The sequence below is a fragment of the Myotis daubentonii genome, chromosome 3, assembly GCF_963259705.1.
Source record: "Myotis daubentonii chromosome 3, mMyoDau2.1, whole genome shotgun sequence".
Lineage (NCBI taxonomy): Eukaryota > Metazoa > Chordata > Mammalia > Chiroptera > Vespertilionidae > Myotis > Myotis daubentonii.
In genome coordinates, this window is record NC_081842.1 from 23,124,193 (window position 1) to 23,267,918 (window position 143,726).

Consider the following 143,726-nt stretch of genomic DNA (forward strand, 5'->3'; position numbering starts at 1 on the left):
GCCAGGCCGAGGGATCCCACTGGTGCAGGATCGGGGCTGTGTGAGAAACGCAGGAGGTTAGCCAACCAGAGAGGGACCATGGGAGGGCTCCAGGGCATGTCTGGCCCATGTTGCTCAGTCCCAATCGGCCAGACCCCAGCAGCAGTAAGCTAACCTACTGGTCAGAGTGTCTGCCCCCTGGTGGTCAGTGCATGTCATAGTGAGCAGTTGAGTGGCCTTAGCATATCAGCATATTATGCTTTGATTGGTTGAGCAGACGACCAGTAGACTGGACACTTAGCATATTAGGCTTTTATCATATAGGACTAGAGGCCCGGTGCACGAAATTCGTGCACTGGGTGGGGGGGGTCCCTCAGCCCAGACATGGCGATCCCAGGAGCAGGCCCACCTGGGGGCCGCCTGCCCTCCACACTTGCCTGCTCTGGGATCGCCATGGGGTCCCAGCTGGCAGCGGGGCTTAGTCGGCACACTGGGGTCCTGGCTGGGGGCGGGGCTTAGGCAGCACATAGGGGTCCCGGCTGGGGGCGGGGCTTAGGAGCACAGGGCTTAGGCGGCACACGGGGGTCCCGGCTGGGGGCGGGGTTTAGGTGACCTGATTGCGCCGCCTAAGCCTGGCCGCCCAGGGCCCCACACAGGGCCCGGATGGCGTCTGGCGCTGGCCAGCCCTGCCTGCAGTATGCAAATATTAGCCGCCACATTTTGATGGCAGTTAATTTGCATATGGCGCTGATTAGCCAATGGGAAACGTAGCGAAGGTACGGTAATTACCCTTTTTGTCTTTTATTAGATAGGATTAGTTTGGTTTCTCTGATTTATATCTCCAAATGTCTCTGAGCTAACAGAGGCCTTTGGAGGGGTACAGAGTACATAGGGACTAATGGGAGGCTAGACTGTAAGCAAGAACCTTACTTGTCCTATCCTTGCCCAAACTTTCTGGTTTAATTTTTTTATTGTATAAATAAAACTTCAAATGATGTGGATGTGGTCATTCAGGGTCCCCCTACTGTCTCCTGTGGTTGCTCTCCATGTAAGCTACAGGTCAGTTTTCAAGGAATAAAGACTACCAATAGTATAAGACAACACTTTAAACTCCACAGTGTCCCACTTTATTTTTAGGTCTCGAAAAGGAATGGCAAAATGATCCTGCTGCAGTTCTCAGAACAATGAACTGAATTGACCCTCTCATATTTGTATCTTGCAACATGGTCCTCAGGTTTAAATCCCACAAAGTAAAAAACCTAGTATACTGCAGGCTCCCTCTGTAATCTTTGAACAGCTAAAATCCCGTGTCTTCAAAATCCATAACTACAGTCTATCTACCTGTGCATGTTCCTTGAAAATTATGTCATAAACATAAAATAGAATTTAAAACATAAATACTTGAGAGATAAATGTTTTCCAAATACCAGCACAATAGATTGAATGACTATATTACAGACTGAGTAGACTTTTTAAAGCAATTCTGTAACTGGAAGCCTCACTGTGGCTTCTCTCTTTCCTCTTTCTACTATAGTAAGTCTAATTGACCTGGAGAAGATAACTCATGAGAACTTATTTATTAATAGTTTGAAAAAAAATTTTTTTTCAAATAGCTGTGTAAGAAGTAAAAATAGAATGCCATCCAAAATTATAATCTCATAATTTTCTCCATATTGAAATATTTCATTTTTAAAAAATGTTATACCCTACCATACAGCATAATTGGCATCCAAAGTCATATGTTACTTAATAGCTGTTGGATCAAAAACACTTGAACCTTCAATGAGAAAACCATTTTAATGTTAACAGTTGTTCTCCAACAACCATACTTGCATTTCAAAGATCATGTGGACTGTTTTCAGCAAAGGTGCTCAGAGATTTTTAACTCACCTTCTTTATAATAAGAGAAGGTGACAAGTGATTGGTAAATAGGTTAGCATTCACCACAGCCTAGAAAATACCAGAGACTTGATTTCTATTTGAGGTCCTTAACTCAGCCTTCCACTTTCTAAGGATTTTTATCTTGCTATAATAACTCTGCATTATAATTCCCAAGAGACATTGTTCATTAATTTCTAAATCCTTTTGAAAGGCATTTACAGAGACCTTAGAACACTTGGAAAGAGTTATAAAAATGTTGTGCTTTAAAAAATATAAATATTGTGCTTTTTCTCTTATTTTTTGAAAAACCTGTGTTATAATTCCCACAACCTATGACAAAAATCTGTTCTTTTACTAACAAAGGCAGCATGGATTTGAAATGTATTCTTACTTTTAGAGTGAAAAAAGGCAGTATAACTTAAATATCAGTGAGGTGGGTTTAATATTGGATTCCAGTTCAGATATGCAACTTTTAAATTAAATATAAATGACCACCACTTTACTAAACTAATGCCTTTCTGCTCATTACTTCAACCTGTTTTCAATATTCATTTATATATTTTCTCAAAATTATATAATTTAAACATGACAGCAAATGGTCATGTATAACTTATTAAATCTGCTCATTTGCTAACCTTGAATAAATTCATGCAACCTGATAAAAGAATACACAAAATAAAAGTTACATCAAGAATTCAGCTTTTTACATGATGGTTTCCATGTTTTTGTGATTTGGGTTTAATGTTTTCATTATAAAATACTAAAAACTCAGAAGGAAAGTCACATTTCTCATACGCAACCAGTTTGTAAACGTGAAGAAATGCCTGCCCCTCCTGTTCTGTGGCTGCATTGTCCTTGCCTGGTGACACTGTCCTTCCCAGCCTTCCCTGTTTAAACAGCCGCACCTCTGTAGACAGTGACACATGACTGTTCCAACCATGAGAACACATTGGTCTGCTGTTAACTCTTTCCCTAATATATGCCTTGGATAATTTTCCAAATGGTGCTTTATTCTTTTTTCACGGCTGAGTAGATTCCTAAAAGTGGAAGTGCTGGGCTACAGGATATGTACCTTTCGCACATAAACTAGTCAATAGCAGCAACCATAAGTAAACTTTCAAATAGGTGATTTCATGCAACAGATCCAGAGACAGAGAAGCATCGATCAGATGCTCAAACCGCAGAGGGAAGGTAGGGGAGGGTGGGGAAAAGAGGGAGAGATCAACCAAAGGACTTGTATGCATGCATATAAACATAACGAATGGACACAGACACCAGGGTGGGGTAAGGGCATAAACGGGGGAGGGGTAGCAATGGGGGGATAAGGACACATTTGTAATACCTTAATTTAAAAAAATTCTACCAATCTCTTCAAATTACTTAAAAACTAAAAAGTTGTTTTATGATTAGAGCATATTGTATATAGCTAGTTCTCTCCATCATCCCTTCAGAATCATTCTTCACTCTTTTTTTTTTTTCTCTCTGCAGTGTTCCAGGAGCCTGACCTGTAAGTTGGCATCACCCAGTTTTCCTTGCCCTCTGCTTCTGGTTAGGTTCAGCTGGTAGGAGGCGCTGGTGGGAAAGCAAAGGAAGAAGGAGAGAAAATGGTTATCTGTACCCCTATGGGGCCACATGTCCCTTGTGGCTGCTTTCCCAAGGCCACAACTCTGGTAGGCCAGCCCCTCTCCCAGGAACACAGCTCTCACCATGTTGTAGTAGCAGCTCCTCCTTCTGCCCCTCAGATCTGGAGGCAGTTTCCTGTAGCTACTATCCCTGATTGGTTCCCCTGGCCCTGCTCACAGCCCTGTATGTAATGCCTTCATTAACCTTTTGAGTATGTAATCTGTTTACTGCTAGGACAGCCACTGATAAAATTATCTTCCAGGGCAGTGTATCAATTGGGATTAATTAAGTACACCAATTAGTTTTTCCTACACAGTGACAAAAGCAGCAGCAATGATCAGTGGCTTAAATAAGAAAAATGTTTATTTCTCTCTCAAGAAAAAGTCCTTTAATGACAGGTCTGGTGGGTTCATACATCCGGAACCCAGGCTCCTGTTCCGCCATTCTCAGTAGGTGGCTTCCACCCCGTGGGGCAGTGCGGCTGCTGAGGCTGAAGCCCTCACGCTCACCTTCCACATGCCTGCCTTCCAGGCAGCATGAAGGGTGTACTCCCTTTTAAGAAGAGTCTGCTCAGCCTGTGCAGTTTGGTAGTTGAACATTGACCTATGAACCAGGAGGTCATGGTTCGATTCCTGGTCAGGGCACATGTCCCGGTTTCTGGCTCAATCCCCAGTGTGGGGCATGCAGAAGGCAGCCAATCAATGATTCTCTCTCATCATTGATGCTTCTATCGCTCTCCCTCTCCCTTCCTCCCTGAAATCAATAAAAATATGTGTGTGTTTTTTAAAAGAAGACTCAGATATTAAAATTAAAGGGTGCTTGGAAGTCTATACCTCATTAACTAGAACTTAGTCAAATGTCTATCCCCACCCCCACCCCTGTTGCAAGAGAGATTGGAAAATGTATTTCAGCTCATCGTAACAGAAAACATCCTGATAATTATGAATCATAAGATAATATTTCCTTTAAAAAATAAAGCAAAATCCTGAAGAAACCTAGCTATATAGCATATCTACCCATTCAAATGTTCGTTAATTCTGAAAGCTATGGTGCTGGGTGGCATATTCCCTCTCTCAGCTCCCAGCGGCTACTAGACAAGCACCTTCGAATGAGGTTATATTAAGCAGGAACAATAGCTGTGGGTGCACACATTTCAGGCGGAGTAAGTGGCATTTAGACCCTCAGAATCCTAATCACCATTGCTGCTCAGCTCTCTGTTCCAGGCCCATACTGATCAATTAAGAGTGGTTCTCTGACCCTAAATACTACTATATATAACTTAGAGAGATCTGGCATGAATGTTTCAGCGGCTGCCCAATTGTAAGAAAAGCAAGGCACTGTGGAGAGTCTGCACATTGGTGTTCTGGCTGACAGTCCCAACTGAGGTTCCAGTTAACAACCAGCCTGTGAGTGAAGACTCCTCCAGCCAGAGTCTCCCAAGCTGAGGCCCTTAGAGATACGCCATCTTCATTTCCCTGTGAACCTATGAGCATAATCAAATGGTTCTTTTTATTATTACCTATTATTAATCCTCACCCCCAGGATATTTTTCCATTGATTTTTAGAGAGAGTGCAAGGGAGGGAGAGAGACAGAGAGAGAAACATCAATGTGTGAGAGAGACATCAATTTGTTACCTCTGGCACGTGCCCAGACCAGAGCCGGGGATTGAGCCTAGAACCATAAAGGTATGGTGTCTTGGGGTAAGGGTCCAGGGGAAAAGAGGCAGTAAGTCATCAATTTAACTCTAGTGCCTCATCTTCTCTTTCATTTAAGTAGTTTCCATGTCTTTATTCAATGTTTCATCCGTTAGAGGTTTTTAAAAAAGCCACCGTTCATTGATCTTATATTGTAAGCACATGGAAAATGCTCAATTCCATTCTAATTCTACATTTGTCAACCAGCCTTTGATCAATGATTTCTGTCTCCACCAGCAGGGTCTTCCTGTCAGCAAGTATTTTCATTTACTAAAGATTGATTTAACCAAGTGCATGATCTCACGTCAGTGAAGCGATGCATTTGCATTTTTTCAGCCTGCTCTTGCTCCTGAAAAGCCAAGAGAAAGCATCTCAGGTGAGTGACAGGCAGATTCTGGCTCTCTCTGGCTCTGGAAGAAAAGGTTGAAAAGACCAATTTGTCAAGGTAACAGATCAGCTAGAAATTAGGAGCAATCGCCCCCACTAGTAATAGAGGCACATTTGCCTGGAGCATGCTTATATTTCTGGAAAGCAAGTGAGCTGGCAGGAAGGGGCAGGGTCCAACAAGGGGCATAAATAAGAACCCCAACTCCAACATATAAGCCACAGGTAGCAATATGAAGTTATCCATTGCGATGGCTTTAAAACATGTCTGCAAATTCTTTGATACTTCTCTCATTGAGAAGTGGGGTCTATGTCCCCTTCCTTGAATCTGGAATATTCTTAGTGACTTGCTTGTAACCAACAGAATTCACCAGTGGCACATCATAACTTCCAAGGCTAGTTCAGAGATAGCCACCCCTGGAGCCCTAAGCTGCCATGTAAGATGACAACTCAGCGGCTGCCCAATTGTAAGAAAACCACTGCACTGTGGAGAGTCTGCACATTGGTGTTCTGGCTGACAGTCCCAACTGAGGTTCCAGTTAACAACCAGCCTGTGAGTGAAGACTCCTCCAGCCAGTCTCCCAAGCTGAGGCCCTTAGAGATACGCCATCTTCACTTCCCTGTGAACCTATGAGCATAATCAAATGGTTCTTTTTATTATTACCTATTATTAATCCTCACCCCCAGGATATTTTTCCATTGATTTTTAGAGAGAGTGCAAGGGAGGGAGAGAGACAGAGAGAGAAACATCAATGTGAGAGAGACACACATCAATTTGTTGCCTCTGGCACGTGCCTGGACCAGGGCCGGGGATTGACCCTAGAACCAAAGTACGTGCCCTTTACTGGACTCGAACCCAGGTCCCTTCAGTCCATGGACTGATGCTCTATCCACTGAGGCAAACTGACTAGGGCTCAAGTGGTTCTTTTATACCAAAGTTTTGGGTGCTTTATTGCACAGCAATAGTGACCAGAACACCAATCCTATTGAGTCACTGGAAACCTGTTTAAACCACATACTGATAAACTGATGTTTATTGGAGTTCTGCTGAAAACTGGGTGATTGCCACCGCTGGTAGAGAGGCTGCATGACATGCTGTTAATATGAGCTATAGAGTTGACCTCTTGACCTCTGTTCCATGACCTAGTAAACAGGAACAGGAATCCTGCTCTTGCAGAGGTCCATTGTGGATTAGAGTTGATGTGCATAAAACACTCAGCATAGTGCCTAGCAAAGAACCAGAATCAGTTTTTTAAAAAACTTAAAAACAGTAAAGCTATAATTTCTGGATTTTACATTTCCTGTCATTTCACTTAGAATTAAAATTACACTCTTGTCAGTGATCTTATTTTATAAAACCAACTCACCAAATGCAGATAAGTTGGACAGACAAATCTATAAAAGTGTTTGGGTTAAATGATAGATATAATTAGAAAAATGAGAGCACGGTGTAAAAACAAATACAGGGCTATTTAGCGCCTATAGCTCGAAATCAGCATGTCCTATAGAGCTGACTGCCGTGAGTGAGATTGAATGAGTTGTAATCGTCAAAATGACAGAATTAAGAAAGAAAATTAATTCCTAAAGGAAATCACTGTAGATCTCATTAGCTCAGGAATAACCCACCTTAGGACTTTAATTAAAAATAATATTTATTCCAAATAAATGAGTGCTGGCAGGTTTCTGTGGAATCCGTAATCTTGGCCATGCTAAATCTTTTCTTATATTAAGGCAGACATCATTAATCTCATGTGAGATGCCCTCCGGTCTGACAGCCCTCGCAGCACTGGTGCGATTCTTGCTGCAGCCTTTTTATCTTCACAAAAGAGTTATAACTCATGCAGATACCTCATGTAAAAAGGTCCAGACAATTAGAGACATCATTCTGAGATCCACGCTGGCATTTTATCATGTTAGGAAACATCTCATAATGAGTTTGGTCTCAAATGGAGGCCAACATCTCAACACTACCGTCAAATTAACAGTGATATTTTATTGGTTTACTTATTTCTACCAGTCTTTGTTCCAGAAACGTATCGAGTGTTTTATAAACACATATTCATAGAATATGATCAAATAAAGGAAATTTCAACAAGTCAGTGAAGAAAATAGGGCAAAGGAGAGAATGAGAGTGGAAAAGGTAGGAATTCCTGAAGTTACAAGGAATGAGGTTAATATCCAAAGTGCATACTGTAAAGTAATGAAATTCTGTAAAGTTAACACATTTTCTAGCTTGACATCTGATTGCTGACTTATATGATGATTCATTTAGAAGGTTTTGTTCTGTCCCTGTTCTTTTTTTTGAGGACATAATCCACATTTTATTTACATTTTTTTAATTGAAGAAAAATTTAAATTTTTATTGAAGTCTCTCAAACAGTACTAAATGCAAAATAATAAAAAACAAAAATTCTTTTAAGATTAATCCCAAAATCATACACCTAATTCCTTTTTGCTGATTTCACTTAAACTTATATGCATGGTTTGTCAAACAAAGACTGTAAACAATTATTTACCAGGTCTGTTACATGTAACGTATAGAAACAGCTTTTAATAGTGTCCCTATTATTATTTGTGTATCTATATATATAAAAGCTTAAGCAGCCATTATGAACGAACGACAGGAACGACTGGTCGACCAGTCACTATGACATGCACTGACCACCAGGGGACAGACGCTCAATGCATGAGCTGCCCCCTGGTGGTCAGTGCACTCCCAAAGCCAACTTCCCACAGCACCTCCCCACCCCCTGCCGGCTAACCTCCACGGCCCCTGCCCACCCCCACCCCCCCATGGCTCTTCCCTCCCGGTAGGCCTTGATTGCCAGCCAGGCCGAGGGACCCCACCCGTGCACAAATTTGTGCACCGAGCCTCTAATAAGTTACTAAAAGATTTATGCACTGCGTTGAATAATGCAGTCCCATGCATCCCAGGAACCTGGGAATGTGACCATATTTGAAAGGATCTTACAGACGTAATCTAGTTAAGATGAGATCATACTGGATTAGAGTGGCCCCAAATTCAGGAACTAGTGTCTTTATAAGAAAGGGAGATTTGCATTCAGACATACAGGGGAGAAAGCCACTTGATGACTGATAACAGAGGCAGAGACTGGAGAGATAGAGGGACAAGCCAATGAACACCGAAGCTTGTCGGCTAGGAAGAGGCAAGGATGAATTCTTCCCTGGAGCCTTCAGCAGAAGCGTGGCCCTGCCCACAACTTGACTTCCTTTTTTCTTTTTTTTTAATATATTTTATTGATTTTTTACAGAGAGGAAGGGAGAGGGATAGAGAGTTTGAAACATCAATCAGCTGCCTCCTGTACACCCCCTCCTGGGGATGTGCCTGCAACCAAGGTACATGCCCTGGACCGGAATCGAACCTGGAACCCTTCAGTCCCCAGGCCGATGCTCTATCCACTGAGCCAAACTGGTTAGGGCCACAGCTTAACTTCTAACCTCCAGAAATGTGAGAGAATAAGTTTCTGCTGTTAAAGCCACCCAGTTTGTGGTGCTGTTATGACAGCCTTAAGAAACTAATATGACACTTAATTTTCCTAAGAACCTACCTAGGATAAATATAAAGGTTTGAAGGGGAAACAGTGAAGGAAAAGAAATGAAATTCTAAAAACGTTGTCTAGTAACTTTTTGTTTAAAACCTGTGGCTCTCCTGTACATGCTGGCTGGTGACAAAATGAGTAGCAAGTAAACGTGTCTAATAGTAAGAGGGAATAAGCAATCGGGGAAGCATCCAGTCACATTGAGTTTAACATTGTTTGTATGTGGATGAACAGGCTTTAGTGCATACATTAGAGGCTAATGTTTCCAAAGCTATACAGGGAGGACGGTGTTCAACAAATACAAAATGGGGATGCAAGCATTTTAGAGCACAGGCAAGATGATTTGAGATCCACTTTAAGACAGAACAGAATTAGAAAGGTAATGTAATACGAAGAACCGGATAAACTTGTGCTACACTTCTGCTGATCAGATGAAAACAATAGTTTGTCAATCTAAATATCCTGCAAAAGTGAAACTACTGCCTATTGGACCTGATATTTTAAGATATGGACAGCCGGCGATGAGGTAGTGCCTGGTGTCTGCTCACAAAAGCTTCTGCTAGGAGTCGGTGCACCTCCCAACTCTCACAACACAGGGTTCTCCATCAACACGGTTTTGAATTACACTCAGAAGCCCATCGTGGCTGTTACTGGGTTCAGGTGTCCTTCCAGGCCATGAAAACACACTCTCAGTAACTGGATCACAGGCTCAAAGCCTGTGGACCAGATTCAGCCCAGGAGCTGGTTTTGTTTGGCCTGCTCCGGTATTTTGTTTTTAAGTAATTGCTAACTAAAATATTGGGAGTTGCCATGTGAAATTCCATATTACCAGCGGGCATGAATTGCTGCAGGACAACCACCTGGAGCTGAATAGCTGAGATCAAGCCCCCTCCAGTGCCTCTTGGTCCCCACCCCTCCAGGTGCCCCTGGCTGTACAGACAGCACAGGGGTAAGAGCAGGTTCTTGGTCTGACTCCAGGAGGTTTGACCTTGAGCAAAGTCTCTTCTCTGAACTTAACTTCCTCTCTTGTCAAATGGACATAATTATACTGTCTATCTCCTTAGATTGTTTGGGGGGATTAAGGTAATTAAAACACAAAGCACTTGGAGCAATGCCTGTCACACGGAAACTCAATACATGTTTGTTTTTATTCTGATGATTATTAATTCTTATCATCTTACCTATCCCATTTCTTTCACCTTTATTTCTTGTGTGCCTCTCACTGGTGTTTAATTTTTACTCCAGCTCTAAGTAAAACCTCACCCTCAATGGGAGGGAGAGGAGACATTTAGTCTGTGCTCAGTGGGACAGCAGGGTGATACTGGGGTATTAATTTAGAGCCCAGATTCTATAGCCAGACAGCCTGGTTTCCAATCCCAACTCTTCTACTTCCTAATAGTATGTCCTTAGACAAATTATTTAACTCTTTAAAGCCTGGGTTTACCTCTGTGTCATAGTAATGGAACTGTTTGAATCAGTGTGCCTAGCACATAGCACACTTTAGCTTTTATTATTAAGAACTCACAGCAGGCCACAGCATTTTCCTGCCAACCAGCAACCTCAGGCCTGACTGCCTCAGTTTCCCCCAACAGGCTGCCAGCGCCATTCAGCAGTATGAGCCTGGTTCGAGGCTGTGTCCCCAGGGGGTTTCCAGATCCAAAGGAGAAATGAATTAGAAGGAAAGCAGGTAAAGCTTGCAGCCACTCATTATTTTTTCCCTGTTGCCCCTTTATTTTGTCACCTTAAAATATAAGCCCCAGATTGTATTAAAACTTGCATGCCCTTGAAATTAAGAACAACTCTTCTAAAATGGAAGCAGATTTCCCCCCTACCATTTCAAACAGTAAAAGCATCTAAGCATAATGACAAAGGGATGAAGGCATTCAAAGTTCTTGGTGTTTTCCAAAATAATTTTCTCGTTCCCTAGACAGACTTCTCAAATGATTGCCTTCTCAGTGGGACATCCACCCACAGTTTGAATTCTTTCCAAATCTTATCAGAGACTTAAAAATAACTCTTAAAATAATGCTTTAGACAGTCACATCAAACAGTTCCTGAGGTAGATGACCTCAACAGTATTTCTTAAAGAATGCTTTCTACTATTCAACTTGTTTTAGGCTCTATGATTCTAAAATTACTCATTTTCTTAAAGAAGCAACAAAGTATTTCTTCTATTCCATACACAAAAGAAATAGAGACAGTCACAAACATCAAAGTGTTGACTCAATAAGAAAATTCTCCTTCTGAAATTGTCTGCAGAAAAAAAGGTTTTCGAATCTCACTGACAATAAAGATTTTAAAATAGCTGAATGTTAGTTAGATTGACTTTAAAAACTAATCAAGACATGCACAAGAATGGTCATAGAGCTTTGGATTTAAAAGCAAAAAAGAAAGAAATCATCCAAAAATCTATCAATAGTAGATGGGCAAATTACTTGTGGTAAACTCATACAATAAAGTACTACACAGAAACAAAAAAGAGTAAACTACCGCTAAATACAACAACATGAATTAATTTTGCAGGCATAATTTAAGCATAAGAAGCAAGTCTCAGAATACTGGTCACCTTTGAAAGAGACCGACTGAGAGGAAGCGCGAGGGGATTTTCCGGGGGATTTTGGAAATGCTTAATAACTTCAAATGGGTGGCGCTGGCCTAAGTTTATTCATCTGTAAAAATGTATTGAGCTGTACACTTAAGATTAGTGGATTTACCCATTTATAAGTCATACCCCAGTTTAAAAATGAATTTTTAAAATTAACCAGGTTTTAGCTGTGGACTTTCATCAACCACACATGGCTCCAGTATGGGCTCTGTGGAAAGTTTGAGTTTTGTTGCTTAATGAAAAGTTAGTGTAACATATTTGTATTTTACATTGTCATTCAAATTCTTTGTCTTTAGAGTAATAGCCTTGATTTTATTAATTAAAGAACATTTTGTTGTTCGTTTATCAGGAAAATTCAAAAACCTTATGTAATTAAACCCAACAACCTATGTCAAAATTTGGACAGCCTGACAATTTCAGGTATATGTAATTTTGCACCATCGAATCCTTTTTCATTATAGCAGCTTACTCTGGGTGTAGTGAGACAAAAATGGCTTTGACGTGGTCATACCTGGATCCGAATCCCTGTTCTACCAGTTGCCAACCAAAGGAACCTGGTGACCAAATTGCTCCATCTCTGTGCTCTCACCTGCAAGATGGAGGTGATGCCTCCCTCATGGGGTTATTGAGAAGATTAGTTGGGATGACATTTGTAAAAATCTTGGTAGACACTTTTGAAATGGAAACTAGCGCTAAGTGGAAGTGAACACTTTTCTATCTTTATTTTAACAAGATTATGATATGCTCCAAAGTAGCCAAGCCTCAAAGATTTACATTTAAGAAATGTAGAAAAGGTCAAAACTTTTGCCCATGTTATCAACAATAATAGAATCTTTGGCTCAGCCCTGTCCCTACTGTGGGTCCTCACTTCCTTCCCAGGATTTCCTGGCATCTCCATCCTCTCTGGCCTCCTATCACTAGAACAGAATATTCTGTGGCTTCTCTCCTACCAACTCCCTCTCTGCCACCTGAACCTTAGGACTCCAACCCAGAGCCTGAGGCCTCAGCTTCTGCCCCAGAGGCCGCCCAGAGCATCTTTCCACATAGGCACATTTCTTGTTACCAACACCCCTGAAGGCGACATTTTCTGACCTTTTTCCAAATAAAATATGACCCAGTTAGAATGTATGCAGAATAAACTCCCAGCCATGAATATAGACATCCTTAGAGAAAATGAGCTGTAAAAGTTAACACAACTGGGAAAGTCCACTGCTTGTTCAGTTTGGTGTGAACAAGACTCCTGGATCTCACCTCTATAGCAGGCACCAAAAAGGAGATTTTAACATTGGGAAATTCCCTCGGTGAACTCAAATTTGCTTTGGATTTTTACTTCCCTGGAGGAAAACTGTGCTCTGGAGAGTGTGCTTCTCAAGGGAGAAGGGTGCTGTTGGCATTTAGGACAAGACGATTCTTCATTGTACCCACCTGCGCCCCACACTGTGTGATGCTCAGCATCGTTGGCTCCACCCGGTGAGGGAAATATAGCAGTTGAAACTGTAAAGCATTTCCAAAATACAGCCAACTAACTACACCTTGACATTTTCTCTTTGAGGAAAGGGGCTGTCACTCCCTATGGAATGGGAGTAAACTTAATTTATATTAAGTTTATTTGCAGAAAAATAAAACTACATTTTTTGCACATGAGTTTGTGGATGAAGTTTGGCACTCATACACTCCTGTTAGTGAAAAGGTGTCAGGCTTGGGAGTGGGGCTGCCATGGACAAGTGTGCAATACCTAAGAGGGCCCCCGTCATATCAAACATCTTATTTATTTGTATACTTATTAAACAATTTTTCCCATTAATGAAGTATCTTGAAAAAGGCACCTGTTCCTAGTTGAACAAAGATGCCATATGGCCTAGAGGCAGCCCGGATGGGGAGTATGAAGACCTTGGGACCTATATGCTCTTACTAGTGAAGTCATTTAATTGCTATGCACCGTTCCCCATCATTCATAAGGGAATAATGCAACTCTGTTAGAGGACTAGTAAGAGCTGGCTGGAAAGAAGATAAACACTAAAAAGAAAAATCACACGTTTTAGAGAAAATTAATTCATAATACAACTTTAAATTTTAAAAAATAAATTTGAAAATGAGAAAGGTTGTGGGGTTAGACAGGGTCCCCAAACTGTAAGTTGCCGGGGTCCAACCCCAGCAGGTCCAGGGGTTCCCAAAGGCGTAGACGGAGTCGGCGAAGAAGGAAGGACACGGAGACAGTGTTCAGTTGATCAGCAGCCTAGCCAGGATCTCCAGCCAGGATCTCTAGGCAGCGTTCAGTTGATCAGCATGGTTGGGTTCTCTTGCCTGGTTCTATTGCCAGGTTCTATAGGTCCTCCAGCCAAGTTCTGGTCTGGATCTCCAGAGAGGTTCTGCTTCAGATCTCCAGCCAGGTTCTGTCCAGGTTCTCCAGCCAGGTTCAGTCACCAGGTTCTAGTCAGGTTCTCTTGCCAATTTCTGTAGTCAGGTTCAGTCCAGGATCTTTTGCCATGTTCTTTCCAGCGAAGTTCTTCTGTCTGTAGGTTCTCTGTAGTTTCTGTCTTCTTGGCTCTCTTCTCAGTTCTGTCTCTTGTTGTCTTGTTACATCTGTATTTATACCAGTTGATTCAATCCTATCAATCCCTATTCCAAAGGTTAGGGCGTTTCTTATCTCCATTCCAGGGAGTAAAGATTATGTAGCTTAAGCATGATTGTTCATAGTTAAAGTGATTAATTACCCACCTGGCACTTAGTTGAGGGGTTTTATTCCCTCCCTAACTTCAGGGGGAAATCCCTACCTGGGGATTCAACCTTTCTCGGAGAGGTGACCTTGGTTAAAACACAGCGCCAAGAAGGTGAGCAAACATATTAAGAACCGTATGCCATATATGCCAGGTCCCTTGAAACAGCAAGGATGGACCAGCTCCCGGCAGTAAGTGCCTTGGTAATATTTTCACTGTGCCCCGCAGGGCCAAGAAAACACCGAATCGTTCTATTTATTACGTAGGGAGGTCCAAACAAACTTAAGTATTTATGTTCTAAGTACTCAGTAGCCATATAGAAAATGATACACATAAGTCAAAAGGAAAAAAATTTATATCATTCTTCAATAATCACACTAACGGATGTGTGCTGGTCTAGCACAGCTCAACTTCTCAGACTTTGGAAACAGACTGAACTCTGCCACCAGCGTTTCCTGTTCCACACTGATTTCCACAGGCACTTCCTTTTCATCATATCAACGTTTTGAAAAATTGATCTTAGAGAGGGAAAGAGAAAACACCAAGCATTCATTGGTTGATTCTAGTACAAACATGTCAAACTCAAAGGCTAACATGGGCCAAATAAACAAGGTTTAAGTTTATATGGGTCACAAAAAGACAAAAGCTTCAATTTTCATAGAAACATAGGTTTATTTCAATAGAGACATGCTGAGTACAAAGGGCTGAAATAAATGAGTAATTGTTAACATAAAATAATAGAACATTTTAATAAAAATTAATATTTTTTCTTGAACATTAACTTACCAGACACTGAAAAGCTGCACAAATTAATAAGCAAATGCAAATAAACCTATTTTTCTTGTTCTCCAAAAGCGAAATATTTCCTGTTTGTTGCTCACAAGTCAGCCCAAAACTAATGACATGGCAATTGGCTGCTAAAATATTCGCTACTAGTATTAGTGGAGAGAAATGGTGCACCTGCACGTAAGGCACGTAAGAGAAATGGATGCAACACAATTACAGTAATCAGTCATTAGTGAACATTGTAGTTTGTTATTAATAACTAGAGCCCCAGTGCATGAAATTCATGCACAGGGCAGGGGGTCCCTCAGCCTGGCCTTCACTCTCTCCAATCCAGGACCCCTCAGGGGGATGTCCGACTGCTTCTCTCAATCCGGAACTGCTGGCTCCTAACTGCTCACCTGCCTGCCTGATCACCCCTAACCACCTCTGCCTGCCTGCCTAATCACCCCTAACTGCTCCCCTGCTGGCCTGATCACCCCTAACCACCTCTGCCTTGGCCCCACACCTAGGACCTGGGCTTCCCTCCCTCTGGCCAGGCACTGGCGCCCGGGATCGTGGGGCAGGTGGCTTTGCCCTGCCTGGCTTTGTGAGGAAGGATGTCCAGAAGGTTGTCTGGAAGACATCTGGTCTAATTAGCATATTACTCTTATTAGTATAGACTAGAAGCCCTTTGCAGGAAGATTCCTGCAAGAACAGGGCTTTGCTCCCTTCTCTGCCGCTCCTACCCCGCCCTTCTCTACTGCTGCTACCCAGCCCATCTCTGCCGCTTCTCTCCCACCCGTCTCTGCTACCTCAGCTCGGTTGCTTGGCTTTCCTTCTACAGTGTCTTCAGTCTTCGCTCCCAGCCAGTATATGCAAATTAGCCGCCATCTTTGTTTGTGGTTAATTTGCATATCGTGCTGATTAGCCAGCGGGAAGCGTAGCAAAGGTACGGTCAATTACCATGTTTGTCTATTATTAGATAGGATTATGTATAACAGGATATTGTAAAAATTAAGTTATGGAATTTTTATTAAAATGTTTCTTACAGCCCTAACCGGTTTGGCTCAGTGGATAGAGCGTTGGCCTGCGGACTGAAAGGTCCCAGGTTCGATTCCGGTCAAGGGCATGTACCTTGGTTGCAGGCACATCCCCGGTAGGAGGTGTGCAGGGGGCAGCTGATCGATGTTTCTCTCTCATTGATGTTTCTAACACTCTATCTCTCTCCCTTCCTGTCTGTAAAAAATCAATAAAATATATATTTTTAAAAAATAAAATGTTTCTTACATACCATTATATTGACTGGGCTACAAAAGTAGTCATTGTGGGCCGCATGTGGCCCATGGGCCACGAGTTTGATATGCTTGTTCTGGTATATGACCTGACAGGGAAGTGAACCCACAACCTGAGCATATCCCGATGATGCTCTAACCAACTGAACTTCCGGGCCAAGTCCTCATGAAAACTTTTTAAAACCTAGCTTTTCAAAGATGACATCATCTAAAGGAATGTGGCACAATATAATATTAAAATATGTGAACTATGTCAAGCTAGTAGTTTGTACAATGTCCAACAAATGTCAAGTTTCTGTTTCTCACAAAAATTTTAAATGCCCCATGGCACCCCCTGTGAATTCACTATGATGTCTCACTTCCAGACCACCTCTGTTCATAGTTTAAGACAAAGGGACTAGGACAATGAAACCCCAGACACAGACACATTGAAATTAACTGAAGTAAAGGTGTTTATAATGGGCTAACACCCATGGCTTATGGAGCTATAATTAAGTCGGAAAGTCCAGCACTCAAGAACCTGTTTATTTCTTCTTGGGCACTTGAGATAATGTCTTTAAAAGCATTTGGAAAATTCCAAAGTGCTATAACAAGGGTGATCGCAGAATTGGCTGGTGAAAGAGCTATCCACTAGAACAGGGGTGGGCAAACTTTTTTACTTGAGGGCTACAATGGGTTCTTAAACTGGACCGGAGGGCCGGAACAAAAGCATGGATGGAGTGTTTGTGTGAACTAATATAAATTCAAAGTAAACATCATTACATAAAAGGGTACGTTCTTTTTTTTTTTAGTTTTATTCATTTCAAACGGGCCGGATCCGGCCTGCGGGCCATAATTTGCCCACGGCTGCACTAGAATGTAAGCTTCCAAGAGGCCAGAGAGTTTTATATCCTCCATGCCTTCACTAATGCCTGGGAAATAATTGGGCCTTAAGAAATATTTGGTGAATTAATGAATAAAGAAAAAAGGACTCATTGACATTTGGAACTCTTAGTGTTTTTAATAGAGTTGTAGGGTTGGCTTGGGTTTCATCCTTTTCTCTGTTCTCTCAACTTGGTCAATAATGTTCCAAGTAAACCATAAGTACTAGTGCAGTTATAGTTTATATATCTAAAAGTACCTAGTACATAGAGGTGCTCAGGAAATGGTTAATTTTTCGAGGACAGCAAATTTGGATGGTGGAAAGAATATACATATTGGAATAGGACTAATTTGGATTTGAACTGACTTTTGAATTTGAATGGACAATCACCAAATTTCTCTGGGTCTCAGTTTTTTCACATATAATGTTGGAGTAAACATATTATAATATACAGGGTTGTGACAAGGATTTCATGAGAAAATATATATAGAGAACTTAATGCAATGCCTGAACAAGGAAGTATAAGCAGGAGCTATCATCCTAATATGTAATTTTCTCTTTACTTGGTTTATCTCATTTATCTGAAGGTAAGTTTCAAAACATATGAATGGACTGCACATGAAATACACCAACTATATGCTATCTCAGGGCCTTTGCACAGGCCTGGAATGCTCTTCTGATAGATGTCCACTTCCTTCTAGGAAGTTTCCTCAAATTCACCTTCTTAATGAGGCCTACACAAAACTCCCTGATTATAATTGCACACCTCCATCTCCCTTAACCTGCTCAGATTTTTCTCCTTTTAATACACTACTTTCCATGTCCTTTATTTTCATTCTGCCCTCACAAGAATATAGACTACAGGAACAGGGATTTTTGATTGTTTTGTTCATCAATGCCACAGTGACTAGATCAGTGCCTGAATAGGTTAGGCACTCAATATTTCTAAAATTGAATAGATTTGAATATATTCTCACTGAATTTCATACTTTTTAGTTTGGTCCCATTATTTAGTTTGTCAGCATGATTTTGAGAACTGATTACCTGCTTTCATACTGAATCTGTAAGTGTAGCCCATCATCCCCATTCCCAGCAAACAGCCCACACCAGGGAGAACTCCAGGCACCCAGCCCAGTTCAGTCACTATCTGTGTGAACCGGTGCAATTTACTTAGCCCCTCTGTGTGTTGGTTGCATCATCTATAACTGGGGATAAAAACCATCTCTACTCCATACATATCTTGTAAGGATTCGATGAATTAACACACCTGAAGTGTCTACAACAGTGCCTGGCACACATTCAATAAATATTAGCTATTGTGATTCTGTTTACAGACAAGTCTGGATCCTCTCCCCTTTAGTCTTGCTCTGCATCTCTATTCTCCCCTGCTTACTCATCCTCTCCCGACGGACCCCTTCTTTTCTTTCCCACTTCTTACCCATCAGATCTGAAATGATTGCGGTCTCTTTAGCTTCAACTCTATTTCCTCCTCTAACTTTTTTTTTTTAAGCATTTGTCATTAGGCCAAAACTGCTTTTAGAAGCTCCAGGTAACTCCCTGACTAACATGTGCCACTAAAGCTTTCACGGTTTAATGATGTGAGTCTAAGAAAAATCACCATGGGAACAACAGGAGAAACTCTCTCACAAGTTGCTTTATTTGACCTTAATCCAGAACTATTTTAATATTGTCATTCATCATAAATAACTTACCCCATCTCATTTAAGTTTTTTTGTCCCAAGTATGGCCTCCTTAACATCTTGGGTCATATGATTTTAAAGAGAAAGTAATTCAGGTCTTCTAAAACATTTTTTTTTTTTTGCCTTGAAACTAATTTAGAAATGTCCCAATATGTATATGCCTCCTGAGCTTCCTTCTGAGGCCAGAGGAGAAGAGCTACACTATCTTCTCGTGGGCTATGAAGTCTGCCCTTCCTCATGCCACCTGTCTCAGAAAAAGGAGGCTACCAGAGAACTTGGCTAAAGGTGGGGAGGTAAGAAGTCCAAAGGATTAAATTTCCGGCTCCCAAAATAACCCCTGAGTACTCCTGCCACCTCCAAATCAGGCTCTGCACGCTTCTGCACACTGGCTGAGTGCCACTTCTCTGGCTCCATCCCAGGAAGCCCTGTGGAGCCATAGATGGCCCTCTAAACCCACAGAAAATCACCCTGGAGAGGTTGGGGAGTCCAGTAAACTAAAGGTGGATGTGCAAGGTGCATTTTTCCATCTTCTTACAGTCTTATCATTCTTTCTTTAATGTCCTCTCTCCTATCTTCTCCTCCACCTGCCTCTAGGTTCCTGGAAGACCTCAGGACAGTGTTTTGCAAAACTCAATAATATGAGTACCATTGTTATGATGTCTCTCCCACCATGTTCGAATTCCACCTATTCTGTTTCTTTAAATTATCTCACTTTTCACTTAAACTGTTAAAGACCAGCTATTAATGTGTGCTTTAAATCTATTTTTAATTATTTTTTTAAATTTATCTTTATTGTTGAAAGTATTTCAGATGTCCCCCGTTTTTCCCCTCCATCCCTCACCCCTCTCTCTCTGCCCCCAGGCAAATGTGTGCTTTAAATTTAAAACCAGTGTCACTTGCCTTAAAAAAAAAAAACACACTCCCATCCTATATAATATAGGCCTAATATGCTAAGTGTCTGGTTGACCAGTCGTCCGTTCAACAAATCAAAGCGTAATATGCTAATGATATGCTAAGGCCACTCAACTGCTCGCTATGACATGCACTGACCACCAGGGGGCAGACACTCTGACCAGTAGGTTAGCTTGCTGCTGGGGTCCAGCCGACCAGGACTGAGCAAGAAGGGCTGGGGGATGTTGGAGAGCCGGTTTTGGCCCGATCCTGCAGGCCAGGCCAAGGGACCCCACTGTTGCACGAATTCGAGCACCAGGCCTCTAATATAACATAATAAAAATAAAAATGTATAGCCCTAACTGGTTTGGCTCAGTGGATAGAGCATCAGCCTGCGGACTCAGGGGTCCCAGGTTCGATTCTGGTCAAGGGCATGTACCTTGGTTGCGGGCACATCCCCAGTGGGAGGTGTGCAGGAGGCAGCTGATTGATGTTTCTCTCTCATCGATGTTTCTAGCTCTCTGTCCCTCTCCCTTCCTCTCTGTAAAAAATCAATAAAATATATTTTTTAAAATGTATATAATAGAATTTCAGTTGGATAGAGTTGCTTGCTGCAAGCTTCGTGTCTGAGTCCTGCTGTTAGGTTAAGGGATGGTGGAGCAATGTTAAAGACCTGCCATCAACAAAGTGACACTTGTTCCTTAAAATAGAGACTGGAAAGAGGATCAAAAAGATAGCAACTTTTTTCTTTTTCATTTTAAATACCATGTGTACTTATAACTTAAGCATTTCCCACTTTGGTATATACTGCTTTGGGTTTTAGATTTACAAAAGGCAAATAAGTTTGTTGAAATTTGATAGGCCCCATCCATCCTGCTACCTTCAAGCACTGAGAACGCTATTTACTAACTGGACCCAAAAACATTTTCACATTTTTAAAAAATATATTTTTTTTTATTGATTTTTTACAGAGAGGAAGGGAGAGGGATAGAGAGTTAGAAACATCCATGAGAGAGAAACATCGATCAGCTGCCTCCTGCACACCTCCTACTGGGAATGTGCCCACAACCAAGGTACATGCCCTTGACCGGAATCGAACCTTGGACCCTTCAGTACGCAGGCCGATGCTCTATCTACTGAGCCAAACCGGTTAGGGCGCACATTTTTTTTCTCATTATCTGTGCACAGCTTGGACCAACTACCACAGATTACGTCAGTTATAAGACACTCTCGTGTGGGTGACCCAATGTGGCCCGCGGATGGGTCTTCGGATACTATCTGGCCCAAATCTTGACCCATCTCCACTTTCCTGGAAAGAGACTTGGAGTTCGAGGCCAAGGGCGATGTGCCCAAGGTCACGCAGAGGGCGGTCTAATTTTTGTGTGCGGCAGGCCTCAGAACAAGCTACCTCGTCCCGGGGAGGCTGAAGATGGGTTGCCTGGCGGGCACCAGGCCGAACTCGTACCTCCGTGTTGATCCCAGTTGTCATGGCAGCGGCGCATTGTCCCCGCCTCGTCTCTGTGACGTCGGGGAACCAGCGTCCAATGGGAAGTCAGCGCTGCGTCCGGCTCCGCCTTTCCGGGCGGCCACCTCCGACCGAGCCGAGCTAGAAGCCAGGACTGAGCGGGGCCGCCAGGGTCCAGCCGTGGCTGCGGCGAGTTACACCGTCCTCCGACCTGTCCGCTCCGCCGCGGCCCCGACCGCCAGCATGTTCCGGATGCTGAACAGCGGGTTTGAGGATGACCCCTTCTTCTCGTGAGTGTCCCCGCCATCGCGCGGCAATGAAGGGATTTTTCTAGGGAACTATTTTAAGGGGAAAGAGCGAGTTTGAGAGGGCGAAAGGGAGGCAGTTTGAGGAAGAGGAGGACTTGGGTGGAGGTGCGTGAGAAAGAAGGGAGAAGAGGACTTAGGGGTGAACGAGGGAGGGGAGAGGGGATGTGTGTGTGTGTGTGGGGGGGGCGTAGAGAGAAGCAAGAGAGTTTGGGTCCGTGAGGTGAAGTGAGAAGAGTTTGGGGAGCTGGGATGGGAAAGGACTTGGGGGGGAGGAAGGAGGAGAGGAGGATCGGGGGCGTGAGGAGAGCCCGGATCTGAGCAGCCCTCCCCCGCACCCCGCACCGGGGTGAGAGCCGCTCTCACTTGGCCGGACTTCGGTGCCCGCACCGGCCCTTGGCTTTCCTCCTCGGGAGTGCGGCTTCCCCGATGCAGGGGCTTTGCAGGGGCGGTAACTGCCTCTGGGTAACGGCCATCCCCCGTGGAACTGACGGCGAGAAGGATGCAGGCTCTCAGGACCTCCCCACCCCTGTGTCAACTCCAAATGAGGGCTGCGGAGTGCCTGGTAGGAGGGCAGTTCTTTGAAAAGGGAAACATTCTCTAAAACAGCACTTTTAATCGTGTTTCTGAGCGCACCACGAAGTTGGAGAGTTAGTTGTGCTGCCTCTCACCTCCAGGGGCGTAGGAGTTGCCATGTGCAATGTTTGTTTTCCTTGCTCGCTTTGTTGCAAAGCTGGCCTTGTTCGGGAAGGGGCTCTGCCTCGGTCAGCAGTGCGAGAGGGCAGGGAAGCAGGGAGAGGGTGCATTTAACACCCCAGGTAGCAGGTGCCAACCCGTGGACCGGTCCAAGTGAAATTAATGTGATGCCTTAGGAGGATGACATCCAGAAATGAATTAGTTGTTCTATTATGATCTAGTTTTCTGGTTTTAAAAAAAATTCTTCTTTTGGTGATCATAGAAGAGTAATGATCTAATCTAATTGCGTCCCTAGAGCAGGAAGATTTGTGATCCGTTTTTGCCCAAGTGTTTTGCCAGTCTGAATTTTGACTTGGTGTCCTTAATTTAATTAGATCTTCCTTTTAATTAAATTATTTCTCTAGGCAACTTTGGGATCCTGTTTTTTCAAGGTTAAAATGTTAACAGTTCACCTTCCATGTAGATTTTCTTAAAGGAAAATATTGACTTAATTGTTTAAAACCATATAACATCAAAGTAATAATTGAGAGAATAATTAACAGTGGAATAGCTACACCCACATTTAAGGAATCAAAGCTAATGAAACAAAGAGGACTATAGAAAATGTAATTAATACCTTCAGGAGACTTTAATTTCTAGTGTGACTGAGAAAGCTCAGTTGTAGCAACTCTTCTGAAGGTTATTCATTAAACAGTAAACTCATTGTGCTGTTTTAGTTCACTTGTTTAGAAGCTATTGGGACATTTACAACCAGTGCCATTTTAACAGATTTCAAAGTTTGTATTATGATCTGCTCTTTGAAAAGCCTCTGAGAGTAGGGACTAAATATATCCATAGATTAGTGGAGCTGTTGAAGTGGTTCTTATGAAATTGTGACCTCAGTACAGTGGGTTAAGAAGATTATGATACACAGCTTTTCTGTTGTATTATGTCCTTGATCATATCAAAAAGAGCAATGGCCTTAACTAAACTGTGAATGTATAATTAGTACCTTCTTTAAGCTGTCTAGCAAAAGTGTAATTTAAACTCTTGGGTGACTCTTTTGAGCAAAGGCAATGAACCCAAGGGTCAGGGTCAGAAATAGTAACAGACCACAAATAGTAGGCATGCCTCAAAGAACACGCTTCCCTGTGCTTAGGGTGGAAAAGACCATCAGTTACATGCCCGTGTAACTTCAGTTCAGTCATCGCCTTCTTTAAATCTAGGAAGCTGTATCATAAAAATGTAAGATAAAATTATTGTCGGTAACTTTATAAAACTGATTCATGCTTGTAATTTCTTTGCTCCACAACTAACTATATAGAGAGTAAACATACTTTGAAGAGGTTAGAGGAAAAAAAACACAACCCTGTTATATTTATTTCAGGTAACGTCATTTGACCTACCCATTTTACCCCAACCTCAAATGAAATGAATATCCATTAATTAACATAAGTCAAACATAAGGAATTCATGCCATCTTTTATATAAGCATTATCCCTATTGCTAAAATTATGTGTCTGGTCACTGGATTCCCTGTGGGTAGTTTAATGTCTGACATGTAGGAAGTTTTCAATAAATATTGTGTAATGATAATCTGGTGTCCTTGACTCTTTGTCTTGTCGTTATTTTGATATTTATTGCTGAAAGCAATTATTTGCATTCAACAGATGCCCTTATTGATGTGGCACTTTCTAATTTGAACAGTACCATTTCCTAAATAATCCATAAGTTCAGAACCAAGGATATCAATATAAGCACACTTTGTTACTTTACTAATTATTTAAAAGTGAGAAGATTAAAAATATATACTTCTTGGATATAAAATTATAATTATTAAATAGTTTGGGACTGGTAAAATACTGTGGTAAAATTGTCAAATGCTTAAAATATCTGAGTAAAAACACAATTGAAATATGTGGTTTTAAGTTCAAATATATTCATTTTAAATGTTTACCTTCACATAATAGCACATATTAAATTTCAACAGAAAATTAAAAGGAAACTTAAAAAGTGATATGTTAGTTTGTTTTATATATTTGGGATTTTTTATATTGGTATCTTCTTATGTTATTTATGTTATGTTATATATATGTTATGTTATATATATCTTCTGAAGTTATTTCAATGAAAATAGACTTATGGCATACCTTCATATATACCTTGTAAATAAATAATACTTGTAATTTGGTTAAAAACACAAAGGCTAAAAAACAATGGGTGGTACTTCCTGGCATGCAGTTTTCTCTCAAAGATGCTACTTTCCCCTCCCATTTGTATTTGCTAAAGAAGAAATAAAAATATGTGTATATTTGGGCAGGAAAACTAATTTGAGGTTAAAGTTATTTTGGTATCTATCCTATACCCTAACAGAGTTGATTATCTACACTAATAAAAGAGAAACATGCAAATTGGTGTCACTCCACTACGCCCACCAGCCAATCAGGATGAGTATGCAAATTAACCCAACAAAGATGGTAGTTAATTTGCATATGCAGACGCAGAGTGAAGACTGAATATGACTGAAGACAGCTGAAGACTGAAGAGCCTTGCTTCTCCGCTGCGGCCGGAGTGAAGGCCTGGGTCCCGGGTGCCGGAGGAAAACCGGTGCCAGCAACCAGGGGAAGGAAGGCCTATTGCACGAATCTCTTCGTGCAATGGGCCTCTAGTTTACTATAAAAGTCTGCATATATTACAATCTAAAAATTTCTACTTTGTACAGAAACATGGTCTTCTGAGCTACAGAAATGGAATTCTGATCGTGCAAGTCTACAAAGAATATCTATGTTAGCACTTATAAGCTATTAGATAGTCAAGGCTCAGAAGCAGGTTGACATATCTATCAGCCTTATTTTTAATCATAAATTGTTAGCATTTTCTTAAGGCACCCAACTCTTCGTATGGGCACCATATGTGTCTTTGGTCAAAGAACTGCATATATTCATAGGATGGTGTTTTTCCATCTCCTTCACAGAAGCTAAAACTTACATTTTTATACTCTCTACTTAAATTCTTTTAAATTTCATTTTTCAATTTGGAGATAATTGGAGGACACTTCTTTTGGCATATTCATTGACTGAGTTGAAAGTAAATGTATTTCATATACAAGAAAGATATAGACTGATATTTTCTTTTCTTAATATGCTCTTATTGATTTTTTAGAAAGAGAGGGAAAGGGATAGAGAGATAGAAACATTGATGAGAGAGAAACATTATCAATTGGCTGCCTCCTACTGGGGATCAAGCCCACAGCCCAAGCATTTGCCCTGACAAGGAATCAAACCGCGACCTCTTGGTTCGTGGGTCAACGTTCAACCACTGAGCCACACTGGCAGGCTTGACTGATATTTTCTTGATTGAGAATATTGTCATAGCAGGAAATAAAATGTACCTTACTAGATAAACTTTTGTGAACAATGTTTGAGGTTACTTACATATTTGTTTTCAGACATATAGTTTGAGGTAAGGTCTTCATTAAGATGATGTAGTTTGGTGCTAAATAGTATTCTAATTCTAATCATTTAATAAAGTTAGCTTTAGAGTACTCAGCTAAAATTTAAAGTTTTCATTTTCAGGGTCCCATTATAAGACTCCTAACAGCTACTCTGAGTTTTAGCACTTAAAAATTTATGTTCTCAGAAATACTTTTATAAGGATACTAGAGGCCCGGTGCACAAAAATTTGTGCACTCGGGGGGGAAGGGGGGGTCCCTCAGCCTGGCCTGTGCCCTTTCGCAGTCTGCGACCCCTCGGGAGATAACGACCTGCTGGCTTAGGCCTGCTGCCGGGTGGCAGAGGGCAGGCCCAATGCCTAGGTGCAGCCCCTGGTCAGGCTCAGAGCAGGGCTGATTGGGGAGTTGGGGTGTCACCCCCTGTCATGCACAGAGCAGGGCGGATTGGGAGGTTGCAATGCCACCCTCAGTCACGCTCAGGGTAGGGCCGATTGGGGGGTTGGGGCACCGCCCCCTGTCACACTCAAGGCAGGGTCGATGGGGAGGTTGCGGCGCCACCCCCTGTCACGCACAGAGCAGGGCCAATCAGGGGGTTGGGGCGCTGCCCCCTGTCATGCACAGAACAGGGCCGATCAGGGGGTTGGGGCACTGCCCCCTGTCACGCACAGAGCAGGGCCCATCAGGTGGGTTGGGGCTCCTTACCCTGTCACGCACAGAGCAGGGTCAATCGGGATTGGGGAGCTCCCCCCTGTCACACACAGAGCAGGGCCCATCAGGGGGGTTGGGGAGCTCCCCCCTGTCACGCACAGAGCAGGGTTGATCAGGAGGTTGGGGCGCCTTCCCCTGTCACGAACAGAACAGGGCAGATAGGGAGGTTGTGGCCCCGCCTCCTGTCACACACAGAGCCGCAGGGCGATCAGGGGGTTGGGGTGCTGCCCCCTGTCACGCTGATCCCGGTGCTGGGAGGCCTTGCAGCTCCGCTGATCCTGGTGCTGGGAGGCATATTACCCTTTTACTATATAGGATAGAGGCCTGGTACACGGGCGGGGCTAGCTGGTTTGCCTGAAGGGTGTCCTGGATCAGGGTGGGGGTCCCCACTGGGGTGCCTGGCCAGCCTGGATGAGGGGATGATGGCTGTTTGCAGCTGGTCACACACCCTTCAGGGTGGGGGTCCCCACTGGGGTGCCTGGCCAGTCTGGGTGAGGAGCTGAGGGCTGTTTTCAGGCTGGCGGGTGACTGAAGCTCCCAACTGCTCCTTTTTTTCTCTTTTTCTTTTTTATTCTGGGCCAGCTTTAGCTCTGGCTCCAGCTCTGAGGCCTCTGCTGGGTTCTATAATCGAAACAATGTATAACTCCAGCTCTGAGATCCCGGCTAGCTGAAAGCAGGTTTCTGGGGTTTTGTTTAGCTTCTATAATTGTTACAATGTTTCTTAAACTGCAGGCTCAGAGGCCAGCAAGGCAGGCAGGGAACATTGGTTTCCACTGTCACTGAAGCAAGCAAGCCTCATGTTAGTTTCAAGCTGCCTGGCTGCTGGCCGCCATCTTGGCTGGCAGTTAATTTGCATATCTCGCTGATTAGCCAATGGGAAGGGTAGCGGTCGTACGCCAATTACCATGTTTCTCTTTTATTAGATAGGATTTCTTATAATTTAATTATACATATTGTAGGATATCATATTTATAGAATGAGGTACTATAAACCCTATACTGAAAGAACTTTTAAGGTATACTTGATTTGGTGCATTTTTTGGTTCATTGGGTAGTTAAGGAGTACAACACATTTATGACATAGTTGTCTGGGTCAAGAAATGCCATTTGATAGCATCTAATCATATCTTAATGCTTAGTTCTATCAATAAACATTATAGCCCAGCTAGTGTGGCTTAATGGTTGAGCATGAACCTATGAACCAGGAGTTCATGATTCGATTCCCAGTCAGGGCACATGCCAGGCTTGCAGCTCAATCCCCAGTAGAAGACCTGCAGGAGGCAGCTGATCAATGATTCTCGTTATTGATGTTTCTATCTCTCTATCCCTTGCCCTTTCGCTCCAAAATCAATTAAAAAATACATCTATGATAATAAAAGCATAATATGCTAATTAGACTGGAAGTCCTTCTGGATGACCTTCCAGACGAAGCCAGGGCTGCATGGGAAGCCCGAGTTCCGGGGAAGGAAGGCCTACTCTTGCACTAATTTTGTGCATCGGGCCTCTAGTATTTAAAAATAAAAGTAAACATCTATACTAATAAAAGCCTAGGTGGCCTCACGTGCGACATCATCACAAGATGGCCACTACAAGATGGCCATGTGCACAGCGGAGGTGGGGTCAGGCAGCCGCTTCATGTGATGAGCCCACAGCTCCATGCAGCGTGGAGGAGGCTGGTCGTGGCGTCTTCGCCACCTTGTGTGGAGGAGGCAGGTCGCAGTGGAGGAGGCAGGTTGCAGCAGGAGAGGGCAGTTGTGAGCAATCGGGCTGGCAGGCGAGGGCAGTTGGGGGCCATTGGGCCGGCAGGGGAGGGCAGTTGGGGGCAATCGGGCCAACAGGGTAGCGGTTAGGGGGCGATCAGGCTGGCAGACAGAAGTGGGATCAGGCCTAAACCAGCAGTCGGACATCCCCCGAGGGGTTCCAGATTGGAGAGGGTGCAGGCCGGGCTGAGGGACACTCCCCACCACCCCCCTGCGTGAATTTCGTGCACCAGGCCACTAGTTATAAATATTCATGCAAAAGTAGGGGAGTACTTATAGAATGGGAGGAATCATAGTCATTCCTACAACTCAGTATCAAAGGTTTATGCCATACTACCATTTTAAACTGTGCTTCTAATTATTGGGAAAATAGATTGCCTGTAGCTATGTAATTCATTCTCCATGTATTTCTTAAGTTTCTACTATATGCTCAGCCCTGTGGACTCTAACATAAATTTGTAGAAGTTATGGTCCACGCCCTCAAGATTTTCTTGAATGTTACGTGTATTATTTCTAACTTTAAAATTTGGATTGCCTGATGTATATGTACCCATACACCTCATTGAAACTAGGGAACATTTTTTTATTATTATGAGACTCATAACAATCTGCTGGCTAAGCAAGTTTTTGCTACTAGTATGTATAGTGGAAGGAAGGAAGGAAGGAAGGAAGGAAGGAAGGAAGGAAGGAAGGAAGGAAGGAGGGAAGGAAGGAAGGGAGGGAGGAAGGGAGGAAGGGAGGGAGGAAGGGAGGGAGGAAGGAATGAATTCCCCTTGATGAATGGGACTGCCATATCAATCTGAGACCCTTATGTAATAAATAATGTAATGGTTTTGTTTGTAAGTATAAATATCTATATTCTTATACAGACTAAATAAAATTAGAAGCTGTGCCCCCAAATATATATGTGTGTGTGGATATATACATATATATATATTTGTATTTGAGCCTTAAAAGCAGGACTTATTCTGAAGTGAAACTATACCAGTCCTTAAAAAAAAAAAACAACCAACTTTCATGACCAGGCCGGTGTGGCTCAATTAGTTGTGCGTCATCCCATGCACCAAACAGTTGCTGGTTTGATTCCCAGTCTGGGCATATGTGGGGGTTGCGGACTTGATCCCTTGTAGGGGGTGTTCAGGAGGCAATCAATCTATGCTTGGCTCTCGCATCAATGTTTCTCTTTCCTTCTCCCTTCATCTATCTCTAAAAAAAAGCCAATTAAGTTTTAAAAAAAAAGTTTATGTTGAAATTATTCCAAACAGGCCCAGAATCAATTTAAGAGTTAAAATTTGGTGGGATGGGGGTAACAATTTATTTTTCCTAGCTTCTGATAGATTAATAACATGGCGTAGAAAAAGTACATTTAGTACCAAATGTCACTATGTTTGGTTGTGGTTTGTGTCAGTGATCTTGAAAGAGGCAGTATGGCCGGCATAATAAATAAAATTATAATAAATAAATTATATTTAATAAATAAATAATAACATTTAATCAATAATTAATGAAGTTTTCCTGAAAGAATGAAACATTAATTTCAAAGGAGAACAATATGAATAGGTAGAAATATATAAAAACTATATATAAAAACTAACTTCTCACCTGATAAGCTCTGTAGGAGGTTAATTTAAAAACACATTAAAACAGTTGGTGACTACTGCAAGAGATTTTTGGCGTTGATGAAAAAGAATTCAGGCTTGAACAAGAGAAATCTTGAAGTCTTATTTGCAAGCAGTTGCTGTTCTGGGTAGACGTGAGTTGCACTCACTTCAGGGTCCAGCCAGATTTCTTCCTGAGTGGTCCCGACAGGTGCAAAAGCCAGGCTGCAAGCCCACTTTCATCTTAATGCTTTTTCCAACAGGCCGCCTTTTGTTCATGTCACTCAAAAAATAAAGATTTCTTTTTTAGCATTTGCCCTACATATAAATATACCTACTCCTATTTAAATAAAGAGAACCCTGGGCAACATTTTAAATTAGCCACATTTAGTTGCTAAATTTCTAACCCAATTGTATGTAATGCATTCAGAAAAACAAGACTCACTAAATTGCATGTTTCTATAGGAAACACTTTATTTTCAGAGATGTGTTACTTTGTGTTTAACATTTTTATATCATAAAGGATAAATAAAGATATATTTTTATTATTATTCATAAGTGAATTATAGTGAATAAAAAGAACAGTCTGTATTTGTGCATAGTAGGTCTTTATGAGATATCGATTATCTATAAATTGTATTTATGGATAGTAGGTTTTTATGATATAACTAGAGGCCCAGTGCATGAACTTAATGCATGGGTAGGGTCCCTACGCCTGGTTGCCGATCAGGGCCGATCTATGGGGCGACCGGCAAGGCGATCGGGAGGCCCCCACTGGCACCCACCTTGGCTGGCGTGGCGCCGCCCACTCACCAGCCCCGGCCCCCCACCGCCACCGGTCACCTCCCTCTGCAAGGTGACCAGTGGAGTAATCGGGGGAGAGGGGCCCTGTGGCACCCACCTTAGCCAGCCTGGGGCCTGTGGGCTGGGGGCAGCTCCTGCATTGAGCATCTGCCCCTTGGTGGTCTCTGCATGTCATAGCGACTGGTTGTTCCGCCTGTCAGCCCACCATTTGGTTGATTTGCATATTAGGCTTTTATTGAATAGGATTCTATTCTAAAGTGTTCTTTTGTCACTTAAACATCTTAGCTCAGAATACTTCATTGTTGTATTTATCTGCCTATTACTTATTTAAATTCCAACACTTATTTTTACATGATTTTCAACAGTGATTCTTTTCATGCACACCGAGAAAGTATGCGACAGATGATGAGAAGTTTTTCTGAACCTTTTGGAAGAGACTTGCTTAGTATCTCGGATGGTAGAAGAAGAGCTCATAATCGTTCAGGACGTGATGATGGGGGAAATTTTTTGACTGTAAGTTCTTTATTTTAAAGTTAGTGGGAATTTGAAGAAAGGTATAATAGTAAAATGTATCTATCATGATAGGATATGACTAATACTTATGTTATGGAAATAAATACTCTATAAAAGGAGGGACTTGTTGGAAACCTTAACCCTTTAACAATGAACTGTTAGCTATATAGCATTTCACTATGCTACCTAAACTTTTAGGATCATATGGTTATATATTATAAGCCAAACTTAAAGCATTGTTTTTCATATGCATATGTATGATTTGTTCTCACCTTAGAAATGCCTCCCATGTCTTAAATTAGAACAGGCAAGGACATATATTTCCTGTCCCATACAATACTTTCTTTTCTACTTCAAAATAGCAGCCAAAACTATAGCATAATTATCACTATTGGACCAGGAAGAGCCAATCTTCTTCATAGTCAATTGACTTCTTCAAAGCCAATCTAAAATTTTAGATCTTCAAAATTTATATTAACTTTTAACTGTATTCAAAAGTCTTGCATAATTGCAGTATATTTTCCTAAGTCTTGTCTGAGAGCAAAGCTAAGTTGCAAACATACTCAATAGCAACAACAAATATCTCAGGCCCGGCCGGTGTGGCTCAGTGGTTGAGCACTGACCTGTGAACCAGGAGGTCGCAGTTTGATTCCTGTTCAGGGCACATGCCTGGGTTGTGGGCTCAATACCCAGTGGGAGGCCTGCGGGAGGCAGCCAATCCATGATTCTCTCTCATCATTGATGTTTCTCTCCCTCTCCCTTCCTCTCTCTGAAATAAAAACAAATTTTAAAAAAATCTCAGGGTATTTATATATCTTGACTATTTTCTTTTCTGTTTATTGATTTTTCAGCCTTAGGAATGGCAGTTCTAGAGTAACAAATCCATAGAAGTTTCTATAAAGATGAATCTCTGCAATTGGAATGTAGATATTTGGAACTCAGTGAACATTAAATTGATCAATTAGAAAACTTCCAGAATCTTCCAGGAAAAAAAAACAAAAACATCTTTTCATATTTTCTGTTTTCAATCATCTTAAACAGAGCAAAATATTTTAAATACTTCTAAGAAGTTTAATGAACGGAATTACATTTACCATATATATGTTTATATATATATATTATCAATTTCTATAAAAGTCTAATATTAAAATCAAAGGATAAATTATCAAAGAGGGAAGAAAAATCAAATGTGACATTCACATGACCATTGAAATATTTTGTATATCTGCTATAACCAGAGCAAGGAAAGAATAGAGCTTTATATAGTGCTTTGTATTTATGTCCTAAATGAGCTACTCATCGCTTTTGTGAAAGAAGCAAGAAGTGACGATTTTAGTCTCTTGTAAGTAAGTATACTGCGTAGATCTGTTTGTAATTCAGCTGTAAAGTTCTTACTGAGGCTGCCTGGCCACATCAGCTATAAGCTGCCGGTCATTCACTGGAAATGGAACCTAATCTTTCTTTCCTGGGTACTTGTGGTTAAAACAAAAATTAGAAATTGACTGCAGACGATGAAAGAGAGTAGTGCTAAGTTTGAAAGAACACAGCCAAAAAAACAATAGGCTTTTTGAGCATGCTAGCTGACCTTTTAATACAGAGTTTCTCTCTTTTTGTGAAGTTATGTTCCAAAATGAGTGTTTTGGTGGAGCAGTAAGCCATTATGCTGATGCTTTTAAATAGACCTTGAACCTGTTTTTCTTCTTTTTGGGGGGCCATTTCTTGACATTTGTCATCTTCACCAGCCATATTATGAAGGAAAACAAAGATTCCTACAAAAGTAGAAGCATCAGCTATGCCATTTCCTTGGGTTTGTATTGTTAGCATTTTCTTCAGTTCATGATTTCTTTATGGGGCTATTTTTAAGCCAGCTGTCCATTTTGAGAAGATTAATTTTATTTAAAATTAGATAATTCAATTTTTAAATGTATTTAATTAGGCAATTTATCATTCAAGATGTGACATGTGAGCATCTGACATTTAGATTGAGTGTTGGTACCAGAATCAATAGAAAGAAATAAAAAGAGGAATTATTCTTCTTTCAGTGACAAGAAATAGAAGAATTTTATTGGTGCATCCAAGACACTTTGGAGATTACTGTTGTAGATATACAGTAATAAGTATATATCATTTAATATACATTTTTTAATGTAAACACAGTTTTCTCTATATTTCAACATAAGTTACACAGGGAAAAAATTATCACTGACCATATATATACATATATATATATAGCTTTTACCCAGAAATTCAAAATTTATTTTCAACATTTGAAACTCTCAAGTAATGAAAGTTTTTCATTTGTATACATGTGTCTAAAAATTTTTTTCATCTTTACCTATTAAGGAGTATAATTTTTGAACTATAAATTTTTATTATTCCATCTATTACACTTAACATTCTTTTGCCTATTGAAGGCCTTAAATACTTTTACATCTATGTGTGTGATCCTTTCTGAAGTCTGTATTTTTTATTTCATAAATTAGTTCTTAGGAGGTATTTATTAAAATTTTTGTCTAATATCTCTACTAATCTTTTGAGATGTTATTAATGTAGATAGATTTTTACTTTTAATCAGTTACAGGCAAGATTAACTGATCTTTTAAAAATATGGAATAGCTGAGCAAAGGAAAGATGATATAATCTTAATCATTGTACATTATGTTTTAATTAATTTTGGTGTGAATTTGCTTTTCCTTTGAGATATGTGTGTATTAAGCCATAGCAAATACTTTTTAACTGCCTTTAATAAATACTAGAGTAGTCATATTTAAAAGTGATATATGGTGTCTCCTATTTGCCTGCCAGGCTCCTGTCAGGCTGTACAATGAATAATAAGCAGGGAATTTTAAAAATATATGCTGAGTTCTGTTTGATTAAAAGGTTCCATAATTTTACTAGCACTGAACTAGGTGAGTATATAGTGCATTTCTTTCTTTTCCCAGGATTATCATATAGTAAATATCATAACCAAATTAATTGGATTTTTTTCTAGGCAGTGAATTCTCTTGTGCCTTTTGGCAGTTTTGGTGGTATGGTTCATATCATGAGACACAAACCATTTTAGCACCATTTCCTAACATATTTATTTTTCATGAACTCAAGCAAATGGAATTGGCATGCAGCTTTACTTTTATAGTAGTGGCTTTTTAGTATTTGTACTGGAAACCTGTTTCATGTATTACGTTTATTTTAGAGTGTGTTAGCATGTGTTTTCTGAAGTAAGTCCTATCCACATATATAAAATCAGTCCTCAAAAATAAAAAGTATATTTTAATAGATGAATGAGCGTTCACTTGATTTCCGAAAGGGATTACAAGTTGGAGACGTGCTTATGATGACTTCCCAGCAGGCGAACAGCACCAGCCCTTAGGTGGACAAGCACATTCGGCAAAGCTCAGATCGGCTGCTTTCTCTCCGTCTCCACTGGCAGCTTGTGCTGCTTTGTCTTTCCCACGTCCAGATGTGCCTGCGCTGCACCCAGCTTTTCTCCCACCTGTGTTTCTTTGGGCTCATGTCCTTTTTCTGTAATGCTACTTTCTAACACATTGGAAGGCAGTCTGAGGAGTAGCAGAGAAGAGCATGACTTTGGAACATTTCCTGTGGATGCATCTACACTCTCATGAAAAAGTTTTTTTTAATTCTCTTGTGCCCGACTTCAACTATTTGTCTCCTTAAAGTTTAACCTTCCTGATCAGAGTTTTCAGTGGGACAAAGGAAAGAAGCATTTATAACAGAGTTCTCAGTAAGATGATAGGGAGTTTGACATGCTGTGGGAGCACAGATAGGAAAAAGCCTGTAACCCTTTGAGGCTGGGGGATAGAGGTCAATCAGAGAAGACTCCACAAACTTAAGGATTAGGAGGAGTTAGCCAGGAAAAAGAGGGAGGGCGGAGGAGTCCGCAACACAGAGGAAGCAGCACCTGCAAAGACCTGGAGGCTAAGGAGCACAAAAACATTTAGGATCACTTGGCCCCAGGGTCTGAGTTGGAGAGTCCATGTAGAGGAGGATGGAGAGGTAACCAAGGACTTCTTTCAGCCTGGTAAGGACTGCGGACATTATCATAAGAGCAGAGGAAGCAGTTGACCGATTTTCATCAAAATAGTAATAGAGTCAGGTTCTCATTTAAACAGGTCATTGTGCTTGAAGGGGAGGGAGAAACTAGAAGGGACCACAGTGGAGGCAGGGCAGTCATGAGGCTGTTAAAGTGTGAGTAGTATTCAGGATCACTTCTACTTCGGTAATGGCTGTGCTGATCATGAGAAATAATCTCATTGAGAGAATTAAAGAGGTGAATGGATAGAACTTGGTGATTGATAGGGTTACAGGAGCAGTAGAGAAAGAGAATCCCACTGAGATAAGACACAGAGCATTGATATGCTGTAGATAAGAGGGGAGGAATGGCCAAAAGGATCATTTCACTTTGGGGCCTTTTGTATTTGAGGCATTTGTGGGTTGTCTGGGTAGATTTACCCATCTCGTAAATAATTGGATATAGGGGTTTGAGCTGAGCTAGAGAGAATTTGTTTATTCATTCAGCAAATATTTATTGAGCCTTCCTATATGCCAGGAAGTGTTTCTAAAGTATTGGGAGTATAGTAGTGAATAAGACAGCCCTACCTTCTCAGAGGTTCTTTTTATAGAGTGGGGAACAACTGCACGGTTTCAGGTCATCCAAGTACTTCCAAGTACTCTGAAGGAGATGACGCAGGGGAATGATACAGTGAGGGAGGTGAGCAGAGATTAGTTTAGATAGGGGGTCTTTCTAAGAAGGTGGTACTCGAATGCTGGGCAGAAAGTACCTATGCTGAGTCAGGGGAAAGCGTTCTGGGCAGAGAGGAGAGCATGTGAACGAAGTTCCTGAAGGCCTTGCGAGCCCACTGGACTCTCAGCTGTACTTTGTCCTCCTACTTTTGGCACTCCAAGGTGCTGGGCCACCCAGAGAAGGTACAAATACGTCTCTTGATGGCTGATTTGACAGTAAATTGAGCATAGGGCAGAATATACCCTAACATCCGATCTTCTGTTCTTCCTTCTCCCTCTTCTCCTCCTCTTCCTTGGGCCAGCTCCCTGTCAGCTCTTTAAGAATTGTGTCTCTCCTGCAGCCTGGTTATTCACAATGTTTCCTGAATCTCTGAAATGCAGATTAATTATATCGCAGCCCAAGGATGTATCAGTATCTCCTCAATGTGCGTTTGTGTTCTGTACTGTGTTAAGTGCGTGTTCTAAATATTAACAGCATTATGGGAATTTGCTTTTCCCATCCATTTTTGTACTAGCAATAAAAACCCAGCAGCAGGCAAAACCATAAATAGGCCTATGATAGTTTTTTGGTGAGTCCCAGCTTGGCACACAGCAAAAGGACCTCCAGCAGGGCTGAAATATCAGCATGAATCACAGGGCCTAACAGGACTCGAAAGACTCCTCCTGCTTGAGTGACTTGAACCAAACTTTCTCTCTGTTTAATAGTAGTAGACAGTGCTTTGGGTGGCACATTAGAATGTGTGCTTTACTTTTTAATTTCTGGTGAATATTCCAGTGATAAAACCTAAAATTACTATAGATTTTTCTAGAGCAGTTTCTCAGATGTGACGCTGCTGACACTTTGGGCTGATAATTCTTTTTGTGTTTTAATAATTATAAAGTCAGTGTGTTTTTTACTCCTTATTGTTGAAAGTATTACATAGGTCCCCTTTTTCCCTCATTGACCTCTCTCACCCTGCCCTGCCCCTCAACCCAGGCCTTCACCACCCTATTGTCTGTGTCCATGGGTTATGCATATATACATATGAGTTCATTGGTTGATCTCTTCCCACCCACCCACGCTCCCCTGCCTTCCCTCTGAGGTTTTTCAGTCTGTTCGATGCTTCTGTGTCTCTGGGTCTGTTTTTTGTTCATCAGTTTATGCTGTTCATTAGATTCCACAGATGAGATCATGTGATACTTATCTTTCTCTGACTGGCTTTATTTTGTGTAGCATAATGCTCTCCAGGCTGGGGGCTGCCGTATGCTTTGTAAGATGTTTAGTGGTATTCCTGGCCTCTATGCACTATATGCCAGTCATACAGCCTCCTCAGTTATGACAAACAAAGCTGAGTATTTCCCTGGATAACCCCCCTGGAGTCAGTCTCTCTTGGTTGAGGACCACTGTTCTAGAGGAATTCTCAGCTCTCCTCGTGAAGGAGCATGCATCAGGCTTCAAGGGTGTGCCCTCTGAGCCTTCAGTGGTAGGCGGCAAATTAGTAGAGTGAGCGAACCTCTATCACCTGGACCCCACAATGATAAAAAGAAGGGCTGGCTCAACTTCTGTCAGCCCTGTGGTCCTGGTGGGGGTGACACAGGCATCTTATGCCCAAGTTTTATTTATTTGCGTGGTGGGGTATTAAGAGAGGGAAGAAGGAAAGATTCGAAGACTCGTCTATGCTAGAGCTGTGCCAGCCCAGAATACATCAGTGTTTATATATTAGCTATATATGTTTTAAGAGAGTTGATGAATGATACTGTGTATATATTTATATGGTCTTGTACATACAGGGTGGAGCAAAAGTAGGTTTACAGTTGTTCATATGGAAAATAATACAATAATCTCTCTATATAAAAGCCTAAGCGACCGGCCAGCCAGTAGCTATGATGCACACTGACCACCAGGGGGCAGATGCTCAACGCAGGAGCGAAAACTACAAATATGGAAACATGGAACAGACATGGAGAGGGCGGGAAGAGATTAACCAAAGGTCTTATATGCATACTAGAGGCCCGGTGCACGGATTCATATACCAGTGGGGTCCCTCAGCCTGGCTTGCAGGGATTGGACTGAAACTGGCTCTCCGACATCCCCCAGGGATCCCCGGATTGCAAGAGGGTGCAGGCCAGGCCAAGAGACCCCACCGGTGCACCAATCCGTGCACCAGGCCTTAGTTAATAAATAATAATACAAAAATAAACTCTGTATTTTGCATACTCGCAACTGTAAACCTACTATTGCCCCACCCTCTATATTTATCTCTGTGTTTTTGTGTGTACATACATGTATGTATGCCTGTATTTATAGTGTTATGGCTCCCTAATCATTTATATGTTGGCTACTTGGGATTTTGTTTATGCTTTAATTATATTCTTTGACAAATCATTTTCATTGTATAGTCTTCAAATTATCTTTGCTTGGTCAATTACTGCATGAGATCCCACTGCATAAATTGAAAAAAAAAAAGTTTCAGCGGTTTTGGAATGGGTGATTTGTTTCCATTGTGTTATACTTATAGTTAATAACATACTTCCTAATATCCTGTAGCATACAGATGTCAGCCCTTTTCAGGCAATGGACCGAATGATGTTAAATATGCGAAACAGTATGCAGGAATTACAAAGAAACTTTGTAAGTACTAAAACATTGATGAGAACATTGTTTTCATTTATTGGTACCCCATATTATAGTGGTTTTCAAACTCTTTTTAACCATGATACACAGTAGTTAAAAAATATATCGTATTCATAGCATCTGCCTTTAATAGTGATGTGATAAAGTGACACTTTCACCAAATATATATATATATATATATGTATATATATATATATGTCCTATGTCATGATACAGTACACAATACTTGTGTACTAAATAAATATACCTGAAAAAAAGTTTAAGAAAATGACCATACCATTTATAATATGTGTTGATATAGTCTATTTTATTTCAGATTTTAAAAAATCCTGGTCACAATCCACAACATTGATTCCACAACCAACAAGTTTGAGAAAAATAGCATGAATTAACTTTCAAAATTAAAAAAATTCAACCTCAAAAGCATTTGTTCTGCTGAAGGTCACTGTTGTAAATGAACATTTTAAAAGAATTTAGATTTTTAAATTATTTTATAACTTGTCTACTTAAAAGCAATTGTATCATTTAAGTAATTAAGTTTTAGTGTTTAAAAAATTCTGAAAATTTTGGAGTGATGTTTAGACACTGAATTAGATCCATGTCATCCAAATACTGATAAACTAGTCCTACCATTCTTACTTTTCTACTCAATATTCACATCAAAACAATAACTTGATTCAATCTAAAGAAGGCCCATGTTATTTTAATCTTCTAATTTGAAATCTAAGGATCGTTTCAGAATGATTTTAGTAATTAGCAATCTGGTACCCACAGGAGGTGTAAAACCCTTTGTGTATGATTCATTGGCTCAACCTTGGCAAATTAGCACATAAGCATCAACCACTGAATAAAAGTATCACAGCATCTATATTTAAGTCTAAGCCATAGGTCTTTGATCCCAAAGACTTAAGGATCTTTGAGTGATGCGCCTGTATTTCTCACTAGGAGGTGGGAATTGGTGGCTAAAAAGGAAGGAAGTTAGGACCTTCCTGGTGGTGCCATTTGGATACACTATACCGATATAATAGTATCCTTAGTAGAACTTCTGGTTGTGTTATTACTTATTTGAGTTCTCTGACATTAGTTCTGCATATTTGACTAAACTTTCTGAATTTACAATTTATATTTGTAGGGTAACCTTTCAATGGATCCAAATGGGCATTCGTTTACTTCTTCCTCAGTTATGACTTATTCCAAAGTAGGAGATGAACCGCCAAGGGTTTTCCAGGCCTCAACTCAAACCCGTCAGGCTCCCGGCGGAGTAAGTACTTTCTAAGCAGTGTTAGAGCTTTATAGAGTTGTGGAATGATTGGCCCTATCAAAGGTTAATTATCCAAATTTGACCTGGTTCTGTTGGGGGCGGGGGGATGTGGAGGAGAGAAGACCCCTGCCACTATGAAAAACATTAAAGCATTTTCTTCTCCCCACCAAACCTTTATTTATGTAAATATCTGTTGATGTTTATTAACTTTACATGTTGACAGATACATAGACACTAAAAGAAATCTTTGTTTCGTGAAACAGATGTCTACTTTTAACTTATATTTGAAGTAAATAAATTTTTTAACTCATGGGATATTTCAAGTATACAGAAAAGATATAAAGAGTAATATAGGGTCCTCCGCCAGCACCCGCCAGAGCCTGTTCGCGTCAACTGACCAGAGTCCGCGAATTCTCCGCTCCGAGCCGATCCGGACTGCCCCGACCCCAGCTTTCTATCCTTTGAAACCACTAAGAATAATGTCCCTGCATCAATTTTTACTAGAGCCAATCACCTGTCATGCCTGGAACAGGGATCCTACCCAGATTGCCCTTAGCCCCAATAGTCATGAAGCCCACATCTATAAAAAGAACGGGAGCCAGTGGGTGAAAGCTCATGAACTCAGGGAGCACAACAGACACATCACCGGTATCGACTGGGCTCCCAAGAGCGACCGCATCGTCACTGGCGGGGCCAGACCGCAATGCCCGTGTCTGGAGTCGGAAAGATGGTGTCTGGAAGCCAACCCTGGTGATCCTGAGAATTAACCGTGCAGCCGCTTCTGTCAAGTGGTGCCCACTAGAGAACAAATTTGCTGTGGGAAGTGGAGCAAGACTCATTTCTGTTGTTACTTTGGGTCTGAAAATGACCGGTGGGTAAGCACGCACATTAAAAAGCCAATTCGCTCCACAGTCCTCAGCATGGACTGGCATCCCAACAATGTTTCGCCGGCAGCAGGATCATGTGATTTCAAATGCAGGGTGTCTTCTGCATACATTAAAGCAGTGGATGGAAAGCCAGCCAGCACACCCTGGGGCAGCAAGATGCCTTTTGGCCAGCTGATGTCAGAGTTTGGTGGCGGTGGTACTGGTGGCTGGGTGCATGGCGTCAGCTTCTCCGCCAGTGGGAGTCGACTGGCCTGGGTCAGCCACGACAGCACCGTGTCCGTTGCCAATGCCTCAAAAAGCGTGCAGGTCTCAAGTCTGAAAACAGAGTTCCTGCCCCTCCTGAGTGTGTCATTTGTCTCAGAGAATAGCGTTGTAGCCGCCCGCCATGACTGCTGCCCAATGCTCTTTAGCTATGATGACCGCGGCTGCTTGACTTTCGTCTCCCAGCTAGACGTTCCAAAACAGAGCATCCAACGCAACATGGACAAGAGGGCCACAACCGAGGACCGCAATACAGCCTCGGAGACGCTGCACCAGAATAGCATCACTCAAGTATCTGTTTATGAGGTGGACAAGCAAGACTGTCACAAATTTTGCACTACTGGCATCGATGGAGCCATGACAGTTTGGGATTTCAAGACCTTAGAGTTTTCCATCCAGAGCCTCCGGATAATGTGAAGTTGAGTGAGCCTCCCAAATCCAGCATGACAAACTGACAGACTGACAGACTGCCCCACGGCAGCTCCGCTATGTGCATGATGGAGAGGAGAGCCAGCCGCAAGGAAACACTGAAGACACATATCGCGCAAATGTTGTTTTTGTGGTTTTGTTTGAATATCATTGGTGAAAGTGTTGGATTTTTAAAAGCAGCAGTGATTGAGTTTTGTTTATATTTTGGTTTTTTGTTTGTTTGTTTTTTTGGTTTTTGTTTTTGCTATTTCATTCCATTTTTGACCAAAGCTTCTCTTTTAGTAGTTTATTATGGAAATTGTCACACTAACTTAAAAGAAAGGGTGGAGAGATATGTAAAAAATTTAAATAAAAATACTGAATATGTAAAAAAAGAATAATACAAATATTCATATGTCTTAAATCACAACATTTTTCTCTGTTTAAGTTGTCTCTTGTTTTGTTTTCTTTTTAAGCAAAAAACTTTGCAGATACAGTTAAAGCTTCCATTGCCCTCCTCCCTCCTTGGTCCCTTTTCCTTTTCTCCCTCCCCCAAAGAGCACCATTTTCCCATATCTGGAATTTATCATTCTCATGCAGGTCTTTATAATTTTGTTACTTAGTATATATGCTTCATAAATAATATAATGAATTATTGCCAAGTTTCTAAACTTTATATAAATGGCGTCATATTTCATGTGTCCTCTGCAACTTGACTTTGCTCAATAATATGCCTCAGATTTATTCAAGTTGATATGTATGTAGCTCTGGTTTCTTTATCTTCTTAATAGTATCCCAAATATGATTAAATAGCAGTTTTTAAATCTATTTTTCTACTGATAAACATTTGGGTATTTCTAATTTTTCATTTATTCATATTTACAAAAGTCTCCTTGTGCAAAGGATCTAGGAATGGCATTGGCTGGGTGTGGGAGATGTGTATCATTTTCATTAAAAATTACCAAGTTACTGTCACACAGTGACTGAAACAGTCAGCTTCCACAAACTGGTATAAGAGTTCACATTTCTCCATTTCTTTGTTAGTAATTATAGTAAACAAGTTAGGTTTTCCTATCTAATGAGTGGTTAATTTCTTTAGTTCTTACATATTAGTTATATCTTTTAATGATGCTTTTGCAATAGTGCAGCTAATTCACCTCAGACATTTTAATTTTAACTTGCTGTAAATGACATGCATCATAAACGTAAACAGAATATAAATGTAGATGTCTCATAGAGAACCATGTTAATAGCTCTGGCTATCATAGATAGTCTAATAACCCATAGACTTCATAGGTGGGAGTCATGAGATTCAATCTCATCAACATGACTGCTGAATAATTAGCTGCCCTTATTTATAGGAATGCTAGCATATATTACTATTACATTGTCAAGGGCAGTGTCAAAGGCACTAAGTTTTCTATAATTAAGTTATTCTTTGTTTTAACATTTGATTACAATTTTGAAAAAATTTGTATTGGTCCTATTTGTCCTGGACATTTTAATTTCACGCAGTTCAGGAAATACCAGAGAATTATTACCATAATTTTACTGCAAGTTGGTAGTGGAACTGAGTGCCCATTATTTTTAGAACAGCAGATTGATGGTCTAATCTCTGTAGTAAACAGGCCCTGAGGAGTTTAGAATTAAATCCATTCTATGTTTCTATATATATAAAAGGCTAATATGCAAAGTGTCCCCTCGGGAGTTCGACCAGGAGAACAGTAGTTTGATCGCTCGCTATGACGTGCACTGTCCACCAGGGGACGGCACAGAACATGGCAGGGGACCAGTGGTGGCAGCAGGGTGCTGAGGGAGTGAGAGAAGGAGGAGGCAGGGAGGCAGGGGAAACCATGTGGTGGCGGTGCGTGGGTGGCGAGGGAAGGAAGAGGCATGGAGGCAGGGGGGAACCACGCCATGGTGGCGTGCAGGCAGTGAGGGAAACTGATCAGCCTTGATTGTCAGCCAGGCCTAGGAACCCTACCCATGCGTGAATTTTGTGCACCAGGTCTCTAGTATTTAAATAATAGCTCATTTTTATTTTCTTTACTTTTACAGATAAAGGAAACTAGGAAAGCATTGAGAGATTCTGACAGTGGACTAGAAAAAATGGCTGTTGGTCATCATCTCCATGACCGAGCTCATGTTATCAAAAAATCAAAGAACAACAAGACTGGAGATGAAGAGGTCAACCAGGAGTTCATCAATATGAATGAAAGTAAGTGTTTGCAGAAAATAGCATTCTTCCCAGTAAAGTTAAAATAGCACCTGCACTGGTGGAACTTGAATATTTTTTTGTAGAAACATTTCATAAGAAGTCGTTTTGAGGTAGTTTATGAATGTGTAGGAAATACCTTATCAAAGTAATAACATTGTGGTTTCTTAATTTCATAGTAGATCTGTTTTTATAGTAAGTCTTGGTAATACTGAGTACCATTTTATGTTTTCTATTTGGGAAATGGAATATTTTGAATTGTTATTTAATAAGATTCAGTAGGCAAAATGAGTTCTGGTTTTCAAAGAAGTACATTTGAAAAATGTAAAAAAGTATAAAGAAGAAAATTATCCATAATTTCAACCCAAAATAACTACTATTAATGTTTTAGTGTATTTCTTCCTAATAATGTTATGTATATATCAACATATATACTTTTTTCAAAGTTAATATTTTAGTGTTTATATAATTTATATAGTGCTTATTTGAATTCTCCTTTATAATTGTGAACAGTCACCTGTGATATTTTCATAAACATTTTAAATGGTTACCTAAAAGTTTCATCATGAAGAGGCCATAATTTATTTAAATTATTTGGTATTTTTGGATATTTAGGCTTTTATATCAATAAGATTTTAATTTCTGGTATTGTTAGAAATAGATATAATGTAATATATAACATATCATGTATATATCAAGTAATTTTTTTTCATTTTCTAGATTTTACATTCATTTTGAAGTGAATTTGTCTTTCCCATATCCTAATCCTACTGGTTGTAATTTAAAAATTATATTCATCTCCTATTTTCAAAAAATATCCTGAACAAAAATATTTTAATACCATAAAGGGTTTGAATTATTATATAACTTTAGAAAGAGAATTTCTCTTAAGGTTGGAGTTTGATAAACTTATTCTCATGCAATGAAATGGAAGCCACAACATCTTAACCTTTCTTTACTTTTAACCTTTATAATTTTGTCATATTCTATCTAATAAAGAAGGAATACGCTAATTGACCCTCACACCATCGCAAAGATGGTGGCGCCCACGGCCAATAAGGAGGGAATATGCTAATTGACTGCCCCACCCTCAAAAATGGCAGTGCCCATAGCCAATAGGGAGGGAATATGCTAATTGGCTGCCACACCCTCAACGATGGCGGTGCCCACAGCCACAAGATGGCATCGCCCAGTCCCCTCAGCACCCCCGGGGCAGCAGGCATCTGGCCTTGCCGCACACCTGCCTCCAGAGTTCCCCAGTCCCCTCAGCCCCCCAGCTGCCCAGGGCTGCCCGAGACTCAGGTAACCAGGGCTGGCTGAGGCTTGCGCTGCCAGCAGTGGCAGCAGCAGAGGTGTGATGGGGGCATCACCTTCCCTGATAACTGGGTCACCTCCCGCCCCTAAGGGCTCCTGGACTGTGAGAGGGGGCAGGCCGGGCTGAGGGACCCCCCCCCCTCCAGTGCATGAATTTTCATGCACCGGGCCTCTAGTTGAAATATAATTAACATACTAAAGAAATATTTAGTGAAGGAATACATTATTATAAAGGCAGTCTAAAAGAACCAGTATTGCCATTTATCTGTTGTTATTATGGAAGTGAGGTTACCTACTTCATAACAACATAAGTTGACAGTCAAAATGAGTAACCTGTCTTAGGAAATTGACAACAGAAGCTTGTGAGGCCAAATTACATAGGAAGATGGTGAGGGTAATAGGAGTGCTAGCCACCGGAGGAGTGCCCAACTACAGAGAAAAAGGATGATCATTACAGGAAGACCCAGGAAGAAAGACTGAAAGTCGGTATAATTGGATCCAGGGGACCATTGGGTAGAATGATGTGATATCCAGGCAGGTGTGTGAAAAAGCAGATCATCAATGACAAAATTATCAATAGGAATAGGAGAGGAACAAACGGAAAAGGAAATATCACCCTGAGCCAAAGGCCTTTGTATTTGAAGCAGTTTCCTGCCTCTAGCTTGAGGTTAGATTGATGGAAACATCGGGCTAGAATGAAGTTTGTGGGGAGCAAGACATTTACTGACCGACTGATACCTTAATATTACTCCTTTGTTTCAATATTTAATGTAGGTGATGCTCATGCTTTTGATGATGAGTGGCAAAATGAGATTTTAAAGTACAAACAAGGGAGACAGTGGTGCAATCTGGAAAACACCAGGATGCGAAGTGTTGGGCATGAAAATTCAGGAGCCCGAGAACTTAAAAGAAGGTAAGAGTTACTTCTAAAATAAATTGTGTTGTTCAAAGAATAGTTAGGAAAAAAGTTACCTAATTTTACCTCTGTTATCAAGAAGTTCTCATTAACATCCAAGTTGTTTTCATCTACAATTTTTGTGAAAGATGTCATTTACATTATATCTGAGTATTCCACACAAGTTTAATTTTATACCTAAAAAACAATAATATTTCAGGATTACATGATTAGTAACTCAATAGCAAATTATGCTTCAGAAGATAAGGGCTATATCTCCCTTAAGGAACATGCTGTAATGTAGTTATTCATGTGAAACAGATTTTAATGTATGTCAGAAGCCTTGTGCAGAATTTCACGTGCTAGCATCTTTTATTTTTAAAATACCTGTTTAGAGTTTAGAGCACTAATATTTTCTGTAGGAAATCTCCCATATTAATTTTAGATAGTATTTGTCTCACTTTGAAAAGTGTATTGATAAAAGCCTAACAGTGGTAAGAGTGACTATGAAATCCAGGTCCCAGTGAAAGAAAGCATGTTCTTTATAAATGACCTATAATTTATGGTCCTATCGGGCATTTTCTGTAAACTAGAACCATGCGATAGGACCTTCTGAAGTGATTTTCCGCAGTGATGAAAATGTTCTATATCTGTACTGTCCAAAAATGTAGCCACTAGTCACATGTAGCTATGAAATCACACATCCTCAGTGGCTGGTGCAACTGAGGAACTGAATTTTATTAAAATATAAATGACATTTCTAGCGGCTGCCATGTTGGGCAGCATGGCTAAACCAGGCATAGTTAAATCTATCTCAGGAAAGCAGCAGCGGCTTTCTTAAATGTCAAGGGAAATAGTCTGGCATATGTTTTTCAAAGCTATTGAGAAATTGTTAAGATAAAACCTTGCTTAAATCACAGTGATTTTTTAAACATGTTTGTATTGATTTGTAAACCATTGATCATTTAAAAAAATAGTATTAATTTTTATATGTATATTTCTCAGGGAGAAATCTCATCAATGTCCAGGCATTGAACGTGGAAGAAGATCAAATGTTTTCGTGGACAAACTCAACATCAAAGGATCACCTGTGAAAATCAACAAAAAATAAACAGCCTTGCATTTGATGTGTTCAGTGTAGATTGTTTTACAGAGAAAGTAATGGTGCTGGGTAATACACATAAGACCAATCTCCTGTTGTTAAATCAGTACTGTACTTAGCAACTTTCTTCTGATATCTCAGTGTTCATGGAAGGCCAAGCATTGTGTTGTCCCTACTTTAGAAATAAAACTTTGATTTTCAGCCATGTGGCAAAGTTGTTAAATATTTAATCAAACTCTTCACTTTAAATCAGACTAATTTTCAAAGCTCACGTGCTGATTTTGCTTTCCCGGTTATTTTCCTGTTGGCTGTGTATTCTTTTATACAGGATTGAATGTGGCACTAGTTCTATATAATTAGTTTTAAGAAAATTAAATGTTTAAAAAATTGTCTCAATTTTCATTTAACACTACTCGAGGGTCATGTTAACGAGGTTAAAATCATTTACTTCAAATTTTACAATGTGTTATGTAGCCAGCTAGCTTAAAGATTTCTTAAAAATAAAGCAGAACTATATTAGTACTGGCTTGTGAGAAATTTGTTATCATTTTGATAAAGAGCAATCAAATAGTTCATTTTCAAAGTATTTTAAACTGCTAATATACATGAGTGTTCTCCTTGTAGTGTCTTTATACAGTATATTTTCGTTCTATATTGCATTCTTAACATTTATCAGACTTTACACTGACCTTTCTGTGTAACGTCTTAAGGTAGCGTATTTCTACTCTCCTTTCCTACAAACACTTAATCTGTCTCCACGGTTAACATCCTGAAGTCGGAGTGTCCTTGGAGAAACTCTGCTCAGCCTTTCTGTGACATTTAGAAAAATGCATCTGGTATTCTGCAAACCTGAGTGAGTGATTGTCTCAGAATTTCTTAGACAGGTGATATGTGTTTGACTCACTAAGTCAATTGGTCCCTCTTTAATTATACCATTTAAAAAATCGTCTCTAGCATTTTTATTCTAGAATTAAAGCATTAATTCATTTTTATAAAAGTTAGGTTTGAACTCTATTAGAATATAAAATCTTATCTCTTAAGTCTTTGTTGTTTCAAGGGGAAAAATAGGACAAAAAATTCCACTGTCTTCCTTTTTTAACTTGGGAAGTAGAATTACATGATTGTGCTTATACTCTTGTAGTTTTCTATATCATATCCTGTTAATTTTACTAGTTGTTGTTTCATGCCTTTAATGAGTCACTAAGATAAGATGCATATGTATCAATTAATTTTTATAATGGAAAGTGATTTAGCATGTATTAGTTAAAGATGGTAAAATTTTTCTTTTCCATATACTTTAGTGTACTAATAACATAATAACATATTGAGTAGTTGTCAAAAGGCATAAATTTTAAAGAACACTTTTACATAAATTCACTTGTTAGAGCAAAATCTCAAGAGTAGGCACTGTCATTATTCTCCTTTTGCCGAAATCATTATACTGATAACTGGAATCACTATATTCAAATATGAAAACACTTTATAAATAATTGTTCTTAAAACAGTATAACTTCTGTGCATCATATAGCCATTAGGTAATTCATGGATACTTTTTTCCTCCCAATTTATCATGGAAATTAAGAAAAAACGAAATTAAATATACCTATTTCTTATCCCAGAGTACTTCCTAAGGGGCCACTAGACAAATCTTTATGTTCACATGATGCCGAAAATGAGGTTTTTCAGAATTTATGTTTACCATAATGCTGACGTCAACCAGGATAAAAAAGAAGGCTCTGTGTAGCCTGTAGCTCACATAGGATTTTTTCTTAACAGACAACATCGATCTTTCTGGAACCCTGGGTCTGAGGGGATTGTAAGGATATGAACCATGGGTGAGTGTGGCCTTGGTAGTAAGGCCAAGCTGCATAGTTAGGCTCCTTGCCACTTTGGAGGTCTTCCTGGTGCTGGCAGTCGCAGGGATAAGCTTTCCTTACCTTCACGACTCCGTTGTCCATTCAGCGTTCAGCGCCGGAGCACATTGGAGTCAGGTGGTGCCTGCAAGCGGCAGGGTGACGGTCATTGGAGATGGGACTGTTGGGTGTGATTAGGTCATGGGGGTGGAGCCCTCATGAATAGAATGAGTGACTTTATAGGAGACCCAGAGAGCTTCCTCGCCCATACTTCCATGTGAACACAGAGGGATGCTGACTGCCTTTGAATGAGGGAGTATTTTCTCACCAGAAACCGAATCTTCTGTTCTTGCTTTTGGGCTTCCCAGCCTCCAGACCTACATGGAATGTCTATTGTTTATAAGCCAACCCGTCTATGGCCTTTTTGTTTCAGCAGCTGGATGAACTAAATTAGCGGTTTAGGCTGATCAGGCTGGGACCATGTGTGGAGATTCTACTAAGGCTCAACGTAGACCCTTCCTGCAATGAATAGGACCTTCAGCTTCGTAACTGTGTACGTATCTGAGACCTCCTAAGGCCCCTCTGACCCTGGTTACATAGGTTCTGCAGTAAACTGCCTTCTGCTGATCTCGTTGGCCCTAATGTCATGCTGGGGTTTGGAGGTTCTGAGGAGACATTGGTGTCCTCTGGTGAATTTGGCTATAAACACATTTATCCTCTGTTTTCCCACCATTTCATATTATTTGTCCATGAAAACTTACCTGAGTCTTGCCTTTGTATGAGAAGTTTGCTTTGGGAGAATCCTTCTGTCCACCCCTGTTGCCATCTAACCACATGATGCTCAGGTCGGTGACCAGCCTGAGACAGGCGTCAGAATACTTTACACTTGGTGGCACATCCGGCCATGTTTCATGGGCTTGTCAGCTAACAGATTGCACTGCCTCTGGCATACCTTTAGCAAGGAACTGCAGTGCCACTTGGGGGAACTGTGACATGAAGACTTTCACTTGAGAGGCACCTGAGAAGACAAGACCCCAAAGAGGAGAGCCTTGGTGCGATCCGTCTAAAGAAACCTGTTATTTATACAGAAGGCCACACACTTTTATTTTCCGGGCTTTTTCACGATAGGGCTTATATTTAAACTCCTCTCTTCTTGAATAGGGAAGACAATTCGCCTTTTACAGGGATACTTTCCTGTTTGTATTATTAAATTAATTAAACAAGGAGTCCATTAGTTTGAGGAAGATTTAATGCCTTAGTAGCCTCTGAGAGCAAAGCAAATCCTGAGCCTGCAATGCCCTCAAGGTTAAGAAATTGAAACCTAAACACCGTTAGGCTTTCCCCAATCAGACAACTGCCTAAGCTATAGCCAATCACCAAACCTCCTCACTCTGCTTCTGCCTCCTCTTAAGTCTTTCCCCCTAGCTGATGGAGCGCTCCAAAACACTTGCAGAGTGACGCTGCCCTATTGGAACCGATTTTGCTCAAACAAACTTCTCGCCATGCCTCAGTTTATCTTCTAACAGTATACAAATGCTCTAGCTAAATGTTAGCTAGAACTTTAGTTTTTCAAATCCTCATTTAACTTTTCAAAACTTTAGAAATGTTAAATTGATCTTTAGATATTTGGACAATTTCTAAGTAAAAATGATACAAAGTTTTGGCTACTAAAGATAGTTTCAATTTATCTTTATTTTTATATATTCTAAAATGACTGAATTAACACAATGTTCAAATAGTTTGGATTATATATGTATATATGTGTATATATATGTGTGTGTGTGTGTGCATATATGTATATATATATACACACACACATACATACCACTTTAAAACTTAACAGAGGCAATTATGTGTACTCATAAAAATTGAGCTAAATAGTGCTTGGTTTTCTGTCTTTCATATCTATGTAAACAAAACAAAGTTGATTACTTTGGCTACAAGTGGTATTAATAAAAATAATTAAGAATATACTTGCTTTAATTACAGAAAAGTAATATATATACACACAAGATAATGAGTATGCGTTTTTACTGAAGGAAATTTTGTTAAAGTGGCAACAGATACACTTTTATTTAACACTAGTGGCTCAGTACACAAATTCATGCACATTGACGGGAAATTAATTAGAACTATTTTAATATTGCTATTCGCCCTTCATAACACAAGTATCAACCAAATTCACAATCAACAATAACAGATCAAAACACACACATGCGATTGGCGCCAGCAAGAGCTTTATATGTATTGTGCACATGTGAGTCATCTTAGCCTTTTATAGTATAGAATAAACTTACTTCATTAGACCTGCTTTCTGATGTAGCTAAACTTTTTCCAGCCCAGTGAAGCACCCCAACTTCTCTTTCAGGTAATTGTCAGCAACACAGCAGTAACTATCAACACAAAGCAGATTATTATTGTAGATCATGCAGGGAGAACAAAGGGTAAAATATTTAACTGTAGCAGTGTTTTACTATATTCTGTGCAGTGAGAAAACCTGAAGTAATTTTCAAGGTCCATCATTTCTCCTTTTCAGTTGGGTCAAGTTTCTAAACTTTCTAAATCTCCATTTTCTGGCTAATGAAAAGAAAAGAGGATTCCACTGAGTTTTCTATCTACCTACTCCAGGACTTCTTTGAGGATCAAATGAGATGAGGCACAAGAAAACGCTTCACAGACATTTGGTTAAAATGTAAAATGTTTGCACCTGGCTATAAAGCAAGTCGTGTTCCTGGGCTGAAGAAACTCCAAGGAGGCTAGTCTCTAGGGAGAGGAAGCTGGGCATTGCTACGTGACATCATTACCCAACACCCACAGTGACTGTTTCTGGGCTGAGCTAGGCTGTGGGCCGCATTTTTTGCCATGGGGTCTCGGCAGCATCCACTGCGACTTGGTGGGCTGTCACTCTGGGGTGGTGGCAAGGCCTGTGTCACACTTAGGGGAAGCCAAGTGTTGCTTTGTGGGCACCAGGTCCATGGTGCTATTTCTCTCTAAATGGCCAGTGTGCGTCATGGAAGCTCCTGCGTTGAGCATCTGCCCCCTGGTGGTCAGTGAGCATCATAGCAACCAGTTGGATGGTCGGACACTTAGCATATTAGCCTTTTATATACATAGATAATTATCTTAAAATTAAAGTAAAAACCTTAATTTTATTACCATTTACATAATTATATATTTTAACATATATTTTAGCCAAATACATATAAAAGCTTATAAAGACTACATTTTTTAAAGTCTATAAATGAAAAAGTTTATTTAAAGATATATTCAATTTTAATGAATTTATCAAAGCAGCTTACAAATCCTTTATTGTAAATTAATACATAGATGATAAGCAAAAAGGTTCAAAATTCATCAGTGAGTCTGATTTTTTTTTGTTCTTGTAATTTATTTCTATTTTCTTGATTTTATTCATTCATTCATTTTAACAAGTACTTATTGAACAACTAGTACATACAGGGTTACAGCAATTAACAAAACCCAATCACTGTCCTTACGGAACTGATATTCCCATCGGCAGTCAGACAATGAACAAGTATGTATAATACCTGGATATATCTAAGAAGTGCTCTGCAGGCAAATGAAGCAGCCTGAGAAATGGGAAGGGAGGAACTTGCTGTTTAGAAGAGTTGGTCAGGGAGCAGCTCACTGCTAGAGGCTCTTAGAACCGATAGAAGAAAGTAAGGGGAAGAGGCACGCTGCTGCCTGGGGAGGACCGAGGACGCTGGTCCCGTGAGGGTGAGCCCAGAGGCCAATGTGGCTGGAGCAACCCGGCAAGGGGCGTAGAGCTGCGTTGGCTTAGCTGCTCACGCAGGGCCCTAGGTGCTTCCTCTGACAGGGAGGGGATGCCATTTCACTTTATGAAAAACTTCAAATCTACACAAAAGTACAGATAACAGCCACGCTGAATTCCTGGATGGAGGGTCTGCAGCAGGAAACGCCAGGAACTGGCGTAGTCACCGCGTTGAGAATACACAGCTATCGGCTGCAGTTTTCCTGTCGAGGTGGCCGTGCTGGGTTGCTGGGGAGAAGGGGCAGCTTCGGATCTATTTTTGAAGGCAGTGCCTATAGCATATGTTGACAGATTAAGGTGTCAAAGAGGGGTGTCAAAGTGACGAACGTTTGTGATATGGGCAACTCAACGGAGTTTCCATTTATACAATGAAGACTGCGGAGGGCTTGGGAGGAAGGTCAGGACCTCCGTTTTGGACGCTAAGTTTGAGATGCTGCTAAGAGATTCAAGCGGAATCATCCAGGATACTGTGTTCCTTGGACTGGACACATAACGTCTAATTAACAACAAACAATGACGGAACATCTCCAAATGAGAAAATGCACAAATAATGGATAGTTCTCATCTTTCCTTGTTCTCTTCAGGTCATGTTCTTCAGATATTCTTTTATATTTGTTATAGCATAGATAAAAAGTTTGCACCTTTTCCACTTAAATTCTGTAATAAACATTTCTCCACATTGCTATGTGGGGAAAACTTTCACGTTTAAAGGCTTGCATCTTTCTGGGAATATGCAAAAGCTTGAGTAGAGCTGCAAAGCGATTGCACTTTCTCTTCCGAACCGGAAGAGGGCGCTCGGACAGCGGAGGGCGCTGCTCTGCTCTGACGACCGGAAGCTCCTCCCTCTTTCCTTCGGTGACCCCTTGCGTCCTTCGCCCCGGAAGTGCTCACCGGGCCCTGGTCGCCGGCGTGACTTTGAACGCTCGGGCTGTGGTGCGGGTTGCGGAGCGGACCCGGAGCCGCGGGACCTTCGTACTTGCTCTGTGTTTGCCATGAGGCTGCTGGGAGCAGCCTTCGCCTCGGCTGTGGGCCGCGGGCCGCTCCCGCGGGTCCCGGCCGCCCTGGGCTGGCGGGGGAAGCAGGTATCCGTGCCCGGCGAGGCGAGGCGAGGCAGAACAGGGGGGTCCTGGGCCTGGCGGCCCTCGGGGGCCGGGTTGGTGCTGCACCCCTCCCCTCCCTGGCGCCTCGTACCCTCGCCGCTGCTGGTGCCCTGGGAGGTTGGGCGTGCCCTCGGTGTGTGATGGAGCCTCTTCCTCTGGCTGCACCTTGAGGAGGAGGAGTGACTGGAGGGAAGATGACAGTTGAACAAGGAGTGTGCCCGGGGCTCGAACCCGGGGCCTCCGACTCTTCATCAAGTGCTCTTTTCCCTCTAGGGCAGTGGTTCTCAACCTTCCTGATGCCGCGACCCTTTAATACAGTTCCTCATGTTGTGGTGACCCCCCAACCATAAAATTTTCGGTGCTCCTTCATAACTAATTTTTCTGCTGTTATGAATCGTCATGTGAATATCTGATCTGCAGGATGTATTTTTTCTTTGTTACAAATTGAACATAAAGCATAGCAATTAATCACAAAAACAATATGTAATTATATATGTGTTTTTCCGGTGGTCTTAGGCGACCCCTGTGAAAGGGTCGTTTGACCCCCCAAAGGGTCGCGACCCACAGGTTGAGAACCGCTGCTCTAGAGTGTGGCTGGTCCGACTGCACCCCCCCCCCACACACACCCCCTCCGCAGCCTGCACTGGGCGGTTTGATGAGGCCGCGAACCCCGGGTGCTTTCCTGTGGTCTGGCTTCTGCCTTCTGCAGGGGCTGCAGAGAAGCAGGGTTCGTGGGAGTGGAGCCCGTCCTGTTGTGCAGACCTCAGCCGCCTTGCTCGCTGGTGTCCTGGGGGTTGGCTCAGCTACGCGCCTGTCGCCCAGATTCCACTGAATACTTGACCCACCTTTTCCAAGGCCTCGGCCTTCCTTTCCCCAAAGGTGGCCGCAGTGCATTCTGGATGTAGTCCTATAGGAAGAGGTGTATATTGTGTCTTGATTCCATACATGCAAGATTTGGCCCCCTCCCCCGATTAATAGAAAGTGTTGTGTGTGTTTTTAATGTCCTTGTTTTGGGGCAGAAGGAATTGGAAACTTTTTTTTGTCGCCTGCCTTGGAGCTCTTGGCACCAGTGCATAGAGCACATGAGGCCTCAGACATTCTTGCTCCCTGTGAACCACAATAAAGGGGGGGGTTGGGGGGGTGGGGGCAATCCAAGTAAAATTTAAACTAAAAGCTATTTCCCAGTCAAGTAGCTGTTGGGAGCTGTCTTTCTGATTTTATCAGCCCCAGTGTGTATTTTCAAACCTGTAACATTCCCCGAAAGTGTCTGCTCCTTTTGTTCGATCGATTTATTTTAATACTAGAGGCCCGGTGCACGAAATTTGTGCAAGAGTAGGCCTCCCTTCCCCTGGCTGCTGGCACTGGCTTCCCTCCGGCACCTGGGATCCGGGCTTCCCTCACAGCCCCAGCTTCATCAGAAGGTCGTCCGGAGGGAAGTCCGGAAGGACCTCCAGTCTAATTAGCATATTACGCTTTTATTAGTATAGATACTTTTTTTATTTAATTCTTCTTAAGAATATATATTTACTGTCCTCTCTTGCAGTCTCTCCTTTGATTACAAGAGTTGCAGGTTGAGACATTTACTCTTCCTTTCCAGATGATCTCAGATGACGTTTTGTGTTTGTCGAGATTCCTTGGAGGAAAGCTGTCCACCAACCCATTTTAGTTGCCTGTTGTTACCTTGTAAAATGTGCAATAAGTTGAGCTTTTTTTTTCCCCCCACCAGGTTAATTGGAAGGTCTGCAGATGGTGTTCCTCAGGGAAGATTCCTAATGAGAGGATAAGAAATATTGGAATCTCAGCTCACATTGATTCTGGGAAAACGACATTAACAGAACGAGTGCTTTACTATACTGGCAGAATTGCAAAGATGCACGAGGTAGATGGTTTGTGTTAATCCCGATTAGTTAGAGCTTGGTTTTAATTGTTTTGTGGTTATGATTTAATAAACTTTACAAAAACTGAAAGGTTTAAAGAATGGTAGCAGTGGATCTTTAATCAAAATCATATTACACAGTGGATTGCTCAAGTAGGCTTGAAATATTGCTCTGAGGAATCGATCTAGTGATCATCATTGTAGGTAAAGTACTGAGTAGGTGGTCTTTTGAGAATATTAAATTACGTAATGTGATGTATCCTTAAGCAGCCATTAAAATAGGTATTTACATAATTTTTTTAATGTTAAGGAGAGATGTTTATAATGTTAAGTGGAAAAAAGGATTAAAAATGATGCATAGTATGAGCTTAATAGTTAAAAAAATAGGTATCAGGAAAAAAACTTTTAAGAAACTCTCCTGAAGAAATTATATATCAATGAGTAACTTAACTCTCCATTTAAAAATATTCCTTCAGATGAAGATCATCGTTTTAAATCGCATACTTTAAAAGCTGAATCCTCCCCTCCCGGGCCTCGAAATCCACATCTAGCTGAGCAGGCAGAAGCTGTTCTCTGAACAGCTCCTCACAGACCAGCAGAGGGCAGGCGGGCAGGAGCAGTGCCGAAGGGGCAAGGATGGCTCTAAGACTGGGTGACTGCTCTATGGCAGTAGTTGCTGAAAACGATGAAAAAAGGGTTAGGCAGGTAATGGAGGGCAGCATCTGTAATCAGCTTTCTATGTCATGAGATGATACGGTTTGACAAATGAGACCTCCCTGCTAATTGCGTCATTTAACTACCTGTGCTCTGGTCCATCTCTGTAAAAATGGCTTTGCTTCTTAGAATGCAGGGACAGAGAACTCTGAATTGCTGTACTTGTGTTTAGGTGAAAGGTAAAGATGGAGTTGGTGCTGTCATGGACTCCATGGAACTAGAGCGACAAAGAGGAATCACTATTCAGTCAGCGGCCACCTATACCATGTGGAAAGATGTCAACATCAACATCATAGATACTCCTGGTGAGGTTTCTGCTTTATTCAGCTTGTTTGGGCAGCGGCACAGTGAGCTCTGTCCTCTGCTGCGCCACAGCTTGTGTTTGTGTATCGAATAATACTCAGAAGCCTGACCGAGTCTCTATTAGAGGAGTGTGACGTGGGACCCAGAGCGCCTCATTCTTTTGTGGTTTCCCTGAGAAATAGTGCTAATCAATCGTGAGGAGGAAGGTTCGTGCCTTTTGCACGTTGCAGCTGATTCCAGAGGTTCCCATGCCCATGTATCTTTTTGAAGTGATCTTGTTGGGCCCCTGGACCTTATGGTGAGTGGTATTGGTGATTTGGAATGGTATTGGTGATTTTTAAAATTTACATTCTAATTAGAAGCCTTCTGTGATGAGCAGAGATACAGACACTTTTCATTGTGCATGTTCTAAGCCTTCAGGCTGCTCTCTAAGACCCTCACACACTTGTCTCATTTAGGGCATGTGGACTTCACAATAGAAGTTGAAAGGGCCCTGAGAGTGCTGGACGGTGCGATCCTTGTTGTCTGTGCAGTCGGAGGGGTGCAGTGCCAGACCATGACTGTGAATCGGCAGATGAAGCGCTACAATGTTCCGTTTCTCACTTTCATTAACAAACTGGACCGAATGGGTTCCAACCCGGCCAGGGCGCTGCAGCAAATGAGGTACTGATCCTTAGAGGAACGGGGGTGAGGATCTGCATGATAAACTTTATATCCAGAAAAATAATTCAGTGTCATTAAGCTTTATCCTTACATTCCCCACCCCCCTTTTTAAATTTATTGAGTGATTTAGTAAATGGTGCATTGAAGTCAGTAGTTTGGTTTTGGTTTATGGTGTGACCGCATCAACTGCCTTCTCTGCAAAATGGGGAAAATACTACTTGAATTGTAGGGATGCTGAAGGTGAAGTCAGAAAGTAATCTGGCATTTTATGCTGTTTTGCTATAATTAGAGAAGTTATAATCTAAAGTAGATTCTAAAAGTACTTTGTGTTTATTTAGACAAACCTAGAGGATCCCCTTTAGTTTAACCTTTACTTGAGGAATTTAATTAATGCCCTGAAGTAGTACGCTGTATTTCCTTGCTCTCATGGTCAAATACCTGCTAAGACAACAGGAACACTTCTGCTCTGTGCCAGGGATAACCCAGTGGTATTTATAGCGTGTTGCATTGCACAATTCTATATATTTTCAAATAGCCTTTGAAGAGTCAGTCTCACTTTTCACCTCTTGTAGATGTGTAAGTGGAGCTCATTTCACAAGAGAGAGCTGTTAGACACAAGAAAGACATAGGCAGCAAAGTTCATGATAATGGAAAGACTGAGAGTGATGTGTCTGATGACAAAAGATCTGATGTTGAGGAACGTTAAGTGACTGTATTGCTGTATGCACTTTGATAAAAGTGATATCTTTGAGAATATGAGAGTAAAATTTGTCCTTTATTGGATACTTGTAAAATTTTCTTGGGAAAATGAAACATTTTTACTTTCCATCTTTATGACTATATTTTAATTGTGGTTGGCAATATAGGGACTCTTTCTACTAAGTCTTTTTCTGAATTTTAGGAGTATTCTCTTTTAGCATCTATTTGACTAATTTGGTTTACTCCACTCCCTTTTTACCTGTTTTCTCATTTTGTAACTCCCTTTAAACAGATTTTGAAACTTCATTTGGTCTCTGTGTTTTAATTTCTGCATCTGGTCTCTGTGCCATACTTTCTGTCTCTGTTTTGGACTGGGCAATGACTAATTCTTGAGGTCAATCTTCTAGTTCACTAATCTGCTATTCATCCGCATCCCTTCAGTTATTTAGCCTGTTTGTTCTTTTTAATTTCAGCAATTATATATAGTTAATTTCCATACACTTTCTCTTTTATTGCAATATTTTTATTAATAGAGATAATTACTTCTCATACCTTTACATTTTATTTTCTTCTATTATCTCCTTGGAGTGTAGTACTATTTCTTGAGCTCATACCTCTCTTTCAAGCTATTGGTTTCCTTCAAATATTTGTTGATTCCTAGTTATCTAGCCATAATCATAGATGGGCACCTAGAATCTAGGTAGCTAGAACATATTTCTCCTTAGGTGAGAATCCCTGTCTGTGAGTGTAGGTTTTATTCAGTAGATGTGCCTGATGGAGTTACAGGCTGATAATAAGGGTCTGACTTTAACACCTGCTCTGAGAGTTTTCCCCCAAGAATTTCCCTTCAGATAGCTATATTCTGTTTGGCTAGAGTCATCTGTTCAAGAATGAGATGTGGACATAGTTATCCTACTATCCTTTTAGAGTTCTTTTTATTGCCTAAATAGGGTTGTAGCTTCGTGAGCATGATGAGTTTGGCTGTCGGTCTGTTCTCAACTGCTTTATATCTTCTGTTCTGACTGCTGATGACACCCCCTCCCAAAGTAAACAGCATCTACCATTACATTTTTTTTTTTTTAATTTCAAAGGGATTTGGGGAGAAAAAAGGAGGTAAGAATGTGTATTTTTATTTTTCAGGTCTAAACTAAATCATAATGCAGCATTTGTGCAGATACCCATTGGTTTGGAGGGTGACTTTAAAGGTATTATAGATCTAATTGAGGAACGAGCCATCTATTTTGATGGAGACTTTGGGTAAGTGTTAAAAATATACTATTAAATAACTCTTACATTTTAAAAGATATTGAAGAGAAGGAAAAGGATGAGTTATTTAAACAAACAACTTTTGAAATATGGCTGGAAGAATATCCTCTATGATGATTTTGTTTTACTGCCTTTAATCCTAGTTGCTTCCCATTTTGCCTAATATTCATTCCAAGGGAGAGTATGTTACTTGTTGGGTAATATATTTGAATTGTATTATGACTTGCATGGTATGGTGGAAGGAGGCCTTCAGCCTGAGCTAGTAATGTAATGTTGCGTTCATTCATTCAGTCTGTGAACTTTTAGGGGGGCAGCTACATCCTGGATATTGCGATAAAAACTGGAAAGAAAATACGCATCATAAATATTCCCTCTACCTACTTCATGGTATTGCAAAGATAAAAAGACTACTATGTAGAAAGCAATTAAAGATTGTACAGATGTGGTTTAGGCAATACAAGAAGCAAATTGGTAAATGACATGGTATTTGGTTCATCAATCAACTTTTGAGTGACTTTTGCATGTAAATCACTATGGTTTCTCAGTGATTATCAAACCATGGCATTCAGGAAAATCACCTGGAGAGCTTTAACAAACACATATTCCTGTATCCACCTCCAGAGATTCTGATTCAGTAGCTCTTAGGGTGGGGCCTGGAATGTGCATTCTGGAAAGCTCTCAAAGACGCTGATGTTGCAGGTCTACAGACCACACTTTGAGTGCCACTAATCTAGACAATGTGGGGGAGTCATAAGTGACCCTTTGTTCTGAGTAGTGGCCTCAGCAGCCTGGCAGTTTTTCCAAAGGTACTTCTTGAGGGGTTTCCTTCCTTTGCTATGGAACTAGGATTGTTGGTCTGGCAGGTAGGTAAAGGGTGTCGAGATCAGTTAAACAGAATTTATCTTGATCAGCCATCTTGTGGGCAGGAAAAAGATGGGAGCTGTCCAGCAGATGAAGTGTTTCTCACACCTCTTGTGTGACAACTGAGTAATGACAACAAGTTTATCTATTCCTTACAATGTAAGGCCCAAGAGGACAGAGATTTTTTATCAACTTTATTCATTGCTATTTTCCCCAGCCCTAGAGGTGTCTGGTACATAATAGGGACTCAAAAAATATTTGTAAATAAACAAATCCACTTCCCCAGAATTACCAGGGCACAAGTTTCTGTATTCTAAATTAGAGGCTTTTAAACTTGTTGCACATCAGGACCACAGATGGCACTTCTTAATATACCTGCCCCCTTTCCCAGCCTGGACCACTGGATTTGTATATTTTGATTCTGACATAAAAGTCTAAGCACTAAAGAGCTTAACAGAAAGGAAGAAATTAAGTTCTAAAGACTATGAAGAACATTCTTTAGAAGTATTTGCAATTGGCTTTTGCTTTTTTATTTAGGTACATGTTTTCTGAAAAGATTATTATTTTTTTGACATTAGTTTCCATTTTAAAGATACTTTGAAAACTATTGTACTGATATTTCTAAATATCAAGTATATTCACTTCTTGGTTGTATATATTTTATCTGTGTCTCTTACCTATTTGGCCTCTACTAAGGAATGGAGAACGGGCTAAGGTTGAAGAGTCTGTTGTTTTTAGTAAACTTTTTTTTTCTTTTGTTCCCCCTTTATTGATTAAGGTATTACATATGTGTCCTTATAACCCCATTGCCCACCCCCCCACACACACACTCATGCCCTCACCCCCCTGGCGTCTGTATCCATTGGTTAGGCTTATGTGCATGCATACAAGTCCTTTGGTTGATCTCTCCCCATTACCCCTGCTCTCCCCCTTACACCCGCCCTCCTCTACCTTCCCTCTGAGGTTTGACAGTCTGATTGATGTTTCTCTGTCTCTGGATCTGATTTTGTTCATCAGTATGTTGTTCATTATATTCCACAAATGAGTGAGATCATGTAATATTTATCTTTCTCTGACTGGCTTATTTCGCTTAGCATAATGCTCTCCAGTTCAATCCATGCTGTAGCAAATGATAAGAATTTATTTTTTACCGCAGCGTAGTATTCCATTGTGTAGATGTACCACTGTTTTTTAATCCACTCATTTGCTAATGGGCACTTAGGCTGTTTCCAAATCTTAGCTATGGTGAATTGTGCTGCTATGAACATAGGGATGCATACATCCTTTCTGATCGGTGTTTCTGTTTTCTTGGGATATATTCCTAGAAGTGGGATCACTGGGTCAAATGGGAGTTCCATTTTTAACTTTTTGAGGAAACTCCATACTGTCTTCCATAGTGGCTGCACCAGTCTGCATTCCCACCAGCAGTGCATGAGTGTTCCTTTTTCTCCACATCCTCTCCAGCACTTGTCGTTTGTTGATTTGTTGATGATAGCCATTCTGACAGGTGTAAGATGGTACCACAATGTTGTTTCGATTTGCATCTCTCAGATGATTATTGCCTTTGAACATGTTTTCATATGTCTCTTGGCTTTCTGAATGTCCTCTTTCGAAAAGTGTCTATTTAGGTCCTTTGCCCATTTTTTTGATTGGATCGTTTATCTTCCTTTTGTTAAGTTGTATGAGTTCCCTGTAAATGTTGGAGATTAAACCCTTATCAGTGATAACATTGGCAAATATGTTCTCCCATGCAGTGGGCTTTCTTGTTGTTTTGTTGATGGTTTCTTTTGTTGTGCAGAAGCTTTTTATTTTGATATAGTCCCATTTGTTTATTTTCTCTTTAGTTTCCAGTGCCCTAGGAGCTGTATTGGTGAAGATACTGCTTCGGCATATGTCTGAGATTTTGCTGCCTGTGGGTTCCTCTAATATTTTTATGGTTTCCCGTCTTATGTTTAAGTCCTTTATCCATTTTGAGTTTATTTTTGTGTATGGTGTAAGTTGGTGGTCTAGTTTCATTTTTTGTTGCATGTATCTGTCCAATTTTCCCAACACCATTTATTGAAGAGACTGTCTTGACTCTATTCTGTGTTCTTGCCTCCTTTGTCAAATATTAGTAAACTTTTTTTACTACAAAAGGAGTATTCTGTGTTAAAATTGTGTGATTGGGTTTGTTACTTTGGAAAGGAATAATTGGGTCTCTAATCCTGACTGTAAGAGACTGTGATGTTTGGAATAATTTGGTTAATAGAATTTTCAGGTGCTCACATGGAGCCAGGTTCGCTTTGCATCTTGGCTCTTCCATTTACTAATAGTTCAATCTGGAGCAATTTGCTTTGCCTGTTTTGCCCATTATCTGTCTGAATTTTAAAGATATGCATTAGTATTATTTGCCATATTAATACAAATATATCAGAGCTCTTTCTCATCTAAAAAGATATTTTAGCTATTAGTTTAACATTTTCATTGGTGCTTTATTATATATTTGATTGTACATCCTTAAAGTACCAATATAAACATTTCTTAGTCAGATTGTTCGCTATGAGGAAATTCCAGCGGAATTCAGGGCTGCGGCAGCTGACCACCGCCAGGAGCTGATTGAAAGTGTTGCTAATTCAGACGAGCAGCTTGGTGAGATGTTCCTGGAAGAAAAGATCCCCTCAATTTCTGATTTAAAGGCAAGTACTTTCAAAATAAGTCCTCACTCAATATTTTTCCATTGATTTTTTAGAGAGAGTGGAAGGGATGAGGAAAGACAGAGAGAGAAACTTCGGATGTGAGGGAGACACATCGATTTGTGCCTCCTGCAGGCGCCCTTACCAGGGCCAGAAATTGAGCCTGCAACCGAGTTATATGCCCTTGACCGCATGCACCCCAACTAGAGATCAAACCCGCAACCAGAATATGTGCCCTAACCGGAATTCCAACCCAGTGACCTTTCAGTGCATGGGTTGATGCTCAGCCCCGAGCCACACCGGCCAGCGTTGTATATATGTTTTTTTACAAAATTAAAAATTAGTGACATTTCAAGAGTGTTAAAGCAGCTTCCTAGGCCTGAAAAAGGAACTGTTTTGTTTCGGTTTTTTTTCTCCTTTGTTTTGAATTTTGACCTTAAGTTATAGAGGGCCTACATGATCCTAGTCTCCACTAGAGCCAGTACTCCAAAGAGTATTAATTCATTTATTTGTTGGTTTGTAATTGATCTGAAACACAGATGTAATTTTTAAGATTGACTAATCATTACTTTTTTTCTTTTTCTTTTGTAGCTTGCAATCCGCAGAGCTACTTTAAGTAGGTCATTTACTCCTGTCTTTTTGGGAAGTGCCTTGAGGAACAAAGGAGTTCAGCCTCTTTTAGATGCTGTTTTAGACTACCTCCCAAATCCATCTGAAGTCCAGAATTATGCTATGCTCAAGCAGGAGGAGTAAGTCTTGGAAATTGATTCTTAGTTTATGCAGAAATACTTTTAACATTGTGCACTATGAAAGAATGTAAGAATGATTTTTCTAGTTATGTTGTATTTGTGTTATTTTTCATACTTTACAAAAACAATCACCATTTCTATTTCGGTAACAATTTTGGCATATACAAAAATATCTATTATCCCATTTCCCATATTATATCTTATTTGTGAGTTACAAGTGTGATATATTATCCCTCAAGATTTAAATCTTTAGAAAATTCTCTACAAGACCATTTCTGTGCGGTTTTTTCCCCCATTTCCTCTGATCTTATCACAATGTAGTAACTGATGTGCTTTTTCTCAGATAATACTCTGAGGAAACAAATTTATATAAAAGAAATGTCGGTTGTTGCATCTCACAGTTATATTTCTTTTATTTTAAGTGACTCAAAAGAAAAAACCAAAATCTTAATGAACTCCAACAGAGACAATTCCCACTCATTTGTAGGCCTGGCTTTTAAATTGGAGGTAAGTTGCTTGCTAATGTACTTAACTGCTATTTATAGAAATCTTCTTTTAGGCTTTTATTCCTATTGCTAAGTGACTCTTCTGACAGATTTGGCTATAAGTTTCTCCAATATTACTCTTTTTTTCCCCTTTTCTATACTGACTTTTTAGAAGGAAGTTACTATGCACATCTCATACCTGAGTGGGGAATTATGCTCTACCTCCTTGAGGGAGCAGTATCCCCTTATTTGGTACTAGAGGCCCAGTGCACGAATTCGTGCACCAGTGGGGACCTTCGGCCTGGCCTGCGGGATCGGGCTGAAACTGACTCTCCAACACCCCCCAAGGGGTCCTGGATTGCAAGAGGGCGCAGGCCACACTGAGGGACCCCACCGGTGCACGATCAGGGCCGGGGAGGGATGCGGGAGGTGGGCCAGTCAGGGAGGGCCCAAGGGGGGGCTCCAGGGCATGTCCGGCACATCTCGCTCAGTCCTGATCGGCCGGACCCCACCAGCAAGCTAACCTATCAGTCGGAGCATCTGCCCCCTGGTGGTCAGTGCACATGATAGTGAGTGGTTGAGTGGCCTTAGCATATCAATAGCATATTATGCCTTGATTGGTTGAATGGACAACCAGACACTTAGCATATTAAGCTTTTATTATATAGGACTAGGGGCCCAGTGCACGAAATTCGTGCACTGGGTGGCGGGGGGGTGTCCCTCAGCCCAGCCTGCCCCCTCTCACATACTGGGAGCCCTCAGGCGTTGACCCCCATCACCCTCCAATCGCAGGATCGGCCCCTTGCCCAGGCCTGACGCCTCTGTCAGAGGCGTCAGGCCTGGGCAGGGGACCCTCATTTCCCCCCATCACTGGTTCTGCTCCCAGCCCAGGCCTGATGCCTCAGCCAGAGGCTTAGACCCCCATCACCCTCTGATCACCTGATCGGCCCCTTGCCCAGGCCTGACGCCTCCGCCAGAGGTGTCAGGCTTGGACAGGGGACCCCCATCTCCCCCCGATCACTGGCTCTGGCCCCCGCCCAGGCCTGAGGCCTCTGGCCCAGGAATCATGCCTGGGCAGGGGACCCCCATCTCCCTCTGATCGCTTGCTCCACCCCCCGCCCAAGCCTGACGCCTCTGACCCAGGCTTCAGGCCTGGGCAAGGGGACCATCATATCCCCCCAAACCCCAGCTCCGCTCCCCGCCCAGGCCTGATGCCTCGGCCAGAGGAGTTGACCCTCATCACCCTCCGATCACCAATCACCGGATCAGCCCCTTTTCCAGGCCTGAGGCCTCCGGCAGAGGTGTCAGGCCTGGGCAGGGGACCCCCAGCTCCCCGCGGTTGCAGGCTCCGCTCCTGCCCAGGCCTAATGCCTCTGGCTGAGGCGTCTGGCTCGGGCAGCGGGGACCCGCAGCTGCAGCGGCCCTGCGATCGTGGGCTCCGCTTTAGGCCCAGGCAAGGGACCCCCTAGCTCCCGGGACTGCCAGCTTCGACCGTGCCCAGCTCCCATCGCTGGCTCCACACCTACTTCCTGCTATCACTGGCCAGGGCGGCAAAGGCGCCTGATTCTCTGATCATGGCTGGGGGGCAGGGCAAAGGCGGCCCCAGGGCCACCTTTGCCCTGCCCCCCGGCTCTTAGCTCCCTCCTGGGTTTCCGATCACTGTCAGTGGCAGGGGGCTTCTTCCTGCTTTCCCTTTCACCTCCCTGCATTGTGCCTACATATGCAAATTAACCGCCATCTTGTTGGCAGTTAACTGCCAATCTTAGTTGGCAGTTAACTGCCAATCTTAGTTGGCAGTTAATTTGCATATAGTCCTGATTAGCCAATGAAAAGGGTATCGTGGTACGCCAATTACCATTTTTCTCTTTTATTAGTGTAGACTAGAGGCCCGGTGCACAAAAATTTGTGCACTTGGGGAGGGGGGGGTCCCTCAGCCCGGCCTGTGCCCTCTCGCAGTCTGGGACCCCTCAGGAGATAATGACCTGCTGGCTTAGGCCTGCTCCTGGGTGGCAGAGGGCAGGCCCAATCCCTAGGTGCAGCCCCTGGTCGGACTCAGAGCAGGGCTGATTGGGGAGTTGGGGCGCCGCCCCCTGTCATGCACAGAGCAGGGCGGATCGGGAGGTTGCGATGCCACCCTCAGTAACGCTCAGGGTAGGGCCTATTGGGGGGTTGGGGTACCGCCCCCTATCACACTCAAGGCAGGGTCGATGGGGAGGTTGCGGCGCCACCCCGTGTCGCGCACAGAGCAGGGCCAATCGGGGTTGGGGTGCTGCCCCCTGTCATGCACAGAGCAGGGCCCATTAGGGGGTTTGGGGCTCCGTACCCTGTCACGCACAGAGCAGGGTCTATCAGGGGGTTGGGGAGCTCCCCCCTGTCACGCACAGAGCAGGGCCCATCAGGGGGTTGGGGAGCTCCCCTGTCGCGCACAGAGCAGGGCAGATCGGGGTTGGGGTGCCGCCCTCTATCACCCACAGAGCAGGGCCGATCAGGGGGTTGGGGCGCCGCCACTCTCACACTCAGGGCAGGGCCGATGGGGAGGTTATGGCTCTACCCTGTCACACACAGAGCAGGGCCTGTGGGGGGGCGGGGGGTTGGGCCGCCGCACCGTCACACACAGAGCAGGGCCGATCAGGGGGTTGGGGTGCCGCACCCTGTCACACACAGAGCAGGGCCGATCTGGGGGTATGGCTAATTACCATGTTTCTCTTTTATTAGATAGGATTCTTCTGTATGGGAGAGTTGTCTTTTCAATCCCCATTTATTTATTTATATCAGTATGAACTTATGGGTATTTATTTTGTACTTTGAGTTACAGTTGAGTAGTATGTTACTTATTTTGGTGCCTAGATTGACTGATTTGGCCATTGCAGTTCTTGCAGTTGGCTCCTGAGTCTCTGATTCTCCAGTGTTTGCTTTCTGACTACTTTCTCACTTGCTGGCACTACAGGATGCTCCAGGCTTATCTGATATATTCCCTGCCCCAGAGAATATAGAGCCTCAGGGCGATCAGGGGGTTGGGGAGCTCCCCTCTATCAGGCATAGAGCAGGGCTGATCGGGGGGTTGGGGTGCCTTCCCCTGTCACGAACAGAGCAGGGCAGATAGGGAGGTTGTGGCCCCACCCCCTGTCACAGAGCCACAGGGCGATCAGGGGGTTTGGGCACTGACCCCTGTCACACTGATCCCGGTGCCGGGAGGCCTCTCGGCTCCACTGATCCCGGTGCTGGGAGGCATATTACCCCTTTACTATATAGGATAGAGGCCTGGTGCACAGGTCGGGGCCGGCTGGTTTGCCCTGAAGGGTGTCCTGGATCAGGGTGGGGGTCCTGCTTGGGTGCCTGGCCAGCCTGGATGACGGGATGATGGTTGTTTGCAGCTGGTCACACACCCTTCAGGGTGGGGGTCCCCACTGGGGTGCCTGGCCAGTCTGGGTGAGGGGCTGAGGGCTGTTTTCAGGCTGGTGGGTGACTGAAGCTCCCAACTGCTCCTTTTTTTCTTTTTCTTTTTATTCTGGGCCAGCTCTGAGGCCTCTGCTGCTGAAAGCAGGTATCTGGTTTGTTTGGTTTCTATAATCGAAACACTGTGTCAACTCCAGCTCTGAGATCCCGGCTGGCTGAAAGCAGGTTTCTGGGGTTTTGTTTAGCTTCTATATTTGTAACAATGTTTCCAACTGCAAGCTCAGAGGCCAGCAAGGCAGGTGGGGAACGTTGGTTTCCTCTGTCACTGAAGCAAGCAAGCCTTATGTTAGCTTCAAGCTGCCTGGCTGCTGGCCGCCATCTTGGCTGGCAGTTAATTTCCATATTGCCCTGATTAGCCAATGGGAATGGTAGCGGACGTATGGCTAATTACCATGTTTCTCTTTTATTAGATAGGATTCTTCTGTATGGGAGAGTTGTCTTTTCATCCCCATTTATTTATTTATATCAGTATGAACTTATGGGTATTTATTTTGTACTTTGAGTTACAGTTGAGTAGTATGTTACTTATTTTGGTGCCTAGATTGACTGATTTGGCCATTGCAGTTCTTGCAGTTGGCTCCTGAGTCTCTGATTCTCCAGTGTTTGCTTTCTGACTACTTTCTCACTTGCTGGCACTACAGGATGCTCCAGGCTTATCTGATATATTCCCTGCCCCAGCCCTAGAATCAGCCACTTCTTTGGGGGTCCTGGTTTCTTTTAAGAGAGAATGGTTTTATAAACCAAGATTTGACCACTGGGTGTGCTTTTCGTTGGGGTATTGTTGCTTCTGTTCATAATATTTTATGTGAGAAGAAAAGTAGATAAGTTGGAAGTATTAACAGTGGTATAGATGGAATTATATTTTAGGGGCTTTTTCCTAGATTTTTATTTTTAAAACTTTACAGTATACTTCTTATTACCTCTAAAATGAGGAAAAAGTAATTTTAAATTAAAACGTAGAAGTAACATTGCAGTGCCAATTTTTGTGCATAAAGCTTTTAAAAATGTGTTTCGGAATATATTCTTAGGATCCCTAGAATAGCAATTATAGAATTAAAGGTATGGGATATATTAACATCTGATGGTTTGTATTGCCAAATTGTTTTCATACTCTCAGAATTAATGTATTGGATTATTTCAGTGAATCTTTTATTAGCAATGAATATTATTTATTAAAAATTATTATTGACTTCATAAATGAAAATATTTTAATATTTCATCTTAATTCCTAATGATAGAGAATATTGTTTTCATATACTGTTTTTATTATGCAGTTGTATTTTCTCTTTTGTAATTGTCTCTCTTTTTCTAAAATGAGGATCAAAGTATCTTATTATTAGTATGAACTTTCTCTAATAAAGATGATTTGTTAAAAACAATTAGTACTTTAAAATTTATATAGTCAAATCTATCAATCTTTGTCCTTAGTCATTCTTAACCTTAGAAACCCTCTTCTTTGAATATATTTAATAAATATTTAATAAATATTATAAATAAATATTCTTTGAATATATTTACAAATATTTATTTTTCTACTTTTTTATGGTGGGATTTTTTTTATTGTTAATCTAACTGGAATTTGATTTGCTCTGTGCTATGAAGCAGGATCCAAAATGTTTCTCCAATCCAAGAACAGTTGTCCAGTTACCAGTTTTGAACAATGTTGTACTTTTCCATTGACTGTCATGCTTTCTTTATCATTATTGATAAATGAATTAAACATTTTAGACATTTGTACTATATTCTGTGGGTTATTCAATCTAATTTGTGCTAGTTCTATACTTTTTAAGTTTTGGAATATTTAATATGTTTTTATATTAGTTTCTTCTCATTACCATAGTTTTTCAAAACTTTTTATTTTTATCCATTTTTCTAAGTGACTTTTAAAATCACTAATTACATGTTTAAAATTTTATCTTGGGATTTTGATTGCTGTTGTGTTAAATTAATATGGGAAGCATTGGCAACCTTTAAATACATACCTAGTTGTTATTCAGGAGAAATTGTTCCTTAATCATTCATTTTATATTCAGTCACTTTACAAAACTCTTATTGTATAACTTTCCAGGTATCAAAGTATTTTAAATGTCTTGCTATTTCTAATGATGTTTTTGTTGTCTTTACAGTCATTATACCTTATTTTTATATCTATGTTAAACTGAATTTACAAAGTAATATTATAAGACAAAAGGATAATTCCTTTAATAAGTAATTTTAAAATTTTTTCTAGTAAATTTTATTTCAGAGGAAGCACAAGTAGTATCTCGGATTGTGATGCCAAAAAGAATAACACAATCGTTTAATTTACCTGTGTTGAAAACTACTAAAATTGATAAGGGAATATTTGGAGATAGTTGTGAAGTTTTGCTCCTGATTTTGATTCTTATGTTTCTTTTTTATTCTTTCTGCCCTTACCCAATCTTGACTTCTAGGCAGGTCGATTTGGACAACTAACTTATATTCGCAATTATCAAGGAGAGCTGAAGAAGGGGGACACCATCTACAACACGAGAACAGGAAAGAAAGTGCGGGTGCAACGGCTGGTTCGCATGCATGCTGACATGATGGAGGCAAGTGCCTGGTCACTGAGAGGTCAGAAAGTCTCTAGTGCAGGTGAAATAGATCTGTCTTCTTGGTATTCTGAGCCCCACAAGAAAATCACTTCCAGTTGAATGTTTTCCTAGCTTCTTCCTTTTTAGTTAGGTGTGCTGCAGTTTTGATGTAGCATTTTAGTATAGGCTAAATTAGTAGATGTTAACACAGTTTATACCACTATTCGTGAGTTAGCTGTATTTCCTCAATGGCCAAGGTTAAGGAGAAGGGGCAATTAGTTCCCTATGACTCAGAACCACAAATTCAACATTTTCCTCAAGAGCCGTCATTACAAAGAGGATAATAGGTTTCTGGACAGTGGAACTGTGCTTCTCAAAGGTAAGTGAGAGTAGTAAACTCACATATAATTTCACACATTGTTCAGTGAATTTACTTTCTAAAATATGGCAGGTCTGCAAGTTCTGTTTAACACTAAAAGCTTTATATTTGTAGAACCAACCCCAAGAAGGGCCATAATGGTGTTAGACTCTATCTGAAGATTTAAAACCTCTCAAAGTGTGGTCTGGGAGATAAATTTCTCTTGAATTCTTGAATTGGCTCTGAATCTGTCCTAGCTTTCTGTGGTCCATAGGGTGATTAGGCCTTGGTAGGAATACTGAGTGTGCAAGGTTGCCTCCTACTCTCACCCTTTCCCAATTCAGCTCTGTATTCCTGGAGAAATTTATTAATCTGAGCAGAATCTTCGTATGTTCAGTAATTTTTGGTGTCCATAACCTTTGTATCTCCTAGAAGATGAATAGGCAGTCTTTCAAAATTGGACAGAATTACTGTTTTAAGAGATAGGCAGCAGGGGGCAGCCAGAGGGATTAGAGATTGTCACAGCTGTTACATGGACCAGAAGCTAGGAGAATTGTACAGCTGTATAACTATTGAAGTATGACACACACATACTTGCTCATTCACAGCCACAGCTGTTATGAATGAACTGTCCATATAAAAGGACAAAAACAAGGAAGTTTAGAGGCACAATGCTTTGTTCTTCGATTTCCTGTTTTTTTAACTGCTTGAATCTGTGAGAAATTAAGATTATTTTAAGTAAAGTGGGCTCCATTCTCCTGCCTTTGTTTTCAAAACTTCCTTTGTAGGTTTTTCTTGTACACCTTTGTCATACACATCTGATTGTTGGACTGTGGCAACATATAGTACATGCTTTTTTAAAAATATATATTTTTTATTATTTCAGAGAGGAAGGGAGAGGGAGAGAGAAACATCAATGATGAGAGTCATTTATCGGCTGTCTCCTGCACGCCCCCAACTGAGGATTGAGCCTGCAACCTGGGCATGTGCCCTGACCAGGAATCAAACCATGATCTCCTGGTTCATAGGTCAATGCTCCACCACTGGGCCACACTAGTTGGGCTATAGTACATGCTTTTTAATTCCATAGAAATATCTTTAGAACTATGAGACTCTGTTTTATCTATACTGCAGATACTCCAAAATGATGCCATAACTCTGAGTTTCCATTTAAAGTAAAATCTTGTCTATTGAGATGTGGCTCAAATAAGGGCCCAGTTTAAGGTCTGGCTTGCTGTGGTTGATTGTTGATGTTGCATTGGTTTAGCTAATTCTTTATAAAATCCATGGTAAGATTCTGCCATATTTATTTATGTGCAATGTGCTTATTGTGCAAGTACTCTTTAGTCACCCTGTTCTGATTGGTATTACTTGTAAGTAATTACTTGTCATTTTTGTGTTATTTCTTTATTTAGGATGTTGAGGAAGTATTTGCTGGAGACATCTGTGCATTATTTGGCATTGACTGTGCTAGTGGAGACACATTCACAAACAAAGATAATAGTGGACTTTCTATGGTAAGTCATTTAATTTCAAAGCTGTGTTTCACTTGTGTCTCAAAAGTTTGTGTTTTTATGTGATACATTTAACATTTCAGAAAAACAACCACAAGTTTTCACTGAGCAGTGCTGCAGGCATCAAGTATAGTTTGGTTGTGGCTCTTTAAATGTCAGGTGGACAGGTGTTCTGTGTAAACTAACTTATCTGGGTGTTTTTTAGTAAAGTCATTCCATTATTCTTCAATATTTAGTTGCACCTGACTAGCTCTGACTCTACCCTGAGATTTTTCCCCATTGTGGGTACCTCTCTAGTTGCTATCACCATCATCAGACTGGTCCCCATGGGATGTTCCTTCCTTACTAATTCAGCAGCCAGAGTAGACCCTTCCCTCAAGAATTGTAAGACCAGACTAACCTTTAGGCAGGCTTGGGGATCACATAACAGAAGGGCACCAAATGCAACTAGACTGTCTGACTTACTACTGGTGACAACCTGCTCTGTGGAACTCAGAGGTCCCTTTTCATCACTGAGGGACCCTGAAGGGAAGAGCATGCTCTTAATACACGTAGACCCTAGAAAGGCCCTGACCCTGAAAACCTACCTCTGTAAATGGAGAGCAGGGAAAAACTGGAGAAAGAGGCAGGCCACTCCATTTTGGCAACTAACAGAGTTCCTTAAGGGAATATTACATAGGAGGCACTTTTGGGCAGCTGCAAGATGAAGTGGACAGTCTCCACCCTCCTGACAGGAGCCAGAAAATTATCATATGGGGTAAAAACGGGGGAATAGTCACAGTTACTAGTACATGAATGTTACCTGGTGTGGAAATTACTTAACATGCATGACCAGGTCAGGACAACAACCTGTTCCGGGAACCAGCTCATTGCTTATTTATGTCAGAGTGAACATTAATTACCATCAGATAGTCTCTAAGGGGGGGTTTGCGGTCAAGCAATCTCCGTTCTGGCCCAGTTCAGCTCATGGTCCAGACAGAGGTCACATCATGGAATAGTCTCTCCTCCACACATGCTTAGGCAGTTCTTGACTTTGAATTCCTTCACTTTCCATTTGTGCCCCTTTAGGAAAGTAAGACCCTCTACTGAATTCAGTAAAGAAAGAGTATGACTACTTAGGGGATAGGTAACTTGCAGTGAACAAATTCACAATGGGTCATTTATGTAAGAACTGGTCCATTTATGTAAGAACAGGCACACACTGTAATGTTTCCTAGATCATATAACAGATCCATAATTTTATAATTAGTGTTTTTGCATAAAATATTCTCTAATGTCTGGTTTTAATGTTGATTTAAGACACTACAAAAGTCATAAATATGTACAGGCTGTTTGGGGTTGTACATAAGAGGAATGCTTTATGAGTATGATTATAAGGCTTTCTCTCCAGGCTTGTCATGAACAATATGAAGGGACTGGAGGCTGTGGAAAATACTGAGGCTTTGAAGCAAGTAGACCCTGGTTAGAGTCTCACCTCTGCACTATATTACCCACTAGCCTTTAGTCACATTACTTTATGATCTTCCCATGCCTTTAAGATTTTATTTGTATAGTGGAGATAATATCTGCCTCTCAGAGTTGTGGTTGATTAAATGAGGTATCACGTATAAAGAGTCTAGTGCCCTTTCTCTGTTTCTCTTATCAGTGATCATAATAAATTTAATTAAATAACTTAACACAAGATACCAACAGTAAATGTAGCTGCCAGCTGATAAGAATTCCACATCTCAGCATTTGGATTTATTAAATGATTATGTTAAACTGAAAGTGTCAATAAACTTAAGGTCTTAAACAGTTAAGTAAATAAATAAATACTTTATTTTTGTTGTTTTGGGAGGGAGGAGATCATATAAGTGGATGCCTTTATTAAAATATTCTGTTAATATATTCATTTATTTAATGCAGACAGACCAAGATATATATTGTCTAGCCTAAAGATATTGAGTGCTTTTGTTCTTTATAAGTAGAACTTTAACACGTTAAGCACCATGTCAATCATCATTGACTGACACTATATTTTCCGTCCAAACCTCATCACTCTCTGGTGAAATCGGATATCGCGGGCTAAACGGAAAGGAAGACAAAACAGACTTAGCACTTAACGTGTTAAAGTTAATCCATCCCTGACCCTGGCCCATACAGTGCTATATTTGAATTCTTCTCTTTTTTTTAAACAATATTTTAGGAGTCAATTCATGTTCCTGATCCTGTCATTTCAATAGCAATGAAGCCTTCTAACAAGGTAGGACTTTGATTTAACACTCAGTATATCACAATAAAACTTGAGCTCTTTTTCATCTGTCTCCACAATACACATGGTACCTTGTGGTAACCAGCAATCTTACGGTCTCTATTTCTCGTTTGGTGTGGGGAAGCATGGGACTTGGTTAGAAAGGCTGTAAGGAGGATTCTCTGAAAGACCGAGGGCCTCTGGGGGGACCTTGCTAAAGGTGGCAGCCCCTCCCTTGACTTTTCCAAACAAGTCCGAGCCCCCAGGTGTTTTGCTGGAATCTCTGTTTAGTCTTTAAGACCCGACCTTGTAGAACAGCGGTTCTCAACCTGTGGGTCGCAACCCCTTTGGCGTTCGAACGACCCTTTCACAGGGGTCTCCTAAGACCATCCTGCATATCAGATATTTACATTACGATTCATAACAGTAGCAACATTGCAGTTATGAAGTAGCAACAAAAATAATTTTATGGTTGGGGGCCACAACATGAGGAACTGTATTTAAAGGGCCAGAAGGTTGAGAACCACTGTTGTAGAAGCATGTGCTTTCTCAAGGATACTTACCCTGCTGATTGTATCTAGAGGTTAATTTTAGTTCAAGCTGTTGTTACAAAAGAAAGCCTAAGGAGGCAGGCAATCGGGCTGTTTTGGTTCCTAAAGTCAAACAAGCCCCTTAGCCTTCTCTTTTACAGAAATGAGTGTCAGAGTAATCTATTCATCCGTCGCTCAGGGTCTGCTGGTCAGCCCCGGCATTTTGGTATTGAGATCACCTTTTATATAAAATTTACCAGTCAGTCACTAGTAATTACTCCTCAGTATTTTGAAGAAACTAATGGTACTAAAGTGCTCATCAGACTGTGCTTAATAACACTTTACTAAGTAAAGGTATAACATTTGCTCCAGAATGATAAGTTAACTTCCTAGATTTATAAAGGGATGGAAGAGGGGAAATGGGCATTTGTCCTAAATTGTAGAAAAACCTCACTTTAAAGTACTTTAGAATACTGCATAGATTAACTGCCTCATGGATTAGAATACATCTCTAAATTTGTGGTAGTTATAAAATAAGTGCCTGATTATAACATGGAGAGCCTGCAAATAAGACTGTTTTTTCTCACTTTCATAACAAGTTTATGATTGGATTTTATGTCATTTAGCTTTTTACAAAGCCAAGATTACTTGAATAAGTTCTGTATTCCTATTACCTTGCCCTTAGAATTAGTCCTAATCTTGAACTGTAATCATTTAGTTCTTAATGAATGATTTTGATATGTCTTAGTTTTGACATTCATAGCAATCATGTTAATATGGTGTATTGAAATGAACTCATTCATGCATTGAGTGAACATTTATGACCTCTTGTCATCTGGGAAATGTCATTTACAGAACATACTCTGGTTTATCTTATGGATGCATTAATAGCTTCTACTTATTTTATTTTGAGGAACTTGAGATTTTACAGACCCTTTTCATTGTAGAAAGGAGAATGTTGAGGTGTCAAGAAACATTAAATTACTCCATCTCAGAAACCTGAGGAAAGGCAAGTCTTATACCTGATACCACAGTTTGTTCTCAGTGCTTTGCTAAATTGTTTGCTTTTCCCTTCAGAATATACAGGGCTAGAAGGTAAAGATGTAATGCTCTTCATTCCTAAATTCAGAGTTTATATAAGACTTTTGTCTTGATAGTTATAATAATGGAGGGAAATCAAATGTATCAATATCCAAAAAGTTGTTTGGTTGGCTTTTTTGGTGTCTCAGGATTATCTGCTTGCTGGAGTAAATTAAGTTAAATGAAGAAATCACTGCACAAAGCTATGAATCTCAGTAGTGGAGGCAGGGATGATCTAGAAAGTTGAGAGTGCCTGCAGGTGAGTGCAGGGGAAAGGGAAAAGTGCTGGGGTCCATCCCCAGCAGGTCCAGGGGTCCCCAAAGGTGTGGACGGAGTCGGCGAAGAAGGAATGACACGGAGACAGCATTCAGTTGATCAGCAGCCTAGCCAGGATCTCTAGCCAAGTTCTGGTCAGGATCACCAGCAAAGTTCTGGTTAGGATCTCCAGCCAGGTTCTGTGTCCATGTTCTCTTGCTAGATTCTCCAGCCAGGTTCTCCAGGTTCTCCAGCCAGGTTCAGTCACCAGGTTCTAGTCAGGTTCTCTTGCCATGTTCTATCCAGATTCTGTAGCCAGGTTCTTCAGCCAGGTTCTGGCTAGGTTCTGTCTCTAGGTACTGTGGCCAGTTTCTGTCCAGGATCTTTTGCCATGTTCTCTCCAGCGAAGTTCTTCTGTCTCTAGGTTCTGTGTAGGTTCTGTGTCTAGGTTCTATGTCTAGGTTCTGTTTCCTGTTGTCTTGTTACATCTGTATTTATACCAGTTGATTCCAATCCTATCAATCTCTATTCCAAAGGTTAGGGCGTTTCTTATCTCCATTCCAGGGAGTAAAGATTATGTAGCTTAAGCATGATTGTTCATAGTTAAAGTGATTAATTACCCGCCTGGCACTTAGTTAAGGGGTTTTATTCCTTCCCTAACTTCAGGGGAAAATCCCTACCTGGGGAAACAACCTTTCTCAGAGAGGAGACCTTGGTTAAAACACATAGTGCCAAGAAGGTGAGCAAACATATTAAGAACAGTATGCCATATATGCCAGGTCCCTTGAAACAGCAAGCATGGACTGGCTCCCGGCAGAAAAGGACTTTGGAGATAGACCAACCCAGGGTTCATTTTCAGCTTTGCCATGTACTGTCTCTGTAGCCTTGAGCAAGTCAGTTGAGTTATCTGTACCTAGTTTCCTCACCTGTAAAATGTGGATAATTCTATCTTGCAGGTTTGTGGTTAAAATTTGAGGTAACACATACAAAATACATGACACACAGCTCCAGGCACATGTAATAGCTATTAATGCTGGTGATTCAAAGGTGTGTTAGTTTTCTGTTGCTGCTGTAAAAAATTACCACAAACTTAGTGGCTTAAAACATCACAAATGTATTATTTTATAGTTGTGTAGGTGAGAAATCTGATACGGTTCTTAATGGGCTAAAATCAAGATATTGATTGGCAGGGTTCCTTTCTGCAGGCTCTAGGGGACAATTTATTTCCTTGTTTACTCCGATTGCGGGAAGAATTCAGCTCCTTGTGGTTGCAGGGCTGGGGTTCCCATTCCTTGCTGTCACCTGAGGGCTGTTCCTAGCTCCTAGAGACTGGCCCCCTTCTCCTGTCTTCAGTGCCAGCAATAGTGAAATGAGTCCCTCTTGTGCTTCAGATATTTCCTGCCTTTTTCCCCTCTTCACATCTCTTTCACCTACCCTTCTGCATTCCTCTTCCATTTTTTTAAAAGCCGATGTGATTACATTGGGCCCACCCAAGTTATTCATATCTGTGACCTCAATCACATCTGCAGAGTCCCCTTTACCATGTAAAGTAGCATTCACGGGTTTGGGAGGGGTTAGGGCATATCCTTAGAGGGCCATTATTCTGCTTACCACATGAGGAGATTACATCTAAGGAGAATAAAGATGCGTGAAACCACATCCAAGCAGATTGTTTTGAAAGTCTCAATGCAGCATTTGCCTTACTGTTGGTCTTAACCGTCCTCTTGAGTCTACAATAGAATCTTGGTAAACATGCCGATTCCTTTGATTATGTAACAGTAACACATATTCTACTTTCTGCTCTACGGGCAATTTTCCACAAAGGGACAGTTTTTGTCAATATAACAGGAAAGGACACAGAGTTGTCTTGGATTCTTGTATCTTGTATGGAAAGAAAATTCTGTCAGCTAGCAATATCCTCCCTGTTCGCTGTGTGGTGTCCAAGCTCACACATTCCGAGGGTATGGCCTGGGAACTAGATGGTAGAGTATCTTTACTTCTTCACTACATATGTATTTAATTTCATTCAGTAAAGTTCTTTCAACAGTCACATTGCATATCACAATTAGTAAAATATGTAATGACTTTCCTTTTTTTAAAGAATGATCTGGAGAAATTTTCAAAAGGTATTGGCAGGTTTACAAGAGAAGATCCCACATTTAAAGTCCACTTTGACACCGAGAGCAAAGAGACGATTGTATCTGGAATGGGAGAATTACACCTGGAAATTTATGCTCAGGTAATGAATAGCATGGAAGTTAAATTCACTTTATGTCTGTGCTTTGTTAAGAACAAAAGTCAATAATTCTAATGTCCATAATAGCGGTTGTTCAAGCTCACTCTTGTTTGTATCCAGATGTGGTATACTGCTTCCTCTACCAAGTATTACAAATTAATTATTTTTGATCTCTAAATCTTTTTATTTGTAAAACATGGCAGACTTCCAGAATCAAGGGGCAGGGGACTTGCATTACACCATCCATCCATCCCTAGGTCAAGGTTAGTTCTGTTAAGTATATCCTGGTCCCAGCCTTAGGAAGACAACCTATAGGAAGAAACTTGCTGAGAACGTTGGCCCACCAATTCCCACTCTTCGGGACATTTCTTGTTTGTTTTATTCTCTAAGTCAGTACTTGGAGATCATAATGTAGATAAAAGAATGAATAGATGGGACACGTACTTTCCTAGGAAAGATCTGTATATCTGAATGAAAACAAGATATATGATTTAAGATTAAAAATTCTGGTTATGATCATACCTTTGAAGTTGAGAGAGTACAAAATTCTGACAACAGATTCATATACTATTCCAGTTAATATGTAATAAGATGAAACAAAAATGAAGTTTTAGTGGATATATTAAGGATGTATGTGTAAATTAATCAGTCTAAGTTAGACTTCACTTATATAGCAGTTTGTATTTTTTAATATCATGTATCTAATCCTTATATTTAAATGAGTTAAGATTAATCATTTGCTTACCTATTGTATTTAAATGAATGCTTCTAATAATTAAGATTCTAGGATTTTTCTTCTTTCTGTTTATTTTTTAAATTTAAATATACCAAAGAAATTATTTTTCCTGCTATTTTTAGAGGATGGAAAGAGAATATGGCTGCCCTTGTATCACAGGAAAGCCAAAAGTTGCTTTCAGAGAGACCATTACTGCCCCTGTCCCGTAAGTATGCAACACAGTCAAAGCTATTATGAGGCTGGAATTGAAGCTTTTTATTGTGGGATATACATAGTACTATTACTGTTATTAAGACACTTTTACATCATGACACTCTTTATTATGGAAGCTATACAGTTCTGTGCTGTAGCTAAGACATTTACACAGAGTGACGTTAGGGATTTGTTTGGCCCTTCAGCTAGATATCAGTGAAGGTTGACACACACGTCATTAGTGAGCATACTGACACTTCATCCAATGTTGGGGGTCTTCTTTCATTCCAGTTGTGCTTCCTTTGGCAGACGGCTATTATGTTTTACTTTAGTGCCATATTGTGGATGCCAAAGAACTTGCATTTGCCAAGGAATAATCTCCTGCAAATAAAGGAAACTAATGCTAGAATAAAATTCAGAAAACCCTTAAGAAAACAGAGTTGGGTTTATGTCTTGTTAGAAACAAATAGTCCTCATAAAGAAGAGCACAAAACAAGTTAAATTGCAAGTATACTTCATCTTGGTGCCTATTGAATTTACATGAATTGTGATTTAGAGTCAAAATTAATATAGCATACTGTGGTTATAAAACGTCTCAATTTTCAAAGTGGCATCAAATAAAAGTAAATAAATGGTACTTTACCTGAGATGCAATGTCATGAATTAGAATGGTGTAGTCTAACTCAATGAAGTCATCATTTCTTTGCTATAATAAATTAAAAACCTGGTGTATAAAACAATATCATTGGCAAAACGATATTTTAATTTCAAAAATCATGTTTCATTAGATGCTTATAATACTCCCACTTAAGTAAAAATAAAAATTGAATGTCATAATTTAGCCTGTCAGAAAAACTTTCTCTTACAAATGTTTTTTTCAAACTACAATTTAAAATTACGACTTTTCATTTGTTACTGTACTTTCTGTTTATAGTTTCCTAGTTGTGGTAGCTGCTTAAGAGTATTACAGTCTATAGTTGGTCATTTAAAATGCCTTAATGTTTACATTGTTCAGAAAAGCACAACTGAAGGGATAAACTACTGAATTAAGTGTTTACATGAAAGGAAACCAATTTTATCATAGAAATTCTTTTTAAAAAACTGAAAATAACCCTGGCTGGGTGGTTCAGTTAGTTGGAGTGTTGTCCTGTACACCAAAAGGTTGCAGGTTTGATCTTGGTCAGGGCACACGTGGGAGGCAACTAATCAATCTTTCCCCTCTCACATCAGCGTTTCTCTCTCTTTCTCTTCTTTTCTCTCCAAAATCAAGAAAAACATATCCTCAGGCAAGGATAAAAAAACAACAAAAAAAACCTGAAAATAGTAAAATGTAGTGAGTGTAGTTATCTGAATTTGTAATTAAAGCTTTAATCTGTGCTTATTGCTTTGTGCATATAAAGTATTTATACCATCAGCAACACAAATATTGCATCTACATAGTTAAAACCACAATCACCAGAGGCAGGACTCTTTAGGGCTTACATAATCAATACATTGAAATAAGCCCTGGACTCCAAGCAGCACAAGCTCCTGTAGTACACCCTTTGGTGAACAGTGATTATAAATGTGGCCCCAGGGTCAAATAAAAGCATACAATTCTCTCCTTATGGTATCCTGAAGTAATTCTTTCTTTGAGTATATCAGCAAAGAATGTCCTTTAAAAGATATGGTAAAAATCAGTATTAAGGTTTCTAACATGTTGGGTCTTAATAGGTAAGATATCCTATATAATGAAAGGGTAATATGCAAATCAACTGAATGGCGGAATGACCAGTCACTGTGACACACACTGATCACCAGGGGGCAGACGCTCAATGCTGGAGCTGCCCCCTGGTGGTCAGTGCTCTCCCACAGGGGGAGCACAGCTCAGCCACAAGTCGGGAGGACGGCTGGGGCTGGTGAGCCCATCAGCCCACCTCCATGGCAGCTGGCAGCGCTTAGGCCCATGGGGAGCAGGCACAGGCCGGGCTGAGGAACACGCCTCCCCTCTGTACCCCCACGCACGAATGTCATGCGCTGGGCCTCTGGTAATATATATATAGCCTGAAGCAGGGGTTAAACTCTTCTGTTGAGATTTTCATTAATGCCTTAAAAACTACATTTGGTGAAGGGTCATAGTTTCTTTCATAAAAACTACTAGCCCTGTCTTTGTGCATATTTTGCTATTAAGACATGGCTTGAAAAATTATGATTATGTAGCCTCTTTAACCTGGACCAGTTACAGTTATTTGAGGCCACAGTGCCCCTATAGGAGTGTTACAATCAGGACTGAGGTCTACAAAAATGCACTAGAAAAGGGCAGTTTCTTAAAATGTTGTTCTAATATTTATGTTAGGTATCTGACACCACACTCTGAGTACTGTAATAGGGTATCCTGTCCTCCAGTGCCTATAGGTATCTAGTAACTGGTTGCAGAAGCCTTTGGAGTAAAGGTGCTCTGAGCGCTGCTGCAGTATCAACAAGCTGTAAAGTCTGTCCTTTCTGGAGCCGACTGAAACTGTTGTGGTGGTTTCTTTGTACACTGTCTTCCTTCTTTCCATTAGGTACCACAAGTTGACTTTTTTTTTTTTCTTTTTAACCCCTTAATAAAGCTAAAATCAAAGAATTTATTTTTATCTCTTTAAGGTCTAGAAAGAAGCAGTTCAGAATAGTCAGACTTAAAACACAAGGCTAGCAACAAGTAAGATAAGAGGTTGTAAACTATGACTCATTGGGTTATAAAAGAAAATTACATACAGCAAGCTCCACAACCCTAAAATGCTAATATTTTTGGTCTGGCTGATCCCCAGAGAAAACGGCAGCCATGTTTCTAATAGCTCTGGCACTACCATTTCAGTAGAAGAAAACAGCAGAGATAGTTTCAATATTGCATGGCTAGTAATTTGTATACAAAACTTAGGTTGCCAAACGAAATAATCTGTATTAAGCTGAGCACAGAAACTGATGCCAAATTATTTATAACAACACTTCACTCTCTTGAAACTGCAGCTTCACTCTCTCTGGCCTTGACTGTAACTGACCTCTCCTTCAAATTACTTGGTACACTATTTTAAATGCAAAATTACTAATGGGGCACTAATGATCTAATAATGAATCAGAGCACTTTCAGTAAACATTAACCCTATTACGAGTGAATTTTATAGACATTACTTACCACTTGCTTGACAGTTTGAATTTTTACCATTTTATACCATGTGTTTTCAGTAGAATTCTGCCATATTATATAACCACAGGCAACCCAGGCTAAATGTCGGATTGGCTTCATTGCTGGAGATATATTTCCAAAACTGTCTGGAGAGGGAAGCATGATAAATGGAATTACTTTATACTTACAGTATTAACCATTTACAAAATCTAAATTCTAAATCATCTCTTAGTTTCCTTCAAATGTGTTTAGAAAATAATTTAATTAGGCCATGGGTCTATAAAGTTTCAAGAGATTCTGTTGTTGAATTAGATTGGTAATGGATATTTTTGCAAAAGTCAATATGTTTCTAACACAATATTAACATGTAATAATTTTGAGCATAGATCATTGATATTGATCTTAAAGTTCAAAAAATATTTCTCCATTGCATATTTATATACCTGGAATATTTTCTGCTTCTAGTGGTTCCTTCATGGACTTGAGTTTTTGATAAAATGTGTTATCTTCTTCATCGGGGTTCTTTCCAATTTCTCCTTCAAATGTGAAGTTGACTTCTGGTGCAGTATCTTGTCCCATTGGAGGGTAAAGAACTTCAGCTGTGCAGTTCACTATCACTTGCTGTTTGAGACATTTTGCAAAAGATCTTTACATGTAAATCCATTACTATTGTTCTCTGAGATATAATATTTAAATCATTGGCCCCTAACAGTGTTGTTTCAGTCTTGACTTCAGAATGCCTACTCCAGAGGTAATCTAATTAGGGCTGGCCTAGTAATTTTCTTGGATGTCTCTAAAATACATCTACATGTGGTCTCATTATCTTTTAAATTTGTCTTAAAACTTGGAATATATTTCAGTATTAATGAGATGTCCATTTTCAATGCTAGATTTTAGTCTGACTGTATCCCATCTCCAAACTCTGGTTACTTTTTGTTGTTGTTAATTCTCACCAGGGCATATTTTTCCATTGATTTTTAGAGAGTGGAAGGGAGAGATGGAGAGAGAGAAACATGGATGTGAGAGAGACACATTGATTGGTTGCCTCCCACATGTGGCCCAACTAGCGCCAGGGATCAAGCTTGCAGCTCAGGTCTGTGCCCTTGTCCGGAATAGAACCCAGGATTCTTCAGGCTGATGCTCTACCCACTGAGTCAAACCGGCTAGGGCTCTGGTTACTTTTTAATTCTTTCCATTACTCTTACTCTCTGCTCTTGGAAAAACAGTAATTTTCTCAAACTCAGATACAGCAACCTGCATCTAGATGTAAAATGAGAAGATTGTAACATTGGTTCTGCTTTGTAAAGATCGTTATCTAGCAGCTCAGATGCCTTTTAATGAATCTCCTTATGTTAACCTGTATCTCTTCTCTTCTGAATATGCTCAACAAAAGGGCAAGCTTTTTTAAATTTCAAGATGGTTACGGTACAAATTGCAAGTCCTTCCTTTTAAATTTGTCTCATTAATAATTTGAGAAGTATATAAAAATTTCCCTCCCCATTACTGAAAGATTCTCATGTGAACATGATGATATCAGTGGGCCATTATATTGCTCATAAATATCTAAAAACACTTGCTTTCTTTAATTACAAGAAATTAAAAGCAGAATGAGGAAAAGGCAAAGAGGTGATGATTGGAGAGTAATTTATTTCACTTGTTAATATTTGGCATGAGTTCAGATTGCCCTATGAGTACATAACATTTTAAAGGAAATTTATTTGAACTGAAGTATATAGAGTCTACTTTTTAAAAGCTCAATAGAAATACTTCATGTATCTCAGAATACACAAAAAAATAAAAACTGACCTTTGTATGTCATTTTTTTTTTTCAAGGCAGGGTTTCACAACTTACAAATTTAACAACTTACAAAATACAAATTAATCCTATGATTTGATTAGCCAAGGTGATCTGGATTATTTAGAATGAAATTTTATTTAATAATAAAGGACATTTCACTTACTTTTTGGATAATTTCTTCCACAGAAAACTTAAGGCAATACTTATGTCCTCTTCCTGGAATATCCTAAAATTAAGAAAATCTAGTGAGTTATTATAACAATAACTCAATTCTCTGCATTGTTAGAAGAATCCATTCTTATTTGATTTTGGGGCGAGTGGGTGCCTGACTGGTGGGGGTAAATAATTAAAGCCTTGGACCGTAAAAGCATATTGCCATGTATATAACATCTAATTTAGCAGGACCCCTGTCAAGTTTATTTTGGATGCGAAAAAAGGGTGGGATGAGAGCATATGTAAATAAAATGGGTTCCAATTCACTTTCCGTCAGAGGACTTAAACCTCTGAATAGGTGATCCTAAATCTCTATAGAAGAAATTCTGAAACAGCTTTTAAGTTTAAAGATGGCAAACAGGATACATCATTGAAAAGATTTTTAACAGAGTCCTATGGGTACTATATGTCCAAACCGTGTTCAGTGATGGTGAATTCCATTTTGAAGCAGATTACTGCAACGTGATTAGACATGTTAAGTTCTGATTTTACCTGTATATTATTGGGCCTGAAAAATGATACTTTAATAAATTTTATAACAGTAAGACAAATGTTTAGGTATTTCACTTTTGAATCAAGATACAATCGGGCACTTACACCTAATTATGTTATCTAGTGCAGTTAACATCTACTCCCTGTCAGCTCTTAAAGGCTGTTAAACTAATGTCAGTTAAATAATGAAAAATCTCAAACCCATGAGATTTTAGTAAAATGGAAACAAGACTAGTGATTGCTGAGGTCTTATGCATTTAATTTAACCCTTTAGCCAGAGAGAGCAAGCACATCACTTATGGTTGGTTGTACTAGTGTTTTGGGTGGTTAAAGCGAAGCTTCTCACCACACTGATACTGGTTGTCAGTTTCTCTTGCTCTGTTTCCCCCATCATTTTGGTCAAAGGGCCTAATAAGGATTGGTCGTAAAATGAATCGTTTGCAAGATAGGGGCTTCTGTTGATCCAGATTGTGTAGTAGGTGAGCAATGTCATAGCAGTTTTCAGATTCTTTTGAATGGTTCCTACAGGTTTCACTCGTCGGAAGGAAAATGCTGCCTCTCATTGGGAACATTTTCCCCAAATCCTTGTAACAGTGCCCATAAAAATATCGTGTCTCTGCCTTCCCTTGAAAACAAACAGGCCCCAGGCTATCCCCAGAGACTGGAGAGTCGACTATTCCCCAGAAATGTTAACCCCTGTAGACCTGAAGCCAGCAGCCAATCCCAGAACGAAGAGGGAGGGAGGGGACCCTTGGGAGTATTGAGAGCCGGTGTCGGCGCCGCTAGACTCACCTCCATGCTGGCCTGTTTGACTGTCTGCACCAGGAACACCTTGTTGGGGGTCCCTTGCTGGTAGTTGATGCAGTTCTCCACCACCGAGGCCGCCCTCGAGGCTGGGTAGTGGGTCGGGGGGATTTCCATTCTTGCCGACGGGCAGCTGGGAGAGCACGGGTCTGTTCGTACGAGTGCGCCGCCTTCGCCTCCCAGCCTGCAGCCGGTTGCCGAGGAGGCAGAGGAGTCGGCTGGCCCCGCTGGGCTGGGCGTGGGCGGGCTCGCCTGCTTCTTCCCTCCTTCCTTCCTTCCCTCCTTCCGGTTCAGGAAGCTGCGCCAGGGCGCCGGCTGCGGGACTGGCAGCTCCTGTGCCCCGCCCTGCCCTGCGTGCTTTTACTCTGGAGAGCCCTGCATCTGGCGGGGAGGGCCCCGTGTGGGGAGGGGCTGGGGGATGGCCGGCCGGACGTCACCCTTCGCAGAAGTGCGGGAGGGGCTGTTTGGCCTTAACCTTCTTGGGGCCTCTCAATTCCTCTCGGTGGAAAGACAGTTCGGTTGCCTCACTTGCAGGCTGGAGCACAACTTCCTTATGCACCACCCACAGTGTCACACACAGGACAAAGTGCAAAGGAGCTCCCTGCAGTGAACAGATGCCTGTTCCTTCTTAACCCCTCCCATTGTGAGTCCAGGGACAGGCCTGCTCTTACCCAGCTTTTGTGGGGTTGGGCCAGTTCTGCCCAAATCAGGGTATGAGAGACTGCACACTATAGCATTAATTTGGAGGATTATGTAATTTGGATCAGGAGAAGTTTAAAAAATGTATTGGCACCCCTGTCTCCCTTCACTTAGATTCTCAACCTGGGGGTGGAACTTCCCTTTCACAGGGGTCGCCTAAGACCATCGGAAAACACATATATAATTACATATTGTTTACAGTAGCAAAACTACAGTTATGAAGTAGCTACAAAAATAATTTTATGGTTGGGGGTCACCACAAGATGAGGAACTGTATTAAAGGGCCGCGGCATTAGGAAGGTTGAGAATCACTGACTTAGATAAGATTTTGATGTAACACTGCTTCCAACTTCCTCTAGTCACTGAAAATTTAACTTTAAGGATTAAAGCACCCTTAAAGACTGAACTTACACAGAGCCAGGACATTGAAGAAGCTTCTAACAAAAGCAGGGGTTTCTAAAGCTCCTTTGTTTAAGCAAGCCCAAACTTTTAATAGGCAGTGCATTTTCACTCTAGATTTTTTAATTACCTTCTTGGGTCACCTTTAAAGAGGCTATAATTTAGGCTTTTTGGATTTTCTTTAGATCAGAAAGCTAAGGTTTCTTTTCATCAGATGTATGGTCAAACCTGCCCTTTAGCTTGTTGGCTTAGAAATAAAGATTCTTTTGCTCTTTTTCTCAAAAATGGGTTTTTGAAGGGGTATTATTTTTGTTTTTGTGTTTTGCTAGGCATATGTTGTGGTGGTACTTTAAAAAAGTGAAGAATGTATTTGTAATGTGTTGTCTTCCTCAAATACCCTTTTCAGTTTACTTATAGTCTTTCTTTGGAATAAATGGATTTTTTTAAAAAAGGAAGCAGTAAGGCATTTCCATCTTTTTTAGTAATATTAGCCAACAACTGTCAAGCAACTAGAGGACAAAGAGGTTAGCTTCTCCTCAAGACTTTTTCTAAAAAAATTGAAGGTTGTTTTTCTTTTGAGGGGAAAGGGTATGAGTCATTCATCTATCAGCCAACCTCTTAGGGTGAGTGTGTGTGTGTGTGCATGTGTGTGTGTGTGTGCGTGCGTGCGTGTGTGTGTGTGTGTGTGTGCTCGCGTGTGTGTGTGTGTGTGTGTGAATTGTTTGAATTGTATGCTCCTTTGATAGTGTTCAGGAAAGAGTGATTATCACCTTTTGATGATGCAGAAAGAGCTTTTTCCTGAAAATGAACTTTAAAGTTTCTCAAATAGCTAGTTAACATCTGTGTTAGATAAGGTCACCATTTGGAAGCTTTATGAATACAATTGCCATCTCTGTAGATCAAGGTTAATAGTAAAGCTTGTGATGTAACCAGCATTTATTAAAAGCACACATCTCAATTTAAGTTTTTTAAAAATATAATTGCATTAAAAAATTAGCTGCCTACTTAAATGTTAAATAAACGACATTAAGAAAATCTCCTTATATAATTTCTGTATTTGAGTCCTTGAAATCTTACTAAAGCTTCATGAATGGTTATCAAGAGATCACTATCCTCAAATAACATATGGGTTATCTTAAAAAGAACAAAATTATTATTGGTCTCTGGGATCAGATAAATTAAACTATGATTTTATATAACGATAAACATAAAACTAAGTAAAAACACCGATCGTTTACAACTTTGGTCTGACTAAAAGTCCAGATGAATCTATAAAGTAGAAATAAACAACAAAACCAGCACAATTCTAACTAACATTAATTTTAATGTGAGACGTGATGTTTTGCCAAAACGAAATTGCCTTTTGCAGCACGTCAGTGAGCTGACCACAGACGCCTGGGTTCTTTAACTCTCAGCATGCCTATAGTCTCCCACCTGTTCTCTATTTGAACTAGTGTACAGTCTATTTGTGCAGCACCCTCTAACGGCTCTTGAAGTGAATGCATCATTTGCAGATTAAATCACTTTATATTCTTTTTTTATTAGCCTTCTAGAAAAATGTTTGATTAAGAGCATTGGATTTTGCACATGATATAGCTATATCATGTTTGGCAAGTTACGTACCTTCTGTGATCCTTAGGTTTCTCATCTGTAAAATGATGATAAAAACAGTACATCAATTGGTGGTATAGAACAAGTAAGTGCTTGGTACAAACCTGGCACACAGGTGTTTTGTTATTTGGCATCCACTTGATTTTAAATTCACACGTGGTCCCTGAAGCTGCATGGGTGACTTGTTTGTGAGTGGGTCTTCCGCAGCAGTTCTGCCATAGAGCTTTGAGCAGTGATGAAAATGTTGTCTTGCTGTCCTGTACAGTAGACATTCTCCATATGTGGCTGTTGCCCACTTGAAATGTGACTACTGTATCTGAGGAACTGAATTTTACATTTTATTTAATTTCAATTAATATATAAAAGCCAAGCGACTGGAACGACCAGAAGGACCCATCGCTATGACGCGCACTGTGGCAGCCAGCTGGCCCAACTGGAGCCCTGATCAGCGCCCCCAACACTGATGGGGGGCGGGACCAGCTGGCCAGACCTCACCCGTGAACGAATGTGTGCACTGGGCCTCTAGTTTAAATATAAATATCGGTGGTTATGGATTACCATATAGATAGCACAGATCTAGATTATATTGTGTAGATGTTATATTATAAATTGAGAACAAAATGTAAAATGTCTCAAAAACTCAGGCATACCCGAGAATATGTCAGTGGACCACAGTTTTGGAACCTTCAGCAAACCTGTGGTGACTTGGCAGTTGTTTCTCTTCTGCTTTCCTTCTCTTCGTTCTGATGGCTGTTTACATCCCTCCCAGTAATTAACCTTTTAGCATTTTGTTTATCCCAGGCCATCCTGAAGCTCTTGACCACTGGAAGATTATTTAAAGGCATTTCATCAGACACTGTCGGGCCTCTTTATGAAATCTACTTATTCTAAGCTAGCATCTCCTACCAAAATTGATATTTACATTTTCCAAACCACTCAAAGATATGTATGCAGGAACATGCACTCATTAATGTCCACCACTCTACAGTTATCTTCAGACAATTTTGAAAGGAGCTGATCTCTTCTACCTGATGTCTTGAGGAAGGTTTTATTTTAAAGGAAGAAATGCCTTGTAAACAGTAGATACTCATGGAATGTTTTTTAGATGAAATAGTAGCCTATGTAAATATGCTTAGTATGGCCCTAGCCGGTTTGGCTCAGTGCATATGCTTAGTATGTGTGTAAACTGCTTACTTTGTTCTATTTATATTGCTCTTAGTGATTCAAAGTAGACACCAACCTGGGTTTATATATGTGTCTCTTTGAATGACTTTTGTTTAGTCATTATCTTTTTGCAATTAATCTTTTTGGGGTGTTATTTCACCTAAAACTCCCTTCTCTTGTATTGCATCAGTCCATAATGTCCAAGTAATAAAACCAGATAGGAACTATCTGAATAAATTAACTGCTGAGCTTCCATTTTCAAATAATTGTCCTTGGTTGTAGAGGTTTAAGGAGAGAATACTATCCTAGGAAAGGGAGGCATTCCAAAGAAATGGGTAAGCTTTTCAGAATGTCGGTTACTAGAACAAGAACCTTAGACTGACTGACTTATTATTTTCTTTTTTTAATACTCACTGGAGGATTTTTCCCATTGAATTTTTTAAAGAGAGTAAGGGGGGCGGGGGAGAGGGAGAGAAATATCGATGTGAGAGAGACACATCGATTGGTGGCCTCCCACATGTACCCCAACCAGGGCTGGGGATGGGAATCAAACTCTTTGGTCTGCAGGCCAACCAGAGCTCTAACCACTGAGAACAACCAGCCAGAGCCTGACTTATTATTTTAATTACTTTACTTTTACTTTTCTACTTGGGGAATAAATTCAGAATTGGTGGAATTTAGGCCATGGGTTATTTTGGTGGTATATCCCATCCTCACTTCTTAAGTAAAAACAGAAAGGAAAGGATCCTTTTTCAAATAAATTCTACAACAAAATTTTATAGCAAGGCCATCATATTCAAAGAAAAAAGTAAAAATAATGAAATGTGGTTTTTCATTTAAATCGGTAGGAGTGATTTAATTTGTAAGTACATATGGTAAATCAAATGCTATGTTGATTTTTTTTCTTCTCCTAAATCTCTTTTAGGTTTGAGTTTACACATAAAAAGCAATCGGGTGGTGCAGGCCAGTTTGGAAAAGTGATAGGTGTCCTGGAGCCTCTGGAGCCAGAGAACTACACTAAGTTGGAGTTTTCAGATGAAACATTTGGGTCAAATGTTCCCAAACAGTTTGTGCCTGCTGTAGAAAAGGTGAAAACAAAACAAAAAACACATAAAAATAAAAAGCATGAGTTTATTAGGTATCAACTCACATTTCTCTCACATTGTCTTCCTTCGTTCATTTTAAAGTACTGCTTCTTTATCTAATTGCTAAGCTTTCTATCCAATTTAGAATCTTCAATTCATTAAGTTCAAGAGCTATAAATGTATGTATAACAATGAAGGGAAATCATTGTGTTTCTTAATCATCATTATTTCTCTTGTTAAGTTGATAAAGTTATATACAGTGGGGCTTTGACTTACTGTGTTTAATTCGTTCTGAGACTGCGCTCGTTAAGGAGCTCGTTAACTCAAATTACTCTGTCAACTCAATGCAAAAAATCGGCCTAGAGACAGCTGGTATCTCAAAAAACTCGTTAGTTGGGACACTCGTAAGTCAAGGCCCCACTGTATTTCTCTTGATAAATTGAAACTACTCCATTGATTGTAATCAGTGATTGAAATTTGCAGTAGGCATTAGGGATTTATGAAGATTTTAGGCGACTTTGTAGAATGAGCTTTAAGATTCCCAACACCTGGGTGCTGTTGTTAAATCTGCTCTAGTTACTGTGCTCTTTGGTAAATCACAGTGTTCAGAGACAGTTTCTTTATCTGTCAAGTGAGAGTGAAATACTTAAACTTGAACCCCTCCCAAAACTGAGGATCAGATAAGACTGTGACATTTCTTTGCCAGTTGTGAAGTGCTCTGCACATGTAAGTGGTTTGTGTTTTGTTTGCTTTCTAGGTCACTGGCTTTAAGACAGCTGTAAACTTTTAACAACTATCTGTTCTTATAGATTGAGGTTTTTCGTTGTTTTTTTTTAACCTTGTAACTTATATATCTTTATTAACAGATTATAATTTTGGTATCAGTGGTGATAGCATTTTTTGTGATTGGCATATTTTATTCATTATACTTTGTTTCAAGACAATATTTTGTCATTCACACACTTTTTGAATTATCTTCTATTCCTCAAGATTAATGTAGATGAATGAGAGCTAGATTGTTTTTTAACATACAGAGTTTACAGTTTTTAAATATCAGAGAAATATATTGTAGCATATGTGCAGTCATGTGATTGTTTTGCCAAGAAAAACTAACTTGAATTGTAGGAGCTCTACATGTATATTTTAAGTGGTTGGGTGAAAAAGGACTGAACATATCAATTGTACTCTTTAAATATGTGTAGTTTATTGTATGTCATTTATACCTCAATGAAGGTATTTTTTTTTAAAAAAAAAGAATTGCAGCTGTTAAATGAATGCCACTTTTGGAGGGGGGTTTCTTTTGGGGAGTTCCTTTGATTTGCCTTTCATCTGTTTCCTCCATGTAAAATTAAGATCATGCTGTCTCTATTGTGGGTTATGAGAGTTATATAATTCCTGAAAAGGTTTTGAAAAAGTGATTGTTATCACCCTCAGCATCACTTTCAAACCAACTAACACCTTTAACTAATACCCTTTTCCAAGAGATTATTCATCTAGATGCCAAAATAATTAAGTAGGCTGTTCAACTTTTAAAACTTTTTAAATGAGGCATGAAATATAGCATATATAAAAATGTTAAGCTTCTGAATACTAAAATGTTTGGGGGCTCTTGGTAATGCATCTGCAAGGGAAATCCACTCACCCCAGAAGTGGTGTTCATTCATTAACAGGGGTTTTTGGATGCCTGCGAGAAGGGCCCTCTGTCTGGTCACAAACTCTCTGGGCTCCGGTTTGTCCTGCAAGATGGAGCGCATCACATGGTTGATTCCAATGAAATCTCTTTCATCCGCGCAGGAGAAGGGGCACTTAAACAAGGTATGCTATGTCCTAGCACACTCCGCATCACTCACTGTTTTTGCTTGCTGGTTTGGTCTTCCCTCCCCAGGGCACTGGGTGGCACACCAGAGAACCTGGCTAGTCCTGAGCAAATATTCATAGAACAAAAGTGAGGATAGAGTCCTATATAAAATTAAAAGCCTACTTTGTTCTCCTAAATTACCTGTTAATTTTTATATGTTTAAAATCACAATCTATATGTTGTTTTTCATAAAAAGATAGAAATATTCAGATTTCTAAGAAATATTTTAAAGACACATTAACTACAGTCATAATATTTCTTTGTGATTTAGTCAGATATGGGGAACTCCATAAATTTATAAATAATTTTTTCTTGTAGGACATTGAAGGCTTTTAGGCATTTTGAGGATGGCACCATATTTTGAAAGAATTCAGTAAACCTTATTCACAGTGCAGACTTCTTGCTAAACTGCTAAAATTGCCAGCCTTTCTCACACAGAATAATATACATATTTAAACGCATATGAACACCCCTTAGCAATTGCAAACATATCTGATTCATTGTTTTTAAGAGGGAAAAGCAAATGACAACACAGCAGTTTGGCTTCAGGGTTATTTAACGAAGAAATTTCAAAGTTGTGTCCTGAAATCAGGTGGGGGGCAATGGTTGGAAAAGGTTGCTCATATCTTGACTAGGTTGCTAATCTCTTATTTTACTGAAACTAATGGAAGATATTAGTAATTTGTGTTTTTGTTTCTCAGTTGTAAAAGAGAGAGAATCTTCCCGTTGTCTTATGCCAGCTGTCTATTAAAATTGCAGTTGAAATCTATGATCTAGAAATCCTGTCAATCTGAAGATTATGTTAAACTAGAGGCCTGGTGTGTGCACCAGTGGGGTCCTTCGGCTTGGCCTGCGGGATCAGGCTGAAACTGGCTCTCTGACATCCCCCGAGGGGCCCTGGATTGCGAGAGGGTGCAGGCCAGGCTGAGGGACCCCGGACCCCACCAGTGCACGATCGGGGCCGGGGAGGGACTCGGGAGGTTGGCCAGCTGGGGAGGGACCATGGGAGGGCTCCAGGGCATGTTTGGCCCGCCTCGCTCAGTCCCAATAGTTCTATGTTGGTTCTCAACTGGAAATTGGTAGCTTTCCTGGAGATAGAGGTTAGAGGTTACATAAAGCAAGAGAATTGGTATGGTTATCAATTAGCAAAGCCTCGTCTTTTTTAATTGTTCCTATTTGAAATATAGATATAGATGTATATGCCTATAATATACACATATACATCCATGAGAAAAGCCTGTATATCTGTGAATATTAACTAAAAGTTGAATATGTACTATTTAATTTTTTATTATTTAAGTGTATAGATATGATTAAGTATGGATATGCAAAGGAAAAGCACTAGATGATAATTGAATTGAGAAGTTTTTTGGGGGGGGCGTTATTGTTGTTTGCCAGGTAATAGGCAGGGTGTTAACATGAAAAGTGAATTACTTTGCTGTTTCTTCATCTAATTCTTATTTCTCCATGAAAGACAGAAATATAAAGGGTAAAATAAAGTTTTTGCCAAGCTCAGTAAGAAAATCAGCTTTTAAGCATATATCTCCATTGAATGCCATCTGAGAGTTTTAGGGTGAACATTTTGGGTAACCAAACTTCGCAATTGAATTATCATCTATTGCTTACCAACAAGAAAGAATTGGCTTACCTTGGTCAAAGACTTAACAGTTAGTGTCTTTACTCCTGCAGATTTTCAGAGAGAATAAGTAACTCTCAACTGCATGATTGGAATGGTAAAACGGACTTTAGTATGGTCTTAAGACCCCTTTTTTATATTATCCTCTGTAGCTTAATGATTTTTAAGGTCAAAAATACAGTAATGAAATACTAAAACTTAGCTTTGTCTTATTGAAATTTCCATTTAGAAGAGTGACTGTTACTGATATCAGAAAACTGAGACCAGATTAAATATTTTAACCTTGTCATTTTTGTGGGTACCTTTGGGAGAGTACCTTCTATCTCCCTTTTTGTATATCTGATGGAAAAGTGTTCCAGTTTGTTTAAATATTAATAAACTATTTTTTTTTTAAATCTAGCCTTAGCAAATGCAACATTATGTATTCTTGAACCCATTATGTCTGTGGAAGTTGTGGCCCCGAATGAATTTCAGGGAACAGTGATTGCAGGAATTAACCGGCGCCATGGGGTAATCACCGGACAAGACGGAGTTGAGGACTATTTCACACTGTATGCAGATGTAAGTACTGTTGGTCACTGCCAGTCTTGCTTTTATTAACTACAGCAGGAAATTAGAGTTAGCATTTGTTTTGGGAAATTGTAGAACGAATTGACACATTTCCCTGGCTATTTGAATGTTGAATTTGCGGCTTTTATATATATATGGCAATTTCTATAATTTGCTGTTAGAGCCACTCTTAAGTGCAAAAGCTGAAAATATAGTTCTTTTCTTAGATATTTAATTATCTTTCTCATTATAGTTTTATTTGCAAAGGTGCTTTATTTATGTTCTAATTTGTTGGGCTAATATTTAATTTCCTTTCTTGACTTAAATCTCCTGGGAGAAAGTCTTTTATCACATTCCATAAGGCTTCCTAGAAGACAGTGCGGTCAGCATGTCATCAAGGTGTCCCAAGGAAAGTTGTTTGAACAAATTCACACGAGAAACACTTCTGAGTGCTGAGCTGGCCAGAGAGTGGAGTGGGGATGGGGGGAATGCTGTCCGTGATGGCCACTGTGTGCAACCGAAACATTTGGTCTCTAGTTGTAACTGTCAAATGAAATTATATTCAAATAGGATTTCTACTTGCAGTAAAACAAAAATAAGTTTCTCTTTGTCTAAAGTTCTTTTAAAATAAGAGTTGTTAGTAGAAACCTAAGTCTAAAGCAGTGGTCAGCAAACCGCGGCTCATGAGCCACATGTGGCTCTTTGGCCCCTTGAGTGTGGCTCTTCCACAAAATACCACGTTTTTAGCAAAGGCCAGCTTAGGAGTACCCTAATTAGGTTAATAACAATGTACCTACCTATATAGTTTAAGTTTAAGAAATTTGGCTCTCAAAAGAAATTTCAGTCGTTGTACTGTTGATACTTGGCTCTGTTGACTAATGAGTTGGCCGACCACTGGTCTAAAAGAATTAAATGGCTATTCTCTGTTTTTTCTCAAATATTTTCAATAAGCAGTGCTAAAATATCTACTGTGTTTGTTTCTAGGTCCCTCTAAATGATATGTTTGGTTATTCCACTGAGCTTAGGTCATGTACAGAGGTAAGCAAGTGTTTAAGTTTTACTTTAGTGCCCTTTAAGAGACTACTCTACAAAAGGATGGAATTTGTGAAATCTTGTCTGCATGACTTTACCTGATAGTTATAAAAAGTTTTTTTAAATCTCTGTTATTTTTTTTTTTTTTTAACTCCCAGGGGAAGGGAGAGTACACAATGGAGTACTGCAGATACCAGCCATGTTTACCAGCCACACAAGAGGACCTCATTAATAAGTATTTGGAAGCTACAGGTCAACTTCCTATAAAAAAAGGAAAAGCAAAGAACTAACTTTACTCATTTACATTGGCTAACTTTAACTGAATCTGCAGGGCTTGGATATTTTAATAGCTCCCAGTGGAATGAATTCAGGCAGAAACAAGAAATTTTAGAAGCCCTTTCTATTATATTCAGGAGCTCCTATCATATCAAAGTTAATTCTGTGTACCAGGTATATCTCAACTCTATTGAATGGTTTTTATAGTTCACTGAAAAAAACTCAAATAAAATATGATTATTACTGTTATATATTTTATATTTATTTTAAGCGGGAAGAGACATATCAGTTACTCATCTACGCTTAGGATGTATGTAACCTTCCTTTTCAAATTTTTATCATAAGAATTTTTAACAAAGAAAAACTGAAAGAACAACCATATACCTTCCATCTAGTTTCAACAATGAGCAATTTGTTAACAATTTGTTAATCTGATTATTTGTTTTGCAATATTTGTTTTATCTTTTTGTTGTCTATATGTCTCATACTTTTATATTTTTAATTTTTAAAAAATTATTTTTTTGCTAAACACTTGAAAGTGAATTGCACATATCATGATACTTCTTGGAATGTCATCTTCAACAGGCAGGCTTTTTTATTTAAGAGTAGGTTCCATATGGTCTTAATAGAGTACATTTTTCAGATTCTTCATTGGTATATTAAAATGCCTGCTAAATTTCTAGCTGTTTTATGTAGAGCTGATTGTTTTCATCTGCAAATGTGTAGCTGCCTTCTTTTAGGAGTGTTGATGTTTCTTTCTTGTGGACCTATGAGGTAAGAAACAGGCTCTTGCACATGTAGTTCTCACTTATGTTCATCTGAAGGTTTCTGCAGCTCTAAATAATGAAATACACGTTTCAGAGTTCCTGCCTAATCAGTTCATTCACCTACTGAGTGCTAGTTGAATTTGTAATTTATCATATTATACTCATTGAGATCATGAAAGAACAAATGTTAAGCTTTTGTTTTTGAAATAAGTTGGACTTCCCTGGCAATTCTACCATATTGTTCAGAATCGTTTCATCCCGAAATCATATGATGTAACAGACATATCCAAATTATTTTCCTTAGTGAATAATAGAAATAAAATAATGTTTAAATTCCTTTGTTTTTCTTTTTTTTTTTTTTGGTCTGTTTTTTTTTAAAAAAATATATATCTTTTATTGATTAAGATATTACATGTGTGTCCTTATCCCCACGTTACCCCCTCCCCCCCCCCCCCCCGCTCATGCCCTCACCCCGCCCCCCCCCTCCCCCCCCCTCATTGTCCATGTCCATTGGTTAGGCCTATATGCTTGCATATAAGTCCTTTGGTTGATCTTTCCCCCTTACCCCCACCCTCCCCTACCTTCCCTCCAAGGCCCGACAGTCCAATCAATGCCTCTCCATCTCTGGATCAGTCCTTGTTCATCAGTTTATGTTCTTCATTATATTCCACAAATGAGTGAGATCATGTGGTATTTATCCGCTCTCCAGTTCCATCCATGCTGTGGCAAATGGTAAGAGTTCCTTTTTCTTCTTCCTCTTCTTAAAGAATACCTTTCAGCATTTCATTTAATGCTGGTTTGGTGATAATGAACTCCTTTAGCTTTTTCTTATCTGTGAAGCTCTTTATCTGACCTTCTATTCTGAATGATAGCTTTGCTGGATAAAGTAATCTTGGTTGTAGGTTCTTTTTTTTTTTTTTTTAATTAAATCTTTATTGTTCAGATTATTACATTTGTTCCTCTTTTTTCCCCCCATAACTCCCCTCCTCCCAGTTCCCGCCCCACCCTACGCCCTCACTCCCCACCCACTGTCCTCTTCCATAGGTGCACGATTTTTGTCCAGTCTCTTTCCGCATCTCCCATACCCCTTTCCCCCCCAAGAATAGTCAGTCCATTCCCTTTCTATGTCCCTGATTCTATTATGATCACCAGATTATTTATTCACTTGATTCTTAGATTCACTTGTTGATAGATGCATGTTTGTTGTTCATAATTTGTATCTTTACCTTTTTCTTCTTCTTGCTCTTCTTAAAGGATACCTTTCAGCATTTCATATAATACTGGTTTGGTGGTGATGAACTCCTTTAGCTTTTCCTTATCTGTGAAGCTCTTTATCTGACCTTCAGTTCTGAATGATAGCTTTGCTGGATAAAGTAATCTTGGTTGTAGGTTCTTGGTATTCATCACTTTGAATATTTCTTGACATTCCCTTCTGGCCTGCAAAGTTTCTGTTGAGAAGTCAGCTGACAGTCGTATGGGTATTCCCTTGTAGGTAACTGACTTTCTTTCTCTTGCTGCTTTTAAGATTCTCTCTTTGTCTTTTGCTCTTGGCATTTTAATTATGATGTGTCTTGGTGTGGTCCTCTTTGGGTTCCTTTTGTTTGGGGTTCTCTGCGCTTCCTGGACCTGTAAGTCTATTTCTTTCACCAGGTGGGGGAAGTTTTCTGTCATGATTTCTTCAAATAGGTTTTCAATATCTTGTTCTCTCTCATCTTCTGGCACCCCTATAATTCTGATGTTGGTACGCTTGAAGCTGTCCCAGAGGCTCCTTACACTATCTTTGTATTTTCGGATTCTTTTTTCATTTTGCTTTTCCAGTTGGGTGTTTTTTGCTTCTTCGCATTTTGAATCTTTGACTTGATTCTTGCGCTCCTCTGGTCTGCTGTTAGGTGTCTGTATAATATTCTTTATTTCAGTCAGTGTATGCTTAATTTCTAGTTGGTTCTTTATCACAACATCGAGGGTCTCATTAGATTTCTTGAGGATCTCACGACATTTATCGGCGGTCTCACCAGTCTTTTCGAGGGCCTTACTAAGTTTATCGGCAGCTTCTAGACAGTTCTTGAGAGACCTTAAAAGTGTGATTTTGAGCTCTATATCTTCCATTTCTGACATTTGCGTCCTGTTTCTTTGTCTCCGCATTTTTTTATCTTTTCTTGGTGCACCCCCTAGTGGTCTTTGTGCGCAGTCTTGTCGTAGTTAAGCCTTGATTGTTGTCAATACCAGGGGTGATTTGACCTCCAGGCTAACTGGCTATGAGAGTCAGCTGTGTCTACAGTGGGAGAGCTTCTGTGCTGGATCTCTAGGGTGGTGCTAATCTAGCATTTGCCTGAGGCTATCCGGCAAATGGCTCTGCACAGGGCTTGGGCGGGGCGGGTCCTCGGGGATCTACAGGGCGGGCGGAGCAAGCAGTTATGGCTGCTCTCAGTTCCATCCCTAGGGGCTCTGCCTCTCAGAGTCCCAGCAATGGCTGCAAACCTCGGAGAGAAAGCTGCCTTCGAGTTCCGACCAAAGCCAGACAGTCCCGCTTCTCCCGTTTGAGTCTGAGTCCCGAGAGACTCGCCCGGATCTGGAGCTCAGAGTCTGAAACTCCCTCTCGATTGAAAACAACAACCGCGCCCTCCGCCACCAGTCCGCTCCGCGCGCGCACTCGGCACCTGAGTATTTCACTTCAGCACTGCGCCTCCTCTGAGTCTGGGTATGATATTCTCTTTCCTCCTAGTTGTAGAATTTCCACTCAGCCAGCCTTCCTGTGGTTCTGGATGATGTCTGTTCTGTCCTTTAGTTATATCTCTGAAGTGGTTGTTCGAGGCAGCAATCTCCGTTGTTAACCTATGCCGCCATCTTGGTTTCTCAGTTGTAGGTTCTTGCTATTCATCACTTTGAATATTTCTTGCCACTCTCTTCTGGCCTGCATGGTTTCTGTTGAGAAATCAGCTGACAGTCATATGGGTACTCCCTTGTAGGTAACTGACTTTCTTTCTCTTGCTGCTTTTAAGATTCTCTCTTTGTCTTTTGCTCTTGGCATTTTAATGATGATGTGTCTTGGTGTGGTCCTCTTTGGGTTCCTTTTGTTTGGGGTTCTCTGCGCTTCCTGGACTTGTAAGTCTATTTCTTTCACCAGGTAGGGGAAGTTTTCTGTCATTATTTCTTCAAATAGGTTTTCAATATCTTGCCCTCTCTCTTCTTCTGGTATCCCTATAATTCTGATGTTGGTACGCTTGAAGTTGTCCCAGAGGCTCCTTACACTATCTTCATATTTTTGGAATCTTTTTTCTTTTTTCTTTTTCGGTTGGGTATTTTTTGTTTCTTTGTATTTCAAATCTTTGACTTGATTCTTGGGATCCTCTTGTCTGCTGTTGGATCTCTGTATATTATTCTTTATTTCAGTCAGTGTATGCTTAATTTCTAGTTGGTCCTTTTTCATATCCTCGAGGGTCTCACTAGATTTCTTGAGGGTCTCACTAAATTTATCGGCGGTTTCCATAAAATTCTTGAAAAACCTTATAAACGTGGTTTTGAACTCTATATCCAGTCGTTTGCTTTCCTCCATTTCTGTCATTTGTGACCTGTTTCTTTGTCTCCGCATTTTTTATGCTTCCCTGTGTTGGTAGAGTGGTTTTGTGTGTTAGGTGTCCTGTAGGGCCCAGTGGCTCAGCCTCCTCCGTTACCTGAGGTGGACACTCTTGGTGTACCCCCTTGTGGGCTGTGTGCACAGTCTTGTTGTAGTTATGCCTTGATTGTTGTAGGGTCACTGGGAGGAATTGACCTCCAGGCCAATTGGCAGTGAGAATCGGCTGTGTCTGCAGTGGGAGAACTTCTGTGCTGAAGACACCCTTCTGGGGCAAGACTTGCTTCAGTGGGGCTTTGGTGCTCACTGAGTCTGCCCCCTGGGTGTGTCCCTTATGGATCTGAGGAGTTGTAATCCGGATGGTCCCCCTCTGACCACTGGGTACACTGGCTCTTGGAGGTCACCCAGCAGGAGCTATGAAGAGAACTGCAGATTCCCCTTCCTTTTTTGGAGTTTGGAGGTGCCCTGATGAGGCCCAGCTGTGAAGCAATGCAAGCTGCTGTGGGGACTTGGGCCTTCTCTTGGAAGTTGTGGGTCTGTGGCCCCGCTGCAGTTTGTTAGGTAATTTTCAGGTTGCAAAGGGCCAGGGCATTCATATGCAAAAGCCTCTGCCGCAGCCTGGGTGGGGCGGGGTCTCAGGGAATCAAAGGGCGGAGCAAGAAACTATGGCGGATTCTCAGCCCTGTCCTAAGGGGCCTCGCGCATCTCAGTGTCCTGATAAGTTAATTGCTGCAAGCACCTCTGAGGGAAAGCCGCCCTCGAGTTCCGAGTTCTGCCTGCTGCCAGACAGTTCAGTTTCTCCCCGTATGAGTCCTGGGTCCCCAGAGACTTCCCGGAACCGGAGTTCAGAGCAGTCAGGAGCTTGTGACTCCCTCCTGATTCAACAAGACAGCCGCGTCCTCAGGTACCAGCCCCTTTCCGCGCACACTCGAGCCTCCGTACCTTTGCACTTTACTTCCGCAGCTCCTGACCCTCAATGTGCTTTTCTCTTTCCTTCTAGTTGTAGAATTTCCACTCCGCCAGCCTTCCTGTAAGTTCTGGATGATGTCCGTTTTGTCTTTTTATTGTGTTTTGAAGTTGTTGTAGGAGGCAGCAATTTCGGTGTTTCCCTATGCCGCCATCTTAGTTTCTCCTCTCTTTTGTTTTTCTTGATTTGGTTTTATAACTTAAGGTTTCTAGAAAAAAATATTTTTTAAAAGTATTGTGCACATGTTTTCAAGGCATTTGCTAAGTGCTTTAAATGCATTAGCTAATTTAGTTTTTACTCCCTTTGAAAGTAGGTACTATTGGTCCATTTTGTAATAGAGGAAGCAAAAGTGCAGAGAAGGTAAATCACTTGTCTAAGACCATGCAGCTCGGTAAGTTTTCAGTTGATAACTTAAATTGATTATTCATCATCTCAAGTACATTTTCCCCATGAATATGTCTGTTGCTACAATACCATCAAGCCTGAAAAATGTTGTTGCATTGGCATTTCATCAGCATCTCATGCCATTCAAAATAACATAGAATATTGTTCCTGAGGAAGAAATGCTTTCATGGAATTTAGCACAGTTCCACTGGCTATTGCCAGCAGTCATAAAAATTAGAACTAAGATGGGCAAATGTTGATGTTTTTAACTTGTTAAACATTCTGGTCATAAAGATATAGTATCAGAAAAGAGCATAGTTATCTAATCCAACACCAACATTTCATAGGCAACGACACAGGTCCAGCTGGTGGGAGTAAGTAGAATAGGATTTCATTGGAACAAATGCAGGACCAGAACCCACACTTCTTGATAACTCATTAGGTTATAGTTGATTAAAGACGACATATCAGCCAAGGTCTGTAGTGAGAAAGAAATCAATGGGGACTACTACAGTTGTGAAGGATAATTGTTGGTTAATTTAAAGAAAGACGGTATTCCTTGTATTGAAGAATGGTAGCAGCACAATCAGTATTGCCCTGATTCCCGTCCCTACCACTCTTAGAAAGTCACCTGGGGAGCTTTGAAAGAAGCACCCAGGCCAACCCAAGGTGGTCTGATTCTCTGGATCAAGATCAAAAGTTTCCCAAGTGATTATAATAGCAGGTAAGGTTAAAGACAACTGCAGTGTTGCCTGCACCTTCAAGATGTGAAATGGAAGATTGATTCAGATGTGTCCTATAACTAATTCTTTTGTATGATGTTAGAGTTTGGGCTAGTTGTTCTTAGTTTGATAACTGTACCTTAAAAGAAATACAGGCAATTTTCTGTTATTACTTTCCTCCTTGCTCACTCTCAGATTGTTTAGTTGTGAAATCACTGAAATTTTGTTAATTCTGAAGTTTTATTTTAGTATTTTTGAAATATGGATGAGTCTTAAAATTTATGTCAGTGAAACTAGGCAGCCACGAGGTAGTAGTGAATTATGACATGATGGAATACATCTCTTTGTAGAAGATAGCTATTTGTATTGCTAACACTATAAGTTGTTGAATTTGAGCTTTAATTGCTGCTTAAAGTGTTTTCAAATAACACTGGAATGCATCATTGAAACAGTTAATTGTATTCAACACAATTTATTGTGAACATTTATTCAAGTGCGTGCCAGGAAACATTTATTCAAATAAGTTAGGTGACTGTAGCACTCTGAAAGCCAGGGAAGGTCACAGAATAGGTTCTAAGCTGAGAAAAAATTGATGTAATAAACTCATGTCATGAAGGACTATCATTTAAGGGCAACTGTAGAAACTTCCAACTGACTCTCAAAAGAACTTATTTAACTTCTAACAATTCATAATTCAGGTAAGAAAAAATGAAACTGAGTAGAATCAAATAGAATGTAGAGAAAATCCTGGTACTATTGGGTATATTTTAAAGTTCTGAAAGAGGCTAAGAAAATTAATGTGATGCTCTATGTAACTGTCATTGGCTCAGAGTGATTCAGAATTTGGACTTAGTGAAAGAGGGCTTGGGGAATTTAGAGTTTTTCATGTTATGTCAAGGTCAGTGAAGTAATTTTCCTCTGCAGTAAGCTAGCAAAATCAGTATTATTAAAATCAAATCAGCAATTTTTAGAGTTTTTGTTAGAAAAGATGTTCTAATGTGATACTGAGAAATTTTTAGTAGGTTTAACTTTTGTGGGTTTTGTAAATTTACAAATTAGGTAATTGTGTTTGTACGTTGTCTCTGTGTGTATAATTCCCCTTCATAATCAATTACACTGAAATAAACCTGTTAAAGGGTTACCTTAGAGTTCTTACCTGCTTGAATGATGGTTATACTTGAGTGTAATCTCACTTATTAAAAATGCCTTTATGAGGGTGAGGTGAGACTCTGGAAAGCTGAAGCCCTTCTATCCCTTAAGCTAAAGATCACAGGGCATTGAATATGCCATTCCAATGCTCTTGGCACCATTTTTTAACATTATGTAGGGAACTTCAGTTAGAGGAGTTTATCCTTTGGTTTGGGCATGACTTAATCATTATAGATTGCTATTTTAGAAAAATATTTTCTCTGCGTTATGACACAGGTGGGGAATCTGATGTTTTCTTTAAATGACTGTCTCCCAGTGCTTCAGAATACTTACTGCTCTTTAAGTCGAGTGGATGTTGGGAAGATGAATGTAGAGGGTTGGGGTTTAAAAAATATATAAATATATAAATGAGATCTACTAAAAAGTAACAGTATCATCCATCTTTCATTTTGTAAGAATCCATGACTTTAAATTGTTTCTCTTCTGTGTGAACTTTTCCAATTTTCTAATAGTGCAGACTTAAAATGAATGATTTGGTATATTTTAAGGCTGATGCTTCCTAACCAATTTACTAGCCAAGGAATCTGGCTACCGCTTTTCACACACAAATGTAAGCGTTCCATTAAATGACGCTAATTTTGAGAGGCAAGTGGTGTTTACATTTCCTAGACCAATTCTGCCTACCTTTGGGGAAGTAGGTACTCCACAGAATCGGATTACATACATATTGTATCTGTTGTACATTTTTCCCTTTTTAAAAAAAAAAAAATCTTATTGTTAAAAGTAAAAGATGTCCCCTTTGTGTTTATTGTTTTTTTCCCATTGACCACCTCCTCCCCACACCCACCCTTCGCCACCCTGTTGTCCATGGGCTATGCACTTATATGCATATAAGTTCCCCGGTTAATCTCTCCCCCCTGTTGTTGTAAATTACTTATGCCAGCACTGGGTCCAAGTTGTCCTTAAAAGTGAAAACTGTAAATACTTTCTATACTTACAGTTACATCACTGTCCCATTTAATACATGTTTGCAGACACTAGGCTTTATCTGTGAGACGCTCTATTTTTATTTGTAAAATATGAATTAAACAATATTAAGAGTTCATTTAAATCCATCTTAGCACAGAATTTGCCTACAAATCTCTACAAACATACTTAACAGTTGATTTAGAAATGTAAACATTTATTTAAAAGTAGCTATCAAGTTATAAAAGAATACTTGCTTAAAATCATAAAAATAGTATAATTCCTTTTAAACAGATAATATTTTCCCTACAATTGGCTTTCATTGAAATATATTATCTTGTAAAAAACCCAGTATCTTTTCATTGTTGAGCATCGCAGGCTTTCCGAATTATTAGGATGCCTTAGACACTGGCTATTTTACTAGAATAATGACTTAGGCTGCTTTGTACAGTCATTGTGTTTAGGATTTGGGACAGCAGGTCTTCTTTCCTTTTCAGTAATTGGTAAGTCCCGTCGTTGGTGCCGCAGCTGATCCGTCTTCAATTCCAGAGGCTTCCTCTGGTGCCTGCGGCCCCTGACAGTGGTACTTCACTTTAAGGGGTTTGCTCGGGTGCCAGACCAAGTGAATACGACAGGGAATGATTTCCTAGGAAATAGGATTTTTAAAATATTAAGAGCTGCAAAAAATTCTGGTAAAAACAAGTCTATGTATAATGTTGTGTTTTACCTGTGTTGAGAATTCATGGAGTAGGACCGTATAGTCAAAATCAATGGCATCCTCATCTGTTTTCTAGAGAAAGGAAAGAAGAGTTAGTGTAACCAACAGGTAGGTATAGATTAGCTCAGAATTTGGAAGGCTTCTCTTATAAACCGGGTGATGCCTGGACTCTCCTTCTGTCTCTTGGATTTTAGCCGTGTTTCCCTTGGGTAGGATCCTGCATCAAGATACAGAAGTCATGGATTCTTATTGTTTGGTCATTGAGTTCTATGAGAATCTATTGACTGTCTATCACTTTTTCTCTAATATTTATGGGTTTTGATGGAGGCTAAGGTCCGTGGGGATAGGGAGAATCTTTTGGCAACCTTGAGAATTAGTTACTGTATATGCACCTCAAGCTGATATGTTAGCCCTGATGTGCCAGGCAATAAGACAAGGGGCAGAGCAGCCAGTCCTTTGAGGCTGCCACATGGGCCAGGTTCTGTGCTAAGCACTGGAGTCAGGTTTTCATGTAATTCTGACTGCCTTACAAGAGTACGTGTTATGAGCCTCATTTTACAAGGGAGATAGCTTGAGGTTGCAGCTAGTAAATGGCAAATGGGGATTCAAACCCAGATCTACTGACTCCACTGTCCGCACTGCCTCTTCAACCAGTGCACTGCTTATTTGTAAAGTGGCAGGCAATCTTCCTCACCTCTTATTCACTTGATTTCTGTAAGTTTTACTAGTAACTAAACCAATTTCCTATTTTATTTTTGACACTTCCTGGTTTTTTGGTGTGTTTTTTTTTTTTGTGGCGGTGGGAGTGGAAGCTAGGGTCCTTATCTATCGTAAAAATGGAAGGGAAGAAAATAAAATAAATTCAACTTGGATTATAATTTTTTAAAGTATATTTTTATTGATTTCAGAGAGAAAGGGAGAGGGAGAGAGATAGAGACATCAATGATAAGAGCGAATCATTGATTGGCTGCCTCCTGCATGTCCCCCACTGAGGATTGAGCTTGCAACCCGGGCATGTGCCCTGACTGGAATCGTGACCTGGTTCATAGGTCCACACTCAACCACTGAGGCACACTGGCCGGGCCATAGTTTTAATTTTATAATTTCAATCTACTAGGTTTTATTGAGACTATTAATGTAAAAAAGCAAAGTCAAACAAAAGGATTTGATATTAAATTTTGCTTAAAATGATGGAGATTTTTACAAACCACGAACTTTCCAGCGGGTGGGGAGGGTGCTAGAGGGAGAGGAAATGAGAGGGCCTGGTTTGATCAGAAATTGACTGTGTTTCTGTGTGTCTGCATCATGGGTAGATTTCCTTCCCTCCTGCCTGGCAGTGAACATGCAAATAGTCAAAGCAAGTATCGGAGGCACAGGCTGTACAGTCAGAACTCATGAGAGGATACCCAGTGTCGTTTTTATAAAAAAACAGTTTCTGGAGACCCCAGTGGTCATTTTGGCATTGTTGGGTTTAAGGGTGTAGGTAGCCTTGCTTGACCTTCATCTGGTAACTACCTTGACCTTGAAAGGAAATGGTGGCCTCAAGATGGCCCATACCAGCAGGCCACTGCGTTGTATGACTTGTCTCAAGCTTTTGTGCTGCCCGCACTGTTTCTCAAGGCCTCTCTATTAACCATGTATTCTTCTATCATAAAAAAAAAAAAAATTGGTTTTCCTTATAAACAACATGTTTTTCAGGTCAATGCCTTCTTATTCTGTTTCTGCAAACAGCATTTCTGAATCATGGCTGTCTACAGATTTGAGGCAAAAAACAACAACAGGCAAGTCTGGAAACTGGGATTCCAACTCCATTTGACAAATTATTCTGCTACAGTGTTACCCATTTTTTCATACAAAAAAATTGGATTATTATAATGCTTGGAAACCAGGTACCACGTTATGAAGACCCTCCTCAGTGAAGTCACTGAAACAGACCCTTGCATTTCTGTTTTATGGGTTATTCCTCCTCCAGGTGGAAACACCCTTAAACCAAACCAAACAGCAGGGCTTTTTACAGAACTACAGAGGGGACAGTGTACACCCCAGCTGGTAAGGTATTCCAGGGTTAAACTGCCCTCGCCGAATGGAGCTCTGCCAAGAAGTCATTATTTTTAATATTATTCAGAAATAATCTCCTTGGCGTCTATTCAAATCGTCACAAAATGCCACATCATTATAGTCCAAATTGGCGGTGATTTTCTGTGACATTTTCTGGTAACTCAGCACTTTAATCTTCCTAGAGGCAGTCTGGAAGTATTTTGTTTGTTCCCTTTTACTTTTGCACCACCCCACCGCCTCCACCCCTACCCAAATCCCCCCCAAAAAGAGAGAATGATCCTTAGAAGAACCAGTGTGGTTTTAGTAGAGAGTGAGTAAGCTCAGGCTATTAATATAAAGTAGATTTCTTAGCTGAATACATAAGGTAGATAAGATGGTTTCTGTAATGTGCCTTGGCCACGGGGGGCCTCTTTCGACAGCAGGACTTGAATTGATTGATAGTGACGGGCTGCAGATTAGGTAGTCTGGGTTGCTGACAATGTCTGGTGTTGATAAGAGTTGGAACAATGCTCAGATGTACTATTCTTAATTCGTATTAAAGGCAAGAGTGTAGGGAAAGTCCTTGTCCTTTTTCTTCTTCTCTGGCCAACAAGTATCTCCCCTGCCCTTGGCATAGTCCTCATGGTATTGGGAATGACATCTGTTGTTCGGTTCTAACGCAATAATTGTGCCAGTAAGATGGTCTTACATTGGTATTCAATCCTTTCTTTCATAGCCCGCACACCATTCAGACTTTGCTTATATGAAGCTGTGGGTTTATAAGCCTGCACTTCCTGACACACTTGCATTGAAATGTGAGTTTAACCCTAAGTGTAAATATGGTAATTCCCACCCAGAAAGCATTTGGAAAAAAAATAATCGCTATACTTTCCGAGCTACCAAAGGCCACAGAGCACCTCCAGTCACTTGCTGTTTCTGTAGTGGACGGCTGTGGCTTTATCAGCCCTGCCATCCTGCTTCTAGTCTCTCGGGACAGTACCTAGATTTCCTGATCTTAGTGACTTTTTAAAAATTGTTGCTTGCCCTACCTGATTTGGCTGAGTGGATAGAGTGTTGGCCTGCCGGGAGCCGGTCCATCCTTGCTGTTTCAAGGGACCTGGCATATATGGCATACGGTTCTTAATATGTTTGCTCACCTTCTTGGCGCTGTGTTTTAACCAAGGTCACCTCTCCGAGAAAGGTTGTTTCCCCAGGTAGGAATTTTTCCCTGAAGTCAGGGAGGGGATGCCTCTCCTAGAAAGGTTGTTTCCCCAGGTAGGAATTTTTCCCTGAAGTCAGGGATGGGATGAAACTCCTTAACTAAGTGCCAGGCGGGTAGTTAATCACCACAAACAATCATGCTTAAGCTGCATAATCTTTACTCCCTGGAATGGAGATAAGAAACGCCCTAACCTTTGTAATAGAGATTGATAGGATTGAATCAACTGGTATAAATACAGATGTAACAAGACAGAGAGAGACAGAACTTAGAACACAGAACTTAGGACACAGGGCTTGGAAGACAGGACCAAGAGAGACAGAGCCTAGGCACAGAACCTACACAGAACGTTCTCTAGAGACAGAAGAACTTCTCTGGAGACAGCATGCCGGAGGATCCTGGACAGGGACTGGCCTCGGAGCCTGGAGGCGGAGCCTGGCGAGAGAGCATGGCAGGGGATCCTGGACTGAACCTGACTGTGGAGATTGGCAGGAGAGCCTGACTAGAACCTGGTGACCGAACCTGGCTGGAGATCTCAGACAGAACCTGGCTGGAGAACCTAGCCAGGGAACATGGCTACAGAGCCTGACTGGAGCCTGGTGACTGAACCTGGCTGGAGGTCCACACTTTTGGGGACCCCTGGACCTGCTGGGGTTGGACCCCGGCATTGGCCCGTGGACTGAAGGGTTGCGGGTTCGATTCCAGTCAAGGGCATGTACCTTGGTTGCAGCCTCTATCCCTGACCCCCAGTCAGGGTTCGTGCCGGAGGCAACCAATCGATGTGTCTCTCTGGCATTGATGTTTCTCTCTCTGTCTCCCGATCCCTTCTACTCTCTAATAATCAATAGAAAAATATCCTCAGGTGAGGATTAACAAAATAAAATAAAAATTATTGTTGGCCCTGGCTAGTGTGGGTCAGTCAGTAGGAGTGTCATCCCATACACTGAAAGGTTCCGGGTTTGATTCCCAGCCTGGGCAAATGCCTAGGTTGTGGGTTCAGTCCAGTCAGGACCTATGATTGTGGAGCATGTGGGAAGCTACCATTCAATGTTTCTCTTTCTCTCTCTTTCTCTTCCCCTTCCCCTCTAAAATGCAGTGAAAATCACTGCTTTTTGTTATGTTGCTGTTTTTGCTGAATAATCACAGGAATCTTTAGTGGCCACCGAATGGCAGAATTTAAAAATAAGAGAACTCTGAGCTGAAATGGGTTATCAACCTTGAAACCAAATTTCCCAATTCAGTGATTGAGATTTATGTTAGCTTCAAGGACTTCAGTAAATCCTCCCATTAATGGGCCCTAAGAGATGAAATAATTTGTCTTGGGTGACCCAGCAAGTCAGTTACATATTCAGTTATTCATCCAAAACCCAAACCCCACAACGCAAGAAACTCTCAAGCTCCTAATCTGTGACACTGTTTCTGATGAACCAGCATTTTTGTTTTCCACGACTCCATTGTTCCTACTTTCCCACGTGCAGGGTAGTTGAGGAACATGGGTAGACAGATGATGGCCTGACTAGAACGGGAGAGAAATGGGCTGCTCCCACACTGTGGTATGTCCTGGTGTTTATTTTGGCAATGTGTCATGCACAACTGTAAGAGAAAGGAAAACACTGATGTTAAAAGATCCTAATTTCCTCTGTGTTGTCTCTGTGTTGATTGGCGCCTGTTGAGTTTTCCTCTCATTATTTCCTTGAGTTCATTATCTTGGCACCGCCTTCCACACCGTAAACAAAGTTTCGCCTGACTTCTCAGTTAGGGCGGAAGACTCTTGTTAAGGATATGATTGTCTTGGGAGATGGGCGAGAAAGAGGGAGAGTGTTTTATCTAGTTATATAGCAACAACCAATTAAGTGGTAATTTCTATTAAAAAGCACTATTTAAAGGGAAAGAAGTGTCTATCTAGAGAAAAGCTGTGTTTGTAGTTGTCTGATCTACAAGTGGCCTCTGCAAGGCCTACCAGAGTGTTAAGGGCATTCCTAGTGCTGACGTGATGCAAGAGTGCAAGGATCAAATCCATGGGTGAATGTACTGCTTCACATAGCATGAAGGAAGTGATTTGTAGACATTTATACTTGCGGTCAGCTCAGCTTGCCTCTCACAGTAGTTGATTTTGTTTATTCTGGAAATGCCTCTCTCTCTACATCACACTTGCCTGACAAGAACTCCAGCCCTGGCTCATTCCATGCCCTCACCACCCAGCCAAGAAGGACTGGTCCTCCTCTAACTCCACAACCACAGATAACCCCAGGGCCTGCAGTGCACTGTGATGCTGAAGTCCTTGCACTCCCAAACCTGTCTCACGCTTGCTTGCAGCTGGTGGCTGCCTCACTTTTCACTTAGAAGACATAAGCCGTTTGAAATAGAACTTCCACACCTACCACCATGCCATCCACCCTCCTCCCAGCATCTCGGCCACTCTTCTCTGCCTCCTGCCCAGGTGCGCTCTCCACGGTCTTGCCTCAGATCATCTGGATTGATCTTACCTGCTCTTGCCTGCTCAGAGATATTAACTCCAACTATCTCCTTCCTACAAGTCCACTTTGCCCCCTCTCCTGGATTTTTCTCATCAACATATAAATCTGCTAAATCTCCTAGAATACAACTGAAACCTAGAAATACAACTGAAACAAACGTTCTTTCAACTCTGTGCTTGCCCATCCTCCAGCTATAGCCCCTCCCTTTCTTTTACTTCCTTTATAGCCAACTTTTAAAAAGAGATGGAGTGTTCACTTCTCCTCCTATTCCCTTCTGAGCCTACTCCAGGCGGGCTTTGCCCACACTGTGGGCGGGGGGGGGGGGGGGGGGGGGGGCGGGGCGCGACAGCTGTGATAAGCTCCGAATCAAATGGTTAATCCTCAGTCCTCATCTCACTCGACTTTCCATCCGCTTTTGATACTGTCAGTTGATTCTCATCCTTAAAACACTTTTTCTAAAAAAAAAAAAACCAAACAAACAAACAAAAAAAAACAACACTTTTTCTGTCTCCAGCCTCTAACGTTAGAAGCGTTCCAGGGCTCAATCCTTACGTAACTCCTTTTCTTCTCTATGTAACACTCATTCTCTGTGATAGCCGGTCTCATGGCCTAAAAAAACACCTACCGTGTGACAAGTGCAGCCCCGAACCTTCCCTGTTCTGAGACTCCTATGTACAGATGACTACATATCCTTTACTTGGACATAGAATTTAGTGTGCCCCAAATCAAGCTAGTTTCTCCCTAATTCTGTTTTTTCCTATAGTCTTCTCCAGTCAGTTAATGAAATCTCCCTTTCCAGTTACTCAGGCCAAGATCCTACAAATCACCCTCAACTTTTCTCACCTTCTGCTGTCCATACACAACCCAGCAGCAAATACTATCAGTCTGTCTTCAGAACATATCCTCAATCCAAGTGTCTCGCCACCTGCACTGCCACCCCCTGGCCCAGGCTCCCGCCAGGCTATGCCTGGGTTACTGCTGTGCTTTACTGGCTGTCCTGCTTCCACCTTCGTGTCTGTACAATCTGTTCTCAACAGAGCAGCCAGAATGATCCTATTGTAAGTCAGATCATGTCACTCCTCAGCTAACGTCGCATAATGAGAGAGAGAGAGAGAGAGAGAGAGAGAGAGAGAGAGAGAGAGAGAAGAGAGAAATCTTCTAATAGCCTCCGGGCCTGACATGAACTGGCCCCGCCTGGCCCGCTCTCCCCCACTGTTCCCGCCACACTGGCTTCACTGATCTCTTTCCACCCCATCGGCCACACCAGGAAGGCCTCTTCCCTGTGGGAGCAGGGTCCTCTCTCACTTCTCTGGCCTCTGCTCCAGCGTCACTTCTGCTCAACTCCGAAGGGCCCTCCTTTAGACTATACTTAATTTTTCTCCACAGCACTCACCACCATTTGATATCTCTTTGTCTGTTCATCCGTTCACTGTCTTCCCTCACTAGAATTCAACTCCCTATGGGCAGCTGCACTGTGTTTTCTGTCCTCTGCTAAATCCATCCCCTGGCCCATTGCAAGCATTCGCATATTTATTGAATGAGTGAAATGCAATTAAAACTCTTGCTGTGAAATTGGAAACTCACATTAATTTAGTCTAAGCACACTGCTTTTGGTTTTATCTCTCGTGGCACAAGTTAATGTTCCATTTTCCTTACCCACTGCTTCACACTGCTGAGCTGTGCCATGTAGTAGTGTAAGAACTGCGTTGTCTTTTCCCACATCACGTAAGAGCTGCCAAGGAAAGCTAAGTCCCAGATGGGTCTGAGCGAGGGATCAATATGTCCATGACTGTCTGAGAACACACACACACACACACAAAATTATATTAAGCATTTTGGGAACAAAACTTCAGAAATTTCAGCAATTAAATAAGGGCTTAGTCATATCAGTCATCTCTCTCACAGCAGGACCTTTAGCAATATTTGTTTCTTTCTACATCACATTGAGATTTACGTGCTTCGAGTCAAGTTGCTATAAGACAGTTTCATGGCTATGTGCTGTACTATATAAATGCAAAAGAAGAGCTATAATGATACTCAGTTAATCTAACATCTTTTAGTTGAGAAGCCTTTCCTAATTAGATCAAAACATCTCTCAGTGATCTTCGCCCCATAACCTGGTTTGGGGTCTACTGTCATAGTCATAGAAAGGTCTCTGCCGACCTGCCTGATGTCTTTGTCCGTTTCTGATCAATGCATTGGCAACATTTCTATCACTTGTTAACACATCAATTAGGGTTTTTCCTGTGGCGTTGTTTTTGTACCTGCAATCTTTTTAATTCAGCAAACATTTGCCAAAAAACTCTACTTAATATCAGACACCACTAGAGGGAGGGATACAGTGATTAATAAAGGACCTCTTGTGACTTTTAGGAACTCACATTTTAGCAAGTAATTTGTGTGATAACTGTTCGTGGACTTGTGAGATGAAAACCCATTAGCAGAGAAGGTAAATTAGTTACACTGAACACAGTGACTAATAAGGGAATTTGAAAGTATAAATGCTGGTGGCCCTTCCCTAGAACCCAAAGGAGGACTTCACCTCAGTCCTTTCCTTCGTCTGTAGTATACTTGGGCTCGTCTAATAGAAGCTTATGAATTCATTAGAAAAGGTGACATTTTTACACATAATAAAATCCAGACAACTCTTTTAGGGGGAAAACAATGTGGAGCAAGGATATCCTGAAGTGGATTTGATGGTCTCACATCAATGGTAGAGAAACTGCTCTATGATGGCCCAGAACCGTGGACGGATTAACTGCTCAGGAGAATCCGCTGAGATTGGAACTGGCTACTCCACGGATATCTCCATGGTTTTTATTCACTTCGTCTAAAGCCAAACTCTTTTTTTCCGTTCTAAGTAGATAATTTTATATACATGGACAGGCTATAAACAGCACCATTAAATGTCTCTGCTGAATTGAAAGTGACAAGAGAACTTGTAAATTTTGTGGATGAGAGGTACATTCTATTAAAAAAATTTTTTTGATGCTTCATAGTAGCCATATTGAGTTGGCTTGTTATCGAACGACCCTTGGGGGCATACAGGCTTTATTAACTGAACAAGAACCAATTAACCTGCACTACTAACAAGTGTCCAAAATCTAGTGATATTGTGGCAAATCTTCAAAGAAGAGGTCCTATACATTTTCTAAAATTTGTGTTTTAAGGAGGATATATAAAACCCCATTTCCCCAACTAATGCCAAGGGGAGAAGAAAAATCCCTAAATAACTATATAAAGTATTTGCCATTAGGCCATATATTTCAGGCAGTGCTAAATATAAGCAAATTCTATAACATGGGATTTGAGTTGCTCCTCACAATTATTTGGAACAGGGTTTCATCTAAGTCGTCAGAGAGCTACAATAAGAGTTATCTGAGCTTCTGAACTTGAACGTGAGGGTCCGAGCCCACCTCGGTTTTAAGAACATTGACGGGGCACAGACAGCTCAGGAATGGAGACCGTGGGCCCCCACGTTGAGGCGGATCTGTCCCGGTCTCTGAGCGAACGAGTGAGCTGTGACAGGCGGTGGGAAGGGAAGTGCTGCAGCACTGGTCAGATGTCAAGCTTAATACCCCAGTGCAGATCCAGAGGTGACTCTTGTGGTTTGGAAATTGAATTTGCCGGTAAGAGCTGAGCGTCCATGCTGCCCGCACCCTGCTGAGTGCCAGAACAGATGGGCTCTGCTCCACTCCGCTGAGTCACTCAGGGCAGAGGGCAAGTCTCTTATTAGAGATGGCACCGCTGCCCATTAGCTCTCACTCTAAAATAAGATCAACTCGACTCCTCTGCGGGCCCCCAAGAAGGCCCTCGACAGTCGGCTCGCTCAGCCCTGGGGCGGATGGCCGCGATGGGCACAGTGCAGGCCCTGGATGGGGTCACCTCGAGTTTCCAAAGCAACCATCAGAAACTGCTAGCAATGTCACTTCAGGTTCTACTCTCCCCGGAAAAGTGCACCCCTACGTGTGTGTCCTGTTGCAAAGACGTCTACCCATTCCTTGGAGAGGCACCTCTTGCCTTGCCCAGGTCCTGGAGAGCACAGATCCTACATTGTACTGGAGGTGAAGAACAGGAAAATGTACTTCTGAGTTTTGTTTAAATAACAAGTTTTGTTTAAATGCCACATTTTATAGTTGGATTAAAGTGCCATTTGGGGGATAAAAACTTAAATGATCATTCTTTTTTAAGACTTCATAATTTTTATGCATTCCTGAACAGTGACATTCCAGATCAGCTGGTCCATACCAGGTATGCTGATGACATCCACGGGGTCTTTGAGCTGCTTCATGTGCTTGTAGAGCAGGTAATCCTCTTGCTGTCTTTTGCTCTTTTCCATGAACCGCGTACAGGTGACATTGATGGTGGGCCTGGGTTTCTCATTCTTGAAAAACACTTGAGCGGAGCATTTCCCCAAACGTTCCTCGCCTTCCTGAAATAAAGAGTTTGGAATTAAATAGCTTGGTTCCTTCTCCCCACCACCCCAATACACAAACACACAAAACTGAGAAGTTCCTTGTACATGGCAGGTATCACTGGCTCAACAGATGTAGTGGCCTTTGCTTTATAGAAAGTGATTTTTGTGCTCATAGCTGAACACAATTGCCCTTCATTCTTTGCTGTCATTTAAACTCCTGCTTTCTGCCTGGCTGGTGTGGCTCAGTGGTTGAGAGTCGACCCAGGAACCAAGAGCTTGCCCGTTCAATTCTGGGTCGGAGCACATGCCCAGGTTTCAGGCTTGATCCCCAGTAAGGGGCATGCAGAAGGCAGTCGATAGATGATGTTTCTTTCTCATGGATGTTTCTATCTATCCCTCTTCCTCTCTCTAAAAATCCATTAAAAAAAATGATTCTCTTACAAAACAACGCTGGGCCTGTCCCAGAGAAACACCACCCATGCCCGTGAGTACTGCCTGCTCAAGCCTCAGGAGAGCGGGCGCTTTACTCCGCTGTGGACCAACATGTCGAGCTGGATCTCCAGCTTTCTAACTGGAACCCGGAGGTGAAGCTGGTTCCTATGAATAAAAATGGCCACATCTCCATGCTGCCCTATGAACTCGGTCTTGTTCCAATTTTACAGATGAAGATACCGCAGTTTAAAGAGGAAGCTACTGCATGTCACGCCAGGAAGTGGTGAGCCACGGCTCCAGCTCATGTCTGTCTTGTAAAGCCCTGGCTCTGTACTAACTCTATGTCCATTCACATCTAATGCAGATGCAGTGGAGGCAGAAGTCACCCAAATGGGACTAATCCAACTACCCGGGTGACCTAGCTGTGCCTGCCTGCATTCACATGTAAACGTGCACGTGCTGAGCATTCTGGGATCACCCCAATGTTCCACCCCGAGACAGCTGGGGCGGGAGAGGGGGTGCTTCAAGGGCACTCGGGCGTCTGACTCATTTCACCCTTTTGCAAAGGTCACACAGTCCATAACCCCACATCGAAAGCCAGGGAGCCTAGTCCCAGAAAAATCCCGACAACACGGCCTGGAATTTGAGGAAGTTCCCAGGCCTCTAGCCATGGCCCCACTCACACCCATTCGTGGGCCCCTGTCACAATGTGGTTGGTTAAGCTGTTGAATTCTTTTCACGTTTTCAGTCCTTTAAACTGGTGGAGCTTCAAATGTCAACAACAACCAAAAATAAACTTAAAAAGAAAAAAAGCCCCCAAGGAAACAAACTGTTATTAAAATGGGATCTGCTTATGGGCTTCCAGCGGGCAACTGTTCCTCCGTGAGCTGTGAACCTGCAAATCCTGATAAATAGTGCAACGTGGAGAAAGAGGTGGCGGGCGTCAGGAAGAGGATTACCAAAGGCAGAACCAGGCCGGCACACAGTCCGCTTTGATGTCAAAGCCATTTCCAAGGAAGAGAGAAAACCAGGTATCGCCCCTTTTTGTTTTCCCCTCCTCTCTCTACCCCGCAGAACAGCGCCACAGAATCAAAGCCGTTGTCTGGAGATGAAAGACTCCTCACCCCCTGACATGGACACTTCAATTAGCGAGCTGTGCTCGTCAGAGACACATATTGTTGATCAAAAATAATCTAGTAATTGTTCCCCTTTAGCTTTAATCCAATGCTTTCAGTTTGCAGCTCTAGAAATGAAAGGCATCTTCCTTAAGCTTTAAGAAACATTTTAATTCTTAGGTTAATTAGCAACGTGAGAGTATATTGTTGTCTTGTTAGGGCTTGTTTCTGAATACTGGCAGCGTTGTTCCAGAAGCATCGGGCTGGGGGGTCACGGCTGTCCCCCCTGACCCCCAGCTCTGCCACCCAAGACCTTTCAATGCTGGCCGCCTCCTGCTCTTCCCTGGCTGCTTCCACTCAGCACCACGGAGAGGGGATTTTGGCCTCCACGCTGCCGCTGCCTCCCAGCCTCGCCCAGCGCATGGAGGTTCGTCTGGTCTAGTTACTGTATGTTCTCTGTTTACTCTCTTCTTGGGAACAGGGAAAAGGGAATTGGCAAACCCTGGGTGCCCGGTCAGATGTAGGGGCTACTGACGCCTGTGGCGAGCACCGGTCCCGCGTGTGTCTCACAGAAAGCCCCATGTGAGGCAGCTTCTGGAGCTGGCCGCGGCTCTGCCACTCTGCTAACGAGAAATGTCACCAGCTGACGGGCAGAGGAACAGGTTGGCATTTGAGAGTGAGTCATTCGGAGGCCTCTGAGGTGCTAGGGAGGGGTACCAGAGGGAGCTGTGAAACTCCCTCCCGGGCCGGGGAAGGAGGGTGATGCTGGGTGGACTGCTGGGCACGCACCCCCAGAAGGCCGTGCCGCGGCGGGAGTGGAATCGAGGTCCTGCCTCGCTCTGCTCCTCCGTTCTTGAGAACAAAGGCAGAAAAAACCCACCTCTACGTCACCATATATTAGTATTCTTACTCAGAAAAATAAATTCATACGAGTTGCTAATAAGATACCAGTTCGGATAGAGTATCGGCCCCAAGGACTGAAGCATCCCCGGTTTGATTCCAGTCAAGGGCATGTACTTGGGGGGGTGGGGGTGGAGGTTCGATCCCCAGCCGGTGTAGGGGGCAACCAATTGATGTGTCTCTTTTACATCGATGTTTCTCTCTCTCTCCCTCTCTCTCTCTCTCCCCCCCCCCCCCCCACTCTAATAAGCAATGGAAAAATATCCTCAGGTGAGGATTAACAACAACAACAAAAAGACTCCATGAATGACAGCAGCTTACCTCTGGGTTGTAGTGCTCTGTGGTGAACTCCAGGTCAACTTGACATTCCTTCTTTGAATTAATCTGAAATATAGAAACTGACTCTTAGCCGGTGGAAGCTCTGCTAACATCTGCATACCCCAAACTCACACTCCTGGGATAACGTGGCGCGGAAATGGTCGTTGTCACAGTTGTACCTGAATAACATCGGTGTTTTTTAGGAGAAAAGATCTCGTATTTTGGTCTGATCATGCCATGTTGCCTGCTAGCTGACACCCACTCACAAGAGCGAGGATGAGAAAGGGGAACAGTTGCATGGAGGCTGGAGGTTGGCTGTATGAGAGCAGCTGCAGGCGAGTAGACGTGTGTGCAGGGCTGTGGAGGGAGGACCTTCGTCCCCCCCCTCAGTGCCCGTCCACGCCCTGTCCTGGGCCCAGGGCTGCCACTGAGGGAGACAGACCCGCTCTCCCTCCTCTGCTCCTGGTCGAACAGGTGTACCCAGTAATGAATAATGGTTTTCAGATGGTGATAACCGAAGAAATGGAGTGGTGGGGGCAGAGTGACTACTTTTACTGTTATGAGGTGGTGTGGAGGAGAGGCTGTTCCCTGGCACAATCATTGCCAGACCAACGAGCTAGATCAGGGCCAGAACAGAGACTGTCTCCCTAAATCCCTCAGAGACCGTCTGATGGACCCTCTCCCTGTGCCCCCCGTGTGCTGGTCCCTGCCCCAGGGCAAGCAGGTAAAGCAGTTTCGGTTCTCTGAGCCGGCAGCCCACCCATCCTGCCCTGCTCCATATAATTCTTTAGGCCCAAGACTTGCCTCGAATGTAAATTTCCCTTAACAGACTTAACTGGCAGACTGGAGTGGCCTGCCCTTTCTTCAGTGTTTCCCAGCCTTCCTTACAGAGGTAGGTTTTCCGTCTCAGGGCTTTTCCCGGTGTCTGTGTATACCAACAGTTGGTCGAAGAAGGTACTCCTCTGGGAGGAGATGATACATCAGCTTCGATCCAGGGGACAGTAGGGAGCCAGCCACACCCACACTCAGGTGTGGCAGAGGGAGCTACCAGTGGGTCGGAGGTGGGACAGGATGAATTACCGCCACTGGACCAGACCTCAGCTGTTAGGGCCTCTCCTTCTCTTGCAGCTTCCACAAGCAGACATACTTCTACGCTTTGGACATGCATGTTGAGCCTTTTTAAACTTTTGAATTGATCCCAATGCATATTTTTAGAGTATATATGCCCAGACCATTAAAGCAATTTAAACTGTTTAGGAGACCTTTATATTGTTTGCCATCATCTTTTTTTTCTTTTTCTTTTTTCTTTTCAGAGAGCTGCCTCCTGCATGCCCCACACTAGGGATCAAGCCCACAAGCCAGGCATGTGCCCTGAACAGGAATCAAACTGTGACCTCCTGGTTCATAGGTTGATGCTCAATCACTGAGCCATGCTGGCCGGACGCCATCATCTATTTTTGTTTCTATCATTTTTTAGTGCTAAATGATCATTCAGTAAAAGGAGAATTTTCTAGAGAAGAGAGAAGTTTGTGCTGCGTGGAGCTGAGGTTATTTCACATAATCCCGATTAAGTTAATTCTGGAAACATCCATTTCCTTTGGCTCATCCCAGGAACATAATAACCAATCAGGGTTATCTTATCTTAACGAGACCAGATAGCATCCCTTACTGTTGTAGTTTCTTAAAAGATCCCGGGAAACTGGAGAATGGCGGGGTAGAATCCTGTGGCAGGCATTTGTGTAACGAACATGTAAACACATGAGTGTATCTATCAATGTTTCTGGGGGGAGGGGAGCACGCAGCGCCCAGGAGTAATTTGCTTAGGACTCATTTTCAATCTTAAAACAAGTTCCAGTGTAAACGGAAACATTTTTACCTCAATTTACAAAATTCATAAACATCTGTCTTCTCACTCATTCACTGTTTGCTTGCTCCTGTGGCAGGCACCCAGGAGATGTAACATCCAGGCCAGTCTTACCAGTACAGTGGGGCCTTGACTTACGAGTGTCCCGACTAACGAGTTTTTTGAGATGCCAGCTGTCTCTCGGCAGATTTTTTGCATTGAGTTGATAGAGTAATTTAATTCGGAACAAATTAAACTCGTAAGTCAAGGCCCCACTGTACCTGCTTCTTGAGTGGACACGTGGTGTAGCTAGCTCATCAGTGTGGCCGAGGGCAGCCTACAAGCAGGCTTTCTAGGGCAGGTGCTGGCTAGGCAAAGCAGGTGCTGGCTAGGCAAAGGCGTGGGAATGGAGTTGCGGGTGAAAATGGGGTTCTACGGAAGTAACTTCACAGTGAGATCTGATCATAAATTCCTAACTGGGCAGGTCATGCGCCCGGCCTGCCACTTCTTTAGTGAAAGGTTTAAAGCCATTTAAGGTGTGCATCTAGGTTAACACACCTTTGAGATGCCAGAAGCAATACCCCTTGAAGGGGATACTACCCCTCGAAGGGGACACTACACAGGAGTCAGGGATGCCCCTCAGGCTGCTAGTGGGGTGAGTGGGGTCAGGGCCATTCCTGAGAAGAGGAGGAGGAAGCCGCGTTGGCAGGTGCAATCTTTGATGCAGCGGGACATCGCAGCCGCCCCGGAGGCAGCTGAGTGTATAGACGTAGATTCAGGAGGAGCCACTGAATCTGATGCCATCGCCCAGGGAAGACGTGCACAGGGAGAACTCTGAGGACCGGTGATGGTCGCATCAGGATTAAATGGCTCCCTCACCTGAGGACTCGCAGTGCCGACAAGCAAGATCTGGTCAGACATTCCTGACTGGGCAGGTCAGGGTGAGGACCCGCCCCAGGCACGTAACATTTTTAACAAAAGGCTTATCTTTGCACGGCTTTTTGGAAGCACCAGGAAGTGAGGAGGGATGCGTACGTATCCTGTGTGGGGGAGACCGGGTGGCGGCGGAGCCTGCGAGCTATTTGCCTCGCCGATTTGATTTCCTTACTTTGTTTTAATTAGGCTTCTTAAAAGCGTCTACATTTTGTTCAAAATAAGATGTTTATATTTTTGATGGTACTTTGTCACTTATCAGGATGCAGCCCTTTTATCTCCCCCTGAGGCCTCTCTCCTCTCCCTTCCTCTGAGTCACAAGTTCCCCAGCGGCTGCTTGGCTGATCTCCTGCGATAAATGGCATCTCGGCCTCGGCCTTCGGGCCTTCATCAGGGACACTGTCTGTGCAGAGTGTCTCCTGCTCCCGTTTCTGTAGGATTGTGCTCCGTGTGGGTTAAAGTTATTCTGCCATAAAGAGGTCTTTGTTGTCCAACATCCGCCCTAGGATGTGTTGGGTGTCTCCCTGTTGGGAGCCTGTGCGAGGTGCAGAGTCCAGGGAACACGACGGAAAGCCCCGCCCCTGGGCGGTGAGGTCCGGAGAGGACTTAGGGCCCATCACTGTGGCATCTGACTGTGGGTGATGTAAGAGCTGTGAACGGTCCCTGGAGAACTGACCCAGCCTCGGGATGGGGACGTGAGCTGAACATGAAAAAGGCATTGCCTTGGGGGCTGGGGCTGGGGCTGCGGGAGGGGAGCTGGGAAATCATTCCGCACAGAAGGAGCAGATGGCTGAAGGCGGGAGGAGCAGCCAGGGGGCCTAGGACGGGCTCAGGAAGACGCAGGAGCGGCCCCTGCAGGCTCCAGCGAGGGCTTATGCTTAGAGAAATGGAAAGCCCCGGGCGGGAAGGAAGCATTGTGAAAAGATCCCTCTGAGATGGAAGGCGAGAGCTGGTGGTGCAGGGACTGCAGGGGCCAGGTGACCAAGGTGAACCAAAGTGGGGACTGGAAATGGACAGAAGCATGTGGTGGGCAGACAGGAGTCTTACTAGGATGTAAACACAAACAGTAATTCAAGATCAGAAATGATCGCTAGAATGCACGTTTCCTATCAGGACATTATTAAACCAACCACATTTAAAGGATGCTTGTATTACAGAAGGCCAGCCAGCCTGCCGGGCCAGAGGGGACCACCGTGAGCACTGCACGGGTCTCTATGCCAAAAGCTCTGAAGGCCAGCTCAGCCCCATGAGCAACTGGAGAAACGCAATGAAGGAAGCAGTGAGGTACCCCTGCACAATGAGCAGACTGCAATGAATTAGAAAGTGGACAGGGCCAGTCATTTGCCGGAATGGGGGAGATTGCTCCTGCATGGCTGGTGGGAGGGTGCCCAGAGGCAGCCTGAGGGTGCAGGGCGGGGGGGGGGAGGGGGGGTCAGTCTGGCCCACTGCGTCAAATCTAGTTACCTACACCCTACGAATTGGCTACCCCACTTCTGGTTATGTCTCCATGGAAACTGGCACAGGCCCTCCTAAGGGCCTCACAGGAGGATGCTCCTGGAGGCAATGTGTGTGTGGTGGGAAGGTGGAGGCAATCTGGTGTTCCCTCCTGGGGGCAGGGGAGGGCAGGTAAACTGGGGTGCCTGCCATGGAGTGCCATGCAAACGAGCCACACATATGGTAACACAGGTAGACCCTAAATGCTTGAAAACGGAAACAACAAAATGCATGGCATACATATCACGTACAAACATCTTTTAAATTAAAGTTTGCACACAAACCAACAATATCTTTTCTAAGAGCACTTACAGACAGAATAATACACATAAGACCGTTTCCAGTGGTTGCCTCTGGGAGGTTGGGATAAACGAAAAGAGGCACAAAAGAGAATAAATACACCAACACAAACGGAAACAAAAAGTTGCTCCCTCCACTTTGTACCTGGACCACAAGCACACCACCAGGCTTTAAAAAAGATAGAACGTCCCCGACCTGCGTGGCTCAGTGGTTGAACGTGGGCCTATGAACCAGGAGATCCCAGTCGGGCACATGTCTGGGTTGTGGGTTTGATCCCCAGTGTGGGATGTGCAGGAAGCAGCCGATCAATGATTTTCTCTCATCATTGATGTTTCTCTCTCTCTCTCTCTCTTTCTCTCTCTCTCTCTCTCTCTCTCTCTCTCTCTCTCCCCCTCCCTTCCCTCTCTCTGAAGTCAATAAAAATATATTTGGGGGGAAAACAAGATAGAAAGTCATTTAACAGCATATTAAGTCCAAAGCAACTCCTATGGATGTCTCCTCCCCATATCTTAAACTTGGGTCTTTGTTTTTTACATTGATTCATTAGATTTGAGGAGTACAGTAAACTGCCCACTGTATGTTGGCTTCCCATCTAGAAACTCAAGGTCAGGTGGTCCTCCCTCTGTGGCTTGTACACCAGCTGCTACAGCCACATGGTGCAAAGCTATTATTAAAAAACAAAAGCTAATCAGACATTTTTTTTGCAAGAGCCGACCTGGCGCTGGGGGAAGGGGACAGCGGCTGGCTCCTGAGGGAAGGAGCGCTCTGGAGCAGCCGATCACAGCCCCAGTCCCTTCATCCCAGCTGCCAGGACTGCCCATCTGTGAAACAGATTAGGAAGTTCCACATCCCTTTCTTAGAGCACAGCCGGAGGCCAGCACATTGCTCTAATATTTTCCAGAATTAAGGCTCTTTATATAAAGGAAAACTCGGCAAACAAAGCAAATGACCATGAGACTGGATACCCTGAAGGGAGGAATGAGTAGCTCTTTGCCACAGATTTCTTTTTAATTAAAGTCCTCCCTGCTTATCTGAGGGGATACCATCCAAGACCCCCAGTGGATACCTGGGACCCCAGATATATAAGTTATTTCTATACATGCCTACCTACCTACCTACGATAACGTTTAATTTATAAATTAGGCACAGGGAGAAATTAGCACCAGTAACTAATAATAGGGGGAGAGATCAACCAAAGGACTTGTATGCATGCATATAAGCCTAAGACAACAGGGGAGGGGGAGGGCGTGGGGGGAGGGGGTTGGGGAGGTGATGGGGGGATGAGGACACATATGTAATACCTTAATCAATAAAGAAATTTAAAAAACTAATAATAATAAAATAGAACAATGTACTGTAATAAGAGTTATGTGAATGTGGCCTCTCCCTCCTTCTCTCCTAAAATATCTGATAACGGCGGTGGCTGCTGAGTGACTGGCAGCAGTGTATACAGCTAAAGGATGATTCATGCCTGGGGCAGAGATTTCATCACGCTACTCAGAATAGCACTCCATTTAAACTTATGAATTGTTTATGTCTGGAATTTTCCATTTAGTATTTTCGGACCAGCGTTGACCGCAGGTAACTGACACGGGGGAAGCAGCACTGGGCGGGGGAGGGGGGTCCTGCTGTCTGCAGAAGAGGGGACTCAGGCACTGTCCCCAGGACTAAATGCTGGACCATCAGGGACCTTTACGACATGGTTTAGGTTCTAACCTCGTTTTTGTCTTTTATTTATCTTTTTAGGTTTCTTGTTTTCCTTGCTGCCACCGGCCATGAATAAGGGCAGAATCCAGCCCTCCCCCTCGAGTACCTCCCACCCCCCAGGCCTCACCACAGGCTCCTTAGGGGAGGGTCAGCACTCTGACTGGGGGCTTTGCTTGCAGTCAGTTTGGAGGTTGGGGAGGAGACGGGCCATTCATTTCCTTTTTGAGAAAGTGTATCAGGACTGCCTTCAAAGGACTGAACTCATCGTGTGTGTGTGTGTGTGTGTGTGTGTACTTTCTTTGGTAGAAAAAAAATGGCCCTCAAGTCCTTATCAAATCAATACCAAACACTTATTCACTGCTTGTGCGTAAAGCATCCCGCTAGCCACTGGGCGGGAATCATGATAGAAGCAGTAACAGTTGAGCTCTGCCACATCCACACGTGGTTCTTACACGGTACCTGTGTGTCACTCATTACATCACCAGGGCCCTTGGGGGTAAAGACTGTTGCTATCCTTGTTTTTTTTCTTTTTTCTTTTCTTAGAGCAGCGGTTCTCAGCCTGTGGGTCACCAACCTGGGGGTCGAACGACCCTTTCACAGGGGTCGCTTAAGACCATCGGAAAACACATATAATTACATATTGTTTCTGTGATTAATCACTATGCTTTAATTATGTTCAATTTGTAACAAAGAAAATACATCCTGCATATCAGATATTTACATTACGATTCATAAAAGTAGCAAAATTACAGTTATGAAGTAGCAACGAAAATAATTTTATGGTTGGGGGTCACCACAACATGAGGAACTGTATTAAAGGGTAGCGGCATTAGGAAGGTTGAGAACCACTGTCTTAGAGGGAATGGAAGGGAGGGAAGAGGAGGAGAGAGAGAAACACATGGATTGGTTGCCTCCCTCCGGCACCCCAACTGGGGCTGGGAATCGAACCTGCCACCCAGGTATGTGCTCTTGACTGGGAATCCAACCCATGACCCCTCCGTGCCCAGGTCGACGCTTTATCCATTGAGCCACACCGGCCAGGGCGCTATCCCCATTTTAAGGATGAAGAAACGGAAGCATTTGCCCACTCACAGAGCTGGTGGTGAGGAAGCCAGGCCCCGGGTCTGCCACTCTCCCGCACACAGCAGCAGCCTCTCTCAGGGAGGGCAGAGAGAAAGCTGCCTGGGAGGGGTGTGCCTGTGTGTGTGTGTGTGTGTGTGTGTACGTGCCCGCGCGTGTGAGGGGGCTGGGGGGAGCTGTGCTTACAACCACCGTGCCTGTAGACAAGAGCCCCAAGCCGCCGGAAGGGAGGCAGCCGGGCAGGGCATGGTTCTGTCTATGAGTTTCCTAGGGCAGCCGTAACAAAGCCCCACAGACTGGGAGCCTTAAACACAACAGAAATGGGTTCTCCATTTCGGAGACTAAGTCCAACATCAAGGTGTGGTCAGGCCGTGCTCCCCGTGAGCCTGGGTAGAATCCCCACCACCCTCCCCAGCTTCTGGGGTGCCCTAAGTCCTTGGCTTGTGGCTGCCTCCCCCCAATCCCAGCTTCTGACTCTAAGTGGCATCTCTTTCTCTCTACCTTCCCCGGGCCTCGGAAGGACAGTCATAGGGCGGGGCCCACGCCAAGCCCCTTTGGTCTTATGATCCCTTCTGCAAACACTATTTTCCAGGTCATATTTGCCACATGGGGGTTAGGACTTCACCCTGTCTTTTTGGAGGACACAACTCAACCCACAGCGACATGGAAATGGAGATGCTCTGCGAGGGGGAGGAGTCCCTGGCCACACCCTTTCAGGCGAGGAATGCAGGGAACAGGAGCCGGTGCGGTGGACAAGGCTGAGGCCAGCAGAGAGGGAGGGGGCCTTCAGCGCAAGGAGGAGCGTGTCAGCCGGGCCAGGCGAGCAGCCAGGTTGAGGAGATGAGCGTTAGCGGAGGGGTAGACTCGCAGCCGAGGTCACGATGGTGGGTGGGGCCAGGCCAGAGAAGGTCTCCTGCAAGTTTGGGTCTCAAACTTGAGCTGCAACAGGATCTCCTGGCGGCTAAAACTGCGCGCTGCGAGGTCTGGTTCAGTGGACCTGGGTGGCGCCTGGGGACGTGCATTTTAACCCGTCCCAGGGGCGGCGGCTGCTGCTGGTGCAAGCACCTCACGCGGAGGAATTCTCTCTGGATGCTGAGACACTGAGGCCTTAAGGATGCGGTAGGAAGGGGGGTCGCTCCAGTGACGGTCACTAGACGCAGCCGGGTGCGGGCAGGGCCATGCGTTCTCCCCAAACGCCCGAGGGCATCACGCGGACTAAATTAAGTGGAGGAACCTGATCTCAGAGTTGGGTGCCCTGGAGCCCTGGGAAGTCAGGTCCTGGCGCCTTGGAGCAGTGCTTCTCCATCTTGGCTGCCCATTAGAATCACCTGGGGGTCTTTTTAAAATCCTGATGTCTGGGCCTCGTCCTCCGGAAATTCTGTTTCTTTGTTATGGGGTGAGGCCACAACATTAGTAACAAAAAAAAAACACAGAATTTCCGGAGGACGAGGCCCAGAAATCAGGATTTTAAAGATTCCCAGGTGATTCTAATGTGCAGCCACGGCCTAAGAGGCAGGTCTGCCTCCTGCTCCCTCTTAGGATGTGCGCTTGCCCAAGCAGAAGGCAGGCTGCGCTAAAACAGCCCGTGAGGCCCTGGTCGGCTTGGCTCAGTGGATAGAGCGTTGGCCTGTGGACTGAAGGGTCCCGGGTTCGATTCTGGTCGGGGGCATGTACCTTGGTTGCGGGCGCATCCCCAGTTGGGGGGTGTGCAGGAGTCCCCAGTTGGGGGGTGTGCAGGAGGCAGCTGATCGATGTTTCTCTCTCACTGATGTTTCTGACTCTCTATCCCTCTCCCTTCCTCTCTGTAAAAAAACAAAAAAAAAAACACAAAAAAGAAAAACAGTCCGTGAGGAGCCTGCACTCCTGGCTTCATGGGAACAGCCGTCTTCCCTATAAAGACATTTGCATGCGCACCGCGCACGGGGACAGTACATCTGCACATTCTAGCAGCAACGCCACAAAGCCGGGCCTACTGTCAGCAGGAAGCTGTTCCCTGGAACACACAGAGCTTTGTTCTCATGTGAATGGATCAGAGATCATCCCTCCAGTGCCTGTCGGGACTGTATTTGTATTAGATAAGATACACTGTTTGTTTAAGTAACAATAAACCCGAGGAACGTGAGGAGGGATGGAGAAAGAGCACATTGTAGAAACGTAACACCCCTTGTCAAGTGACTCCAAACCTTGGAGCAAAGGGAACAGTTGGGAGGGTGCCCCAGAAGCCTGGCGGTCCGCTGTGGATGGAGCCCCAAACGCCGCCAGTCTCCCCGGACATGATTTTGCTCGAAGCGACTCTGCAGACAGAAACGCTGTGCTTGGGGAGATGCTGTCCCTTGTTTTTCTGCCTTTGGGTGCTAAGCAGGGCCCCACCATGTTGCCTCAGAGCTGGTGGTGACAACTTCAAATTCACGTTTGCAGGTTGGGGTGGGCGGTGGGCGGTCAAGAGCTCCCAGGTGATGCCCATCTCCTCTCCTGCGCACACTGGGCCTCCCTGGCCCAACAGACCCGCTTCTAAATGTCCCCTGCGGCCCCCACAGCTGGGAAGAACACATAAATGTCGCGTCCTTCCAGGGAAAGCGAACTTCGTCATTTGATAAGGTTAGCTTTATGAGTCAGGCTTAGTTGGAGACGAGCAAACAGCTCATTTGTGGATAAAAACTGCTGTGCTGTTCTTAGGTTCCGGACAGAGCGAGTGTCAGTGTATTACATTATAGCCCAGAATTATCTTCCTGCATCTCCCCTCTCTCGGGCACCTCCAGACAGAGTGAACATAGTGTACGCAGTGGAAATTGGCGACTTTCAGATCAGGACCCGTCCTGGGGTTCCCAGCAGATGTTGCACAAGGACACTTGGCTCCAGCAGGTTAAGGTGCAGAGAGAGAGAGATGGTACCCCATGCATCCATCTCTTGCCATGAATGTTACTTTACATGGCAAAGGGCACCTGGCCAGTGTGATGGGCAGAGTATCCAGGGTCCTTACAGGAAGGAGTCGGTGAGGTTGCATTCAAGGGGCGCTTCGCTGCTGGCTTTGAAGATGGGGGATGGGGTCATGAGCCTAGGTGTGCAGGTGGCCTTTAGAAGCTGAAGAAAGCAAGGAAGTGGATCTCGTCTAGAGTCTCCAGAAAGAGTGCTGTCCTTCCAAAACCTTCATCTTAGCACAGTGAGGTCCATTTTGGAATTCTGACCAGAATTATATGAGAATAAATATGTGCTTTTTTTCACCTACCAAGTTTGAAGTAGGTGAAATTTGTTACAGCAGTGAAGCTAATACAGATACAAAATTATGTGTGAACATGAATGTCCTGTTCTGGGTGGGCACGCCCCTTGGGGCCATCATGGAATCGCATGCGTCTGTACACAGCGATGGCACAAGACGCCCTTTCATAACTTGGCTTTACTGACTAGAGACATCCCAAACAACCATAAGCAACCCAGCATGGAGAGCTGCTGTGGCTACTACCCAACCGCCGTGGGTCCAGCTCTGCAAAAACCGCTTCAACTCGGGCACCATCGCAAAGGCAAATAAATGTCAAGGCTGCCTAAATCTCCAGGGCGAATCGTTGCCAATATGCTGAGATCAGGGGTCAGGCTGGATTTGGAGTGTGTGTGTGTGTGTGTGTGTGTGTGTTTGACATTCCATGTCTAGTTAATAGTGATTCTGGGGCTGAGTGTTTACATTTGCTTTTCAGCAGAACAACTTGGGCCCTTTGAGGGAGAGTGTGCAGCCAAGCCCGCCTCCTGGTGGTTACATTCACGACCTACCGCCAGTGGACTTTATGTGGGGCCACGACTAACGCTCTGATCATAGGCATCCTTGCCTATGACACCACTTGTGGCAAGACAAGTGGGAACATTGCAGGCTGGTAAAGAATGTTTGTGGTTCAAACACAATCTCTTACCAGCTGGTTAAAGGCATCCAGGAGCAGTTGGCCCCGGGCGACCAAGGAGGCCAAGGCCAAAATTGAGGCCCCAGGGCCAGGTGGCCTGTCCGACCGCAAGCTGGACTCGGACTCTGCAGTCAGGGCCTGCAGTCCAGGTGGGCGCTGTGGCCAGAGGCAGGAGGCGGGGTGGAGGCCGTGGGTGCACCAGCGCCACGCCAGCAGGAGCAGGGCCAGGGGCGGAAGGAGGGCCAGTGCCTCTCCGTTCTGTGCTTTTAGGATTAGAAGCCCGAGTTCCTCTCGCAACCCCACCCCCACTCTTGCTCTTTCATGAGGTCTGTAAAAGCACTTAGGAACCTTCCTTGTATGAAAGTAAAGATTATTTCACTTCAGGGTTTTATTACTGATCTTCCCCCTCCATTTTCATTGTGGCCTGTTTCACTCTCCAGTTTTTCCTTAATGTGTTGCTTTCCTATTCTTGTGAACAATCACTCTGAATTATCGACATTAATGGAGAGAAGACTTCAAGGAGAGCAGTAATTAGATGAATTATGTGGTGCTGTAGTGCTTTATAGATGGAAAGGCGATAAAGGAAGGTTTTTCTTAGCAGGGTAGGTGGTCACCAACTGCCTGCGGCTCAGATGACAGACTCCTGTCTGCCGACAGCTACAGGGACAGGCGTCCATGGGAATCGGACGAGCCCAGCCTGCCTGCACTGGGGCCGCCTGATGCTCAACCAAAGCCATTTGTTTTGCTCCCAAACTTGCTTAAGGCGGGTGTACTTATAATCTCATTGCATAGTTAAATGTTATATAAATTGGCGAAGAGAGGGCAGCAAAAATGATGCCATGTCCATGAAATCCAAGTTTAACGCTGTAGAAGGAATTGATAAAGTCTCTCAAACTCTTGCTGTTGAATTGGGTGTGGGTGAGTCAAGATCGGAAATAATCCATGTTCTGCCTACTGTGCCAGTTATTCTTAAGGGCCGTATAAGGTGATCTGAGCACCAATTGTAAAGTATAAAAAGGTTAGTTACCATTATACTGAGGACAGTCCTTTCATCCATTCGTTTATTGAGCACTTACTATGTGCCAGGCTCTGAGCTAGATAGTAAGTATGGCCCTAACCCAGATCGGGGTGGGATCATTAGGAAGGCTCTGAGATTCACTCAGTTTAGCAGTCACTCGGCTGCCTTAGTGAGGAACAGCGACCCCACCCTCATGAAGTTTTCAATGTAGCGATTTAGGAATTTCTGCTTCCATTCCAAGGGCAGTCATGGCATTGATAAGTGCCAGAATCACTGATATTAACTAGACATGGAATGTCAAACACACACACACACACACACACACACACACACACACACACACTCCCAAATCCAGCCTGACCCCTGATCTCAGCATATTGGCAACGATTCACCCTGGAGATTTATGCAGCCTTGACATTTATTTGCCTTTGTGATGGTGCCCGAGTTGAAGAGGTTTTTGCAGAGCTGGACCCACGGCGGTTGGGTAGTAGCCACAGCAGCTCTCCATGCTGGGTTGTTTCTCTCTCTCAAGAAAAGGGAAAGAAAAGTGGAGGATTAATCACTGTAATCTTTGCACGTGCTCCCTCCACGGTAAGTAAACAACACAAACCACAGATCCTCCTGGGTGTATCTTCTTGCCATAAAGACTACAATTCAATAGCCTTAGCCCTACACCCAAAGACTGGTGATACCTTTACATTCATACGGATTTTAATTTAAATTAAGGTATTAATTTAAGGAAGCAATTAAGGTACGCGCATAACTTTCCACCACACTTTGATTAATTGTTTCAATTATGTTTCTAACTACAGATCTGGTCCAGGCCAGCGGGCCTTCATTCACCTTGAGTGAGTGGTCCAGCCCCAAACACCAGCTGATTCCCGAATGGGTTGATGTAACGAAGTGTGTGCACAGAGCTCTCAGCCCGCCTCTCTCCACGTCAGGAAAGGGCTGGCCTCTCGCGGGCTGCTCCGGCTGGGGCCAGTGGCCCTAGGACTTGCTGAGTGGCCAGAGGAGAGTGAGTAGTGGAGAGTGGGCCTGACCCAGGATGCCCCAAGTAGCACCACCCACAATCGCCCACCGTTGACTCTGAGGCTGGGCCATGTGATATCACAAAAGTAGCAGCTTCCCTGGTCATGGAAGACGAGGGGAAGGCCAGGAAGGAGACGGCATCAGGCGGGGGCAGCGAGGGAACAGAACCCAGGGTCTGTGACTTCTCCCTCTATTAGTAAACAAAGCAAAACAGAATGCTCACTTGTTCTTCATCAGTTAGCACTGATTTCTTAATACAGTGGGGCCTTGACTTACGAGTTTAATTCGTTCCGAGACCGAGCTCCTTAAGGAGCTGGTTAAGGAGCTCGTTAACTCAAATTACTCTGTCAACTCAATGCAAAAAATCGGCCGAGAGACAGCGGGTATCTCAAAAAACTCGTTAGTCGGGACACTCGTAAGTCAAGGTCCCACTGTACTTAGTTGTGGTTACTGCCACAGCCATTACTACATTTCACCACTAGAGGGCAACAGTGTGTCTATAATGAGGGATTTTTGCAGAACCAAGGAATCACTTAGCATCAGGGCATTTTGGAGCTGGGAGAGATCTTAATCATTTGGTTCACTGGCTTTCAATTTTGTTCAGCTGAGAAACCCATAGAAAGAACCACATTCTTCAGCCCCATGAACCAGGAGGTCACGGTTCGATTCCTGGTCAGGGCACATGCCTAGGTTGCGGACTCCATCCCTGGCAGGGGAGAAGGGGGCGGGGCGGGGGGGGGGAACAGCCGATCAATGATTCCCTCTTATCATTAATGTTTCTATCTCTTTCTCCCTTCCTCTCTGAAATAATATATATAACCACATTCTTCATAATGACCTAGTTCATACATATATATTTGAAACATTTTGAGGTACTACTTACCATATTTCTGCAATGTACCCTAATAGTTGGTATTCCAAACGATCTCAATAAAAACAAACAAAAACCACACAAAACAACTGCGACCAACTACATTGATTCCATAACCCACTAGTGGGCCATTCGTTTGAAAACTCTGACTTGGCCCCAGCCTCTGGTCTTACACAGGGACGTGCTGACCCCAAGGATGGAGAGGGATCCCTCCAGTTGTATTTTCACCCAACCAGCCACCTGCTCACCCTGGGGTCAGTCCTGGATGCACCACAGACATTGTGCAGCAACGGAGCACTCACTCTGAAAATGCACTTGCTAGATCTAATCAAATAATTGAAACAATACCCCCTTCCCTAGGAACCAACCTTTAGATCACTTCACAATGGACATTCCACTTGCCTAGACCACAACCCACTTGCTAAGACCATTATCTCTCCCATCGGACTGCCCAGAATCTGGACCTGCACAGAGAATTCTCCGCCCAGAAAAAGCCCGCCAAAAGCCCTTTAAAAACTTCTGACTCCTGTCACTGGGGGCTGGAGCCATCCAGGCTCAGCCACCTGGTCTATGGATGACTGAATAATAAATTCATAATCCCTCACCATTCTGGCCTTGTGCATTCCTCCTTTGGTGACCTAACAGCACTGACTGGGTAAAGAATGCAAAACTGAGTTTTGGGGCCCTACCATTTTCACTTATCAATGCCATGACTGCCCTTGGAATGGAAGCAGAAATTCCTAAATCGCTACATTGAAAACTTCATGAGGGTGGGGTCGCTGTTCCTCACTAAGGCAGCCGAGTGACTGCTAAACTGAGTGAATCTCAGAGCCTTCCTAATGATCCCACCCCGATCTGGGTTAGGGCCATACTTACTATCTAGCCCAGAGCCTGGCACATAGTAAGTGCTCAATAAACGAATGGATGAAAGGACTGCCCTCAGCATAATGGTAACTAACCTTTTTATACTTTACAATTGGTGCTCAGATCACCTTATACGGCTCTTAAGAATAACTGGCACAGTGGGCAGAACATAGATTATTTCCATTCCAAATGGAAAAATAGCCAGAAAAGACTCATAGGACCTTCTCTGTAGATTGTGTGGCTCATTGGAGGCAAAGCAAGGGTCTGGAATGTGGGTTCCCTACAGTACCTCACCTGCTGCTCCCCCACTCACTCTCGGCCACCTCTTCTGCTTCTGCCACGCCCAAGGATCCTGCATGCTGTTGTCACAAGTTGAAGACACAGCCTGCCCCAGGCTGCCTTGATCACCCTGGAGGTGGGCCCTCTTTAGTGGTGATATTTGGAGGAGGCAGAAAAATGGAGGAATATAACTTCACTAAATTCCTGGGAGAAACTGAAACCACTTTAGCGTCTAGAGATTCTTGGCACTGAAGTCCCTAAAGACACCTGAGCTTGGTTTTCTGTAGGGCGTCCTCCCTGCTGGTAACCCGGGAGCTGGTATCAGGAGCACCCTCTTGGGGAGGTGCCTGCTCTCTCCCACTTTGATACTAAGTTCTAAGGCTCTGAGTACTCGCTCATCTGTTGGGCTAGTAAAACAACTTCTTTTCCTCCCCAAGACAGCAAGGATTTTTAAAACGGGTGACACGAATAGGCTGCCTTTTCCTAGAAACGACTTGACTTCATCATTCGATACATGGCGCCACTCTCGCTGCAGAATTGGTCTTCGCGGAACCAGGGCTGGGCCTCCAGATGGCCCTCCCTACCCCCGTGTCTGGCACCAGTACGAGAACAATCTTCAACTAAAATGCTACTGTCCCGCTTTCAAACGCTACCCATTTACACACCACACTCAAGCCTAGATTCTCTGAGGCCGAGTCTGCAGGCTCTGTGGAATATTTGAGAATCAGTGGAAAGAGAAGGGTTACTTCGGAGGGCCAGACTCAGGGTAGTTCTGTAACTTTGTAATCTTCTAGTTGGTGAAGAACAATGGAGCGCCAGACAGCACAAAGCTACAGCCAGTGCCCGGTAATCAGCAACCCAACAACCAGCTGTAACGTTCTCATTCATCCTGTTCACGTGGAAAACGGCCCTGGTTCGCTCACTCCCATCAGATTAACGCAGACTCCGGATTACCAAGGTTCCTACCCAGGAAGATGGGTAAACTCCAACCACATCCCGGAGCCTTTGCCTGGTGGCCCGCAATGGTCAAGCCGGTCTGTCCGCGGCCAGGCGTGAGTATTGGCTTATAATTTGGAAATCCCGCCCAGGGCTTCTGCTAGAGCCACTGGGTGCCGCGCCCGCTGTGGCCACCCCAAGTCTTGCCTTTTGGGTCGGTTCCTCAGTTTCCCCAGACACCTCGCCCAGGTATAGGAGACGCCCGGTGGAAAATGAATGGCCTCGCAAATGAAAGAACAATCAGTTTGCCGCGGACTCTGAGCACCGACGCGCGCCTTCCGCGCCTGGATACCTCGGGGGCGGCCAGGCGCGCGCGCCCAGGCGTCCCCGCCCACCCGGTGCGTGGCGCTCCCGCACTCACCCACGCGCGGCCCTGCTGCACGGCGGCCAGCACTCGCAGGGCGCTGGGCGAGCCCGCGCGGAAGTTGAAGAAGTGCAGCGCCGCCCGCGCCGCCTGCTGCAGCAGCCCATGCGGGAGTTCGGAGTCCCGCTGCCACGCGGAGTCCTGGGGACCCTCGGGTGCCGCCGCCGAGCCCTGGGGACCCTCGGAGCCCGCGGGTGCCGCCGCCGAGCCCCGGAGGGCCAGCAGCAGCAGCAGCGCCAGCATCGGGGCGGCGGGGTGCGGGACGGTGGAGCGCGGGCCCCCGGGCCCAGGGGCGGGCTGCGCTTGCGGGCGGGGCTGCATGGACGCGGGAGGGCTGGCGCTGCGTTCCACGGGCCGGGCTCGGAGCGACGCTCGAGGAAATAAGGCTGCCGGGGCCCCTCCCCTCCGCCCCCGGGCGGCCAGCGGCAGGGCGCGGGGTCCCGATGGGCCGCGCCCCCTCGGGGATTCCCGCAGACCCCGCGCCCCTGCGCCCCGCCCCCCTCCGCCTGGGCAGCGGGTGGCGGGGCCTGGAGCCGGGATGCGGCGCCTGGGCGACGCGGGGTCGGAGACCTGGGGGCCATGGAGACTCCTCCCCGCAAGGGAGCGCGGCCCACTCGGCGCCACCCAGCGCCGCGCCTCCAGCCCGGCTCGCGGACCTAGCTTTTCTCCCCTGCGGTGGCTGCGATTTCGAAACCCAGGGTTTCACTGCCTCAGTTCTCCAGGGCTTGGCGCTGTGACCTCGCAGGGGGTGAAACTGGGGACGGGTTGAGAAGGGGCCGGCATTAGTGGGGTCCCTGGGGCACGGTGTCCTTGGAAGGGGGCAGGTGGCTGGAGCGCTGGGGCCGCAGAGGCTGGAGTTGTCAGCAGGGCAGAGTCAGATAAGGACCGAGAGCCCCACTGGACTTTGAAGCAAGTAGGTCGTCGATAACCCTGGTGCGAAGGCCATTGGCTGGGGGCGGAAGCCGGATTCTAGCGGCGAGGCTGGTGGGGCTTAGGGCACTGGAGGGAGCGCGGGTGTTGACTGATGTTTTTAGCACGTGGCAGTGAAGGGATGAGCTGGCCATTGTTTTAACCCACGGACAAGAGAGCAAGCCCAGCCCGGCCTGTGTGGCTCAGTGGTTGAGCTTCGACCTATGAACCAGGAGGTCATGGTTTGGATTCCCATCAGGGCACATGCCTGGATTTTGGACTTGATCCCCAGTAGGAGGCGTCGTGCAGGAGGCAGCCTATAGATTCTCTCTCACCATTGAAGTTTCTCTCTCTCTCTCTCAAAAAAAAAAAAAAAAGAGAGAGAGAGAGAGAGGAGGACCAGGGGTTAGAGGGCAGAGCTGGTACGGCTGAGCATTCCCAGCATCCATTTCTCCATCTCTCTTCATTTTGTTCAGGGGCCCACCCCTCCCGGACACCCACTGACTCCGCCCACTGCGGAGCTGAAGGAAGATCCTTTTCTTTGACAGCGACTCCTGGAGACCTAGCCTGTGCCTACAAACCCGGCTTGTGCCCTGACGGGGAATGGAGCTGTGACCTCCTGGCTCATAGGTCGATGCTGAGCCACTGAGCCACTCAGGTCAGGCTGGAGCTCATTTCTTATTAAGTTCCTTGACGTTGGAGCTTGTTTCTTGCCATCAATGATTGCCTAACGCAGACTGCTATCTCCTCGGAACCCGTCCTCGTCCCCTCCAGAAGGGTACGGTGGAGGGCTTCTTGAGACTGTTTCACCTCCCGGTCTTATAAAGATTACATTTCCCTTAAGTTTATGTCAGTGCTTTGTCCCCTGTTGGCGTTAGGCTGCTTTCAGCTGCAAATGTCAGGCAGACAGGTTAACACTGCGGCCTGTTCAGTGGGGTGGGGTGGCAGGTCTCGGGATGGTTTGGTGTCTCCGTGGTGTTTGGAAGGGTTCAGGCTCTCTCCGTCCTTCTGCACAGCTACCTTCAGCTGCTGGCTTTTTGTCTGTAGACTTGTTGCTTCGTGACTATAGAATGGCTGCCACAGCTCCAGACATCACATCTGATAAGTAGCAGAGAGTAGGTTGCCAGGGTGACAAGAGAGCTCTGTGTCATGTACCTGATTTTGTTTTTGTTTCTCCATTTGGAAAAAAAAATCTTTTCTAGGACTTTTTTCTCCCAACCTTTCTCCCCACCAGAACTTCCCTGTATCTCATTGGCCAGAACTGGGTCACACTGGCAAAACTTAGCTGCAAAGGAGGCAGGAAATCAAGTACCTGCCTTTGTTCAGCCTCTGTAGTGGTCTGGACTATAAGTTTGGGAACATATAACAAAAAATCAAATGACATTGGATTTAAAAAGAGAGAAACTTACTTGTCACATAAAAGAGGTTGGGATGGGGGTGGTAGGCGATGTGTGCTTGGTATTGCCAGGTCTGTGATGTTGTTGCCAGATCTTTTATCCCACATCCCAAAGGCATGCCCCCTGTGTTAGGGCAAGATGAGCTCTAGTCAGCAGCTCCAGACTTCCTACAAGTCCCACAGCACACTTCTGCTTATATTCCATTGGCAAGAACTGAGTCATATTCTTAGTTGCAAAGGAGTCTGGGAAATGTAGCCTTTATTCAGTGGGGGCATGTGCCAGGATAGAAGTCAGGACTTTGTTACTAAGGAAGAAGATTGTGTCTTACGTTGGTGTCCCAGAAGCGGGCCTTGAAACAAAGATTGCCTGCACGTGATGTCAGAAGGAACACTCGCAGGGGAAATCAGCAGAAGGAGAGTAGCAAGCAAGGATCTCCGAGGAAGTCACGGGAAGGGCGACTTCACCTGACCTGCAGGAAAGCTTCGGAATGTAAGTCACGCCTTAGAGTTGTCCCCAGCCCAGCAGGGGATCTGGGCTTCCATACTTCTGTGTCTGTCAGTCATGGCTAAGGGCCACCTGGGTGACTAAGCCCAGGCACTTCAGGCTCTCTTTATGTGAGTGCAAAGAGACAGAAGGGCAGGACGGCCCTCCTGGGGAGTCACAGGTGCCTCAGGTTGGAAGCAAAAGCACACCAGATGGTAAGGTCAAAATCCAGGAAAGGGATCCCAGGGAGCCGGGCAGAGCCCCCATGGGGTCGCTGCAGGGAGAGTGGATAGTGGCAGGCAAGTATCGATCTCTGTTGCTGAGGTGGGGAAGGGGGAAGGGGTCAGGGTCCAGGCACAGCAGCCAAATAGTGCCTGCGAGGTAGTGAGACTCCCGGAGGCCATAACAGGAGGGAGGCAGACACAGGAAACACCAGGGGAACACGAGCTGCTGCCCAAGCACCAGGGGCTCTTCCAAGGCCCGCTGTTTTGTGTAGCGATAATAACAGCCATTGGGGCAGATACTGATCAGGAACACATATTCAAACATTTTTAAATCCTAGCCTCCCCAGTGGGCAGAGGTGAGTTACTCACGCACACCTCACGCTGGTACATCCTCCAACAGTTGCTGGTGAGGTTCACGTGCGCTCATGTCTATGCATATGTGCAGCACTCAGGACAGTGCCTGGCCCACAGTAAGGGCTATCTATGTATGTCAGGGGTCCTCAAACTTTTTAAACAGGGGTCCAGTTCACTGTCCCTCAGACCGTTGGAGGGCCGGACTATAGTTTTTAAAAACAACTATGAACAAATTCCTATGCACACTGCACATATCTTATTTTGAAGCAAAAAAACAAAATGGGAACAAATACAATATTTGTATTTGCATGTGGCCCGCGGGCCGTAGTTTGAGGACCCCTGATGTATGTGATCACGATTATTATTGCTATTAACTTGCCAATGTAAGAAACATCCAAACTTGTAAGAATTTTTATGAGTTTATTTGAGCTAAACTGACAATTGCCAGGAAGCAAAAATCTCAACAGATTAAGAAAATGCTCCAGAGAATGGCGGTTACGCACTTGGTGAAATTCATTGGGGATGGATTGGGAAGGCAGGAGAAAGCCAAGAGGGGAAATCTCTGGGATTGCATAAGTGTAAAATGAGCAGACACGTACTTCTTTTACATTTGCGGGAATGGGATAGCTCACAGTCAGTAAGTAACATGGTAGCAGTGGGAGGATCTGTGGTCTCCGCCCCGGTGCCATAGTAAGGGAAGTCACCTTCACATCCCAAAGGTATGTTCTCTTAGATGCAAAAAGACAATAGACAGGCTCAGCTAAGGTAGAGATTGACCTTTGTCAGGATGGATACCAGCCTAGGACATGACTACCCACCAGGACTCCTTTTTAGTTAAGAAGTTTTAATTTTAGATCATCCTATGTGGTTACGTTTGGCCTCTGAGTTTGAAGGACCTTGATGCAGGCCTCCCCTGAACTTGTCAGGTTTAGAATGTGGCTCCCTTTTCATCCACAAACTTAAAAACATTAGCTATACTCTTGAAAAGAATGCAATCAGCTGTGGATGTCTTTTCATAAATGATGAGAAAGGATGGTGAGGACTAAAAACTGCCAGGCCATTAAACGAAATCTTGGCTATTACTTGTAGCCTCCTTGACCCTAATCTTGCGCTATTAGCAAGTCAGAAATGTGTGTGACTCTGTAGTCTTTTTTTATTCTTCTTCTTGGCAGAGGTGCAGGTTGGTGGGGTTGGGAGGAGAATATGAATAATCAATCCTTGACTATGGAAAGCTGAATAGCCGAGCTCGGGTGTGACCGAGACGATCCTTATCTCCAAGCCTCGGAATTAGGGACACTGGTGGGGAAAATGCAGCTCACCTGGTTCTTTGGGTCTGCATCTTGCATGCTCTGCTTTGTTCCGGTTAAACAAGCCCTGTGACCCTACATATTTTCCATGCTGTGTCCCTGGCCTGTAATGTGTGTCCTAAAAACCCTGGGGGAAAGAACAGAGGCCATGCTTGATCGAGTGAGCTGCTTTCCTGATCTCTTCCTTTAGGTGCTTGGGACTCTGGGGAGTTTACAGGGTCCTAAACCCTGAGCCCATGAGCTGCCTGAGGCTCTTGCTGGCTGCCGCAAGTCCCCAAAGATGGTGTTTTGCTTTGGGAGTAAGACCCAGGGCTTGGGACTTTCAGCATGATGCCTACACTCTCCATTGCAAGCAGTTCCAAGGGCCCCAGAATGCAGGTCTGGGCAGTGGTGGGGCAGCTAGTGATATTTTCTGAATCCGTGAGGTTATGGAGAGAGCGTTTCTAGCCTGAATTCTTTACAATGAAGTTATGGAGACAAGGGTATTAATAAAAGAGACATGATAGGAAACAGTGGCTGCATTTATCTTGTCACCAAGAAAAGCCTTCACAGGCAGAGTGTAGGCCGAGACTGACAGGGACGTGTTTGGAAGCCTCGGGACCCAAGTGAACAGGTAACCAGCACTGCCCAATGGAACTTTCTGGTGAAAATGTTCTACATCTGCACAGTCCTGTACAAGTGGCTACCGAGTGCGTGAAATGTTAGGGCAGTTGAAGAGCAGAATTTTAAATTTTAATGGATTTAAGTATACATAGCCACTTGTGGCTAGTCATTACCGCATTAGACAGCATAGCACAGGGAACTGACTTTTCCAATAATGATTTGGGGAAAGAAAGGGAAAATAATATTTTGGGGAGCTGGGTTTCAGACAGGATGCTAGATGCTTTTGTTATCAGAGAAATTGGGGCGCCCTCTTCCCTACTGGGTGCTAGGGGTGGGGTCATTATATCTGGAGAAAAACATTTTTCTGAGACTCCCATGGGAGGATGAGTGATTTTCATTTACATGGAACTACATTTCTGTGTTTCCAAAATCCCGTTTCCCTTAGTCCAGCCATAGGAGAAGTATAGCTGAGGCTTCAGTAAAGCTAAAAACAAAGCCAGTGTCCAAACAAAGCCGTGTTGGAACCAGGTCCGGCTGCAATCCATGAGTTCACTGTGTGTGGGGTCCACATGGCTTTGTGTGTGCAGGCCCCAAGCAACAAGAGTCCCAAGAGCATAAGAGGAACCAGGAGAGCGAACTCCTTTGTTTAGGGGATTAAATGTCCCAAATTTTGTGCCCTTGTAGTGGTCAGGCCCATTCTGGCCAATGACCTGTTCTCAGGCCTGACTGATAGACAAGCACCTTCCTGACGTCACCCCAACTTCATTGGGCATGCGTCTGTCTTCCCTTTGTCTAGTCCCTGGGGAATGTGAAGTTGTAGCTTCCTGGCGAAGCTGCCCATATGACGTGCCTATAATATTTGGCCTTCCCTCTGCTCCTTTCCTATAACTAGGTTAATGACTGTGGTATCATTATCTCGTTTACTCTCCACAATTTAGAGGAGTAAACTGGGGGCCATAGAGAGGTTAAGTGACTTGCCCAAGATTGCGTCACTAGCAAGGGACAGGGAGGGAAGCCACACTGAGGTCTGGCCATCCTTTCTCCAGGCACTGTCTTCTATGTTGCACCGCCAGAGACGCCAGATGGACTGGAGGGATTCAAACACGGCAGCAATGCTCATTAAGGGCTGGAAAAAAAATCCAACTCTGTGGTTAGGAAATTCTGTTTTATTTTATTTCAAGAGAAGAATACTGAAGAAGTCAGTCAACCGTTCGGTCAATTTGCATATCACCCTTTTATTATATGGGATAGCTAAGCCCACGTGTCTGTCAGATGAGTGGATAAAAAAGCTGTGGTACGTGTACACAGTGGAATACTATGTGGCTTTAAAAAAGAAGAAAACCTTGCCTTTAGTGACAGCATGGATGAACCTGGAGATTATTATGCTAAGGGAAATACACCAGTCAGATAATAATCAAATACCATATTATTTCACTTATGTATGGAATCTAATGAACAAAATAGAAACAGAAGCATGGGTACCTGGGACAGACGGATAGTTGTCAGAGGTGAGGGGGAAGAGGGAACTGGATGAAAAAAGGTAAAGGGATTAGCCAAAGAACATATATACATAACACATAGACACGGACAACAATGTGGTGATGGGCAGAGGGAAGGAGTAGTGGGGGCTGGGTAGAGGTGAGCAAGGGGGTGTGGGATGGGGACTTTCGTAGTAGTGACAACAATAAAAATGAAATTGGACAAGTAATGGGTCCGGGCTGCCTGTCACTATTTGAGCCAATTAAGCAGAGACATGGTTGAATCATATATGAGTGTTTATTCCAGCACTGCAGGGAGTATGGGAGAGCAGCAGGTCATCCATGAAAATCTGCTCTGCCCCTCCCCCTAGCTGGCTGAGTATATAGGGACTAGAGGCCTGATGCATGAAATTCATGCAGGAGTAGGCCCTCACAGCCCCAGCTTTGTCCGGAAGGTCCTCCAGATGGTTATTCCAGTGTTCGGCCGTTCGGTCGATTTGCATATTACGCTTTTATTATTATAGATAGGGAAGAAAGGCTGCAAGCAAGGAGGAAGAGGGTGGCAATGGCTGCAGGGTCCATGGTACCTGTGTCTCCTTCCAGGATCTGAAGTCCTGATAACAAGGTAGATAATTTTCAATGGTGTTAAAACCTTGCTCCGCCAGGTCCTGGGATGGAGAATGGTCAGCATTCCTGAGGCAAACTCCCGGTGGAGGTCAGGGTCCAGGCACAACAGCCAAATCTAAGTGTGTCCAGTCCTTTGTTCTCAAAATGTGTTTTCTTTTCTGAACAATGGACCCATCCTGGCCCCAAGTTGTCTCTTATACAGCCCTGTCTTTCTCTTTGTAAAACACTCTCCAGTTTACCCGGGTCTGTAAGAAAACCGCTTACCTATAATTAGTAAGGTGAATAATTAAACAATGGTGGTCCTATTCTTATTGTGTGCCCTTCCCCCCATAAAAATAAAGTATAAGTAAATAATAAATAGTTTCTGTATTGCCCTAGCCAGTTTGGCTTAGTGGATGGAGCGTCGGCCTGTGAACGGAAAGGTCCCAGGTTCGATTCTGGTCAAGGGCACATGCCCAGGTTGTGGGCTCGATTCCCAGTGGCAGGGCATGCAGGAGGCAGCCGATCAAGGATTCTCCCTCATCATTGATGTTTCTATCTCTCCCTCTTCCTTCCTCTCTAAAATCAATAAAAATATACTTAAAAAAGAGGTGAATACTTACAAAAATAGTTTCTGTATTAAAAAAGACACCATTGTGATTAATACATTGCATAATAGGGATTCCTTTAAAAGTATTACTGCACTTGGACGTTCTGGCTAGGATGAATTTTCTGATGTGTTGTGAGTTCAGAGAGTTTTCACACCCCAGGATATGAGCTCCTGCTCATGCAGACCTGCCGTGTGCTGCTCATTCCTCCGAGAAAGCTCCTCAGGAACCTTAGTCCTTCCTTAGCTGGAGGTCGGCTCTTGCCGTGAGTAACTAACTTCCACCGTTGCCCTGGTTCACTTCAGTGCACCTGAGAATGAGTCCCTCCAACATTTGGGCATCAGCAGGGTCATGTGTCCTGCTGAAAAGAGTGGTTTCTTTCCTGAGCAGGATGCAAGGGTGATTTCCTTCCCGGGTTCTTGTCCAGGTGGATTTGAAGAATGAAGCCAGACAAAGGTGGTAGATGAAAAGGGTGGAAATTTATTGGAAACAAGTACAGACTCCCACATGGGGAGGGGCTCCCACAGGGGGTGGCCCACTAAACCCCTTTTCCTAAGGTTTATAAAGGCTGCAGTTCTTTGTCTCTTGCTATTCCCTTCTGATCGGTCACTATATCAGCTTCAAAGCTCAAAGCCCATGTGGTGCTCCCCTCCTTCTCTCCCCCGCTCAGTGGTAGAATTCTCTGTCTCCTTTGAAAACCTGTTCTCCTCTTTCTCCCCTTTGTCAGCATTTCTCTATTCCCTGTGAAAGTTTGTTTCCTCTTTTCCCCATACCCTGTGGCTTGTCCCTGTCTTCTGTGAATGGATGTCTTCCTCTCCCCTTATCCTGTGGCATCTTTTGCTCTGTGAATGTATGCCTTTTGGCAGCTGCAAGTCCCCAGCCAACTATGTCTTTCTCCCCCATGGGCCCCCTAATTCCTAAAACTCTCTAAGCCTGCCTATTTTACCCCTAAAAACTCCTTTCACTGCCACTTCTTACCCCACTGTCCCCTCACCCTAAGGCGGCAGACTGTCCTGGTTTGTCTGGGACTGTCCCAGTTTTAAAAT

At 42.8% G+C, this 143,726-nt stretch overlaps 4 protein-coding genes and 1 pseudogene across 6 annotated transcripts; 3 read left to right on the plus strand and 2 right to left on the minus strand.

Moving 5' to 3' along the window:
* Positions 1-21,528: 21,528 nt before the first annotated feature.
* Positions 21,529-47,472, plus strand: MLF1 (myeloid leukemia factor 1). Of its 3 annotated transcripts, XM_059686891.1 has the most exons (8): positions 21,530-21,709; positions 31,085-31,232; positions 34,225-34,266; positions 38,521-38,604; positions 39,740-39,868; positions 43,483-43,642; positions 45,728-45,866; positions 46,854-47,472. In XM_059686891.1, the coding sequence occupies exons 1-8, from the start codon at positions 21,663-21,665 to the stop codon at positions 46,957-46,959; spliced, it is 855 nt and encodes a 284-aa protein (XP_059542874.1). In that variant the 5' UTR covers positions 21,530-21,662; the 3' UTR covers positions 46,960-47,472. The 3 variants fall into 3 exon arrangements, with proteins under 3 accessions (XP_059542876.1, XP_059542874.1, XP_059542875.1); XM_059686893.1 differs by lacking the exon at positions 34,225-34,266 and having other exon boundaries at positions 21,529-21,709; positions 46,858-46,942; XM_059686892.1 differs by lacking the exon at positions 34,225-34,266 and having other exon boundaries at positions 21,532-21,709.
* Positions 39,900-42,672, plus strand: LOC132230054 (actin-related protein 2/3 complex subunit 1A-like; annotated as a pseudogene).
* Positions 47,473-53,469: 5,997 nt separating the features above from the next.
* Positions 53,470-96,988, plus strand: GFM1 (G elongation factor mitochondrial 1). The gene is made up of 18 exons (XM_059686894.1): positions 53,470-53,678; positions 55,423-55,575; positions 56,459-56,591; positions 57,048-57,252; positions 59,092-59,208; positions 62,603-62,753; positions 63,342-63,499; positions 63,922-64,006; positions 69,873-70,010; positions 71,766-71,867; positions 74,050-74,106; positions 78,061-78,198; positions 79,054-79,136; positions 90,374-90,536; positions 92,204-92,348; positions 94,428-94,588; positions 95,561-95,614; positions 95,767-96,988. The coding sequence occupies exons 1-18, from the start codon at positions 53,589-53,591 to the stop codon at positions 95,896-95,898; spliced, it is 2,265 nt and encodes a 754-aa protein (XP_059542877.1). The 5' UTR covers positions 53,470-53,588; the 3' UTR covers positions 95,899-96,988.
* On the minus strand, positions 79,163-85,925 carry LXN (latexin). The gene is made up of 6 exons (XM_059686896.1): positions 85,564-85,925; positions 84,230-84,292; positions 82,712-82,889; positions 82,278-82,414; positions 79,767-79,829; positions 79,163-79,504 (listed from the first exon to the last, which is right to left on the minus strand). The coding sequence occupies exons 1-6, from the start codon at positions 85,690-85,692 to the stop codon at positions 79,406-79,408; spliced, it is 669 nt and encodes a 222-aa protein (XP_059542879.1). The 5' UTR covers positions 85,693-85,925; the 3' UTR covers positions 79,163-79,405.
* A 7,215-nt stretch (positions 96,989-104,203) lies between the features above and the next one.
* RARRES1 (retinoic acid receptor responder 1) lies at positions 104,204-135,206 on the minus strand. The gene is made up of 6 exons (XM_059686897.1): positions 134,709-135,206; positions 118,047-118,109; positions 115,110-115,293; positions 112,518-112,654; positions 105,138-105,200; positions 104,204-105,056 (listed from the first exon to the last, which is right to left on the minus strand). The coding sequence occupies exons 1-6, from the start codon at positions 135,030-135,032 to the stop codon at positions 104,904-104,906; spliced, it is 924 nt and encodes a 307-aa protein (XP_059542880.1). The 5' UTR covers positions 135,033-135,206; the 3' UTR covers positions 104,204-104,903.
* Between the last annotated feature and the right edge of the window lie 8,520 nt (positions 135,207-143,726).

Coding starts and splice junctions, on each gene's coding strand:
- MLF1 (XM_059686891.1), top strand. CDS start 21,663: ATGTTCCGGATGCTGAACAGCGGGTTTGAGGATGACCCCTTCTTCTC. Junction 38,605..39,739: donor AGGAATTACAAAGAAACTTT/GTAAGTACTAAA, acceptor TTATATTTGTAG/GGTAACCTTTCAATGGATCC. Junction 45,867..46,853: donor GCCCGAGAACTTAAAAGAAG/GTAAGAGTTACT, acceptor TATATTTCTCAG/GGAGAAATCTCATCAATGTC.
- GFM1 (XM_059686894.1), top strand. CDS start 53,589: ATGAGGCTGCTGGGAGCAGCCTTCGCCTCGGCTGTGGGCCGCGGGCCG. Junction 56,592..57,047: donor CAACATCATAGATACTCCTG/GTGAGGTTTCTG, acceptor TGTCTCATTTAG/GGCATGTGGACTTCACAATA. Junction 62,754..63,341: donor CCTCAATTTCTGATTTAAAG/GCAAGTACTTTC, acceptor TTTCTTTTGTAG/CTTGCAATCCGCAGAGCTAC.
- LXN (XM_059686896.1), bottom strand. CDS start 85,692: ATGGAAATCCCCCCGACCCACTACCCAGCCTCGAGGGCGGCCTCGGTG. Junction 84,293..85,563: donor TCAAACAGGCCAGCATGGAG/GTGAGTCTAGCG, acceptor TCTTAATTTTAG/GATATTCCAGGAAGAGGACA. Junction 79,505..79,766: donor TTCATGACATTGCATCTCAG/GTAAAGTACCAT, acceptor CTTTATTTGCAG/GAGATTATTCCTTGGCAAAT.
- RARRES1 (XM_059686897.1), bottom strand. CDS start 135,032: ATGCAGCCCCGCCCGCAAGCGCAGCCCGCCCCTGGGCCCGGGGGCCCG. Junction 118,110..134,708: donor TGCAGCAGGGCCGCGCGTGG/GTGAGTGCGGGA, acceptor TCTATATTTCAG/ATTAATTCAAAGAAGGAATG. Junction 115,294..118,046: donor CAGAGCACTACAACCCAGAG/GTAAGCTGCTGT, acceptor TCTTTATTTCAG/GAAGGCGAGGAACGTTTGGG.